Source organism: Dasypus novemcinctus, chromosome 9 (genome assembly GCF_030445035.2).
Source record: "Dasypus novemcinctus isolate mDasNov1 chromosome 9, mDasNov1.1.hap2, whole genome shotgun sequence".
Classification (NCBI taxonomy): Eukaryota; Metazoa; Chordata; class Mammalia; order Cingulata; family Dasypodidae; genus Dasypus; species Dasypus novemcinctus.
In genome coordinates, this window is record NC_080681.1 from 82,594,084 (window position 1) to 82,738,262 (window position 144,179).

A 144,179-nucleotide genomic window follows, 5' to 3' on the forward strand; every position below is an offset into this window, starting at 1 on the left:
CTATTACTTATTTATCTTGTGTTTCCAGGCCTGCCTGGAAAATAAATACCTGTGGTAGAAAAAAAGGGAAGGAGGGGAGAAGAGAAGGATGGAAAGAGAAATGAGTTATGCTAAAATAAATTGAGCAGATTCTAAAGTTTCAGTCCATTTTTCTCAGTTCAGCATATCTGAGCTGAATGGAGAAGCCTCATTTCTATTTTCCCATCTTCTTTTTATTTTTTATGAATGTGAAGGCTTATTTATTATTAAAGACATATTATTATTTTTAAATGAACTAGGTGCTCTGAGTAAGGCAAAGAAGACTATGACATGGACCTTATTTTCCCAGACCTTATAATGGAGCTTGAAAGACATATGCATAAGACATGTTAAATAGCTAAACAAGGGAGCTCATGATTCAGAAGGGAGGAGGAGGAATGCACAGTTATTAAGCATCTGCAATGGACCAGGAGCTGAGCTAAGTACTTTACATACATCATCTTAGTCTTCACACTGATGCAGAGGGCATGGCAACCCCTATCTTATAAACAAGGAGACCAAGGCTTTTGAGGGGTGGGATGGAGTGGGTCTATAAATGACTCATATAGTTGGTAAAAGTGAATCCAGGTTGATCAAATTCCCAAAGATTGTTCTCAGACAAGATCCCAAATGAAGAGAACAGTCAGTGCAAAGTATGTGGATTCCCAGAAGCAGTGAAGCCAGGAGAAGATACCCTGCTGGCCTTGCATCTCCTATGTGGCTCAGCAGTCAGCACCAAGACTCTCTTGTATCACCCTGGCCCTGAGCCATCCTGAATCTGGCAGAATGGCTTTTGGGCTCAGCCTCAATAATGGGTGGGCTCTGGAATTAGCCTCATAGTTTGAGCCTCACATGTTGGGTGCTTACTGGGAACCCTCTGATCCACATCCACCTTTCTTGGTATTGGCCTAATAGATGCTTGTCTCAGTTTCCCTGATGTAACTAGAATGTCCCACAGAGGCCTCAGTCTTGCCTTCAGCCTACTTGGCTGACACCTTGACCCTATGACAGGCGATTGCCTCTGGACTGAAGGAATACAAAGAGCGATAAATAAAACAAAGTTTCAGCCAGTGTCCACTTGGGGGACAATCTCCTATAGGTATTTTAAACAGAGAGAATTGGTTATAAAAATATTAGATAGGATGGAGCATGGATGGGGAAATGGGGTGCTCTCCAGAGATTAGTTACTGCAAGGAAGTCATTACTACTCCTAGGTCTGGGGAAGTAAAGGTGGATAGTAGAGCTTGCACCTCTACAGACACTCTTGGAACTAATGTCAGTGCAGCTTCAGGAATCCAAGAATCCACATTCCCACAGATGACAGAAGCAGAAGATGGCTTCAATCTTCTTCCTGCCTTCTTATGGCTCATATGTGCCTTCCAGTTGTAGAACCAGACTGAAACCAAGTTGGCACAGGAGTCTGAGAAATTTAGTTCTCAGGTGTGTTAGTCAGCCAAAGGGGTGCTGATGCAAAATACCAGGAGTCTGTCGGCTTTTATAAAGGGTATTTATTTGGGATAGGAGCTTACAGATATCAGACCATAAAGCATAAGTTACTTCTCTCACCAAAGTCTTTTGCCACATGCTGGAGCAAGATGGCTGCAACATCTGCCAGAGTTCAGTGTTCCTGGGTTCCTCTTTTCCCAGGTCTTGCTTCTCTCCAGGCTCAGGCCCTCTGTTTTCTCCACAATGTCACCTGTAGACTATTAGGTGAATGGCTCTGTCTCTCTCCCTGGGGCTCTGCCATGTCTAAGGAGCCATCTCTATTCCTTTGTGTTCTTCTCCTGGCTCAGGTCCTCTCTTCCTGGGGCTCTCTTCTCTTTCTTCTGTGTGCTTACTCCCTGGGGCTCCAGCTCAAGACTCCAGCATCAAACTCCAAATCAAAACTCCAACATCAAAAACCCCCAACTCTGTCCTTTGCCATGCCTTTTATCTGTGAGCCCCCACCCACCAAGAGGTTGGGACTCAATGCCCTACTGATATAACCCAATCAAAGCCCTAATCATAACTTAATCACACCCAGGTACAGACCAGATTATGAACATAATCCAATATCTATTTTTGGAATTCATAACTATACCAAACTGCTAAATCAGGTTTCCAGCCCTTGTAGTACTTGGAAAAGTATAGAAGGGTGAGTGTGGAGCTAAAGATCACTTGATAGTCTTCAGTACAGAATGGAAAGAGCATAGGTTTGAAAATCAGATAGCTTTGGATTCAAATCCTGTCTCTGCCTTAGTATGTCCTTGGGTAAATTATTTAACTTCCTTTAACTTCAGTTTTTTCATCTGTAAAATGCTAATAATAATACTACTTTCCTCATAAAGCTGTTATGAGGCTGAAATAATAATATATATTTAAAGCACTTAACACAGTCCCTGTGTATAGCAAGTGCCCTCTATTAATGTTAGCTAAAGCTAGCTGGCAGTAATGTATTTCAGTTTCCTTCCCTTCCATATACACACAATACTTCATTTCCTGGCCTGCTCATCTCTGCTTCCTAATCATTACAAATCAGTGCCCAGGTTTACCACTCATGAGGACTTTAAAAAATGAACCGCATCCTGAGGAGATAATAAAGATGATATACATTTGCAGAGTACCTTCCCATCTATCCTGCACTGAAGTGGGATTCCACCTAAAATGACACTTTTCCTCATCCCTTCATCTGTTTCCCTGGTGATGTCACGAAAGTTAACAGGGGTTGAGCAGAAGTAAAAAGTGCCCGCTATGTGCCCACATCTGTGATCTCTTTGAATCCCCAAGACAACCATTAAGGTAGGGATTATTGGCTCCATTTCATGGAAGAGAAGACTGAGGCACAGAGCTAGTGTAGGTTCAGGTGCTCCACCCTCTACTCTCTATCTACTTCTGTCTCCAGTGCTCAGCAGGAGGAGTTATAGGCCAAGACTTCTTGGGTGGTGCTCGGCTTCTTTCATCAAGTGTTTCCTGGGTGTTCACGGGCGGTGGGCACATAGCCAGGCAGCCACTGCCAAGCCCATCCCATCTGGAGTTGGCTCATGAGACTCACGCAGCTAGGAGGGGGTTGGCAGCAGGAAGAGGACGGTGTGAGAAAAGAACATCTCATGCTCCCCTTGCCCACGCATGAGCTACTCCTGGAGAAGTTGGATTCAGCCACTTTATTCTGCTTTCTGGCTCTTAAAATGCAATTTTGGGGTGGTTCCAATTCAATCCCATTTCAGATGGGTTTATTGAGCATCTACAAAGATGGGTCAGGCCCAGGGTCTGCTCTGGAGCTCATAGCCTGGGAATCAGATGTGTAACAGCAAATAAAGTCCTGTGTGATCAGCGCTACTTCAAAGAGGACAAGCGTTGTGGGAACACAGAAAAGGAGCTACTAATTCTGCTTGGGGAATCAAGGAAGACATCTCAAAAGAAGTGACTGCTGAGCTGAACCTGAAGGAGGCAGAGGAGCTGATTTAATAAGGGAGTTAGGAATGGTGACCCAGGCAGACGAATCAGGATGGAAAAGCCATTGGGGGAACTGAAAAAAGTCTCACGTGGCTGATGTCTGGAAGGGAAAGGCAATTTTGAGGCCAATGCTAAGGCTGTGAGAGGTAAGAAAAGGCTGAATCATGGAGGGCCTATGTCTGTGAGCCTGAACTGCATCTTGAAGGCATTGTACAGCCACTGATGTGCTCTTTAACCAGGTAGAGACATGGCCAGATTCATGGTTTAGAAGGAGCATTCTGGAGTAGAGTAGGGGAAGCAGGAAGGCCAGAGAAGAGGCTATTGCTGTGTCTGGTGAGAAATGGTGATGGCCTGAATTGGGATAGTGGTAAAAGAATGGAAGGAGGGGCAGGTTAATTTTAGGAGATATATAGGAAGTAGAAGCAACCGATATAATAATAGTAACAGCAACAGTTAACACATAGAACTCTTACCATATGCCAAGCACCATTCTAAGCACTTGACATATAACTCATTTAGTTTTCACAACAACCCAAAAAATCAGACCCAGAGGGGTGCTGTAACATGTTCAAAGTTACGTACCTAGTAAATGGTGGAGTCAGGATTCGAACACAGGCAGTCTGGCTCTCAACCTCTCAAGTCTCTTGAGGTCACAGTGCTTGGTGGCTGATTAAGTGTGGGGGAGGAGGGACAGGGTAGAGTCCAGCACGACTCCCAGTCTCCACAGAAGCTCTTCACTCTCCTGCATGGCAGAACCAACAGCAAAGCTGGAGGAAGATGGAGAAGCAACCATAGCTGGACCCCTCTGCGGTTCATGACCACCTAGACCCAGATCTTGTTTTCTTTTTGGACCCTGTCTTTTGTCTTCACTCTTCTTGGCATCCTGCAGGAGCTTGGCATTGTCCAGGACCTTCACTTCCTGACCAACCCTGGGAGCACAAGTTAACAAAGTCTCCTCCCCAAGGCCTGCTGTGTCTTGACCTGTGCTGGGTCCTGAAGATACAGAAATGCCTCAGACATGGCCCTTGTCATTGGCAGTCATGCCGGGGTATTCCTGCTTTCTCTTCCATCCCCGAATGCATTTTATTCATTAGCATATCCTCTAAACTATTTGTGGTGAAAGACCTTTTTTTTTTCATTTCTAGTGTGTTGTGGACTACTATTTTTGTAAAGTACAATAAGAATGTCTTGCTGTCTTGGCAATGTCAAATTGCTATAAAGGTTTCTAAGTCCTTACTCTTGCTTTTCACTTTCTGTACTTGTCTTGTGAACTGCCTATAGTCCACAGATCAGTTCTAGTTTGAAGACAACACTTTGTTGAGCAGTGTTAGAGTCTCTACCTCCAAAGCAAGCTCTGCTTCTATCTCCAATTCCACTGCTACTACCCTGGAGCAAGGGTTGCTTGTCTGGACTTCTGCAGTAGTCTCCTAAATGGTCTATCTTCATCTACTCTGGTCCTCTCCAACCCATTCTCCATGTAGTTGCTAGAGAAATCCTTCTAACATAAATCTGATCAGGTAGCGCCCTTGCTGAAACCCTTCAGGGGCTCCCCATTGCCCTCAAGGTGGTTCATGATAGGCCCATTCCTATTTTTTACTTTCTATTTCAACACCCACTTTCCTCCTCATTCACACACTCCAGACTTTAAGTCATTCCAAACTGCTGCAGTTTTTAAAAAGGAAAGTGCCATCTCATGCCTTAGGGCTTTTGCACAAGCTGTTCTCTCTACCTGGAATGTCTTTTATTCAAAATTCATTCATTCATTCATCCAACATGCATGGGGCACTCACTACAAGCTAAACATTGTGCTTAGCACTGGGACTGCCAAGGTGAAGAAGACACAGCTCCTGTCCATTAGGAAGTCATGATTTAATAGAGAGAGAGACAAGTAAATTGACAATGACCACACAGTTGGGCAAAGCAATGACAAAGGAAAGCAAAGGGAGTGCAGTGGGAGTTCAGAGGAGGATCCTGTAACCCGGTTTAGGGTAAGGAAAGGCTGTCTGGGGCAGGTTACACTTGAAAGGACCCCCAAGGAATTGTTCAGAGTTAGCCAGGCAATAGCAGAGATAGGGGTGAGGAAAGGTTGATCCAGGCAGAGGAACCTGGGCAAAGGCTCAGATGGGCTTGGCAGGAAAGGGACAGAGAAGGTTTCCTTAATGCACAGCTGTTCTTTGTCAGGCCCTGTGCTGGGCACTAGGGACACATACCCACCCATAAATACACACCTGCAGACTTAAATACAATGAGACATAAAAAATGTGTATAGAGAACCTTGAAAACATTATGCCAAATGGAAGGAGCCAGGCACTAAAGGTCACATATCATATGGTTTGATTTATATGAAATACCCAGAATAAGTGAATCCATAGAGACAGAAAGCTGATTAGTGGTTGCCAGCGGCTAGGAGGAGAGGGGAATGAGGAGTGACTATTTAATGGGTATGGGCCTCCTTTTGGGGTGATAAAATGTATTGGATCTAGAAGGAGGGGATGGCCGTACAACATTGTGAATACACTAAATACTGCTGGATTGTACACTTTAAATGGCTAATTTTATGTTATGTGAATTTTCCCTCAATAAAAAACATTGATGCAAATTCATAGACATATTCACTCAATAAATGTTTACTGAGTACCTCCCTTGTGTCAGGCACTGTACTAAACACCAGGAACTTCAAGGATAGTTTCTGTCCCTGAAGGTCCTACTCATGTAAATAGAAACACACATATATGAACCCATATTGATAAAAACACATGAAAACATGTAGACACATTCATTTATTCATTCAGTAAGTATTTATTGGATGCCTACCGTGGGTCAGACAACAGACCAGAAGCTGGGCCTATGCTAGTGAACAAATAGACACAATTCCTGTCCTCTTGTGGCTTATGGACATTAACACATAATCACACCCAGATTGAAGCACACAATCACACACACTTAAACACGGACATAGGCAGAGTCCACCAGCCAAATATGTGTTGGGTGAAAGAAATGAGTAATAACAAACACAGAGACAGGCAAGCATACCTGCCCTCCCCCCACGTTCCCCATCACGTACGCCTCCCTCATGCAATTAATGGGAGTTCCATTAAAAATCAGATTAAAATGGGCTTGGGATTTCAGCTCCTTCTGGGGAGAGGGGAATAAACAGACCTCAGTTGAAGGGCCTGGAGCGTGAGAAAAAAATCCCCAAGTCTCACTTAAGTGATTTTTGGCAGAAATCAAATTAACGGTGAGACTATGGACTGCTGACAAGGTGCTCCATCATGCTCTGCCGTGTGAATGTGTTTCTTATACATGTTGTTTTCATTAGCACTTCATTTGATAATGATAAATGGCATTTTCATTTAAAAGGAAAATATTAAAAAGTTCTGATTTGCAAGAGCAAGTTAGAATAAATGATATTATTATATCCTGTCACTTTTTCGGCTCAGAGAAAAATAATAATAATGATAAAAAAAAACCCAACAAAACCCAACAGCTTTCCCTGCTGAAGAAACACAAGCATTTTTTTTTTCTCCAGTGGGCCATTTTCCTGCCATCAAATCTGTCCTTGGCACAGAACCTGCTGAAAGGCGATGGTCTTGGAGGGTGGGAGAGAAATAATAGAGATGTCAAAGGACACCAGGAGACTGCGACCTTGGGAAGCCCTGGTCCCCTTGTGGGCTAGTGAGAGGAAGGACTGCTCTCTGGCTGAGGTCCTGCTAGTGCCTGGAATGTACTTTCTTGCCTTTAGGTCAATTTCAGAAGATTTCTCTCCCCTACTTGCTTCAAGGACTCTGGGGTCATTACCATGGTTAACCAAGTCACGACCCTGCTTAAAACCCAAAGAAGGGCTCTCTGTTACCTATAGAATAAAATCCAAAAGACAGTCTGGCATCCAAGGCTCTTGGTTACCTGGTCCCTACCTCCAGCCTCAATTCTTACCATTATCTCATCCTCACCTTGTGCTCCGGTGACACTGAACTACTTACCATTCCCTGCATATGTTTTCTCTTCTGTACACAGAATGCCACACAGCATCCTTTGGCAGCTCCTTGGGTGAACTACTCATTCCAAGGTCTAGCTCAAGTGTCTCCCTATGAAACCTTGCCTGAACTCTCTCATCCAGCAAGGGATTCACGCATTGGTTTCCAAACCTTGCTTTTACACATACCACCATCAGCATGAATACATGAAAAGCCTGGTCCAACTGAAAGCATGGCTGGTGCAGAGGGTGTGGTCATGTGTAGGGAAAGGGAGGACTTCAGATATAAGTGGGATCCAGGATATAGAGATCCTGATGTCTGCAAAGCATTTGTGGCCTTGCTTACTTCAGGCTAGTGAGTGCTCCCTCCTCGGACTCTCAATCTACCTCCATCCTCTGACCTACCACACTTGGATGTCTACAATTTTCTGTGTCCATGTCTTTCCCTTTTTCTTGCCCCCAGAGTAGGAGCTTCTTTAGCATTGGGACTTGTCTGTGTTCTTTTTTTTTTTAAAAAGATTTATTTATTTATTTAATTCTCCCCCCTCCCCCGGTTGTCTGTTCTCTGTGTCTATTTGCTGCGTCTTGTTTCTTTGTCCGCTTTTGTTGTCATCAGCGGCACGGGAAGTGTGGGTGGCGCCATTCCTGGGCAGGCTGCACTTTCTTTCGTGCTGGGCAGCTCTCCTTACAGGGCGCACTCCTTGCGCGTGGGGCTTCCCTAAGCGGGGACACCCCTGCGTGGCAGGGCACTTCTTGCGCGCATCAGCGCTGCGCATGGGCCAGCTCCACATGGGTCAAGGAGGCCCGGGGTTTGAACCGCGGACCTCCCATGTGGTAGACGGACACCCTAACCACTGGGCCAAGTCCGTTTCCCTGTCTGTGTTCTTTTGGTGCTCTCAGGGCCCAGCACGGGGTCTGCTTGGAGTAATCATTTGCTAGATAATCAAGTGAGTGAATGACCACATGATGGACTCTCTAAGAAGGGCATGTCACCAAAACTTATATAGAAGTTGTAAAAGTGGAAGCCTGGGGATAGTTGTTTAGACAACTTGGTTTCTGGTATTTCTTCATATCAATAATGTAACCTTTCTTTTCTCTGGAGGTGAATTGAAGTCAAATAAGCTTGTTTGAAAGCCCAGCACATTTCAGTAAGGGTCGATGGCATTAACATGCATTGGGATATTTCCAATGTCTGGTCTCAGCTCAGGCAATTGATGAATCTCTCCCCTGTCTCCCTGGCAGTGGAGGGAGTCTGGTGTGACAGTGAGGGCTGAGTGTCTCCCCCCTCCAAAAAGAGTGAGTGCTGCTCAAGGTCAGTGACCACAGCAATAATGCAGGGCTTTGAGTCTATCTTCCTTGGTCTTTCTACCTAATCATTCAACCACCTACTTCCTCATTTGATGACACCCCCTGTACCTCATGAGAGGGCAGCTCAGCAAACATAAGACGAACTCCCACTAAGTGCCAATCACCTTATTGGGCACTGTTGGCTGGATAAGTAATACCACTCCCATTTTATAGATGAAGACACAGATACAGAAAGGGGAAGGATCTTGCCCAATGTCACACGGCTACTGATACCAGAACCAGGTTTAGAATTATGGATTAAGAATCTCCTTCCCCCAAAGCAATACATCTTTGAGCATCTGTATTGATCAGCCCTGGAATAGATGAAGGCTGAATTAATTGTGGAAACTGGAGGGAAGAGGATGTGGCTCAACTAATAGAGCATCCAGGGTTCAAACTCAGGGCCTCCTGACCCATGTGGTGAGCTGGCCCACATGCAGTGCTGCCATGAGCAAGGAGTGCCATGCCATGCAGGGGTGTCCCCTGTGGGGGAGCCCCATGCACAAGGAGTACTCCCTGCAAGGAGAACCACCCCTCATGAAAAGCACAGCCTGCCCAGGAGCGCACAACACACATGGAGAGCTAACACAGCAAGATGATGCAACAAAAAAGAGACACAGATTCCCAGTGCCTTCGAGAATGCAAGCAGACACAGAAGAATACACAGAGAATGGACGCAAGAGAGCAGACAATGGGAGGGGGGAGGGGGGAGAAGGGGAGATAAATAAATTTTTAAAAATTGTGGAAATTGGGACAGGAAGGCTGACACTGAATATGTCCACAGCTCAGCCCTAATTCTGTCTTCAGTTTCCTCCCTGCTCATCCAATTCTCAGCCTCTACTCCAGTTATACCATTGCCTAAGCAGGCCCTGCCACATTCTCCACCCCATGCCTTTGCTCAAGACGTACCTTTTTCCTGGCAGGCCCTTCTCTCATTTTCACTTGTCAAGATTCTAAGCATCCTTTAGGATTCAGCTCATATCACAATCCTCCAAGAAATCTACCAACTATGTATGACTTATTATATCCACATCATTATGAGCCCTGTGGGGACATGCACTGCTCTAACTCACTCTTTTTTTTTTTTTTTTTTTTTTAATTTTTTTATTTTTTATTGACTTTGTAATAATATTACATTAAAAATATATATGTGAGGTCCCATTCAACCCCACCCCCCCACCCCCCCTCTCCCCCCCCCCAACAACACTCGTTCCCATCATCATGACATATCCATTGGATTTGGTAAGTACATCTTTGGGCACCTCTGCACCTCATATACATTGGTTCACATCATGGCCCATACTCTCCTCTATTCCATCAAGTGGGCCCTGTGAGGATTTACAATGTCCGGTGATTACCTCTGAAGCACCATCCAGGGCAGCTCCATGTCCCGAAGACGCCTCCACCTCTCATCTCTTCCTGCCTTTCCCCATACCCTTTGTCCATTATGTCCCCTTTTCCCAATCCAATGCCACCTCTTCTATGTGGACACTGGATTGGTTGTGTCCATTGCACCTTTATGTCAAGAGGAGGCTCAGATTCCACCTGGATGCTGGATGCAATCCTCCCATTTTCAGTTGTAATCACTCTAGGCTCCATGGTGTCTAACTCACTCTTGAATTTTCAGCCCTCTGCTACTCCCTGGCACATAGTAGGTGTCCTTAAAGTCCAGAGTATATAGTTTGATATGTGCATGATAATTAGTTGGCATTTGGGAGCCATGCTATATAAAAAGACCTTTCTTTAAATAATAGAATCACCTTTGGCACAACAAGATCCTTACCTATAAGAGGCATGAGGAAACTCAGATTGTTTGGAGAACCAGCCTGTATTACAAAATTTTGCATCATCTTCAAGGGATTCATGGATCTCAAAACTCAGACATGGCCCTCAAATTAAGAGCTATTGATATAGAGCTTTACTATCACAAAGTCTTTGCCACACAATAGTTCATTTTAATCCTCAAAATGATCCTTTGAAATTGATATGACTGATATTATTCTTACTTTATAGATGAGGAAACTGAGACTCAGAAAGGCAAAATGACTTGCGGCAAAGGCACTGGATGAGAAAGCCAGGTTTTTGAACCCTGAAGACTCCCCCATTCCAATAGTGGCCTTGATGGTCACCTTGAATGGTTAGACTCCATTTCTTGCTGGAATAAGGTAATGTGTGACCTTAGACAAGTTACCTAACCTTTCTGAAAATCAAAAGATCTGTTTGCAAAATAAAAATAATAATATCTACCTGACAATGTCCTTGAAGGATTAAATGAGCCATTGGATATAAAACTGCCTGGCAGTGTGCCTAGGATATTACAGGGGCTCTCCAAGGTTTGGTTTTTCTTCCCCTTCTCTATGAGCACTGGCACCTTCCCAGGAAATCAGATAAAACCTTCCTCTGCATTATTGCTGACGTCCCCTCAATGGCAATTGGGCTGGTGCAGTGTCATCTCCCTTGCTGACCTCCAATGGCCTTTGAAGGTTTGGAGTATTGGACAAAACTACTTAAGATTATGCAAATACCTTTCCTTGTCTTTGGAATCTCTGAGGTCCTTAATGCCAAAAAAGAGTGGAGAGCAGAAGAGTGGGCACAAGGAGTATGCCCTGTCACTACATCCGTGTATTTGGACAGGTGTTTTCAATTCAAGAGACGGTTATGGAAACACAAATGCCTCATCTAGACATTCAAAGCCCTCTGCTCAAAACCCTCCAATAGCCACCCATTTCTTTTAGAGTAAAAACCCAAGACTCACAGGGGCCTATGAAGCACATATCAGTCAGAGTCCAGTCAGAAAAAGACAATGCACACTGGGTAATTTGATTGAAATCATCTAGTACAAGGAACTAGTTACAAAGGTGTTAGAGAATAAGAAAAAGCAACAATGGAAGGAGAGGCAACCCGGAGATTGTGGAGGGCTGCCACTTGCCTAGGGATTTAGAGATAAAGGGAAGAGGTCATATTACTGGAGTTCAAGAGCTGGAGCTGCCACACTGAAGCCAGAACCATGATGGGCCTGCGTAGTAGCAGGTATGGCCCCCGCTAGAAATATTGCTTGAGACAGAGAGTGTGGGAGATACACTTGGATTTTCCTCACTCCCACTGTCCAGTCTCTAGCAGTGCCAGACAGAAGCTTCAAGACAACAGAGGTGTTGTCTTTGTTTACTGCTATATCCCTAGTGCCCAGAATAGTGCCTGGCAAGCGGTAGTTACTCAGTAAATATTGTTGTATAGATGATTGGGTGAACCGAGACCCAAACACTTCCTTTGCTTTTATTCACTGCTTTGCTCACCAAACTCTAGTGTGGCAGAAGGATTGGAGGGGGGAATGGAAGGAGCTGAGCTCAACAATTAGAATGTATTTCTGCTGTCTGGCAAAAGGGGCTGAGCAGGAGATCTCAAAGTGCCCTTCTAGCTTCACCATTTTCTAAGTCTAAGAGTATTTTCCCAGCTGAAATACTTGGAAGATAAAATTAATCCTTTCCTTAATCAGCAGTTCCTATCTCTGCACATGACTTGTCAGGGGAACTTTTCTCTGATGTGGGAACTTGTCACATCTTCCATCTCCGGGAACGTCCTCACCTAAAATTGAAAGGTAAATATTTCAGTTGTGAGTCTCTCTGTCATGACTCAAATAATTTTAAAATTGCTTAGATGTCTTTGCTTAACAATGTTCAGATTGTTCTAATGCAGGGGAAAATGGTAGTTTTAGACAGTAATATTGATAGCAGCTAGTAATTTCCATGTATTTCTCATGGTTCTTGGCATTGTGAGGATTACCAAGGAGAACTTTTTACTTATTAAAAAAGACATTCTATGTCAAGGGCCTAGCATGGTACCTGGCAATAGAAGGCACTCAGTAGTGATGACTTTTGCAATAATTATCATCACGGAATTGGGTTGGAAAATAGCCATGGATGTCTCTAAGATATTGGGGATCTAGGTTGATTGAAAAGGGGTCTTATCCTCAGTAGACTCCTTTAGACATCAGGACAGGCCCACTGCAAGAGAGGCTTGGTAGGGCACAAATGAACTTAAGGGTTGAAAAGTGTTGAGAGAACTTTACAACTAGGAGTCAGTGGACAGACAGCCTAGATTTGGCACGATCCTTTCTTCATTCACCCAGCAGGCAGTTACTAGTACCTTCATGTGAATCTGTCCCTGTCTTCAAGTAGCTCTCTAAATAGTCAGAAAGACATTATATATGCTGTAAATATCAGTTAATTGATCTCAATGCAACAATAGGGAAGTACAGGTAGTTTCCCTGAGTTTTTAGAACACCAAAGAAAGATATCTCAAAAAGCTGTAGATTGAAACAAGCACAAATTTTGTTTTTCCAGCTTCACTCATAAGTTCCAGAGAAAAGGAAAAAGGGAACTAAAATACTAAACAATTATAACCTAAAAGACTCTATAGTTCATGTGTTTATTTTTATTGTCTGTTTTCTCCTTGAGGCCAGGGAATTTTATCTGCTGTGTTACCTGCTTTATCCCCAGCCTCTAGAACCATGTTTCATCTGTAGCAAGTCCCCAGTAAATATTTGTTGACCTATAGACTAGACTAACTCTTCTTTGGCCACCTCACAGGAGAAGAAAAAAAGCTGAGCCCCAGTCAAGAGATGAAGTAGAAGGGCCCTGGAGGCAACAAGCCAGTGGTGTATAGTGGTAGGGGTGGCAGTGGGGATGAGGAGGGGACAACTTTGCAGAGATTGAAAGGGTAGCTACATGCTGGAAGGCTTGAATGCTGAGCCAAGCATCCTGAACTTTGTCATGGGACTCTGGAGAGACACTGAAAGATATTTAGTCAAAAGAAGGCCTGCTCAAATTCCTCATGACTTTCCCTTTCTTCCCAAAGAAGTTTCCAGTTTCTTTTGTGTCTTTTACTTTACTTGAAAATCTCAGTCTTATGGATTAGAGTGGTCTTACTGGTACTCTACTATAGAACTATTGTGACTCGAGTAATGGAAGAAATTGTATCATTGATGTGTAGACAGTTGCCACAGTAGTTGTTGAGGACAGAGAGCGGGAAGAAGAGATGTGATGTGGGGGCATTTTCAGAACTTGGGTTTGTCCTTAATGATATTGCAGTAACAGATGCTGGACATTATATATCCTGCCATAACCCGCTGAATGGGGGAGAGTGTCAACTACAATGTAAACTATAATCCATGCAATGCAGCTGTGCTCCAAAATGTATTCACCAAATGCAATGAATGTGCCACAATGATGAAAGAGGTTGTTGATGTGGGAGGAGTGGGGGGTGGGGTGGGGTGGGGTGGGACATATGAGAACCTCATATATATATATTTTTTTTTGTTTGTTTGTTTGTTTGCTTATTTATTTATTTATTCATTTCACATTACATCAAATTATTTAGATTTCTCCCAGGAAATTTTTCTATACAAATGTTTGGGAATGATGTACATTAAAGTTTCTCAAAATTGTTTCATTCATGAGTTCTTAATGAATGAAGACTTGACCTTTGTCATTAAAATGAAAAATAATTAAGATGTTACACATAACTACCATGGAAATGTAACATTTTTTTTGTGATCAATGTATCTTTAAAAAAGACAAAAAATATAAACAAACAAACAAAACAAAACCCTCAGTCTTACCTGGAAGCTTTCTGGCTAGCAAAAGTCTTTCAGTGACATTCTTCTTATAATTAAATCCAAACCTTAGCTAAATTAGACAAATATTTAAAAATGACAACTCAAGAAAGATGTTTTAGCAATTGTGTGATCAAGATGTCAGATCTTTGTCATCTCGTTGCAGCATGAAGGCCAGCTGGGAGGGAGGTTACTTTGAGAGATTTTAATAATGTGTCCAATTCTTGATGGACGCCAGTTTTAGAGAGAATGGGTCTAGCTTTGGTTTGGGTGTCTGTGCTACCTACTTCATGTCAGGGTTTTCTCTGATATTAACAAAACTTTTTATATTTGTTGACAAATATTTATTAAGCACCAGGCACTGGTGGAGTGGGGGAGTCAGTGGTCAGAAGAAGCCTTGCCATCAAGGACCTTACAGTCTAGCAGGGAAGATCAGACTTGGCCATAATGTAACCACAACCAAAACAGCTACCTTTACGCACTACATGCAATTTACACACATTTTCTCATTAGTTCTCGCAGTGATCCACTGAGGTCAGTATTTTTATCTCTTATTTTATAAGACAAGGAACCCAACTGTTGTATAGTCAGTAAGCAGTGAAGACAGGATTGGAACTTAGGTTTGACCCCAGACCCATGCTCTTTCCACAATACCTGGGTCTTACCTTAGAGGAGAGCTTGTACCTGTATGTGGGGTGGGAGTGGGAAAAAGGCAGCTATGTAGCATGTCTGGAGTTCTTAGTAAAGATGAAGGAGCAAATGGGAGTTGGCCAGGAAGGAGAATGGGGAAATTAAAAGGGGTAAAATTGGTTGATCTACTAAGGAGGTGGGCAAATCACCAACTCCCAGGGGTCTAGGGGCCTCTACTTTATAAAGCAAAGACCAGCATCCTAGGGGTCCTGTCAGGAAAGGCAGACATTGGTGTTGAGTTAAAGTGGAGCCCCAGTCTGTCCCCAGTACAGAGAGAACTCTAAAAATGAAATTGACTCAGGGGAAAGTGGTAGGAAATTAGGCCAGATGTCAGACAAGGGTTAGGAAAAAGGAGGAGAGAATATAAACAACTGACTCACATACTTCTAAAAGTATTTACTAATTTCATTGGAGTTGCCCACAAATTCAATCCAATGTTACTGACATTGACTGTTTCTCACATATATCTCTCTATGGATATAACTCACACATTCTGTAGTAGTCATTAGGTTGCCTACAAAGAATATAGTCTCTCCTCCTTTCAGACACTTCCCTGATCCTTTGTGGTTAGGCATGGCCATATGACTTACTTCAGCTAGCAGTATGAGTGGAAGTAAAATATGTGGAAGCTTTAAGACTCAGTGCATGATTTATCACATTTTCTCTTCCCTGTTGTGATGAAAGCTTGCATCAAGATAAAGGCTCTGTAATCCTGGGTCCCTGAGTAACTACAAAGAGCAAGACCTCCTGGGTGATGCATGATGTACATCTAATGAGAAATAAACCTTTATTGTTTTAACTCATCAATATTTTAGAGTTATTTGTTACTGCAGGATAACCTAGTTTATTCTGACTGATATGCAATTCAAGTCACATATAAAATCACTCCCATATCATACATAGTATCTCTTATTCAATCATTCGTCCATCCATCTGTCTGTCCATTCATCCATCCATTCATTTATTTAGTAAAAAATATATTGTCTCAACAATGTGCCAGGCATTTTTTTTCAATGGAGCTTATTTTCTAGTGTGGCAGACAGACAGACAATAAATAAGTATATATTGTACATGGGTTGTAGTGGGAGAGGTAGTGAAAAGTGGTCAGATTTGGGGTTAATTTTTAAGGTAGTTTGCTGATGGATTGAATGTGAGAGGTGAAACAAAGAAACGAGGTGTTACACTCACTCACTCTGAAGTCACTCACTCACTCTGATACATTTCCCTCACTCCCAACCCACCTACATAATAGCCAACCTCATCCAAGAGACACTGAGGGGCCTGCCATCTTAGCAGTTCAACACTTGGAGTCCTCCTCAGGGAGCCACTGTCTCCTTACACCTGTTTTATCTGCCCATCTTGATTTACTGATTTTTGGGTGGCTAAAGATCTATCTTCTCCTCCCTCCTCCTTCCAGGTTTTTTGAATTCCCTTATTCCGTTCCCAAGATAGCATTCTATATGGGCTTCTGACCAAAATTCATGATGGTGGAGGGTGCTGGGCTACTGGACTCTCTGGCTAGCCTCTGCTCGTCACAGAAAACTTGGGGTTATTCTTGATAGCAATGCCCCCTACAGCAAGTGTCCAAGAAGAACTGATGTTTAGGATGCTGCTAATTCGGGAAACGGGTTTAGAATCTAGAGATTCTTAGTCTTGTTAGATGTGTGGGGTGAGGAAGGTGTGGGAAATCAAGGGCAGCACCCAGATGAATGGTGGTATTTGGAGATGTCAGTCCCTAAAATGGGAATACCAGAGGAGGTGCAGGTTTAACGGGAACAATAACGAGTTCTGTTTTGGACACGTTGAGTTTGAAAAGTGTCTATGACTATCTGAGTTGAAGAGGTTCAGCAGACAGCTGGATGGGCTAGAAATATAGATTTGCCTATCAGAATATAAATTGTTCTTAAAGTCATGAGGTTGGGTAAAATCCCCCAGAGAGAGTGAGTACAGAAAACCACATAATTTGTCTATGAAAGAAACTTGAGAGAGTAGAAATGCAGAGGAAGGCTAGAGAGAAGAGAATAAGGGTTTAGGGAGGTAGTCTTTTGTTTGTTTTTAAGGTGGACAGGGCTTGAGCATGCTATGGGAGGAAAGAGGAGTGGGAGAGACTGAAAGGTTTCATCATTTGTTAGTCCCCCATCTAGCTCTCACTGATGTTTTTGTATTTAATTGAGCAACACTTACTGAGTGCCAGGCCCTGTGCTAGGCTCTGTTCCCTGCCCTAAAAGAGCTCACAGTGAATACACAAGGCTTGTAATGTGTAAGAGGCTGCTTCAGAATGCCACCTTCCGGGGACTTGGATGACAGTAGTGAGCTTTACCAGGTCCAAGGGTAAGAAACCTTGGGATTGTGACTAGTAGAGGAAGGCATGTCTTGTTTCCAGACAGACCCTGCCCTCTGGGCATCCAAAGAGACAGTCACATTGTTTGACAAAGCCCCTTCTACACAATGATCAAATAAAGCATTATTTGACATACATACATAGTTAGACAGGTTGGAATAACCTATTCTCCTCTGCTTTTAGTTTGTTTGGTTGTTTTGTCCAAACAAAACCTTGAGCAGGACCAAGAGTATGATCCACCCTAGGCCTTGGCTTCCTATACAGCAGGAGGTGCAGAACCTGGAATCTGCAGAAATCTCTGGTGCCTAGAGATACGAAACTCTTGTGGCCATTCTTGTCCACTCTGCTAAGCTTCTTCAAGCTTCAAGACCCACCTGAAAAGAAGCACTAAGAGGAGTGCTCCAGCACCCTCCTGCCCTTCAAAGCTTTAATTCATGGCAATCCCCTCTGATCACCTGATTCTGATTGTCACCTGAGTCACTTGGTCATTAGTTCTCTCCTTTTCAATCTTCGTCTTGGCTCCTCTCATGTGCTCCTCTCCACCATTTCCCTATATGGGCACCCTTGGCGTACCTCACTAGATAACCCCACCTGGTTCCTTGCATACCTGGGACTTCTCATCTCCTTATTACCTTTGTGGGTGGCATTCTCCCCAGGCCCGGGATGGTCCCCAAAGAGGAAAAAGTTTGTGAGAGGGAATTAGGTAGAGGCAAGGGCCATATTCAGTAGTAATGAGGACTATGAATAATCAGCTAACATTAGACTGAGTCTTCAAATGTGCATTTTATTTGTAGGGTTTTCAACTCCTTATGTTGCCTGGCACAGTATCAACCACATGGCTAGAGCTCAATTAGTCTTAGCCCACTTTCCCTTTCCTGGACCTCTCCCCAATTTCCAGGACCACTGATTTAGGATAGTCCATCCATCCATCCATCCACCAAATATTTTTTGAGTACCTACTCTGTGCCTTATGCATTGCTTGAACTTCAGTGCTAAATAAAGTAGATATTGCTCCTGCCCTCATGGAGGTTAGAATTCAGAGAAGACAGAGGCTTAATAAATATATCCTGTGTGAGAGGCACTCTGGCCTGGCTGCCCTCCACCCATATTTTCTGGGATGACCATCAAATTCCTCTCACTGGAAGGGGAGACCTGAACAGATCATCCAGCTCTGGTAACCAGGCTTTGGCCTGGGGCCTTGTTTGCCCAATTCTGTTTGGTGACTAGCCTGATGCAAACTGCACTCCCCCCTTCCCCACCCCCCACCCTCCAGGCTTGGGCCCTGCCTTGTTATTTTCACTCTTCTTCCAGAAAGCCATTCTGATCTTCAGCCTGAAGCCTGGAGTCCTGTTTCCAGCTGCCAGATCTCCCAAATGACAAAGCTCCACAATGGCAGATTTCCTGTCCCCTCCCGCTATTTACGGGATGGTGGAGCCACAGATGGAAGGAGGGTGGGTCTGCAAATCTCCCCTTGGAAGAGACTTCCCATCCATCAGGAACACCCATTAGGACTTTGTGTGAGTAAGAATCTGTACCCACACCTTGTCCACCTGGAACTCCAGCCTGCTCTCCCAGGTGGACAAGGTACACGGGGATGGCTGGCCTGATTCAGATGCCTGATTCCTCTTGTAACCCTTCTTGAGTCTTCCCTAATCTCAGGGCAGCAGTGGCTGCAGTTTCACTGAGGTTTGTATTTAACTCCCCCTGAGCACACATGTGAGGTCCAGCAGGTCTAAGTGAGGGAGAATATGGGGGTGGGTTGGGTGGATGGGTAGGATGAGGACTGAGGGCCAAGGCAGGGGTGGGGGTAGGCAAAGTAGTTCCTGACTTTGTGGCTTTAACAGCCAAAACATAGGCTCCAGGTACATTCCTATGAGCGGTTACTTCTCAACCTACCTTCTCAAGTGCCAGGAACAATAGTTGGAATCTTAGCCAGAAACCTCTAACATTGCTAGGTAATGCCTTTAGCATGTTGCAAATTAGCCCCTGCCATTTTTCACCATTTTAACCTCTTTAAATGCAAACCAGTTCTAGCTTTCCCCTTTGCTCTGTACTTGTTTTCAACAATCTGGTTAAAATGTCCTTCAAGCTCTGTTAACCATACCCTCTGAAGATCCCTGACTGATCTCAACTGAAACTCAAGATAAAGGTAAAAGTTAAACAGGTAAGAAGTGGCCATCCATAGATTATAGATGTGGAGTTCAGAGAGGGAAATATACTCGCTAAAGATTGCACAGCTTAAGACTGGTAGAACAGGGAATGGAACTCAAATTCACAGCTCTTATTTTTTATAATTACTCCACACTAGAAAGTTGACAAGAAAAATGAAGTCAGTGACCTTAGAATAAAATCCACAGTCTTTTCTCACCAGGGTCTGCAAAATCCTGCATGATCTGGTTCCTGCTCAGCTCTCCAATCTCTACCACAACCTCTCTCCCTTCTCTCACTGTGCTTCTGACCCTCTGGTCATTTGCTGTTTTCTAGAACCCACTAAGTATTTACTCACCTCTGTGCCTTTGCATTGGTGTTCTTTCTCTGGTTCTTTTTAAAATGGCTTCTTCTCATCCTGCAAGTCTCAATTCAGTGGCATTTACTCAGGCAGGAGATGTCTACTCCGTCTAAGTACACCTCTGTTGTTTACTTTCATAGCACCTTCCTTCCTAGCGATTATCACAATCTGTAATTATTTTATTTGTTGAATAAATGGATGGAAGAATGAGATGGTAGTCAGAGGCCATTTAACTGTTTATTTAGCAGATATTTATTGAGCACTTACCAAGGGCTCCTTAGGGGGTGAGGTTATAAACAAAACAAATAAACATATCCCCACGGTGGGGAGAGTTTCTAGGGGATAGGGGAAAAAATGGAGTTAAGTATAACTCTAAGGCATCCGTAGTAATAAGAGAGAAAGTGGAGGTGGGTATATAGAGGTGGAGATGGGGCCTTGTGGGAATTCCCTTCTGATTATTTGATTTTTCCAGTGAAATTGGAAGCAGGGTCTCCAGGTGAGAATTAAGATGAGGGAGTTGGTGTTGGAAATTTAAAGAAAGAGGCAAAAGTAGGAAAATATCACCTAGGAGAGAGGAAGAGTGAATGAGCTAGAGAAATACAGTGTGATCTTCAAGCAGTTTTAGGGCTCGTGTGAGTTTGTTAGTTGCTAATTTAAAGGGATCCTAATCGGCATGAATGCGTGTCTTCCTGCTGCCATGTTCGGTTGGGAAGGTGCAGACACAGAGTAGGTGGAGTGCTTTCATTGCACCACAAGATACAAAGAACTCAGGGAGGAGCAAGGAAATTGAGGATGTGTGCAAGGGTCTGATCTGACGTTTGTCTGTGGAATTTAAACTGGTTAGGAAGGGAAGCACATGGGGGAAAGAGAAGAGGTAAGGACAATAAAAAGTGCATTGAAGGATCCAGTGGGGCTAAAGGGTTATTTCGAGTCAGGGAACTAAAGGGAATGGGATAGGAAGTGGGCATTGAAAAGAAGATGCTTGGAATTTAAATTAAGGTATTATGGGGCCAGGACACAAGAAGGGAGAGAGTGATTGAGTGGAAGGAGGGGAAGATGTTGAGGAATTCAGAAGCCAGGATATTGGAAGAATCATCTACATGCACATTGAAATCATGAAGAATTATGACAGGTCTAGTTTTGAAGAGAGTGTTAGTGCAATTTGGTTAGTGTTTAGGGGAGGTAAGGTATATACTTTGTGTACAGTGGCTGTCAATGAATGCAGTATTGCCATTTATTTACCTATATTTGTTCAGAGCTCTGGGGCTTATCCCTCAGTTGCTTCTGAAGCAGAGTCTCATGAGGTGCTTTTGTATTACATTGAGGGTGGCTTGGGGCTAGGGAGACATACTTGGGACATGGGCCTGGCCTCAAGGGAGTGTACTGGGTCCCCGTTGCCAAGGCTACCCCATGGTTTTAGGGTCTAGGTCCTCTCGCTGGCTTTAGGCTGGGTTCTTTCCCAAGCTGCATGCCTTCTGCTCAGTGGCAGCAGCAGACGGTGAGAAGTGGGCATGCTGGGGGTATCTGCAACTGATCCCACAGTTGCCGGATTAATGAGGCCTCATGCCTGCCTTCTAAGGCAGCTGCTTTCTGCAGCGTGCCAGCCAACAGTAGCTTCCTTTGCTGGGGTGGGTTTGTTGTAGGAAATTTTTTGAGAGTGACATCTCAGCACCTGATTGAAAACGTCTTCTCCCACATATCCCCCCTCCACTTGCTTCTATACTGGTTTTAGTGTACTCTGGGCCCTCAAGCCTGCCCCTGGGGTTCCTCCTGGTGTCAGACTTATGAAGCTGAGACCAGCAAGTCCTGCTCCAGCATTTACAGAGAGGTAAACTGAGGCCTAGAATAGTTAATCATTCATTCTGTAGCAAGAGGCTCAGGACTTGGACTTGTTCACAATTGAGGTTCTGACATATATAAACATATCTGATGAGCTTTGAGGTCATGCGGCTAAGGGGGATTGGAAGCCAGATTATAACGAAGACAATGGGGCTCCTGAGGAGGGAGTTTGATTCAGAGGACCAGAATAGCAAAAAAAGCTCAAAGTTAAAGGGCACTGGTGGTGGACGTAGCATAAAGTTCTTCTTAACCCAAACTGACATGGCCCTGTGATAAAGCCAAAAAATGAATTCACTAAATCATTAGGGGGCTAAGTAACCCAGTGATAGGACTGTTTTTACCCCAGAAAAGTGGGATAAGACAAAGGGAGGATATTTTTCTAATGACAAGCAAGGGTGAGAGAGCAAGCAAGAAAGAGATGAGCCCTGGAGATTGGTTTTTTATTTTTTTATTTTTTTAATTGATTTTGTAAAAATATTACATTAAAAAAACAATATGAGGTCCCATTCAACCCCACCACCCCCACCCCACCACTCCCCCCCCCCCCCCCCAGCAACACTCACTCCCATCATCATGATACATCCATTGCATTTGGTAAGAGCCCTGGAGATTTGGATGCAAACAGAGGCTCCAAGGGACATCGGAGGTCAAAGACAGGTCTGTGCTACTGGATGGGTGGCCCAAATCAAGACAATAAAGCAATAATAATAATAAGGAAGCAGATGGTGATGGAGTGCCTAGCAGTGAGGAAAGCAGACAAAGGGGCATTTGACATCTGGGGTTGGTCTGAAGACCAGTATGGGCCTTACCAATGCAGTTAAAGTGAGGGATGCAGGTGGTGACTGAGTGATCCAGCAATAATCAGACTTTAACCATTCCAGCAAGGTTGCCTCGCCTTTTTCACGCCTGCATAGAAAAATAATGATAGTAAAGGAAAGATGGAGATGCTAATCATATGTAAGACCCAGCCCTGGGCTCAGAGAGATATAAGAGAGGGGAGTTACTTGGTAGGAAGGGGCTATTGACTTAGAGACCAAGTGTTGTGTTGACATTACTAAGAATCAACAAAGCCCTGATAGCAGTAGTGAGGGGCTTCTAGGACATGTAGAACACAACTCAGTAATGCTTGTGGACTCTGACTCTGGGCTGGGTCCTCTGTGGGATTGTTGGAAATACAGAGAGGAATAAGATCAAGTCCCTGCCCTCAAGGAGCTCCCGGTCTCTCAAAATTCCTGCAGAGGGACTATGGGAGCCCAGAGAATGCCCTGAGCCTAAGTGGGCAGAATTCAGGTGGTGATGCTTTTGTGATGTCCTAAGGATGAATAGCTGTTGGACTAATGACTAACAAGGAAAAGCAAGGAAAGGGAAACCCATTTAAGGCAGGGGGAAAGAAGAGAGCAAAGGCAAAGTAGTGGGAAGCAGTCTGCCAGTTTAGAATTGCATTTGGTTGCAAGAAACCTGGAAAAAAGGGATTAAACCAGTTAGGCAACACTGTTTAATCTTTTTCACAGTGTGGTACATATAGAAAAATATTTGTATGCCCCAGCAGAGTAGAGGGACAGGCTGTTTTTGGCCAGAGATGAATGGCTTGGGAGTTATTACAATCTAGGGTCCCATCTGGCTGCTCCGAGGGTTGAAGAAATAACATGTGCACAAGGATGAGAATGTTCATTGATTGGGAAGCTCTGTGGTAAGGAGTTTTTTGTTTTTTGTTTTTAAACCAATCCAGGGCTCCTATAGCAACTCAAAGATGAAGAACTAGGCTCCTTATGTATTTTTAATCTGCCACTCATAGTTTTTGGCTAGTGATGTTATGATTGCAAAATGGCACCTGCAGCTCCAGATATTACATCAGCATTCCTGGATGGGAAGAAGGGTGTGATGGTTAAGCTAATGTGTCAACTTGGCTAGGTAATTGTGCCCAGTTGTTTGGTCAAGAAAGCACTGGGCTAATTGTAATACAAGGACATTTATAGGCTTTAGTCATCAGTGAGTTTACTGCATAGATGGCTGATTACATCTATGATCAACCAGGAAGACTGCCATCAGCAGTGAGTGACACTTCATCCAATCGGTTGAATGCCTTAAAAGGAGAAGTGATTTCAGCATTCAGGGGGAATTTTCTAGCTCATCTGTGGACAGCCAGCTTCTTCTGGAAACTCATCAAGAACCTTCATTGGACTTTCATTGGAGCCCCTCGTTTGCAGCCTGCCTGCGATCACGTGAGAGGATTTTATAAAATCCCATACTGTTTATGGATATCTCCTATTGCTTCTGTTTCCCTAGAGGGAGAACCCTAACTAATACAAAGGGATAAGGGGGAGAAGGGCAATAGCAAAGAGAAAACACTCTATTAGCTGAGTTTGCTCCCTTTTAAAAACTAAGAGATGATCCATTGGCTGGAAAGGAGGCCTTCCCGTTACTCTTAAGAGAAACACTAAAGTCTTTTCCATGACTTGCAAGGTCCTTGGTGATCTGGTCTGTGTTACCACTTCCACTCCAGCCCCATACCTCACCTTCACTGCTTGGTCACTGGGTTCTCTTCAGTCCCTCAACTGAGCCTCATTCCCTTCCATCTCTGGGCCTTTGCCGGGGATGGGACACACCTTCCTCAACCTTCAGATCTCAGCTCAGAAGCAGGGTTCTCAGAGACGAGAACCTCATTTTCAGCAAGGAGTTCTTGTTACTGTCAGAGCAGCATGCACTTGACCTTAATAGCACTCACCCAGCTGTATACAATTGTCTCAGTGACACATAATAGCAAACAAATATTTGCTAAATCAGTGAAAAATATAGGAAAGCCAAAACTATAGTGGTAAGCAGAAGCAAGGCCATCAGAGATCACCTCATCCAACAGCTTCAGACATCTACCATGAACTTCTGCAAGACTGCGGTCCAGTGAGGAAGAGTGACTTGTCCAATGTCACACAGTAAATCAGGAGCAGAGCTGAGGATTCTGACTCCTTGTTCTTGGTCTTTTCCATGATTCCCAGTGTGATGATGTTCCTTGCCTTGCCCTAATCCCTGGATACCCAAATTGAAATCATCTTTCAAGATACAGCTGATTCCTAAGCACCTCTAGGATGTCTTCCTGATTACACCTCAACCTTAACCCATGCTGTAAAGATAGAATTGACTGCTCTTTCCTCTGTGCTCCTAAAATACCCTCTAGCTTTGTTTTTGTCCTGTGATGCTCTGCTTACATTTGAGCTCTTCCAAGGCAGGTGCTGTGTCTGATTCTTCTGTCCCCAGGGAGACATACATGCAGCAGTACAAATATGGTGTGTGAAGTGTGCTGTGATACAGGAAAGCAGAGGGATGCAAGATTGCTGAGGAATCCCTAACCCAGTCTGGAGGTCAGGGAAGGTTCTCAGGAGGCAGTGAATCTTGAGCTGAATAAACAGAATTAGCCAGGCAGATGGTGCATGTTTGTTTGTGTGTGCTTTGAGCAAAATGGGGGCTGGGGAGGAGGGGTATGTAGAGAAGGGCATCCTAAGGCTAGGAATCCAAATGTTCATGGAATGAGGTGATGAGCCAGTCAAATGCAGTGGAGTGCAGATAGGGGAAACCCAAAGCCTTTTCTCTCCCAGGGATTCAAATGAGAAGGTTGAACTGATTTCCAAGAGCTTTCCATAGCTAATTAAGTATATAATAACAAGTGAAGGAAGGCTACCCTTTAGAAATAGTCTAGTAGCTCTTTTTCCCCCATCTTGGGTGGGATGGAACTTTTGACCCTTTCTTGGTCCTGCAGCTGGGAGGGTACACCAGCCTTTCCCTGGGTCTCTGCTTGTGAATGAAGGGACCTCACTTTCCTGCTCCAAAACCTTCCTGATACCCTGCCTTCCTAAAGAAGTTCCTGCCTCAGCCTTAGTGTCCAACCTTTCCCCTCTTATTTCTCTGCTTTCCCCTCCCACTGCTGCCTACCCAAGCTCCTTAGCACTGGCCTCCATCCATTCCCTACCCTCAGGAAGATCACTTTGCTTAGCTGCACCAGGTGTTCAAGATGTCTGCCCTCCCTCAAGCCCCCTATCCAGGAAAACTCCCCCACTCCCTTCCTTACCAGCAGGTCATGTTGTGTATCATGTGGCCCCAGCACTGGCTTCAGCTGATTAGACCAGGTTGTTGCTCTGTGCAAAGGAGAATTAACAATGCCAGCAGCCTGTTGATGCTGACCAGTCAGGGTCAATGTGGTTCCTCTCTCTGGAATTGGAACCATTGCTTCAGAAACAGTTGGACAGCTGATAAAGGGAGCATCATGGAAGAGTCCCAGGGAGAGCAGAGGTGGAATGATCAAGACACTGTAATGGTGGGCACCAGAGGATGAAGCAATGGGTCTCTGGTTTCTGAGGGTCCATCAGAGCCTCTGCTGGTGTGTGGTTGGAGTTACTGCTGTATTTCAAAAGCAGCTCAAGTTCTATGAGGCCAAATGAGACTCCTGAACAACTTATTCACATATGTATCCTTACTATTTCTTCTCTTCCTTACTTGAGACAACTTGAAGGTTTCTCATTTCTTTGCATCCAGGGACACCCACCAAACCCACTTTCTCCTTCCAGAGGGCCTGGCTCAAGCTCTTTTTCTCTGGGAACTCTTTCTGGCTACTGTTTAATTCCTTTTGCTCACCAATGAGTGTCAGGAATTGGACATTTTATCTATAATCCTCCCTTCTCTGATAAGAAATTTCAGAGACATTCAATGATTTGCCCAAGGATCTAAATAAAGGACTTTGACCAAAGCTTGTTCTCTTTCCAACAGACCACACACTCTCTCTTTCCTGGTTCCAGAATTCTTTCACTCCCCACAGATTTTCAAATTTTCCAGTATTTCTTCTTCAAGCACTTTAACTCCCTAGTATGGCTAAATAATTTTTCCTATGTCTTGTGTTAGCAACAAAACCATACATTTCTATTTCTTTTTGCTTGTTTGTTTCCTTTCATAATCTACTGCACAGTGCCATGCACAAAAAAGGTGCAAAAAAAAAAAAAAAAAAAGCTGAACATGTTTTTTCATCATTGTGTGCCTAAGCACAGTACTTGGCAAATGTCAGGTGTTCAGAGTAAGGATTTTAGCACAGACAAGGCTTAGGATGGTTCCCTCTCATCCTCCGCCCCCCCCCCACCTAAGTAAGTGTTCAAAAAAATGGTGGTGACACACTGAGAGGCCATCAGTGGAGTTTAGAGGAAGAACACTGGACTGGAGCCAGATGACATGGGTGTAAATTCCAATTCTGCTATATGCTGTGCAACCTTGGGCAAGATTCTTAATTCCTCTGAGTCTGTTTTTGTCAGATGTAAAATGGGGATTATATTCTGTGCCTCCTAGGATTGTTTGGAGGATTCAAGGGGAATACTGGTAGTGGAAGCAGCTGTCACTAATGTGATACTGGTTCAGGTAATCCCCTCATCTCTTGGGGAGACCCACGGGATCAGCTCAGAGGGTAGCTAACTTGGCTTGTTAACATTTTTACCTTCCTGTCCTGTCCTTGACTTCTTTCTTCCTCAATGACTTTTTGGTGGCTAAAATAGGTCTGTCAACATACCAATTTCATTTTTAAGCTTGTTTGGCAACACTGTTTAAAAACCATCATTGAAAGTGTTTTTTTGTCAATTTGCTTGTAAACCAGTGTTGCTGGATTTGCTTTTCCAGTAAAGATTTGGGGAGAGGGTTAGCCTCAGGCACAGTTGCATTAATGTAATTTCCCTTGGTCCTTACATAACAGGATTCATCTCCATCATCAATTGAAGTATGGACCACTTGGTAATTGTTTTGGCTCTAATTGTGATAGAATTGGCTTATGGTATATAACAGGATGGTAAAACTGATGGTTTTGGTGTCAGTCAGACCTGGGTTTGAATTCTGGTATGGCCATCTACTTGCTTGTGCAAGACACCTACTTCTCTGAGTCTCTTTTTGAGCAATGTAAAATGGGGATGGTATTTATCCATCTCTGAGTTGGTAGAAGGACCAAATGCATGTATAGCACCAGCATATCAGAAAGACTTAATAAACATTAGTATTCTTTCTAGTAACCATTTTTAAAAACCTTACATAGTTACTGAAAATGGCATACTGGAGTGTGAGTCCATTTTGAACTTGACCTAGTAGAATAAGCTGGACTTGTACAGGAAAGCCTTCTGGTAATTAACCTGGGGTTGGGTGATTTTAAGCAGGTTTTCTTTCTGCTGCAGAAACAAAAAAGATGAGACTGGAGAAATGCTATTCCTTTAATTGAAGGAACACTTTCATGCTCTCAGGTCTATTTTAATCTTAAGTGCCGATTATGCATCATTCTCTCCTGATAACAGACACTTCTGTAAGTGATCTGCACAGAGAGAAATATGATTCTTACATAAATACTGTACCATGAGAAATTATCTTATTACCTAATATGCCAAAAAACTAATAAGATAAAGTAACGGTACAAGTCATTTTTGGACAATATTAAAACTTGATTTTAGCTCATGGAAATAAAATGTAATTTCCTTTTATTATTCTCTTCTCCAGGTAGAACAAAGGCAGTGAAGGGTGTATGGATATTATACAGCTGTGATCTGTGAGCTCTCATTAAAGATGTGGAAGAGATCCAGGCAGGATGGCCTGAAATTAAGATTTTAATGATTCTTCCATTTATAAAATATACTGTTCCTGTAAATGCTGTCTTGTCAGGTATGATTTTTGAATTTGCAGGTGAAAGTAAAAAACCTCCATTTCCTATTCAGCTGTACAAATACTTGCCTTTGTGTATTTGCATATATCTGTTAAAGAGCAAATGCAGTGTCTGCAGGAAGTAAGGGCAAAACAATGTTAAGAATTGGAAGTTAATGGACTCATTTACGGCAAAAGGCAATTATCTGCCAAATTTTGACAAGGTTAAGGTACTGGCCAAGTCTGGGCCTTCACAAGATTGTGAATTTCAAATGTACCTTTCTGACTGTAACCATCATTGGGTCAATGTTTGATCATTGATAATAGATGTGAGTAAAGTTTTGATGCTGGTGGTGATGATGTAGACACAGACACACAGACACATTTTTTTTTTTTTGCATTCTTTCCTTCCTATCACCTTGACAAAAATAACACTAAGTAAATGCTGTCAGCCTTCTATGACATGCAATTTCTCATCCAAGCAAAATATAATGTATCTGAGACCTAAAAGAAATTTAATAATCTCTGTGTTCCTGTGATGTGTTAGACCTTTCCCACAAACATCTACAGAAACTATATAATATTTGCCTGGAGATTTAATGTAACAGGCTTGCACTTGCAAGACAAATTTTTTATTAAACGTTAGGCAGATTTGTGCTGATGTTGGAAGTGTTGCCAAGAGAGACTGTACTTAGAATGTCCTTTGAAGGATATTTTAAAGACCTATATCTATTTGTGAAATTCTTAGGATACATCTGTCTGAAGGCTGAGGAAATAAACTATAAGAACTGGTAAGATTCCACCAATTTCCAGTATTCCAAGATAATATATCAGTTTGTTTAAGGCACATTAAAAGTACACCTTTAAGGAACAGGGGTGGTGATTACTGGTTACTATTACAGGTTTGGCAGCAATATTTTTAGACCCTATAAACCTGATGTGGGGCCTTATTATTCCTGCAGGCATCTGTTAGTTTGAAAGCCCATTTTTCTCCAGAAAGATACATATGAGTTTGTCTTTAAAGCTAGAAGAAGCTTTTTAAGTTCCACTATTTGAGGTTCAGGCTGACTTAGAGATTTAATATTTAACTTGGTTAATTAAATCACATTCTTTGCCATGAATTTAATTACCTAACAATGTGGTAATTTAATATAATAATAAAAAAGGGGTTAATGAGAAATGGAAGAGAATATGACTATTTGTTCCTCTGGCTCTGTGGGGGCATTTCTTCTTGAAGTGTCAGTTTATGGATGGTGATATATAGACTAGGTATGAATTTTCAATTAGTGAGAAAATGAAAATGAAAGACAGAAAGTAGATCATCAGTGAGTGATTGTATCAGGAAATCACTAAAAAGCTCATCTGAAAAGTTCAAGGCATATTTTAATATGACTTCAAGATACCTTAGGCAGAAACCGCCCCCCCCCCCCAAGTTGGAGCTTAAATCACATACTTTATACACTGTATGAATAAACTCTTGTTTAGGGTTTCTATTCTAAAGGAAGGAAGTGAAATATTTGCAAAGCTTGTAAGCAAAAATGTATACAAAAATAAAAAGGTGACCTCTCATTTAGCTGTCACTTTCCAATACAAATGGCCTATTCCTCTAATATTACTCAAATTTTGCAATCTCATCGCTGAGGGGCTGTGTGGAAGAATCAGACTCAGATTCAATCCCAGCTTGAACCTTGCTAGTGTGTGACCTTGCAAGGTACTTAATCTCATTAAGCCCCACCCTTGTCTTCTGCAAAATGAGGATAGTGATATCCCTGTTCCTCTAAGACTGCTGGGAGGATAAAGTGAGAGAACACAGAGGACACCACACAGCCTGCTAGACACACAGTAAGTGTTCTGCAAACGGTTACTCCCTCCTCTATGAATGTCACAACCATGCTTATAAATTAATGAGACACTAATACATCATAGTGCCAAACAATGCCAAATGTGTTGTTTGTCACCAACCAGGACAGTGCTCCTCAAACTCTGGAACACCAGTGATTCACCTGAGATTCTGGTTAAATATAGATTTGCATGCAACCTGAGATTCTGCATTTCTAACAAGCTCCCAGGTGATACCGATACTGCTGGGTGGGGACCACATTTTTAGTATCATGGAACTAGGGCAATGACTTTAGAATACTGAGTTGACTTTGGGAGACTGGGCTAAATTACAAAATGGAATTTTACTCTATCTTTTTATGGTTAATGATAAAAATATTGGGGAAATCTGAAGATGCTACAGAAAAAATTTTTTGAATGAACACATTTAAAAATCTGGGAAGCTCAAATCCATTCTACACACTTTCATTTATTGTCTGGACAGATAAAGTACAAATAATTCAAACACAACAAGATTATGAAAAAAAACATTTACAATACTTTCCCTCAGAAATCATCTAAACTAGCAAGATTAACATGAAGTCATTCATTATAACTAAAGTATACAACTGCCTGGTCCTAAGATTTTTTTTCCTTTTTTTTCCCCCAAGAGTGAACACATTATAGAGAAGAGATTTTGGCATGCCTTTCCCATTAATGCTTAGCAAGTGCAACAAAACTTTGCCAGCAAACTGCGTTCATTCATAGCAGGTGATGTAAAAGAGGTTTCCCTGAATGTTGAACGAGTGTTCTCTGAACTGAAATCTAGTCTTTTTTTTTTTTTCAAAACCGAAAAGAGGAAAAAAAACAGAAAAAAAATTTAAAGGAGGAGTCTTATGATGCAGCCTTGGTTTTAAGTTATCTGTCTACCACTACAACGACTACTACAAAGTTTGCCTCTTCAGTGTGAAAACAACAGTCCTGTCTACATGCATTTAGTGGGTTCAGCATGGGAAAAAATGCACAAAATAAGCACAAGTTATAAATAACCATAACGTTTTATTACCATTAAGACTAAACTTGTATTGAAAAGATTTTATATAACAAGACAAGAAAAGCAATAGCAAATTTAACTATCAACTAGATTATGCATAGCGAGTAACTGTTTCTATTACCCAGGGAAGAGCATGAACCCTTGTATTTTTTTTTGTTTTTGTTTTAAATATATAACCATACAAAGCACAAACATACTAAAATGATCAGTGCACTGGACATGGGAGAGTGCTCCCTCAGTCATTTTGTTCCCTTAGCTCTGTTTTGTGTTCCCCAATCTGAATTACATTAAAATAAAGGCCCAGTTGTTTAATTTTTCTACTGTGCAGTAAGAAAAAATATTCACAACAAACATGACAATATATCAAACAATAGTTCTACACAAGTTACCTTGATACCTCTTTAACTGTCACTTAAATATCATAAGAAAACATTTTAAGACATATACAAACAAAACTAGTCAAGTGTTACAACTTATAATAAATTAACCAAAAGAAAAAATAACTTTATATATATATATTTATATTGTATATACACATACACACACAACAGAATGACACGATAATATGCTTCTTCCCATAGTTTAAGTAAACAAATAAGTAGTCTAGCCAATCTAGCTATATTTGATCTCGGCCATAGGCATCATCACATTGGCGATTAAATAAATAAGTGTTTCAAGCAACATAAACAGTGTTTCAAATGTACCAACACAGCCCAATTCTATCAGCATGGGCTACAAAGTGATTTTGAAAATTCCTTAATGAATTTAAAGCAAATGTATCTTTTGTTTTCCTTTCCTAAACACATTACATTTAACTATGATACTAAGATATGTAAATAATTTCGTAGCACCTACTGCTCAAACTAAGGAAGTTTTAGATTAAAAGGAAAATTAATCTTTTAAACTTTTGTTCTGCTGACATCCCATACTGATGACTTAAAGAAAAACTGTCTTTCAACTCATCTCCTTGCTTTTGGGTTTTGACTGTGGGGAACTGTGGTACCCTGGGTAGAACGAACACTCCTTTCCCCTATAGTTAATAATTGTTTTTTTTTTTTATTACATGCTATGAAAAGATATGAAGATCATCTGTTTATAGCCCATCCTTCAAAAAACAGTCTACGAATCCAGTTTAAAACACACATCTTGATCTCTAAAAAGTTACCAGTGCAGTATGAACGTGACAAAGTTGTCAATTTCCCCTAAATTAGCCAGTCAAAATATTTTTTTCTCAAATCCAGATTCTCTTGTAAAAATTCTTTATATTTTATAAAAATAGATTTTTCTTGAAACCCATTTTCAGCAAAGAGACCACCTCTTTGGCAACAATGTTAATGTTATTAAATTGTTAATGTCATCAGGTATCCCCCTGGCCCCCATCCCCTAACAGAAGACTGTTTTAGTTCACATGATATAAAAGAAAAAAGGAAAAATAAAAAAATTTGCAAAAGTTTTTTTTTCATTTTTGCAATTTTTATTATTCCTCTTTAATTTGTGTGGGTTTTTTTTTTTTTACCAATCTGATTGGATCAACATTTTGACAAAAAAGAAAAATCTTTTTTTCTTTCTTAGAATCCCATTTCTTTGTAAAAATTGTTTTTTTTTTTTTTTTTGTTTTTTGTTTTTCTTCTTCAAATGAGCGAATGGTCATCTTAAAAAGACCCACCTTCAAGGAAGGTAGTAAAGTTAGCTGGCTGGGTAAAAATCCCTGCACATCGCTATCTATGTATATTATATTCAACAACGACAGCTATGAAAGAACATTCAATGCATCAAAGGTATTTTTTTGTTTTTCTGTTTTTTGTTTTTTTGTTTTTTTACTTTTTTTCTAAGCATTATAAAATCCTTTCCTGGTACACCTCAGGATAACCCAATGTTTTAATACTTAGGCAACACTGGCTTATAAAGTCCATGGTTGAATATAAGCCTTGAAAAGTTTGTTTCTCTCTCTTTTGTGTATATGTGTGTGTGTGCACATGTTTTGTTCGTATATATTTATATATATATTTTAATAAGTGAGGATGGGGAATTCAGGACTTGTGGGCTTTGTTGGTTTTAAAGGAAACTTGCAACACTCTGTCTCCCAGGCGGTACCCGTTGAGGCTGGCGATGGCCATGGCTGCCTCGTCGTAGTTGGTCATGGTGACAAAGCCAAATCCCTTGCACTTGTTGGTGTTGAAGTCGCGGATGACCTTGACGTTGTTCACTGCACCGAAGGGGCCAAAGAGTTGCCAGAGGACGCTCTCATCGGAGTCAGGGGACAGGTTGTAGACAAAGATGCACCAGCCTGTTCCTGTGTGCCCAGGAATGTTCATTCCCACAAGGCTTGTCATTCCGTCGATGGTGATTGGGGAGAACCTGGGGGGACAAGCAGAAGGGGGGACTGGTCCAGACATCAGTCTGACCACAGATAACAAACGGATGCACAGACACAGACACGGGGCGGAGGGCTGAGTGAGTGTTTGCAGGAGAGTGTGCAGGGTTTAGAAACAAAAATACAAAAACTAATGTCTGTGGCATTTCTTCTGATGGGAATGGCTAGACTGGTCAAGGCACCTACATGCCAAGAGAAAGGCTGAGGTCAATTCCTAAAAACCCATGAGGGATTCCCAGGGCTCCCTGAGCTACGTTCTGCCATAGTTCTGTCACAGACATGCTCACAGGGTATCCAACTTCTCCCATCTCTAACCCCCCACCAACAGACAGGGAGCTCTTGGGATATGGGACTTTTTATTCATTCTATTGATCTATTTATTTATTCAGTGGAACACTTATAGGAATCTCACAGAAACACTGATACATAGAAAACACTCAATAAATATTTATTGATTAGATAAGTGAATAACTTCGATTGATCTCAATGCTTGGGAAATCATTTATATATATATATATATATTTAGGCAGAATAAGGTATAGCCCTAGAAAGTGCTCAAGTCTACCATCATTGCAGTTGCTTGATTGCTAGCTGTCAAAGAGCTCTTGGTATGACTGAGGACAGAGGTAAGTGAGAATGAATACACATGCCTTGTTACTAATCACATAGGTGGCTCACGTTTTACTTAACATTTATTCAAAAGGGTTCCAATGAAAAAAACCCTGTAACAATAATATGTATCAGCCATTGATGCTATATTATCTGGATTATTTCTAAGTGTCAGAGGAGCAAAAGTTCAAGTTGTTTCTGAAGTTATATATTTTGAATCACTATATATTAGAAAAACAGAAAACTGTTATTTGCCCTATTACAACTACTTTTGTATTATGCGTCAAAATCTTCTCAGTTTCCATATTATCTTGAAAGGGAAAACAACCCTTCAGATTCTATTCACTGTCTGGTAAAATAAATTTATGTGTAATTTGTGATGGATGCATCAGAAAAAACAATTAGGTTACTAGTGCCTAAAGCAGAAAATTTTTTGTTAATATATTTATTTCATACCAAACTTTTTGACCCTATACACTGACGAGTAGTTTGCTTTTTAGTCTGTTGGGTATTTTGGGGGAGGTGGGTGGGACAAGGAGGGGAAGAGAAAACTGAGTAAGAGCATGGGGTAAAGCATGACATAAGACTGTTTTAAAAATAAGAAATATTCTTAGAGATTGGAAAGTCCTATTTTAGGGAATAATTCTATATCTAACTAGAATTTAGGTAATCAAATGGTTGCTGAAGGTACATTAAACATAACATCTCAATAGACATTCTTTTTTTCTATTATTCACTAAGGTAATCTTTCTTCTCATTTAAAAACAGCAAAACAAAGTGCTCTCCCCCCTCCTCAGTTATCACGGTAAAGACTCTTAGAAGGGCAAACCCATGCCTAATTGCTATCTGCATTATTTCTGAAGCCTGTCTTCTCAACCTTCTCTCCTCCAACTGGTGAAATGACTCCTTTCAGTTTATAGGTAGAGAACAGCCAAGAACTTATTATATCAACTCAGCTGATACTGTAGAGTTGGTAACGGCTATCTGGAGCACTTTGGTAGGAAGGATTCTGGATCCAAATCTGAGTTAAATAGGAAAAAAAGAATGCTGAAGTGAAGTCTCCTCTTCTATGGGTGGGGATTGGAGGAGGTGGCAGTACGCATTCCACAGCTGTCTTTCCTGGTCTCACCTACATAGTAAGCATCACTCGTTTCATAACATTTGTTGCTACCTCACAAATGTCAGAGAGGAGCAGAAGTATCAGGTAGAGCTAGTAAAGATGTAAAATGCCTGGGGACAGGCAACAGTGTGCTAAACAGGTGGAGAAAATTCACTATTAATTTCTCTGGTGCCGGGATTGAGATTCGAGAGCCCAGTAAGAACTGGTGCTCAGATAGTGTAGTCTGCAGTCAAGCTACCTCCTCCACTGTGTGCCAGTTTCCAGAGTCAGGGGTACTTACCATGCATGGTCAACTGGTGAAAGAACTGCCTAGTGTTGGGAGTGTGACGCAGACTATTAGAGGCCACATCTCTTTCCCTTGACTGTAGGAAGGGGAATTAAAGCGTGCAGCTCTACTGAGCAAGATGATGAAGATGCCATGTCCCTAGCAGTTCAATGGAGCTTATTAAAAGCACATATGGGAATCTCATGGACACAATGACATAACACACCCAAGTTCCTTAGATTCTGCTTTCAGAAGGGGCCTGGAACACCCTTGTAACTGCATTCAGAGAGCCCCCAAAGCCTTGACTCTATTTGTGCCCCCACCCCCCACAGAAAGGCTTTAAATGAAAGAAACAGCAAGTTTAAAACACATATACATATACAACCAAGGGAGGATTTATAATAACTGTTAAAACCTGTAACAAAAGAAATCCCTGGTTGAGGTGCACACAGATACACTTCATGCTTAGGACTTGCCGTGAAATGCACACGGAGATGGGGGCAGGCATCAGAAAGTCATCCACGCTTTTATTCATGCTTTGGCCAGGGCTGGTAGTCCAAAATCTAATTTTTCCACTGACAATCATAAGATTGTCAACCATGATTAGCAAAATGTTCTAATTTTGATTTGCTGGAATCTGCCCTCTTAACTGAATCTTGGCATTGCTAATGCAAAACAGTTGCTCTGCAAGTTTGCAAAATCAGCCAGCAAAGAGTCCGAGACTTCCCCCATAGGGAGCCATTCAGAAGACCAGATTATCAAGGGTTTGGTAGCTGCGGCACCTGAACCATAGGAGAAGCCCACCTGCAAATAAAAGAAAAAGTGAAACACACAAACACACTTTGTGTGCCCTAAAAGAAACAAAACCAACTGAGGTCTGAAATTAAAATTAAGAATTTGACATGCTGGTGGAAGAAAAAGGAAGAATTAAAAAAAAAGTAAAGTTAGTGAATTAAAAAAAAAAATTCTAGCCCCAGTCTGTGCCAACACGGACATCTGGCAATCTGTGGAGTTTTAATTACCTCTTTACGCCATAGGCCATATTAAGCAAATTGTCCAGCCTGCAAAGAGAAGGAGGGTCTCTGGGTTAATGCCTCACAGATGGCAAGATCGTTCAATGGAACTATTAATAAGAATGCTCCATTTTCAAAGAAGAAAAGCTCAACAACTTTCCCCAATGCTTAGGAGTTTATCCACCAGTAGTTTCCCCCTTTCCTGTCTCCAACTGTAAGTAATTCAGGTTCAAGTCAATGCTAGAGTTGAAAGAAAGTGTCTAATGATCTCCCTTTCTTTCAACGTCTGAATCAATCCCACTCCCCCCTCTCAGAACATTTGTGGGGATTTTATTTTATATTGTGTGTGCAATTGTTAGAAAAGGAGAGCTTCTTAAATTGTTCACCTTTGACTGTAATTAAACTTGTGAATAAAGGTCTCCAGAGTAACAATACATGCACACAATGCTCATCAGAACCTATCTTTTCTCTTAGCTTAGCTACATTAATTAAATATATGGTTAAGAAGATTTAATTAATGTATATTGGTTTTGGGGGTTAAGATCTTTAAAAATTGGCTTACTATTTACAGCCTGAAAGCACTTTCCAGCAAACTGCCATTATGTTTTAATCTTCCTCACGTTCAGCACCTTACTTGGGGACAAGCTACTCACACCATGGGGCAGTAGTAACCATAGTTTCCACCATTAGAAGCCTGCTGGAGAGGCTTTTTACATAAATACTGCATGTGCTCTCACACAAAATAAAAATTAGATGACTTGGACTCTTCATGAAATCATTAACCATTTCAAATTCACAGGGAATGGGAAGAAACTAAAGAGGCTGATATTTTCTCCTGATTGTGGCCAGATGAAGGGCCTACTATCTTCCCATGTGATATTTGACAATGAGAAAAACCCTTTCATTAAAGGGAAATGGGGACATGTGTGGAATAGGATAATCATCTAAAATGCATCATGGGTGGGCCAAAAATATCCCATCTCTCATCCCCAATTGCCTGTCAGATAGAAGCTGGTCAAGGTGGTACTGCCTGCATGGAGAGAAACCTGCCTTTAAAAAAAATGTGCCCGAAGGAAACTACCCCACTGCATCAGGAGCATCCGGGGTTTGGGAACCTGATGCAGGAAACACTAATAAGGCCTGGACAAAAATCTTCCTCCTTGTCTACCCAGAGTCTGGTGATGTTAACAGTCATGGTAAAGGTAATACTCAAAGAGAGTGCCTTCCCCTTTCTCCCCACCCAACAGTTGCCTGCGGAGGGAAAAAGAGGACAAGCAAAGACACTTCCTCTGGCAAGGATCTGCCTCCCAGTCGACTCTTCTCTTTGACTTTATTAAAATACACTGTCCAGCCTTAAGTATGCTGAATGTGGTTACTTATCTGTGATTAATTCTTGTTGAAACTGACTTTTCTTATTTGGTTAAAAGCAGTAATTTTGTTTCCACTAAGGAATCTAAAGTTTAACCACATTGTCACGGTGGTGAAGTGGGAGAGGGTTTGGAAGAGCATCTGATCCAATCATCTCCTTCTACAGGAGTGGAAACTGAGGCATGGGGGAGTTTCACACAGTGATTCCTGGGGCCAGAGGTTCTTACCCTTGCCCCATCCGTCAGAGTCAGTGGCTGTCCCTGGCCCTCGCCCAGCCCTGTAACCATGTAGCAGGGCTCCTTCCCCTGTGGGCATGCCTACCTGAACCTCTGAGCCTGGTGGTGAAGTGGGCCAGGGTAGCGCCGGTTGGGGGACTGGTAGAGCTGGGAGAGCAGAGCCTGGCTGGATTTCTGGCTGGGGTTGTTGGCAAACTTCACAGTAATCGGTTCCGTAGCACCGCTGGGCTTCTGGCCATTTAGCCCTTTGATGGCTTCTTCTGCCTCGATCCTCTTATCAAAGCGGATGAATCCCACCCCTCTGGACACCCCTGGAAAAAGAGAAAGAGCCTCCATAAAGATTGAACAAACCAGTCCTGTAAACATCTTGGGGAAGAGACGGACTGGGCCCCATGGATATTCTGTGGCACTCAGCCCACCTGTGGGTCAGAGTTGCATTCAGCTCGAGTCACTCTCACCCATCAAAACACAGCTGCCTACATTTCTGCCTCATGGCTCTGGTCAGATGACTCCCACTCATGGAACTGAAGGGGTCTCTCACAGGTGTCTCTTGCAGGCCTCCGCTACTGTCCTAATCAGTCCTCATCTCCCTTGGGTTGCATAACTGATTACCCACTGTCCAGGATCTAGTCCTCCAAAGTGTCCTCCATGCCTATCAACTAAGCCATCTATTTGAAAAGCAAACGCTGTCATATTACATTCTATACCATTTTTGGACATTTTGAATTTTGTCTCTTGTGGATGGCACCGATTCCTCACTGCCTCCCACTCCAAACAGAATAACAAACAAAACCCACAAAAACAAAAAAAACATTCCATGGCTCCACATTACATACAGATGAAGTCCAGACTTCTTGGTATGGCATCAAACCTCCCCAATATCTGGTGCCAAATCCCCTGTTGAGCCTCATGCCAGCCACTCTGAACTGCCTGCCATTCCTTCAACAGGTTGTATTGTTCCTTGACTCAATGCCTTGGCACATGCTGTCCTCTCTACCTAGAATGCTCTATCCTTCTTTCTTGCCAGATAACTGTGAGTCATCCTCCAAAACCTTGTTTAAACATCCCTTCCTCAATGGAAGCGCCCCAACAACCACCCTACCCCCACCCCCAGGCACAGCATGCCTTCTTCTGAGCCTCACAGTTTGGACAAGGCCCTAGCAGGTATTCGTCACACTGGAGTCCTGTGAGTGCGGGGACTGTGCCTCATTCACCCCTCGTCCTGGTTCCCCCTGGCCAGTATCTGGGGCAGAGCTGGCTTCAGTGAGGGTTTGTTGCATGGATCAAATCATAAACAAGTGCTAAACTACTCTCAGGGGATGACTTTTAAATTGGGTCAAATGGGGGGTGAAAACACCTTGTCATTAAAAATGGAACCCTACAGGCCTTACATTTCTTACTGAGAGGTGGTGGTTATGCTTCTTTATTATGGATAAAGCACCACTGTACCAGATCCTGGGTTCATATACCTGACCTGCTACTAAGAAGCTGGTGGGAAGTCAGGGACCCAATTTTGGACCTCTGCAGTTTGAGGTTCCCTCTAACACTATAATGCTATGAATTGGACCTAGAACTCCAATACAGGTTCTTTTCATATACAGAAATATTGTTACTTGGTTGAGGGTTAAAAGAGACTTTGAAGGTCGTACATCCTCACTCCCAACCTGATGCTCGATCTTCTTTATAATCCTGCCAAGTGGTTCAGCTGCTGCTGGAACAATTCCATGATGGAGAACTCACTACCTCTCAGCGTGGCCCATTTTAAATTTGGGCAGTTCACTGAGAAGAGGTCTTTCTCCCAAGTCAAAAATCTGTCTACTCATGATCCATACCCTCCACCTTAAACAACTATTACCCCTTGCTCCTATGGGCCACATGTCACTGGCTGGTGCCATTGTGACACAAAGAAAAGAAATTACAAAAAATACTTAACCTGTGACTTGGTCAACCAGGATTCGTGAGGTGATGATACGGCCATATTGTGAGAAAAGCTGCTCCAGTTCCTTCTGGGTCATGGTTTTGGGAAGGCCGCTAACGTAGAGGTTAGCATCCCTGATTGAGGCAGAGCTCGGACGGGCATATGAAACCTAGAACAAGGCAAGAGGAGCTGAATCCATTACAGGCCATCACCCTCAAAGTAGAGACTGAGTCAACCACCAAGATGACAGGCCCTCCTCTATCGTTACAACTCATGGTATCAGTTCAAATAACTGATTTTTAGCTACTCTTGTAATAGTACTGAGAACCAAGAGAACAGCAATAGAGGAACAAAAGATGAGTTGAGATAACTTAAAACAAAAGCACAGATAAGGGTCTCTAAGTGCAGAACAAAATAGCTACTGTATAGCAGCTGTTAAAGTCAGACCTACCCACGCATGGCATTCTGAAGATTACCTCCTGGATAGGGGTGTATAGATGATTTACTGTATCCAACACATAATAATCCTTGAATAAACCACACACACACACACACACACACACAAAACCTCATGAAATTCTGCACTGCACATTTCTCTGTCTTTGCTATGCTCCCCACCTCCATCTCTTTTTTGAACACATAAAAGCGATCAGGTTCTCTGCAAGATTTTTATGTCCCATCCTTTTTGTTGTTCCAATCTGTTCCCACAAGGTCTGCTCTGGCTGAATGACAAAGTGCTGCTGAAATGGGGCTGAATGAACATCTGCTTGCGAAACTGAATATGTGACCTTGTCATTACATCTGCAAGAACCAGTTGCCTTCTAACTTTGAAGCAGAGCAGATAAAACCACAATAAACAAAATGGGGGCACCGAGGAAAGGAGGGAGGGAGAGAGGGCAGTAGGAGAGAGAAGAGATTCTCGCTGATGGTTTTAATAAGTTTGACTTTGTAAATTTGTCCTCCCAGATCTCTCAACTGTTTTTTTTTTTCCCAAAAAGCTAACACAGAAGTGTAAACAGATCTGAAATTCCATCTGCAAGAAGCCAAATCTGTAGCAGTACACATAAGCAAAGCAAACCCCAGCAGTCATTAATTTTAGACTTTCATTTACTTATTTATTTATTTTTTTAGAAAACAACATCAGACATTTGAAATATAATTTACAGCTAGTCTAACAAAAGCACTTTCCTGCTAAAGCTATTTCTGGGGTGGTTATGGCTCAGAATAGACGATGAAAACAGTCATTTCAGAGTACATCTGACAATGTTGGACAGGAAGGGACCTATATGCCTTAGCATTTTTCAGTTGAGAATTTTATTTAATCTATATAACCGGTTCATAAGACCTGCTAAGACTGTAGCAGCGAGCGTGTGTGTGTGCACACACAAAAGCATGGGAGCGAAGGGAATTACATGTGCTAAACTGGATCTTTGGCATTAAGAACTAAACCTCCAGCAGCAAAGTAGACCTATCTTCTGAGGCCTTCAGGGGAGAGAGTGGGTCTAGGACTGAAGGATCAGCAGATCCCGTCACCCATGGCACTCTCTCTCTTCCTGTGACAGAGAGGCCAGGTCCCTTTATGGGTCCCACACCTGAAAATAGATGTTGACTTAACAGATGAAATGATGGAGTGACTAATCTGCCTTGTTGCCCTCCTGCTGATGGAACAAAGTAGGCAACCTGCAGTGTCTACATTTTCTAGAAACTCATGGGCCACCTGGGAGACATCTGTGGGCTCCCTCTCAGCACATGGCTTTATAAGGAGGGTCCCTGTGTGTGCATTTGGGGGGTGAAGGTGGGGGTCAGGGACACTGAAGGGTGATATTGGAATTGAGTTCAAGCAAAACCAAAGGGGTGGGGTCCTGAAGAACAAAGAACATTGTGGACCTGACTAGACAGGGCTTCTCTCCACAGAAGCTTCTCAAGCCCTGTCCTTTAAGGGACAAAGTCTTTCAGATTGCAACCTAGCAGAATTATTTTTGGGGCAGGAGGAGGGAATAATAGGGAGAAGGAAATAAAGATATCATAGTGACATGCCATGGTAATGAAGGTCATCCTTATCTCACACTTGCCAATTAATGACAAATCAATTATCCAAATGACCTTTGTTCTCTCCCTAACACAATCTCTCACATTTATGCCTTTGCTCATGGGGAAAATTTTCCTGCCCACCTCCTCAGGTCCAAATCCTACCTCTTCAGGGCTTAGCTCAAATGCCGCCTCCTCTAGGTAGCCTTCCGTTCTTTCCCTTCCTCCTAAAAATCCCTTTTGGGTGCTCTTAGTGAACCGCACCCATGATCTGTCACCTCTTCTGACCTTAATTCACCATCTCGCTATCTAATCAGTTGATCTTCTTGAGGTCATGGTTTATGTGTGTGTGCCTTATTCATGTCTTTGGCTCTAGCTCCCAGAACAAAGCTGGTGCTGAATACCTACTAAAGAATGAATAAACAGGCACAACTTATGATGAATGATGCTGGCATTTAGAGCTCTACCACATGAATTCCTCTGCTTAGGGGATCACTGAGAGTGAAGCACCAAGAACCACAACTGTTTCCCCACTAAGCTAAAGGCTAAGAATCAGGTTTCTCACTCCCTGGTGTCTAAGGACAGGAGGACTGAAATGAAATTTTTCTAGGATTAGACATCTTTTAAAGGCTTTCTCTCAGCAAACCTTTCCTGAGTACATACTATAAGCCAGGCATAGTACTGGGTATTGGGGAAACAGCAAGAACAAGCATGATCTCTTACTCTAAAGCAAGTTAAAATCCAATGGGAGCAACAGACAACACTGACAGGAGGTACTCAATAAATATTTGTTGAATGAAAGAATGAATGAGTAAGCAAATGGAACAATTATCTCAATGCCATGAGATGTGGGCCATGCCAAAGCTTAGTATGGCACACAGAGAAGGGGGGCTGATCAGAGGTTAAAGGACCAGGAAGGAGATAGAGCTGAGGCAAGACTGTTGGTGAGACAGTTGGTGTGAGGGTGTGAGGCGAGGTCAGAGAATAGTGGCCCGATAATTGATGTTGTGAGAACAGATGAGGTGATGAAGGTCAAGGGCTTAGCACAGTGCCTGGCACCCATCATATGGACAATGGTAATAATGACCTTGAGTCCCATTAGTTCTGGGCAGCCAGAGCAGGTGTACAGAGGGGAACAGGTTGGGAACAGACCCAGCTAGGGGAAAGGAACTGGCACTGAAAAATCAATCACACAACCAAAACCATTATTCCCAAAAGAAGATTTTGACAAAGGAAGAATCTACGTCAGGGAGAATTATTGTGTAGACGCCCAGAGTCTGCCCACGCACTGATCAGCAGCTAACCCCAAAGGCAAACAGCAACTCAATCCTAATTCCTGCTTGATTTTTCTCTTCTATTTGGAACCTGAAGTCTATTGTTCTCCTAATCCCCTGTCCAGGAAAGCTGTAGGAGTAGGAGTAGAAGTAGTCAAAAATGACAGAATAAGGATCTTCCTGCATTCAATTTCCAATCGCTTGTTCCAGTAACTAAAATTTTCAAATTTCCTTATGCATTTATTAGATCTTAAGTGGGTGATTACAGGTTTAGGTTCCTCCTTTGTTAGGCTGAAATATTTCTAAAAAGTCTCTGGCTCTCATCTCCTGCAGAAGGTCAGGCATTGCTAGAGTGTGAACTCCAAGGAGCCAGTGGCTTAGAGCCCTGGACTTCCCTGGCTAGAAGAACCATTCTGTACCCCCCGCAACCTGCCCCCAGCCCCTGGCTTCGGAAAGTCAGGATTCTGCTCACTTCATTCATCCAGGATCTCTGAGGACCAGACAGGCATTTCTAGGCCAGCACGGTTCTCCTTCTGGAACTTGGAAAGAGTGGAAAATGAGGAGGCTACTCCTCCCCCTCCAGGTAAGGGTGGCTCAAAGGCAGGTGACTATGAATGGCTAACTTTACAGATGACCTCGACAGAAGATTCACAGTCCCTCCAAATTCCCCAGCTCTCCCCGTTCCTTCTGGCTCGCAGGACCTCCCTCCCCTTACCAAGAGTGACAGCACCACATCAAGCTTGAGAGCCCTGACTGGGGCCAGCTCTGGTACCACTAGCTGTGTGACTTTGGACAAGTAATTTGATCTTGATCAGTCTCTTTTTACTGGTAAAAAAAGGGGATCAATCATCCTATGATGGGTTCTTCTAAAGAACTGAGGCAATATATTTCATGTATATAGCACATGCTAGGCATTGAGTACATGCTCAGCAAATATTATTATATGCTTTTGTGGGCCAGCCTGGGTATCTAGCCCCCACTGGGACACACATTCCAATTTTACCAAACAAGCAAATAAACACCTGGAACACTACCAGTGACTATCTGTAGAGGCACTGTCCTCCTCTGCCACCCTGTGTGTGTATGTGTATGTGTGTCTGGATCATCCTTTAACACTTTACCATGACATGAAATTTCCTTTAACACATTGCCACAAATCCTACTGCTTCACATCACACACTTTCCATTTTCCAAGTTGACTTCGCCATGCTGCTCTCAATGATGGTCTCTGAGGTGGCTAAAGCAGGCAGTGTCATTCATTACAAATGGGGCAGCAGGACCAGGGCTGGGGGTTACTCAGCATCCACAGGTTCCTTCACCTTTTCATAGTCTGGGGGGGTGGGGTGGGGAAATGGTTCCTGAATCATCAGCAACACCTGGTCCCTTGTCTCTGCCCTGCCATGTCATGGAAAAGGGAGAGGCATGGAAAACATGCTAAAGATATGATCTTGGGTGCTATCAGGAGGATAAAAATGAGAGAAACAAGCATCGTTCTCACCTTTGGAAAGATGTTCCTTTAGGAAAACACTGGCATTAGACTATGAGTTCACCCATTCCTTCCCTCCCTGAACACCTACTCTGCACCAGGCTCTGTGCTGGGTGCTAGGGGTGTCTCTGCTTCAAGGACCCCATGGTTTGATGAGGAAGGTAAGCAAACAAATGAAGACATGCAATACAGAGGGCTGCTCTTGATAGGGGGAAATTAATTTCCCACTCCTGATGCTTCCTTCCAGGTGGAGGGAGTCCAAACACTCCGGGCTTCATTCCACTCCCTCCCCCACTCTTTTCCAGGGGAGGTGGGATGACCACTTCCAATGGAGAGCTCAATACAGAAATGGGCATGAGAGGCTCAGAACCAGATGCCCACGGGAAGCACATGCTGCTCCAGGCTCTAAATTCCATGGGAAAGGCTCTGCTTTCATGTGCAGAGGCCTGCAGGGTCCAGAGCACCTGCTATAGGATGTTTCAGTCTGTCTGTCTGTGGGGTTCAGTGTTAGGAAGCCTACTGTGGCCGTGCAATCCACCTAGGCCTTAATTGGAAATAAAGGCAACCTTTGGATGCCATCTGCTTTTCTCTTTTGTTATCTCTCTCAATTTGTATGGTACTTGGAAGTGAAAAACAGAGGTGCCACTTCTTGGTCCCCCTCCTTTTTTTGGTCTTTACTTTTTTAATGTTACATTAAAAAAATATGAGGTCCCCATATACCCCCCACCCCCCTCACCCCACTCCTGCCCCCATAACAACAACCTCCTCCATCATCATGAGACATTCATTGCATTTGATGAATACATCTCTGAGCACCGCTGCTTCTCATGGTCAGTGGTCCACACCATAGCCCACACTCTCCCACATTCCACCCAGTGGGCCATGGGAGGACATACAATGCCGGTAACCGTCCCTTCAGCACCACTCAGGACAACTCCAAGTCCCGAAAACGCCCCCACCTCACACCTCTTCCTCCCACTTCCTACCCCCATCTTGGTCCCCTTTGAATCCCAATAATGATCTCTATCATTGACTGGATTTTTTAATGAGATAGGCATTCTATACACAAAATGGCTTATCTCTATATCCTTGGTTCACGGTAAGTGGAGATAAAGGTGACAGAAGGTAAGAAAGGTGATCCCAGCAGAAAGTACTATCCTTCAAATGTGCTTCCAGAAAGTCAGTGGTGGCCTCAGAATTTCAGGGCAGGATTAAAACTGTCTGCCATGCATCTTCCGCACTTCCAAGGACAGGTAGCTCACTACCTCATGAGGTTTCCTGTACCACTGCTGTGCATCACTGACTGTTAAGTACTTCCTTCTTCTACTGAGTTCAAATCTGCCATCCTTGTACCTTCCATCCTTCTCCCTCATATTTCTACTCCAGCTCTATGAGCCAGGAGCATCCTTTCTGTCCTCATACTCCCTTAAACTGTGGGCCTCACTGATAGGTGCGAGTTAGTGCCAGGTGTTCTGAGTCAGGCCACTGCAAGGAAGTTGTCATTTGAGGTTAAGAACAAAGGCTTTGTGGTTAGTGAGATGTGGATTTGAAAGTTGACCACTTATTAGCTTGGGGGTAAGTCACTTAACTTTGGGGTTCACCACTTAACATTTTTGAGCTTCATCATTTGAATGAGATATAGTTTAGAAGCTTTCTAATAGAGCTGTTTGAGGGTTACACAAGCTAATGTATATAAGATACCTAGGCACAAGGCCTGGCACACAGTAAGTGCTCAATGAATGGGGGCATCGATATGATTGCTCTCAATGCCTTATACTAGACACTGGGGGCACAGAGATGAATACAACACAGTCCCAGACATGTAAGGACAATTAGTCTAGCAGATTATTTCAGAGGATCAGACTGCAGATTTTCCCTAATCTGTTGTAACACCCCACTCTCTCAGTGAGCACAAACTCCCCAGAGCAAAAGTGTCTCTCAAGGACACTCATTCCAAAAGCACTAGGGGAATGGCAGCAGAGAACAGACTGGGGTGTTGCCAAAACCCTCTAGGAGCAAACTCTCCCAGGAACTCTGATCCCACCTCCAGAAGGAGGGAGAGAAGGAGCCCGTTGGCTCCTGGAAACAACAGCTTTGATTGTGAGGATCAGCTTTTCCCCCTGCCGGGGCTGCAGCCCCACCCACAGGCAGGACAAGTGTCTCCTTATGTGGCTCTGCTCTTCGTGTTCCCCCACCTGCCACCTGATATGTAATATTCTTCTCTGAGTCACAGCCTGATGGTAATGTTTCTAATGAGTTCTGATTCACGCCACTTGCATGCTCAAAAACCTTCAGTGGTTCTCTAATGCCTTGTGATGGATGTCCAAAGCCCTTACCTGAGCATTCAAGGCTCTCTGGCATCTGGCCCAGTCTCTTGTCTCTTGCTAACTCTATGTACCCTATCCTAAGTTCATGTATACTGTTTCAGTTCAAACCAATGTGGTCACAATTTTATGAATATATGCTGAAGGTTTCTACTTCCCTGTCTTTGTTTTATGTATGTGTTTACCATCATTGCAAGTGTACTCCTGCCCATCCTCCAGACCAGCCTGAATGCCACCTCCTCCATGAGGCCAGGCACAAATGACTGTGCTCTCTGTGGACTCTAGAGATGACATACACTTCAATGGCAACTATCAGATCCTGCTTCCCCTCACAGCCCTCTGAGAGACATCTCACCTGCCCTATTAGTTAGAGCATTCTGGTGGTCTCTGCAGATGCCTCCTCTAATTTCACTCCTCCTGTGGCATCTAGTCTGAAAGCCTCATGGGAAGCAGGAGCTCAATAACTTCACTCTGACTTAAAATAACATTTTATAATTTAGTATATGCAATGGATTTTAGCTCTTTCCTAGGGCCTGACTCTGATGTGGAGAAGGAGCAAGAGAGAATCATGGAATTGAAGAGCATCTGAGAGTGAAATAAGAGTATCTGGCACACAGTAGACTGGATAAATATTTATTAAAATTTTAAAAAATGGTGTAAGGATGGACTCATGTACCTTCCTTTTAAAAATTTCTTTTAAAAAGTCCTTCAAATTATCAAATGGCCTGCAGAGGAAGAGATATGTTGAATGTTCTATGACCTAGGTGAGTGGAAAAGCTGGTCTCAGACTCAGGGCTCCAGACTCTCAGTCTGCTCGCTAAACTGCAACCCCTGATTCCTGCTTTATGAAAAACTGGTAAGATTAGTGGGGCCACCTGGAAGCTGTGTAGTGCTTCCGCCATACAAAGTCCTTTACTTTTCTTGCTGAGCCCTAGTAAGACTCGGACCCGTTCTTTACTCTCATCTGCATCTCTAAAGCATAAAGATGGGGAAAAGTGGTAAAATCTTCTTCTTCATGTAAATTTCAGCTTAGGGGTGACACTATTGCAGTAATTTTCATTAAGGGGTGCATTTCTCCCTATAAGCCATGACCACTTGCAGAGGGAGATATAGTTAGTTCCATGTTCCAGATGCCAAACTCAGGCTGGTGGGATCAAGTACTTGTCCAAGGTCACACAGTTGAACTAAGAGACAAACTTGGTATGAGTCCAAGTTCTGGAATCCTTCCACTAAGCTATACTAACTTAGTGAAATAAAAGCCGTATTCTTGGCATGAACTGTTACTTGACCTGGAAAGTTCCAAGCTGGAAAGATCATGCTATAATACCTTATTGGTTAGACTGTTAGATCTGGAAGGAACCATTCTGCAGACGAGGACATAAGTTCAGAGAAGTAAAGTCGCCCAAGGTCATTGTCCCCAGTAGTTTTTGACAGAGTTGGGATATTTTCCATCTTTTCTCATAGTTCTTTTGAATGAATAACAATAAGCAAGGGAAGAGGGAAGTGCTGCTCCATGTTTCTTGACAGACCAGCTGCCCTGCCCTTGAGCTGCATGATCACTACCTAGAAGTGAGACTTTAATTCTCAGGGCTAGTGATGTTCTAGGCCAGTGCTGTCCAACAGAATTTTCTGGGATTATGAAAATGTACTGTATCTGCACCATCCAATATGGTAACCACTAGCTACATATGCTTACTGAATACTTGAAATATGACTAGGGCCACTGAGGAATTGAACTTTTGATTTTAATTAAATTTAAATGGAAATAATCATATGTAGCTAGTGGCTTTTATACTGGACAAAGAAGCTCTAGGCCCAGAAACAACACAAAGTTACAGCATGTCAGTGCTAGAAGGGACCTTTAGTTTCACTTAGTCAGATTCCAGTCTGGTACAAGAATCCCTTCTACATCATCCCTAATCACTCCATTTGAATGCCTCTGACAATAAGGGACTCAATATCACCCAAGGGAAATGCTCTACCCTGTTGGCCACACAGGACCTTCTCCCAGATTCTTGAAATAAAGGCCTGTGCTAATGCCTTAGAGTCACCAAAGAATTTTCCTTCCTAGAGAAGGGAACAACAATGTGGGGTGAATGTGTGGATACCATTTTATTCATTTGCCTCTGCACAACCTTTAGAGTTTCAGGCCCTTTTAATTTGTGGAGCTGAGAATGGGACACAAAATACCAGGTATGGGCTGGCCAAAGTAGACAAGAAGGAACCACTATTTCCTGTGATTGAGAGCCTACAACTCTCCTAACATAGTCAAGGGTATGCTGGTTTTTTAAGCAATTCACATCACACTGTAGGCTTCTATTACATTTGTAGACAGCCGAAGCTCCCAGAACTCATTCCATACACTTCTGAAAACATGTGTCCTCTCAACCTGTACCTGTCCTTTTTTTTTTCTTTTCGGTAACTCAGTCACAGGACGCTGTGAATGCTCTTTAAGACCCTAGGATGGTATCAGCTGCACTGGGCTGAGAAAGCATGGCAACTGTGTTTCCATCTCTCACACTTGTCTCTCTATAGCTGAAATTATTCATTCAGAGGAAGTTAACAGGGCACTGGGAAAGCAGAGCAGTCAAATAAAATCTCCCACAAGAGAGGGCAGCCTGGTACAACGGGGGTAAACAGGTTTCCAGTTTCTGCTGGTGTTGCCACGTGCCCTCTCTTGGTTCCTTGGGGATTCAGTGATCCAGCTGCCCCTGCTGACCTTGGCAGGGAAGCACTCCCGCATTGGCTCTGACTAGAGCTGTAATGGCGGAGGAGAAAAAATGCCTTTTATTATTAATAAGACTAAGGAGGCAGTCCATCATTGCTGGGTGGGGTGATATCTGTCAGCAAAAAATGATCTGCTAACTCCAGGAAGCATTAAGAGCAGTGATAGGAGAAATAATTGCTTATGCCAAGTACAAAGAAAAGATGCCTCAGCGGAATGGAGGCCTTTAGCAAGGCAGGTGGATTGCAGAAGGGAAGGTGGGAGGTTGGTGCCACTTCCTCATGACCCCTGGCAAGAAGAAGTTGCGGGAGTAAACTGGAACCTGCAAAACTCAGGCGGGGATGCTCCCCTGGAGGCACGGTTGATGCTATTAGAAGAATAAAGTGAAAATGGAGAAATGGCTAAGGAGCACCACAACCCAGAGAGGCTGGAATAAAGAGCTGGCTCTCCTTCCTGCAGAAGGGAGTTTTCTCCTGAAAAGCCTTGACTCACATACCTTCCCCTTCTCTAGTCCTGTTCCTTGTCCCCTGGGAGCTGGGCTGCTGCTTCTAGATAAAGCTGCTTTCTTACTCTCTCACCGAGCCTTGTGACTGAGTGCCAATCCTCCTGGGTTCCTTCAGAATGGCAGAAGCAGCCTTTTGCTCCTTTAGCCCAGAGCTAGTCTTGAAATCGCTTATACCCCTGGTTTGCATGAGAGCAGTGCTTTGGAAATGTTTTATTGAAAGTCTTCTGTTTATAATTTGAGTCATAGCTTAATGCAATTATTAGAAAAAGACAAAACACAAAACCATTTGTAAATATGTAAAATATGCAACGAGAGAGAGGAAGGACATATACTAAAATGTTAACAATATTGGACAGGGAATGGCTGATATTGCTTTCATGATATGATTCTGTGTTTTCCAAATTATCTACAAATAAACACATCCTGCTTTAAAAATGAGTAAAAATACTCCTAATAGGGCGGACTGAAAACCAGTGTCTAAAGGAGATAAAAAACCTATCGCAGCAGCCTGCAAGCTGCTGGGTTTCATGTACCAAAGTCCCCAAGTGGCACACCACTGCCAGATCAACCTTCTTGGGGATTGACTTTGACCAGATCCACCTGCCTCTCAAACCTTGCACAGCAACCTATTTTTCCCCCAAACATCAAATGGGAACTTCTCCAGCACCATAAGCACCCCCATCTCACTGCATTACAGCTGGTCCTTTGCATGTCTGTGACCGCATGAGGTAGAGGTTTCTGGATACAAGCAGTGAACACTTCTCTAGTCTTACTCCTTGAACTTAGGGAAAACCTAAACAGAAATCCATCACTCTGAAAGGCTCAGTGAGAAAGATATCATACCTTCAAACACCAGTTTGGATCACTCTCTGCTTAAGGTTCTATGTAACCTGAACATCAAGTCAACTCTTTGAAGGCACTACAGAGCCATCTAATTTTCTTTCTTCCTGATTAATGCAACAAAGAGCTGGACCAAATGCAACTTGATTCAACTGAGTGGCTCTTAGAGGCTGAAATTACAGTGTAAATTCAGAAGCTACCCTATTTGAGTTCATGGAGAAGCTCAGGAATGGGAAAGGCATCAAGGGTCGGGGTAAGGAGTAGTGGGAATCATTTGACAGAATCCACAGTCATTTCACCCAATGCTTCCGGGAGTCTAAATTGACAAGTGGAAACTAAACTAAACTGAATTAAACAAGCAGCACCCTGGAAGCCCTAAACGGGGCAAATCATCTCCACTGGGTTCAGGGTTGAAATGCTGAGAAATGACCCAGTTTCCCAAGTGAGAAGCCAGGCCCAGAGAATGTAAGCCCATGGTCCATAGCCCATCCCTCTCTGGTCTTCAGGACACTTCCTTCTCTGGTTCACCTAAAATCCCAGGACGTAGCTGGAAAGCAGGGGGCCTGAGAAATACTTGTTGCTGGGAAGAAACAATATGACATGAGGTCTGTCTCCTACTGACCGCAGGAGCCCTGAGCCACAAGCCTGTTGACCGAAGAACCTGGAGAAGCCACGCAATTTGTTTGCTTTTTACATCTTCTTCCCATGCCACAAAGCGTAACCCGTATGTGTGTGTGCAGAGCCAAATACACACCCACACACCTTCCCAGAATGCACGTGCTGGGAAGCAAACAGGCAGTGTGACATTCCAACACTTGTGACCTACTGCCAGGGATTTATTTCTAAAACATTTTTTTTCTTTCTCCCAATCTCATTTGCCAAAGGTGTGATCCTGGGTAAGTCTTTTAATCTCTTTGGGCCTCAGTTTTCTCATTTGTATAAGAGATAATAGCATCTCCTTCAGCTGCTCTTTTAAAAATTAGAGCTATTGTGTCTAAAGCACTTAGCCCCAGGGATGTTTCAAAGATTAAGTGATATCAAATACGAGTAGAGGGTTTAGAAGAGTGTTGGACACAGAGTAGATACTCAGTAAAAGGTAGCATTACAGTTACTATTATTATTTCCTTTCACACTTATGGTCACACATTCAGCAGCAACTATTTTGGCAGAATATGTTATAGGACCTTTGGATGCTAAATCCAGCTCAACTGAAGGCCAGCTGTGTAGCTTTGGACGAATCACTTCATCTTACTAAGTCCATTCTCCAAGGTGAGGATTGGGAACACCTTCTCCAACTAAAGACGTTATAATCCAGAAAACAACTCTGCAGTCACCATCCACGCTGCTCAAGTGGGATCTAGTTCTGCATGCCACCCTTTCTTGCTGTGTCTATGCCTAGATTGTATGCTCCTTGAGGAGAGACGCCTGGCTTTGCCCTCTGCATACCCTTGAACTTCACAGTCACATTATATCTCCTTTAATATGAACATCTGTTGACAGGGCACCATCACTTGTGAGCACCTTCTATGAGCAGGCCCTGGGTCCCCTGCTCTGGGTCCTCCATTCTCCTTTAGCAGTTCACTGCCAATCAGCAAAACAAAGTGTTTGTACACTTAAGAGTTCAGAGGCTGCAAACTGCCTGCCCACAAGCCATCTATTAAGTTTGTTTGACCTGCCTTAAAAGTTTTAGAATCAGCTGCCAACCTTTAAAAACTGGGAGATTTGGCTTAAAAAAAACTCAATTTCTTTTTCTCTTGAAAAATTGGAAGACCCGGCAACAATCTGGGCTCAAACAATTAGCAGCAGCTGAAGAACAGTTCTCTTTACTGCTCTCTTCAGCTCACCCCATTCTCTACTACCGTCTCAGATCTTTCCATAACCATCCCTGAATCTAGCTGTTAACCTTTACAACTAAGGAATTAACTCTTGGTTGGTCTGCACCTATTTTCTTGAAATATTTCACAATTAAGTAGTGTGTTTTACACCTAGCACTCAAGAAATACTCCAGAAATGCAGGAAGGAGGGATAAACTTGACCAAAGTTTGCAAACATGGTTCCAAGAAAATCTCTGTAACGCATGCTTCCAAAGAAGATAGTTGTTTTTTCCAGACAGCCAAGTTATCTAATTCCTTCACGGGAGTCAGAGCAGAGATAAATCTCATGTCACTTATCAAAGCAAACTGAAGCAGAAGAAGTAAACAGTGGCCTGAAAGGCAGAAAAGCAATTTTAAAAAATTAATAAATGATGAGACTATTTAAGAGCATACAAAAAGAGTTTGCTTTTTTCCCCTCCTTTAATATGATTTTTACCTTAAACACTGTGTCCCTTTAGGAAAGAGAAGAAAAGTTAATAAAGGAACCTATCACTCAAACTTAATTTTTAGTATGGCAAATAAACTGCTTTAATGTAGGGCTGAAATCCCCACGTTTGCACATTAAATTTTCATTCATAGTAGAGAATGGAAATTATTGATTCAGCCGTGGCATCATGCATTTTGAATCCTACAGTGTCTCAGAAGCCCACGTTACTGCTGGGTGCAAATGTGTTGGCAACATTTTGATGCAGGGTAAATGCAGGGTGGGTGAGGGAGTGGGGAAAGGAATATAGATAAAGGAAGGAAGCAGACTGGCTCTTCACACAGAGAGAATAATCAGTGTTCCTTGTCTGTAAGATCCTTTTACACAAAGCACTACGTTCTGATGGAATGATGGGCCAGCTTGTACATTATGAGACCAGAGAAGTGGGGTCTGCTCAGTCTTTGGGGAAACCCCACGGGTCTCATGGAATCCTTAAAAACAAAAAACAAAAAACCAAAAACAACCCCAGAATGGATGGTTGATGATTTGATCTTCAGCCCTTCCAGGAAGAGTTTGGGTTTCCAGGAAACTGTAAAAGGAAATAAAGCACCTTACTCAGTTCAAGGTCAGAGTGTCTGTCGAGGGAAGAGTAAATGTCTGACATTCTAAAGCTGAACGAGATCACACAAAAAATCAATCAAACTCACAAACACAGCTCTCATCATCTGGTGGCCGCATCAAAGAGTCAGGTGACATGCTCATCCCATCTTTACTTAAAGCATGAAAATAGCTATGTTTTTCCTTTGAAATAAATTAATCCTCCTGCCTCTCAGAGGACTACCCCATAATTAAACAACTCTTGATTATTTCCCCCTTAGAGAACTCACAGGAACTGATTCTGAGCTGAGGCTGAGGCAGCCTGCATCAGGCACATTTTGGGGTCTTTGTGTGCCTGGGCCTGGAATGAGATCAGGGAAGGCAATCGTCTTTAGAAATAAGCTAAACTCAATTGCAAAAGTAAAGCTGCTTTTTAAAAAAAGAGAGAGAGATAATCACATATTCCCCAAAGAGAAGGCTTTGTTTTGGTTTGTTTTTGTTTTGATTATCTCCCAGCTAGGATTCTATCAGTGGTCTCTCCTGTCAGACTGGATGTTGGAAAAGTAGCCCTGTTAGACTAAAAAGTTCTGGTTTTGTGTTTTCAGACGCTGAGAGCTGGTGCCATCTATAGATTTCCATTCTGGGAGAGGTTTCTCTTTTGTCCTACTTTGCGTCAGACCTGCTGTCGTGAGGATAAGAGCGCCCAGGAGACACTTCCCCGCGGTTTAATAGGCTATGAAGGATGGGACTCATTAATCTGCTGGCAGCTGCCCCCAAACAGGACGCTGCCTGAAGGTGGGGGAAGAAGGTGAAGGGAGGCTAAGGAGGAGGCAGGCTTCATCCATGAGGACACCACAGGCCGCCCAAGGGGGCCCCGCAGCAAACAGCACCACCTCCTGAAGGGTTCCCAGGAGGGGAAGTCTGAATGGAGAGTGCTGCGATTCAGCCACAGAAACCTCCATCTGGAGGAGAAAGCTCTGGGTAACAGTTTTTCTTTTTTGGCTTAAAACAACCCCTCCTGAGATATTATCTACCAGTCTGGTTATTTTCAAACTGCTGGAATGTTACTTTTTCTTTGGATTCCCATTGATTTTAGAGTACCTGTACCCTAATACACTAGTATGTTTGTCTATAACTGATTTTTCCTTTTAGAGGCTTGGTTAGGAGGGTTCTTTCCACTTTTAGGTGAAGCCCAAGCTCCTCTCACTTGGCCCCTGCCCATCTCCCCATCCAAACTTGGGTCATACTATTCTGTATTCTGTTCCCCACTTACAATGTTTTCTTACATTTTCACAGCTTTGCATGTTCTTTTACCTCTGCTTGGAATAGCTTCCCTGCCTCAGTTTCTTCCCTTGGCTTGGTTCTGGCCATCTTTGCAGACTCAGGCCCACAGGCCTTTTCAGTTGGGGTATTCATTGCTGACATCCCACCTGCCGCCTCTGGATTGGAGGTCCCACAGCTGGTAGTCCCTTCTCTCACTCTTTGTGGTCTGTGTCCCTCACTTCCTACAAGGGGATGGTAAATGTTCTTTGAATAAATAAAGAACACCACTTCTGGCTCCTGCATAGCCTGTATTTATTAGATCAAAGGGATGAAATTTAACCAGTACCTCCTGAATCAAGAGCTGGCACATCACCTCTTACCTTTATGGTTTTGGTCTGGAGTCGGAGTCCATTTAAAGTGTTGATGGCTTTCTCTGCATCTTTTGGATCAATATAGTTAACAAATCCATACCCTAAACTCTGTCCTGTGGAAACATAAGAAAGAGAGAGAGGGGGGGAGGGAGAGAGGGAGAGAGGGAGAAAGGGAGAGAAGGGGAGAGAAGGAAAGAGGGAGAGAGAGAGGGAAAGAGGGAGGGGAGAGGTAAAAGGAGAGAGGGAGAGAGGGGGAGAGAAACTCAGTATCTTTACAAATATAACACTTCCCATTGCCACTGCAATGGGTATATCAGTTTCTTTCACAAAAGGGCTTAACCCCAGGGTGAGAGGTGTCCAATTCTTCCACCTCTTACATCCACCTAACTCACAGGAGCTGCCCTAGCTGGGAACAGGTAAAATGCCCCTGCTTCCACGCCGGATACACGCAAGTGTCCAGGTCATCAGGAAGTGGCAGGACAGCTTAGTGGAAAGAGATCAGGTGTGATTTGTTAGGACAGACTTGAACTAGAGTCCTGAGGCTTTCCTTACAAGCTGTGTGACATTGGAGAGAAGTTATTTCATTAATTTCCTGCTCCCCCCCGCCCCCCAGTCTCCTTTCTGGAGATAACAGCAATTACCTTAGGCAGGTTTGAGGGGGTTAAATGAAATCCTGTATACTAAATGCTACCTAGCGTAGTGCTTAGAGCATAGACAGCTATGCTTTCTATGCTCAGGACTTAAAATTTTGGGCAAATGCTGGACACAGTAGTTGTGTCTGTTGCCTCAGTCATGCCAGTCATGCCCACATTCAGAGGGATGTAGCAGGATCTGAGCAGCAAGCACTGGAGGAATTTATAGTGAAGGATGCAGGTGCCGCCAGCATTTTAAGCAGTTGCTACAAATCATTCTTTGCCCTCATCATCCCACCTCACCCCGCCCCCTGACCCCACCCAGGAACAATCCCCCAAAAGGGTTTCTATTGGAAAGAACTGGGGAGCCTCCTAACACAAAGGGTGAGTGCAAATGCATTCTGCAAAGAGGATTTAGCTCCTTTAGGTGGAGATGGCATCGGCTTGTCTGCCAAGAGAGGTACCAAGTGACAGGGCTCCCCCCTAAGTGAAATAAAAATAATGTGCTTGCGATCGTGCCACTGATTATAAATAGTCCATCAGCTCTGCCATGTGTCATCAGCCAGAAATATCATTAGGAAACTTTACATTTTCTGACATACCCTTTAAGAAACACAGAGCTTGGGGTGGCTGCAAAAACCGGATTGAACTTCCCAGGCAATGTTATTGATTTGTGGGCGGCAGCAGAGCTGAAGGGGAGGAAAGTGACAGGACGTCACATGTCAGGAAAGACTGATTACATAAAGCTCTCTTTGGAGTACTGGGGCCAGGGATGGGAGACAATACAGCAAAAAGCCTGCCATGTCCTGGTGACAGGAGCCCATTTCAGCAGCCAAAAAATCTTTCCAACAGCTTCTGTTTTGCTGGTAAATGTCTGTGTTTGTGTTGGTTGTAGGAGGGAACCTGGGAAAACAAGTTGGGTTCTGGATCAGAAAATGGGTGACTTTATTATCCTTTATAGGATAGAAGCAAAGAGAATCAGGAGGACACTTGGTCTCGTTTGTTCCCCAAATGGAAAACTAAAAATGACAACATCTTCCATTAGGATATTCCTTTGTGTTTTGAAAGAACAGGGTTAGAATAAGAAAGATAGGGACAAACTTTCCCAGATACTCCCTTTGCCAGTCAGAATTAGCAAATGAAGGAGAGAATGTTGAGCCCACTCCACCTGCTGGGGGACCTTCTCTTTCCATCACACTGTGTATGTGTGCTGTGTGAGTGGTGTAGGTATGTGGGAGAAGTTGAGTGGGTGTGTGGTATGAGTTACAAGACCCTGCCCCTTGTTCCAAGAAACTTCATTTTGCAAATACAAAAATAGAAGAGAATACTTTCACTGGTTTATTAATATCATTTACCCTAAAATTGGCTCTACCTCATCAAGTCTAACTAAATGCATTTAATTAAATCCATTTTCATCATGCAACTTTCTCAGTCTTATTTACCTTGTATATAAGAGAAGCCTTAAAAATTGCTGCACTAAAATATTTTTATAATCACTTCTTTTAAATAGTCTTGTACCAAGTTTAGCTGCTTTAAACGGCATTTTCAATGTAATTATCTCAATAATAAACCTTGAGCATGAGTGCTAGGAAGGTGTCAGACAGTCCATATATCCAGCCCAGTTTAGTTTGTATAAAATCAAAATGAAAAGAGGAAAAAAATAAACAAAACACTCACCACTTAACAATGAACATTAGACCTAACTTATATTGAAATAGTTCCTGATTCATCATCCTGATGAAATATATTTGGAGAAATTCATCATGCTTACCAGTGTTCCCTAATACACTATGCTTCTTTCTAATATTATTCATATATATGGAAATCTAAAATAAACATAGTGGCTATAATTTTTACATTCTATATTTTATTTTTGTTTCAGACCTTTGCTTTAGGAGCAAGGAAAACACACACATCCAGGCTCAGAGAAATGGTTAAAGTCCTACGAAGTATCTGAAGGTCAAGTGAGAGAAAGGACTCCTGTCCGCCAAATGTGTCATATCAACCCCTTTCCTGCCTGTAAGAGTCCCAAACCTACCATCACCTTAGTACCTGGCTGTAATTAGCACAATTGTGTTGTCACCACCTGCTCTAGGTGTAGAGAGAGACTGCATTTAACATCAGGAATGAGGCTTCTTTTAGGAAAACTAAAAACCAGATGAACATCATTTCAGAGATGAAGGTGGGGAAAAGACTAAAGCTTCTCCTTGATATAAAATAATGAATTGCAAACTCTAAAATAGAACACTGCATTGAACAAGAGGAGGAAGGACAGAGGTGGAAAAACTTGCCTGTGGATTGAAAAAGATGAGATAAACTGGCAGCACAATGAAACTACCTGTGGTTAGCCTAGTTCATGAACAGGCATTCTTCAAGTGCTGCTTGCCATTGTAAGAGGAGTCCAGCCAAGTCCAAAAAGAAAAGTTGTGTGAATCTAAACATTCTCTTTAAAAGTGCTCTAGAGAGGATTAAATCCTTAGGTAGAAAATATAAAAACCTAAGTCTCATTTCTTTTAGAAAGTGTTTATAGCAGTAGGGGAAGAGTAAAATGGGGAAGAATTTCATTTTTTAATTTTGGTGGCTATGTGTTGGTGATGGGTTTTAGATCTGCAGTATGTGTTTAAATGCACACAGAAAATACAGATAAAACACCTTCATGAAGCATACCCACACTATTTCCACAGGGACCAAAAGAGCTGCCATGCTGGAGGGACCTGGGGCATCCAGTCTGGAGCCTAGAGTTAAGTGTGTGTATATCTGCATTGCAGAAATGAATAACGTCTTTTTTTTCTTCCTTTTTCCCCTCTAAATAGCTACATCTTCTTCCTTCATCAGAAGTAGCAAAGATTTGACCATATAGGTATAGCAACATATTTTCAGAACAGAAAATTTAAAATTTCAGAACAGAAAATTAAAATGAACTTTATTTTTGTTCCCCATTTATGAATTTATTTTGATGAAAAGTTGAACAAACAAAAAATTAAATCACTGAAGTTATGCTTATTGAATCATCTTTATTGAAAAAATAAGGTATTATGAAATAAGGACTATCTCCATGATTCAAAAACTATAATGAGTACCTGGCTCCTTTATGCCCAGGTGACATATGGAAATCTAAAATATGGAATGTACAACCTTTACGTTTGATTACTCCCCTAATAGTCCTGTATAGCAGGCACTGGTGAGGGGTCCTCAGTAACCATGTATGGGCAGGGAATGCATTCTTGGCAGTTTGGGATAGAAACTTATTAAAATTCAGAATGCATATTCCAAGGAAAACTGTTATTCATAATGGCTACATTTTTAAGTACTTCAGCGTTTTTTGGATTAAACTGGTTCTTGTTTTTAACAAGCTGTTCTTCAATATGAACCTGAATATTTCTGTCTGTATCAAACACACACACACAAACACACAATGTGTCCTCCTACTAAGACATGGCAACATCTCTACTCTGTTACGATAATTTGTGTATCTGACTTCTCTCCTTAGAAACCAAAAACTTCTCCCCACAAGATCTGGCTTATTAAAGTTTGCATCCTTCCACATAGTAGGTACTCAATAAATGTTTGGTAAGTGAAAGAATGGATACGCACATTTGTACTAATTCTCCATTTCTGGAAGCACAGAACCAGAATGCTTTGAATAGGAGAAGGAAATTCTTACTGCATTTGTGAGAAAGGGAAAACAGGACAATGAGCTGATGACAGGGACTGGAAAACAAAACACTAAGAAGGTTCTAGGTGACTTCACCTCCAGCACAGATGAGGTGAACAATAAAAATCACCCCAGTCCACCTTTCTGCAGAGATTCTGAGTTTGCAAAGTGTTTTCCCACCCATTCTATTCCGTGTGATTCTCAAAGCAATCATGTGTGAGAGATAATCACGATTTTACAGATGTGGAAACTGAAGCTCAGAGAGAATGAGTAACTTGCCCAAGATCACAGAGCTGGATCTTAGCCTAGATCATGGGGCTGCACACTTTTTCTGTAAAGAGCAAGACAGTAAATAGTTTAGGCATGGTGGGTCAAACAGCCTCTGTCACAACTACTTAATTTTTCCATTAAGTCCTGTAATGTGACAGCAGTCCTAGACAATCTAAATAAATGAGTGTGGGTGTGTTCCAATAAAACTTTATTCAGAAAAATAGGCAGTGGGCCATATTTGGCTCTTGGGCCAAAGTTTGCTGACCTTGGTCTAGGCCTTTCTACTCCGAATTCAGTGCCCTTTTCCATAACTTCAGTTACCCCACTTGAACTAATATGTTCTTGACAACTATTCTGATGCCCTGAAATACCTCAAAGAGGTTTTTTGGAATTATCTTAGAAAAAGTAAATTATTTTCAGCAGTTTGTGATGAGTATTTTCACTGTATTTGAACATGTTGAATCATATATTGAGGTCAGAGCTGATTATAAACATTCATTTCCCAGTTATTCTGGATAGAAGTGGTTTTTCCTTGCCTTTGGGACCTTGGAAATTACTTCTGCTCATGACATCCTCATGGGCAATTGCAGCAGCAGAGATGTCCCCTCACCAGCCTGGCCGGAAGGAACTTTAGTGTTTCTGCACTGCTAACCTGCACACCTTGCTCTTTCATTCTCTAGAAACCTAACAGCTACTCCCCTCATCTGCAAAGCCCCTAAGGGGTGGCCAGATGGGTAGCTGCTGTTGATGAAAATGTCTGAGTTGAGTAAGGAATTTTTGTGGATGTTAGAACCCCTAGCTAAGGCTGAAATCCTTTTCTCAAAACACATGATAAAATCCCCAGGCACCTCAAGATCACCTGCATGGCTGTAATTCATACACTAGGCTAAATACAGCCCATTCTGAATCCCAGAACTCCCTCCCTGCCAGTCCTGAGATGCCCTTCTCTGCCATCAGCTGCCTTGAAAATCTACCTGAACAAACCCAGTGTTAGTGGCCATCACTGCAAATAAACATGTGTGGCTCAAAATCCTACTTGCTGTATTAAGCTTCAAGAGCCTGTTCCTTTATTCCAAAAAATAGAGATGATCTCTTAATCTTCACAACCAAAGGACTGCTGTGAGGATTAACTAACACGTGGGATAAACAGTAGCTATGGCTTATTTAGGGCCTACTCCATGCCAGGTACTGTGCTAAGGGGCCTATTAATGCTACCTTGTTTAATCTGAGTGAAATGGGTATCATCAGGCCCATTTTGCAGATGAGGAAACTGAGAGTAAGAATTGTTAAATATCTGCCCAAAGCCAACCAGCTAGCAGGCCCCCAAGGCTAGGATTTGCATGAATCTAGGCCATGGGTGACTTCCTAGCTCCTGCTCTCTCTCCACATGGGCTTGCCTCTCTCCAAGTGCCCAAGCAGAGTGTCTGGCATAGAGCGAGTACTCAAAAGGATGTACTCACCCTGCATTGGTGTTTTTTCCACTTCTGAAGACTGACTGGGGATGTTTTGAGGTTCTGAAGTCCCTGGCTTTATCCCCTTCCATCCCACCTCTGTGTGTATCTACACAGTGTTGGTCAGTCTGGCAAACTCAGTGTTAGTAAAACCAACTCGTCAGAGGATTTGTTTTCTTTTTAATAGCTCACAAATTGCTTCAAATTATGGTGTAAAGCTTTGCTACTCAAAGGGTGGTCCCTCAACCATCAACATTGACATCATCTGGGAACCTGTCAGAAATGCAGATCCTCAGGCCCCATATCATTCCTAGTGAATCTGCATTTCCGTGAGATCTTCAGATGATTCCAGCGCACATTAAAGTTAGAAATGCATTGGTTTAAAGTATGATGAGAGGGAGCTAAGGTGGTGCAAGAGATTGTTCACTTCTCTCCCACTCTGGAAGTTCCCAGGATCAGTTCCTGGAGCTGCCTAATGAGGATACAAGCAGACACAGAAGAACAGTGAATGGACACAGACAGCAGACCCGGGGGTGGGAGTGGAGGGGGGAGAAATAAATTTGTAAAAAAAAATAAAAATAAAAAAATAAAATATGATGAGAAAGGAAGGGACTTGGGCGTTAGACAGAGGTGGATCTGAATCTCAATTCTTCAGCTTATTGCTGTGTGACCCTGGCCAAGTTAAATTAACCTCCCTGCAACATGGTTTTTGGGAAAGCTACAAATCCAACACATAGGAATAGGGAAGGGAAATTCTGATGGGAAATTTCTCAGAATTTCTTAATATATGCTATTTCTTTCCTTCCCAAAATTTACTTTGCATTCCTACTTTGTTACCTCTTTCTGCTTCAGTATTCTCATCTGCAAAATGCAGTTAATATTACTTTTTGCTAGGAGTTATTATGAGGATTAAAAGTGATAATGCATGTAACATGATTAGCGTGTAACAGGTACTCAGTAGATGTTGGTTCCCTGCTCCTTTAGATTCTGCCTTTGGGGATAGTATTTCTCATTGAGGCCTTAACCTCCTTGAAGGTGGAGAATGTTTCTGATCCTTTTCTTTTACACTTCGAGTACATAATATGCAATAGGCACACAAATTTCACATATAACTGGCACCTACTATGTGGTAGACACTAGGGATGGGCACTAAAACAACTAAGAAATTGTTTCTAGCTTCAGAGAGCTTATTATTTAGAGGGGAAAGAAAGATATAAGAATGAATTATAGCTCATCAAAATAAGAAATAACCAGAGATTTTTATTTTAAGGTTATATGTAGGAACAGAGAAGAGGTGGAGACTGATTCTGGCTGAGCAGAGTAGGGAAGGCTTCCTGCAGGTGGAGGCAATTGAGGCAGGCTTTTTCACAGGAAGGAGTAGATTTTGATAGGATTCTCCTATGAAAGGGATAATATTCCAACCTGAGGGCTGAATACAAGTACTCTATATTAATTTATCTCATAGATATTTATTGAGCATCCACTCTGTGCCAGGTACAATTCCACTGACTAGAAACAGAGCAAAACATATTTGATTCCTGCTATCACTGAGCTTATATTCTGATTGAGCATGGGGGAGACAGACAAGAAACAATTAAAATATAAAGTGTATCAGATAATGGTGAATTCTAAGGAGAAAGTAAGCAGAACTGGGGGAAAGGAAGTGGTGGTGGGGGATGCAATTTTTAAATACAGTGGTCAGGTAAGGTCTGACTACTAAGGTGACATGTTAGCAAAGATCTGAGGGAAAGGAGGCAGCCAGTCACATGCCTATCTGAGCAAAGGGCAGAGGGAATCTCCTGTACAAAGGCCCTGAGGTAGGAGCATGCTTCTGAGTTGAAACAACGGACCAAGTGAATGTGAGGGGGCTTGCCAGAGCAGTTGTCAAATGACTGAAAAGAGGAAAGGGGCACTGGTGGTTTCTTCAGACTGAGTCAGTGGTGCTGGTAAATAAGACATACATGAAAACCACTCTGGCTCTTTCTCCTCAGTCTTGTGATGCACGTGGACACTCTCATTGACGCAATCTTTTGAAACCGTCTCCGATGTGTCCCTGTTCCCCACTAGACTGGGAGTAACTGAGGCCCAGATGACGATGTTTTATTCATCTCTGTACCCCCAGGACCTACCAAAGGGTCTGTAACATAGTTGGATATTCAGTAAATGTTTCTTGGGTGACTGAATGCTCTCTATTCATATGTATATTTATACCCTCCTAATCACACCCAGTTTGGCAAGCCGTATGGAACTCGATTTTATGAGACAATCTGAAAAACCTGTGGGCATTTAGTCTGAAAGAAAATTCTAGAAGTGCTCAAAGCTCTTCTAATATATGAAAAGTTCTCATGGGATGGCAGAGGCAGAGTTGCAATTGGGAGAGAATGAAGATTGGGCAGTAGGAGAAAGTTAGGAGGCAGATTTTTGTTTGATAAAAGGAAGAACTTTCTAATAATGACTTTATAAGGGGGTGGGTTGTCTTGTGAGGTGGCAAGGACCCCTGACTAGAAGTGTGCAAACAGAGGCTACCCATCCCATTGTCAGGAGATGCTGTAGCAGTCAGCAAGATCAACCCATAACATCTGTTCGAATGCTAAGATTCAAAGGTTCTAAATTATATTTATTTTAGACTCAATGCCCATGGCTGATTTGCTTATCTTGATTTCTAACTGAGAAAATAAAAATAATAGGGAATATTTGTTAAGCACATACTATGGACCAAATACTTTATATATATCATTACTTATATCTTTACAACCCTCAGACGGTGGACATTTCTATTCCTGATTTACAGAGGTGGCACTGAGGCACAGAAGGCAGAAGTAACTTACCTAAGGTTAGACAGAGGTAACCAGGCCCATCTCACTCCAGAGCCCACCCATTTTCTGCTATGCACTGGTTTCTTGACAATGTGCTCATTTGTATTCCAAAAAAATCCTCTTGGCCAGCACAACATGCATGAGACTGAGCGAGCCTGGGTTTTCTGATGTTGTTTTCCCAAGTCTTTGCTCTTTCTATTTAATTCCAATATATACTCCAAAGTACCCAACTTCCCAATTTGGTTGTTCTGCCATGCTGGTGCACAACCAGTCGTGGAAAGGACTTTATGATAATCTTTTCATGACCTTTCTTCTATAGATGAAGAAACTGAGGAACAGGGAAAAAGGAAAGTGTTCATGCTGTAGTAGGAAATTCAGTTCTATGAATGGACAATGATAGTAGAGTATGGTAAGTGTTATGATGGAGAGAAGGACAGAGAGCCTTCTGGAAGATGTGACACCTGAGCGAGCTGTGACTAATTTCAAAAGTCTAATAAGAGATAGCAAGCAGTAGAAAGAGGACATTCCAGGAACTAGGGAGAGCATGAGCATCTCTTGAAGAGAGAGAACTTCCTCCGTTTACAGCCATCACTTCCAGGGGACCACTAGGTATCTGATATCAACTTGGACTGAAAATACCATTTCTAATTGAATCTATGCTCAGAAGCATATATGAAATCTCCTCACACCTCTGACAGAAATCCAGGAATCATTAGTGGATGGGCTGTTATTATTCACCTCAGTGTTCTTTAGGCACCTGAAATTTTGGAGTGTGTCTGCTTTTTGCCAATAACACTATTAGAAAACATAGGACTTAACCTTTCTTATTAAAAATTATTTGAGCCAGTCCCTGGTTATTTCCCGAGGCTACATTCTGACTTCCTAGGTAGATGAAATTTCCCAGAGGTTAAGGACTCATCAGGTGGCATCAAGATGGCAACAAGCAAAGTGCACAGCCTATAGCAGGCATTCTATATAAGCATATTGAACTGAACATATTTCTCAATGAACCCTAATTTCCTTAAGGGCAGGGATGCAGGTCTTACTAATTGTGGTATATGGTAAGTAAGCTTTCAAAAAAATCTGTGTTGAATGAGTGAATGAACAGTAACAAAAGAAGTTATTTTTTAGTGCCTACCATGTACTCACTATACTGAGCATTTTACATCTCTCATTTCATCTACTACCGAAAATAATCCTACAGGGTCTGCTTTCGTTATCACTCCCATTTCCAATCAAGGAAACTGATGCCCTGAGGTCTCAAATCCCAAGACAAGTCCACCTGGACCCCAAGCCCACACAGGCACAGGTTTTAATAGTTTCCTGATTTCAGAGAGGATATCAACCAACCTGCTGAAACAGATGTAAAATGATGCCTCTGCTACTGAGGTGAGGCACAAGGAAATCCAGGGTACATACAATGATTTCTCACAGTCCCCAAGACAGGAAGGACGTGTTACAAAGCTGCACTATTTGATAAAGAAAGCCAACCAATTCTCAAAGGAGATTTTTTTTTTTTTTTTTGCCTCCCTTTTGGTTTGTCCTACAAAATAACTTGCTCAAAATGACAGGTCTTCAAATATACATTTCAATATTAAATCTCAATAAATGAAAAAACTGAACTAAGCTGAACCCTGTTTTTCTTCTGTCTGTTCTGGAAAGAAAGGCAATTCATAAGATAAAAAGCTAGTATCAAGTAATTCGATTAAAAAAATAAACTGAAAGGAAAAAAATACTCTGGGTAATGTACAGAGGACAATAGAAGCCTCAGTGACAACTCTCTCACCTGCGGCATTTATCATACGAAAAGAAGGAATGTTGACTGATGACCCTGGGGCAATGAAGGATTCTTAATCGAAGCAACGTTAAATTAAATTATGTTCAGAATAGTCTTACAAGACAGGAAAGAATAGTCACACATTTAAAAATATTTTTAACAAGGGTTGAAACAAAAAGAGGAGGATTTTGGCAAACTCCCAGCCAGAAAAATGAACCAAAATTCTTCCTTCTTGGCTGGATTGCTTTCCCATGAAACAAAGGCTTGGATGTCAGACAGACAAGACTTTCCACCCAGAGTGGATGGTAACCAACAGGTGATTCCAGAAATACATCTAATGTTAAAAATGAGGGTTTAGCAACAAAGGAAGAAGAGTTAGAAAAAATTACCAGGTTAATACTAATTACATGCACTGTAATTTAGTCTTGGGACGAAAGGAGACTGTCTGTGGGTTAAATGTCTGTGTGTGAAAGGAACTGCTGTATTTAACACTAAAACAATGGCTTCCAAAACTCCCACCAGACACCATTCTTACAAAGGGCATGTGGAGGCTCCTGATACCATGTTGGGATTTAGATTATATGAGATAAGTTATGTGAGAGGGCTTGGCACGAAGTAATGCCTTATAAATATTAACTGAATATAAAGTTACCAAAACTACATTTATTTGAAGTGAAAGATAATTTATAGCTCTCAATGAAGGAGATGAGATAACTTGTCTATGCAGAGATTAGTCAGTATATTTTATTGAGGACTTTGAAGATCTTTGTCAGCGCATCATTTCTGAAATAATGCCTTGGGGTTCTCTAGCCCTGGAACTACCACTAATAGCTGAGATCCAGAGAAGAATACCCCAGTCCTTATCATATTGCAATTCACTGAAAGCAAAGTACCAGAACTGACACTTATATCAGTGGCTTGACAGCTCAGTTCGATTCCAACAAAAGTTAAAAAAGAAAGGAATTCCTCACATTCATGAAAAAGAAAAGAAACAAGAAGCAAAAGTTTTCTCTTTTCATCACCATTCTGCTTACATGGTAAGAATGGAGGCACTGCCTATCCCCTAGCTCCCTAAAAAAAAGTCCAAGCACAAAACTCATGCAGAAATGGGTCTGTAGTGTAGAAATTGAGAAGGAAAGCCATTTTATTTGCTTTTCTAAAAAATGTGCCTTGGTATATGCATGAGAATAAAAAAAATATAAACTGCTTCAATGGCTCAGCTCTTTTAAGTAATGGAAAATGAATGTCACCCTGACAATCAGGAAAACAAGTGAACCCACGATTTGAATCATGCCCAGAACATGTTCAGTACCCAATAATTTTAAAGAAAAATGCCTACTATATGATGGGACTGTGCTGGTGCTAAAGAGCTGGATCCACATGGCACCATTTTCTGCTCCTCTAGGGTTGGGTGAGACTTTTCCAGAACACCAGGACCTTCATGTGTCCACCCACATGCCAGAGAAGACCCCACCTCTTTCTTAGCAAAAGCAAAGAAGTCATCAGATAGGAACTTTCCCAAATTGTCTCCTTCCCTTCCACCCTAAAACTGAGCCCTAATGGAGCTCCAGTCTTCCCTTCTGCTCAGGAAGGATAATCTATAAAATGCCAGAGGGAGAAAAAAGTTATCTGGGTAATTTTAAAGGGAGGGCTTAGATTTAAAATGTATGTTAATACTCAGAGGAGTACAAATAAAAAGAACCCCCCTTTTAACCTGGTTCATTTTAGTTTCCCAAACTCAGTTGGGCACAGACTCCCTTTAAAAACATATTCCCGATCAAAATTTGGTCAAATTTTGATCAAATTTTGATCCCCAACTCCTAAGATACCAGTGGGCTTAGCAGAAAACAAGGAGACAAAACTGAGAATACTTCTAAGATCTGTATTCACTGTGATAGTCCACAATTTTGTTTCTACAAGATAGCACAGAAGCTTGCTTTTGTAGATACAGGACAAAGATGCAAAGTGGGGAGGGGTCAGGCATCTGAAGTCACATTTTCATTACAAGTCCTACAAATTTAGTTCTAACTTTACCATGCGTCAGTAGTAAAGTGCAATGAGCTCAAGGATTTTCACAAGGAAAATGAAAGACTCAAGGAAAAAAGCAAAACATAATTGTGCATGGTTTTATGGACATCCAAACAGGAGCACACACGTAGGTACACACCCCATACTTAAATAACCAGATACATGACTGTGGGAGGCAGTTTAGTATGGCAGATAGAAAATACAGGCAATGAAATCAAATAAACGTGGGTTTAACTTTGCCCTGCCATTTAGAAGCTGTGTGACTTGGACTGAAGTTATTTAACCTTTCAGAGCCTGTTTCCTCAGCTATAAAATAGGGTTAATAATACCTACATGCTACAGGACTGCTGTAAGAATTATATTACTATATACCAGGTACTGGTTTAAGAGTTTTACATATATTATTGCTCATAATTACCCTATCAATATCCCTATTTTACAAATGAGAAAACAAGGCACAGAGAGGGTAAGATTTTGCCTAAGTTTACACAGCTAGTAAGTGGTGAAGCTGGGATATAAGCCGAGGCAGTCTATCTTTTAATCACTAGGCTCTACTGCCTAACACAGTACTGGACTATAGCAGGTCCATAATATTCCCCTGGGAGTCACAGACACACATATACAAATATACAAACACCCTACACCTCCTCTTCCTCTCTGGTTTTAAAAATCTGCTGTTTTTATCATTAGTTTATTACATGGTGCAGTTCAAGTGGGCAGCACACAGACACCAGCTTCCCAAACACAATCTTATGTGGCTGCTCAAGGAACAGAAGAATAAATTCAACTCTGAGAAATGTTAGTTCATTCTGAACGATGACTCACACCGCTATTTTCACAAACAGCCTGCTAATTAAACTTTCTTATGAACTCTGCTAACCAATTTTTCCAATGCATGAAGGAAAAAGTCATTCATTATAGACCGGAATCCAAAATCTAATATTAACAGTACAAGTAGGATCTGTAGCATTGTAATTTGATCAGCTTGAGCATTAATAAGAGTTAGACACTGATGTTTGAGAGAGTTAATCAGCTTTTGTTGAGATGTACATAGATAATGGAACGAAACATCTGGAAGGCAGACTAGAAAGCAAAGCCAGCTTATCACAAGGGGTTTAGTATTTGCTTAACCCTCATAAATCCACTGCTAATAATGGCTTATCTTCTAGATGACCGTAGTAATATCCTAAATTGGTGTAGTACGTTAGCAACTTACTGACACATTAGCAGCAGCTCATCTTATCTCACAACATCTAGTAAGGTGGGAAGAGCCAGTATTAACTACATTTTATACACAACTGAGGCAAGGAATGGCTTGATCTGCCCGAAGTCCCACAGCTATAGCTAAAATGAGAATTTGGCAGATCCTTCCATTCTATCATGTTGCCTCTCATAAAAAGTGGCCTGATTTTCAGAACAATCTCAGAAATGATCCATCTTGACATTTTCAAATATTGTACTAAAGACTTTCATTTACAGTCTTCTAGAATCACTGAAACTGGTACTCATTATTACTGCAGCTATTTCTGAGGTTTACTGGAATACATCCTACACAGCCCCATGCATAGCTAAGGGTAAAACAGCAAGAATACCGGGAACTCTTTCTGTGAAGGTCTCCTGTCCTGACAGGCAGCAGCATGTGGGTATGCCAGCACGTGGACACTTGCCAGCTGTGTGACCTCTGGTCAGCCACTTTACACTAATCCATAATCCTTGGCGTCCCCATCTAAAGAAAGGAACCACAAAAACCTACCTCTTGAGATTGTAGGTAGAATTAACAAGATAAATAGAAGTCTGTCCTGACTGGCATCTAGTAAGTTCTTAATAAATTTAAGTTCCCATATCTTTCTACTGCCTTCCCATACTCTGCCTCCTACTTATTCCTTGGAATTACATAGTCCAGTACTGAATCAGGAAGAGACATCTGCTTTCCCTCTTCTCCCCCTTCACCTATTTCTTGGCCCTGGCAGTAGGACCCTGAATGAGAAGGGTGTAGGCATTATAAGTTAGAAGGGACCTCTCCTGTTCATAGGATACTTCAGTTTACAAAGTGCATTCAGTGGTGTTGTCTGGTTTGAACTCCAAGTACCAACCAAAGAAGGTCAGGTAAGACTCGTTTATTATTTCCCTGCACATGGCTCTTCTGCCTCTTTTATTTGAACCTATAATTAGCACTATTCTTGTTAATTATATGTCCCAGAGACATAAGTCTTTGGTCTGTTCATATGCTGGGTGAGCCCTAAATCTCAGTGGAGTTGTAACACTTACTCTCCAGTTCATCAGACTTACTCAGGTAAACTAACAAAAAGGATGATGATGGACAGTGCCCATCCCCAAAACAGGAAGTATCTACAATTGCAAGCAAGACAGTTCCATCCATCCACCCCATGGGATCTAAGCCCCCTCTCAATCAGAAACAGAGTGGGCACCACCATTCCCAAAATTGGGGAATGAACAATGGACTAAAGTAGACTTATTATTAATCTATTATAGACTTATTATTCTAGCAATGGCAGAACGTATATCATTGATATAGAGGCAGTGGCTACCAGAGGTTCTGAGGGGAGGGAGAAGGAAGAATAGGTGTAAGATGGGGTATTTCTGGGACATTGGAATGGTCCTGCAGGACATTTCAATGATGTCATTATACATTTTGTCAAAACCTATATTTTTGGGACATTGGAATTGTCCTCCATGACATGTCAATGATGTCATTATACATTTTGTCAAAACCTATAAAATTGTGTGGGGCAAAGTATAAACTATAATGTAAACTATAGTTCATCGTTAGCAGCAATGCTTCAATATATGTTCATCAATTGTAACAAATGTACCATATTAATGAAGGATGTTGTTAATGTGGGAAAGTGTGTGTGTGTGTGTGGGGTATATGGAAATACCCTATATTTCTGATGTAATATTTATGTAATCTAAAGCTTCTTTAATAATAAAAAAAAATAAAGAAGGTATCTACTGTGCTGTATTTTGAGGAAATGGAGGCCTAAGGGGATTAAGTGACTCATGTAAGGCAACACACGCAGTTATTAAGTGGGTGGGCAGTGCTTTGTTTGAAGTCTGTCACACTTTTGGTTAGTTTAGTGACTGTGCTTTTTTGCCCAGAAAGAGTTTAGGGGGATGTGTGTGTGTGTTGGGGGTTGGGGGGCAGGGAGGCTCTTGGGGGCCGCTCTCTCTTTTACACTTAGAGGGTGGTCTGTCTTATTGGGTATGCTCCACTGACTGGAGAGGGGCACCAGGAAGAGAAAAGGTAGTTGAGGACTAGTTCCAGTTTTCAGGGCCAGAACCAGGAAATGAGGGTGACATCTGAGTTTCCCGTTTGTTGTCCAGCTCAGGGTTTTAATGAATTAATTAATTTTTATTTTAAAATTTTTTCTTCTTTATTTTCTTTTAAATGTTACATTAAAAAATATGAGGTCCCCATATACCCCCCAGCCTCCCTACCCCACTCCTCCCACATCAACAACCTCTTCCATCATCGTGGCACAGTCACTGCACCTGGTGAATACATTTTGGAGCACTGCTGCACCATTTGGACAGTGGTCTACATTGTAGTCTACACTCTCCCCCATTCTACCCAGTGGGCCATGGCAGGACACACAATGTCCAGCATCTGTTCCTATAGCACCACCTAGGACAATTCCAAATCCTGAAAATGCACCCACATCATATCTCTTCTTCCCTCTCCCTACCATCAGCAACTACTGTGGCCACTTTCTCCACATCAATATCACAATTTCTTCCCTTACTAATCACAATAGTTTACCAGCAGAACACCAGTAAGTCTATTCTAGTCTATACTCTATTCCTCCATCCTGTGGACCCTGGGATGGTTAAGTCCAGTTCCCCTCTACATCAAGAGGGGGCTTAGATTCCACATGGATGATGGATGCAATTCTCCTGCTTGTACTTGTAGGCACTCTTGGCTCCCTGGTGTGGTGGTTGGCCCTCTTCACCTCCCTGTTAGCTGGCCAGGGTAAGTCTAATAAATCAGAGGATAGAAGCTGCAAGTCTGCTGAGGCTCAGGGCCTGGTTATCACATGGACAGCCCAGAGATTCAGGTCTCCTGAGTATACACCAACCCAAACACCGACCACAGGTCCGGTAAAAGTAACAGAAAAGGCATGTGTAGAAAGGTCATATCTGAGTCCAACTCCATCACACTCAGTAACACAAATTCCAAAGTAGGGGCAACCAACATGGCCCCAAACTCCAGAGCCACAGCTCAGGGTTTTGGATGAAGGAGAATGAGTTGAACTTACTGTGGATACCATCACCAGGAAGATGGATGCAGAAGACTGACGTTTCTGCATGCCCAGCCTTGGGGTCTGAGGGAAGCAGGCATACTGACCAGACTCAGAAGCCAGCAGCAACTCAGTTCAGGGCAGCAGGCAAGGAAGACCCACTTCAGAACACTTTTCGGCACATTGCCTACTTTATACTCTATGTTAATGAACATAGGGACTCCACTCAGGCAGCTTCTTTCTGTTACTGCCTGCTCTGGACTTAAAAAGCAAATCAGCCAGTCCAACATAGGTCCAGGTAAGAAAGATAAGCTTAAGAAGAAAAGAGAAATTCATTCTACATATGCGATTTTAGGCTTCATATCTCATCCTGTAAGATAGCTGGCAGCTGTCTCCACAATCAGAGGCCTGTGTATCCAGAGTAAAGGCATAATGGGTGTGGTGAGAAGAGAGAGGTGCTCAGATCCTGGTTTATCACTTGAGAAAGAGACGAAGGTGTCACCATCCATTTTTCCTTGTTGTAAAGAAAACTCAGAGTAGGTCGGTTGGCTGCAGGTCTGCTGCTTCTCAGACAAGGGACTTGGCCACATTTCAACTTATTATGTTCTTTCTGGTCTCCTTTGACCGTTCTCTGCCCATGTTCTCTGTTTTCCTAAAATCTACAGCAATTTTACCTCTAGCTCTTTTCTATATAACCTTAAAGGATCAAAGTGGCATGTCAATGAGTAAGAGCAGAAAGAGGAAGAAGGAAGAGAAACAAGCAAAGAAAAGAAAAGAAAAGAAGAAATAAGAGAACAAAAAACAAGGAAAAAAGTCAAGTGCTCTTGATACAAGTTTTCCTTGGCCACACTGGTCTCATTTGTAAAGTGAATATACACACTACCAACATTAGATACATCAACAGAGACAAAGGAACTACTAAAGATAAAAGCTCTGGAAAAAAAATATAAAGGGCAAATACAGGAGTTATTAAGTATATTCTTATGCTCATACTACCAATAAAATGATTTAATCTGATTCATGGTGTTTGTGAGAAGAAATTCTATTAGCAGTTTTAGGAATTAGAATAATTACCCTAACTAGCTATATTTCCTTTGTGTTGATGGGGCCTAATGTCTCACCAGGACACCCAACTACAAAATCATGGCCAAGCAGAAAACCAAACTTACAAATCAGCAAGAAATTTAAGCAGGTGGAAGGAGAGTTACTGAGCAAACATGTACCTGGCCTCAGCAAGATGAACAATGTTTCTCAAGTCATAGATGCATAGGAAATCTGCAAATTGTCAATCTCCTGTGTTAGGTCGGGTTGTTTTGTTTTGTTTTTTTTCTTCAGCAAAATAGAAGGAACATAGGCTTTTGAGTCTTACAGACTTCAAACTCTCAGCTCCATCACTTATTAGCTGTGATCTTAGATAAATTATCTAACCTCTCTGAACTTTAGTTATTTCACCAACACAGAGAGAGTACCAGCATTTCCCCTACAGAGTGGTACTGACTGTTGTATTCACTGTCCCTTGAAGATATCTCTGAAGCTTGGCTTTAGCTGCTTCCTCTGCGTGCATTGATCTCCTACAACAAGTTCAAGGTCAGGACTGAGACTTACTCTTCTTTGATACTTGCTCTGAGAACCCCAGCCCACTGCCATCTTTCTCTGCTTTGATCATCCTGCGGTGGATTGAATTCTGCACCCCAGTTTGGACATGTTCTTGGACTTCATTCTGGGGGGTGTGGACCAATTATAAATAAGATCTTTTCAAAATGTTACTTTAGTCAAGGTGTGGCCCAACTGAATCAGGCTGGGTTTTAATCTGGAATTCTTTATCAGCAGAGTAAAAGTCATACAGAAAGAGAAGCCAACACAGGCAGCCAGAGGCAGGGAGTCAATGGAACCCCAGAGGAGAAAGGAGAAACTACCATGTGCATTGCCACAGGTTGCAAAAGCCAGGGAACTCCAAAGATTACTGGCCTGCCAGAAGATACCAACCCGGAGGAAGCAAACTTGCTATCCTCTGAAACCACAGCCAATAAATTCCTATTGTTAAGCCAAACCATTACATGGTATTTTTTTAACAGCCAGGAAACTAAAGCACACCCATAGCTGATAGTATCTTTGCCTTCACTCAATAGCAGCAGAATGGTAAGGTGACAGAAAGACTGTAAGCTTTGCAGTCAGACAGACCTGACCCCAATCACTGAATAACTGATCTGTCTTCCTCATCTGTAAAATGAGGACAATGTCATTTATCATGCATAACTGGTATAAAACGTCAATGAATTGACATATATAATATGCCTCACACTGTAGCTGATACCCAGTAGATATGCCATCAAACCTCCAACTGCATTGCATTGTTAGGAATGCTTTTATCCTATCTTTCCAGTGATATTAATAGCTGGGGTCACCAAGATTAAGTTTAGGCCTTGGTGAAAAACAAAACAAATCAAAACCACAAAACCCCACAAATTAGCGCAGGTAGATTTACAGTGATCTGCATCACAAGCAGGCTCTGAGCCCCTTCCAGACCTGTAAGCCCTTGTAGGGTCCCCTAATTTGTATTGACTTCTCCTACCTATTGGCCATGCTGGCAGCAAAATATGGGTACAAATTATATCTTATCTTCTTTGGCTTTCTCACAAACCCTAATATGGAATTTAAGAGAAGAGAAGGAAAGGGAATAACATTTATTTGGTCTGAGAGAGTAGACACTAAATAAACACCATTGGCTGACTGAAAATGTTTTACAAATGTAAAAGCCTTATAAAAACATATGGTCTTTATCTTAATTTTATCTTCTTTTTAAACTAGAAATATTCTCTCCCATCAAAGCCCAATTTTGGGGCTGTAGAAAAAAAATGAAAAAGTAACTTAAAAATCTTTAGGTTTTACTAGGAATAAAGATAGATGTAGAGTTCATCAGTTAAGAGCAGTAAGAGAGATGTGAAATGGGTGCAGGGGTAGATTGAAAAAAGAAATCACCACTACCATACCCCCACAGAAGATAAGAAAAAATGAATTCCCCATTAACACATTTCAGAAATCACTTTCCTCCTACCCTGAAACTGATAAATTACATTTTTAGATAATGTGTGGAAATTTTTTTGATATTACCTTCTTGCTTAGTCCCTCATCTCAATCAACCAGGTGTGTGTGTAACTGTGTGTGTGTGTGTGTGTGCTGTGGGAAGGAGAGGCAACTGGGTGAACAGGGAATTGATCTTGTGAACCAAATAGTCAGTTAAAACACAGAAATAGAAAATCCTTAAAATATCCAGGTCTGATTCACATCCTAGGCAAAAATCCTTTGAGACATCTCTCCTGGGATGTGAGAATACTTTCCTATGGTTTTCTGAGTTCGAAAAGAGGGCAAAACCATCTTATTTGGAAGGGAATATGAAGGGGAAGGGAGCCAGGGGGCAAAAGACAATCATACCTGGTCTGTAATCCTGTCTATTGCCATCCTGGGGAAAAAACTGTGTCAAAAGATGCATAATGAATGTACTTTCACTAACCCTGAACCTCACAGCTCCACTCAATTGCCAACCTGTCCTAATTAGAAAGGATGGAAGGTCTCTGATTGCCCTTGATGGGAGGTGTAAGAGGCACAATGATTACATGGTTCACTATTTGCACTTAATGTTCTGACATTCTCCAAGTACCCCTGTTAAAAAGGCAGTCTCCTATCTTCCTGTTTTCTAACCCCATTAGGCTGCCAAATCTCCAGACCTAAAATTTTTCCATTTACCCTCAACAATAACCACTCCTCTCCCCAATACAATAAATCCAAATTACTTGATACTTCTTTGTAGAATATGTATAAGATGACTGCAGGGAGGTGATAAATAAATGACAGATGCAAATCTGCCTGATTTTTCTCTGAGTTCAAGAAACACATGAAACTGTACCAAGCACATTTTCCAAATCAGCAGCAAAATATGCTGATAAGTGCTACTATTTCCTCTACTCTTCGCATCACTAAGAAATATCCCTCTGATGTGCACAAAGAAAAGTTCATTTAGCTAATCAATATCTTGAGATTTTCTTGGATATGCATAATTGAGGTTGGGTTTTAACTATGCTTAAACTTAAGGCAGCATTCATCTCAATAAAGTGCTTGCAAAATAGACTAAAGCAAAGATGCAAAGAGTGTTTTGTGAAGAAAGAAAGTTATGCTAAAAAAACCTCTCCAACTCTATTCTTCTTTGTTCAGGTAAGCAGTGACTTGTTTAATTGAAAAAAAAAACAAACCTGTGGTATTTATTTTTTTTAATGCATAGTCTCCTATTTTCCAAAACAAAAGATTAGGAGCTCTAATAATGTTTTCTCTGTACTAAAAGTTTTCATTCCCTAGATTTACAAGGTGAGTTGGTTTGTAAATGGGAAAATACACTTTAGTATTTTTGGGGAAACTGTCAGAGATAAGCTTTGTATGGGACAACTCATAACTAGTCAGACCACCCTGGGTTTAGGTCCCAGCTCTCCCACTTGGTAGCAGTCACCTTAGGCAAGTTACTCAAGAGCAGCTAAGTCCAAGTTTCTTCATCTGCAAAATGACTGTTGTGAAGATTACACAAAATCCATATATTGATCTCAGCACAATGCCTAACACACAGTAAGTGCTCAATAAACATTGGCTTTTATTATGATTCTCTAAGAAATCTCAATTTACCACTTAAATGAGCTAATATATTTAATACATAAAATATGGTGCCTGGAATGCACAGAAGGCACCCATATACAAAGCTGCTGCTATTATTCTTATTTGTCTTTGCTAGGTACTATAAGAAATTATACCAGGGAAGCGGACTTGGCCCAGTGGTTGGGGCATCCGTCTATCACATGGGAGGTCTGCGGTTCAAACCCCAGACCTCCTTGACCCATGTGAAGCTGGTACATGTGCAGTGCTGATGCGTGCAAGGAATGCCGTGCCACGCAGGGGTGTCCCCTGTGTAGGGGACCCCACGCGCAAGGAGTGCGCTCCATAACAATGGTTGCCCAGTGAGAAAGACCTGCCCAGGAATGGCACCACACACATGGAGAGATGACGCAACAAAAAGAAACACAGATTCCCGTGCCGCTGACAAGAACAGAAACGGACAAAGAAGAACATGCAGCAGATGGACACAGAGAACAAACAACTGGGGTGGGGAGGGGGAAGGAGAGAGGAAAAAATAAATAAATCACCACTTAAAAAAACAAAAAGAAATTATACCAATAAACTCATCTTATGGCTGAATTCACATTTCAGGAGTGAATTAAAAACACTTCCATATTTTAGTATTTTTCAAAGGTTATCCCAGAAGTAAAACTAAATCAAATGTCCAAAGTCCCTCTAAGTTCCTTAAAAGTATATAAGGTAATATAAAACAATCTGCAACCCTCACCCTTCTCCCTCTTCAATCCGAGAGCCTGTACGCTCCTGGCCTTGATGCTTTAACAGACGCTCTCACCACTACTATGGTCCATGTCCCAGATCTCACCAACTGAGCAGGACACAGGATACTTTTCACAAATCTGAGAATGAACAGAAGTTACTGATGTCACTGCATCAAAACTGAGTTGGCTCCTTTAATTAGAGATGTGGTTCCAGATACAAAGGCAGTAGGCAAAGTATTCACCCTGATGTCCACAGTGGTGAAGGCTTCTTTTTGCTATGCTTTAATTTTCTATTGAATGATAACGTTATTTAATTTTTTGGTATGCCTAACTGCATTTGGCAATCTTTCTTCATATTAGACCACTGCTTCCAAAGAAGTATGTTTCACTCTACTTCCTTTTGTCCAAAACACAGGGGAATTTAAAAATGCTTTCTTAGACTGGAATTTTAGCTGTAATTCTTTGCCTTTCTTTCTTCTACCCATATCCTAACCCCATCTTTCAAATCTGCCCCAATAGCTCCAGCTCACACAGATCTTACCCTTTCTCAACCGCCTCTAGCACTCATGGTCTGCCCATGACCAGTCACTTGATATATTCAACTTTGTGATTGATAATGTTCAGTTTGGACTGCCTTGTACTCAAAAACTCCCCTTCAGACCTCTCACTTGTCTGGGATGGATAGAAAAGTACTTTTAAAAACTATACTGCATAGAAAGCAGATGTGGCTCAACAGACAGAGAGTCTGCCTACTACAAAGGAGGTCCAAGAGTTTGATACCCAGGCCCTCCTGGTTTGTGTGGTTAGCTGGCCCAAGCATAGAGCTGCTGCATGCAAGGAGTGCCAGCCAACGTAGGGATGCTCCTGTGTAAGGGTGCCCCCTGCACAAAGAGTGGCCCCTGTGCAAGAAGCTGCCCTGTGCAAAACCGTGGCCTGCCCAGGAGTGGTGCCACACACACACAGAGCTGATGCAGCAAGATGACACAACAAAGACACAGATCCCCAGTGCTGCCTGATTAAAACACAAGTGGACACAGAAGAACACCCAGCGAATGGACACAGAGAGCAGACAATGGGGGGGGGGTGAGAAATAAATAGATAAATCTTTAAAAAAAAGATGACTTTAAAAATTTTTTTAAAAAGGCTATACTGCATGGACATACAGAGTGACATCATGAAAAAATATAATTCTTTTCTGTTACTATGCTGCAAATAATCACACAATCTGGATAGGCATAGAAAACCTCTATTGTCTTACATTTCTTTCTTTCTAGGGATTTTTCTTTGTTCCCTTTTTCTCCTTTCTTTATTCCTTTTGGGGTGGGGTGATAACAAAACAGACATTAATAAAAATGAAATTTAGCATTCTAGCTCTGCTGGTTTCAAGACATACCGTGAGCCACCTAAACCCATCCTGGCCAAGCCACATGTTTCCTCTCCTAAAATACTGATGATCCAGGAACTTGGATTCCATAAGGCAATCTCAATGCTTGCAAAGCAAAAACAAAAAACAAAAAGGCAACAAAACAAAAATAAGAAACTAAATCAATTCTCCCAAGTCCATGGGAATAATATAATTTCTACCAAGGGTTTGGTGTTCTTTGCCTGAGTTTCTAGGTTGCCTGAATCCTACACACCCTTTTCCTTTTTCTCCAGGAGCATAGGCTGCAAGTGGATGAAGGAGTAAAGCAAAGAACTTGGCTTCTATTGCCATCACGTGCTCACGGAGGCACACAAAAGCATCTCAGGACATGTATTCTCTCCCCAATAGGGGCAGGGAGGGATGTTTTTTTTTTTGGAATTCCATTGCCTAAACTAAAAAAAAACACAAAAAACCTAGCTTATTCTGATATGTGTCCTTGCCCAATTGGAAAAAGAAAATCTAATATGTTTGAGAAGATAAGTAACAAAGATGTCCAAAAGCACTGTAAGGGAATCTAAAACCTGGCACTTTCAGTAAATTTGGCTCTTTTTTGTAGGAAGATGGCTGAGTTGTATCCCTAGAGGATGATAAATATTGTTATCTTCACCTCCCTTTATACACAGGAGTCTCGTTTAAAGCTTTGGTGCATTAGTTAAACTCTCCAGAGAGCAGCCACCAACCTCTACTCAGAGGAACACAAGCTTGTGTTGGGTAATGCGGTGGGGTAAAAGGGGTCTGAATTTAACACAGCAGAGGCACCCTGTACATGCTTCTGCATAAAATCGTATTTTGGAGACTGTGGGTGAATCTTAGCTCCACCACCTACTGATGACTGCTGTCCTAGGGCAGTTATTTGACCTTTCTCATCTAAGAAAATGGAAACCATTCTGAGTGTTAAATGAAATAAGGTATGTCCAGTGCTTAAAAATACATGGCACAGAGCTAGCAAGTATCTGGCACAGAGTGAGTACTTGATAAACAGTGGTTATTATGTTGTCGGCATCATAAAATTTAAGTCCACACCCGAACTTCCTCTATATGAACTCAAGTTGAGAATTCATTGACAACCCATAGCTAGAGGTGACTCCAGCCTGCCAGCAATGCCACCAAACAAAGAGAGACTTACTCTCAACGGATCTCAACCTTATAAATCAGAACCTTCTAAGGGGAGCCATTACAATCTCTTCAGGTCTGGTTTGAGGTTGGAAAATCTTAATCTTGAATTCTTATCTCTTTGCCACTTCATCCCCCCACATCCTCCCACCAATATTTAGAACTCCTTGCAAACTTCACAGGATCGAGATGCATTGAGATCTGTAGGAGGTGTTGGAGGAAAAGGGGGGACTGGGATGTTAAAAATCAGGGCAACAAAAATACCTATGATGTCATTTTCCCTGACTTCTAAACCACCAGCCTTTCAACTTGTCTGGTGTGATAACGCACCTCTCCAAGACTGTCATGACTTGACCCCAAATGTAGGCCTCAGAGGGTTTTCTGTTAGAGAGATTCCCACCCATTTCACATCTCCCCATAGCCCTATCTTTCCCTCTTTCTCTGACTTTTGAGCTTAGCCAATTAAACCTGAACAACGGGTAGATAGAGGAAATATGCTGCATCTATGGAATGGTACAGCAGGGACCCGTTTCACTGTTAATTTAAAATGCTAGAATTAATTAGGTAGTGTAAATGAAGAATGTAATAAGCACTCTTTACAACCACAAGTTCTACTTTTATTAAACACTGCTACCAACTGAGGGCAAATATCCGTGGTCTCTCTATATTTCCCTGCCTCATTCCCATAAGTTGTCTACAAATAAAATTCTTTTTTTGTGTGTCTGAATTAAAACCACCCCACATAATTATAAATTTATGCCTGAATTGTATTTTTGCGTTCAACCCATAAGCTTCTTCTTTAAGCTCAGATGCTACTGTATGTCTCTGCTTGTGCTGGAGAGGGTGCTAAACAAACCAAAGTTGACAATTTTGGTTTTGTATACCAAATTAAAGGCTGTCTTCGAAGCTGTCACTCCTATTCAAATCCACTCGGTGAACTACTAAATTAGCATTCTTTCAGTAAAGGAATCTGCTTGTTTAAACATGTGTCTTTAGAAAACAAGGAACAACACCATGAATCAGTACTTCTCAAAAATCTCACTACAGTTCTAAAGGAACTCTTCTGAAAAGGTGATTAATAATATTCACTAATATAGCTGGCAGAGTCCCTATTTATAAGGTAAGGCTACACCAAAAATATATTTTCTATGCACAAGTGGGAGGAAGAATCATATGGTTAACTGGTTTTAATTTGGTTTGAATTATCATCCTATTATATAAAGATTATTCAGGAATCTAAACACTGGCTTTCTGAAAATAAGGGCAATGCTGTTAAAGGATAAATGATCCAGTGCTCTGGGATAAGATCATTAGAGCCCTGTCCTATTATGGAGACCCTGACACCATTTTTCTGTTCTGGCCACTCTCCTTGAAATATACTAACTTATCTATAAAAGCCCCCATTTAATGAATGATCCTGTATAGGATCCTGTATGATGCTGTATAGCCACTCTTGTATTTAATCCTCCCAATAAGCTCTTTGAGATAAATAATTATTTCCCAATTTAACAGACAAGGAAACTATGTTTAGAGGATTCTATGACTTATATTTTAGAAATTAAAGTAGTTATTTTAGTTTTATGATACTACAAAGTACTTAGTTTATAAGGGGGCAAATGCACATGCGAAAAAGGAGGCTGGGAGAACACATACATACACATGCACACACATATACTATATTCTCTGATCTACTCCCCTATTTTAATCATAGAGTTTCCTTTTCCTTATACAGGTCAATTACTCATCAGTTAAACTGTCCAGAGAAAGGAAAACAAAATTTAAGACTCAAAACTGACAAATACTAAAAGTTGAGCATGAATGTTTTCAGCATTGGCTTATTGGAGAGCAGCAGATTCACTGCCATCATTATGTATTCCACTGTATTTCTAAGAAAATATTCTCACCTATAGTAGGATTATAGGCAAACTTACTCCCAAGAATTATAGCATCAGTGTTTGGCAAACATTAGGTCCTCAATGTTCTTTTAGGAAAAGAATCAGTACCTAAAAACTCAATTATTGAAAATATATAGGGTGCTGTTTCACTTTCAAGTAAAAAGTCCCTGACTTCTCAAAGTGTATCTTTGAAACAAGCAAATAAAAACAATACCTTAAATGCAGATCTTCATTATGCACCTCCCTTCTACTTAAGAGCAATTGCATTTCAGAATAATCTGCTATCCTTAGGGTAGATTCCTCACCAGGGACAATGGGCAGTTGTGTCACCCTTCCACAACTCCATGACAGCCCCCTTTAAATAACTTATATCAGACACATGGAAGAACATTGGGCATACACAAACCAAATGTTTGAGATACAAACTATGAGGGAGTAAAGGGAGGTCAGTGTGCAGAAATGAGAATGCAAGAACAGAGTGAAGGAGTGGCTGATTAAGAATAAAAAGGGATAAAAACCAAAACAAAGTTTAGGATGCTCCAAATTATCATCTGTTTCCCAGTGCTACCAATCCACAGTAGGGTTTTATGCCTATGTACACACATGTGTGGGTTTAATGACGGTGTCCATGCCATTATTACACACAGGATACACATGTGGACACTCAGATGTATCATCATGCATCTGTATTTTTGCTAAGGTCTGTGCATCTTATGGAAAAACGTACTGCAAATCCCAAGCCTGGAATACTGAAGATGAGCATACCTGTAATTTTGTCTCTCACGAGTTTGCAGGATTCTATTTCACCAATGCTCCCAAAGAGACTCCTGAATTCCTCTTGAGTCATATTCTGGGGTAAATAGTTGACTATGAGGTTGGTTTTGCTGTCATCTGTGGCTGCCCCTGTCTGCATGGGAGAAGGACAGTTTCTATTGTTGCTGGAGGGTCCATTGCTTGTATTGGATGTCGGGCCATTTGACACCTGAGGCTCCATGGTGCTAATTATCTAAATAAAAATAAAAATAATAAAACTAAGCTCTCTGTAATCTGAAAGACACAATTAAATTCTCTTTTAAGATTTTATTTTGTTTTATTTTTGAAAGGAAAGAGAATAAGATAAAGCAAGATGGAGCAAAAGAGACTGGGTTGTGAACACGGCCAATTTAGAAACATGTTTTTAACCAAAATGTTAAACTCCCCTTGTTATTTTTAGACCAGCCCGTAGATTTTGAACACAGACTAGAATGCAGTGGGAACTCTCCCATTATTTTGTTAATGAAAAGCTAATTCCTGTTTTCATTACACAATCACTCTCAGAAATGTATACTTAAGCCACACCAAATTATAATTAAAATGTAAAGTAATAATCATGATTAAAATTATAGTTCCATTAAAACTGAAAAAGCTAAATATAGAGGACTACACTCACAAAATCAAATACAGTACCTGTTTATTAACTATCTCATAAAGATAAAATGACATTAAATTAAGTGAGGTCGTTCCATATGGGAAGGGTTTAGATTTTCACTGATGCTTAATCACTGATCAAACTTCAGATTTCATTAGCACATTCTGGGGAGCTCTAACGTCATCTAATGATTTTCTTACCCAGCCACTTTGCTACCGTTTCTCCTGGACCTCTAATAAAATAAAAAGGAAAGGAAACGTTATCTCTAGCTGTCTACCTTAGGTCTAGCATAGCCCAATGCTGGTCTCTCACACATCACTCAAAAGACTTCTCTGGATTTAAATATTTAATTAAACAAAGATTTTCCAGATGTGTGAAATGGCCAGCAGCATGCTAAAGAGATTAACAAGAAGTAGTCCCTACCCTCAAGGAGCTTACAGTCTAGTAGAGGACACAGACAGGTAAAAAGCTCAGGTAGGACAACTGGCATATAGTAGAAGAGCAATTACTCCTGCTTATAGGGTAGGGGATTTAAGGAAGGTACGGAGAAGATACTAGAATAGCGTTTTAGATATGAAATGGATTTAAGCTCACAGAGTCAATTCATGAAGATGCACTGTATTGGATATTGAATACCGGGAATCACAAAACTGCAGAGCCAAAAGTCACTTAAGGCAATGAAATCTAGTTGAGTCCTCTTATGTTTGACACGAAGTCCTGAGACATCCAGTGATTTCTTCATCATCTCAGAAGAGTGGGGCAGTCTGGGCCTGCACCCAGGTTTTCCCTCCCAAATGTAGCCCATCAGTCCTACTGTTCCATTTTATGCTGCACACTGTCCCTTACCCATCCAACAAGACATGACTTCCATCTCCTCTGAAATGGGTCTGTATTTCTGCAGTTGGAACATCGGCTCCTTGGAAATGAAATCAGGCTCAGTCATTTACTTGTTGTGACCTTGGGTAAGGACTTACACTCTAGGAGCTTCAGTTTTTCTCATTTGAAAATGGAAACAATGGAAACAATGTCACCTACCACCAATGCAAGGTGGTGAGAAAAATCCAGTGATTTATATAAAGTACCTGGGGTGGTATGAACGTAGCCGCAATCACTCATGTTTATTGAGTTTATTAAAGGCACTCTGTCAATCACCTGGCTTGATTTCTCTCACTGATTTCTCACAAGAAGGCAATGAGATAGATTCTAGTATTCTCTACATATTAAAGATGAGGAAACCAAGGCTTGGTAGGTATATGATAACTAACAGCTTCCATTATCATCATTTGGCTGCTCAGAGATTTTTTTTTTGTGGGGGTAAGCATTTTTGTTGAATGTAACATACATGTAGTAAAGTATACAAATCTTAAGGATACAACTTAGTGAATTTTCACAAAGTAAACAGAACCCACACCTGGGTAACCAACTCTCAAATCACAATATAGAACATGACTAGCATCTCAGAAGCCTTCCTCATTGCCTGCCCATCCTCCCCATCATTTCTACCTCCCTACACCAAAGGCAACCAATATTTTGACTTCTAATCCATAGATTTATCTGTTTTTGAAATTAAATACATGGAATCATGCAAAAATTACTCTTTTTTGTCTTTTTCACTCATTAGTTTGGAGAGTTATCCATGTCATTACTTGTAGCAGTAGGTTCTTCTCCCTGTTGTAGAGAATTCCACTGAATGAAAATACCAAATTTTATTTATCCATTATACTGTTGATGAACATTTGGGTTGTTTCTAGTTTTGCACTATTATAGATAATGCTTCTCTGAACATTATGTATATGCTTTTGGTGCACATATGCATAAATTTCTGTTGGGTATATTCCTAGGAGAAGAGGGGAATATTCAGTGTCTGTTCAGCTGTAGAAGACACTGCTTAAGTTTTCCAAAGTGGTTGTACCAATTTGCACTCATATCAACTCAGTATGAGAGTTCTAGTTGCTTGGAATCCTCATTAACATTCACAGATTTTTTTTTTTTTTGGCTTATGTTCTCATCTGAAGCAGAGTGGTATAGTAAAAAAAAGAAAGAGTTTTTGAGTCAAGATAATAGCTGACTTAAAATTCTAGTTCTACCACCTATTAGCTGTGTGATCTCAAGCAGGTTACTCCAATCCCTGAGCTTCAGTTTCATTTTCTGTAAAACTGGGGGAAAAACCCTTCTGTGTAGTGTTATCTTCTGGATTAAAGATCATATATTAGGTGCCTAGAACACAAAATGTTTAGCATCATCATAACTATTGTTCCTTGTCATATCCCACATACAGGTGAAGTGCTACTCTAATTGTTTTCTCTTCTGATGATCATAAATAGGAAATGGAACAAAAGCAAAAAGGAGGTCTCAAGCCAGGGAAATAAGGCAGGTTGAGGAAGGTGGGGAGTTTCTAAGATTCTTTACCATCACCTAATTAATATAAGTGGATCCATCTCTCACATTATCTGATCTTCCTTTTTGGCTTCAAGCCAGCTGTGGGATTCTGGAAGATGGAAACAGACAGCAAGTAGAAAGCAAAAGCTTTCTTAATCAAGCTCTTAAATCAAGAGGAATCTTAAATCAAGCTCTCCTCAGGACTGAAAGTAACTATACCCAGAAAAGCCGATTCAGCTGCTCTGCCCTTGAGGCAAGGGTCCAGAAAAAGAATCAGGGAGAAGGGCCCAGGGGAAGGGGGATATGCTAATAGAGATGATGTTGTAAAGCGTCAGCACAACTGCTGGCTGGGAGGCAGGTTTCCGCTCTGCCAAGCCGCCAGGCCTCCTGGGTCTGTGCGGTTCCTCCATTTGCTGTGTTGTCTCACTGCTTCACTGAGTCAGGTGTCCAGGCAACAAACACAAGAAACACTGCCAACTCACTAAGGAACTTGAAAAAGAGAATTTATCCAATTCAGGAGGCCCGGCTGGCAGGACCACAGAGCTGCTTAACTACTACATTTTGATTTAATGGCAAAAAAAAAAAAAAAAAAAAAAAAAAAAATCACAAAAAAACACAAAACAAAGCACAAAACATTCCCACCATCTATAGAAACTTCCCTGTTCTCCACCTTTCTCGGGGCTGCTTCGGTTACCATTTCATGGCTCCCCACAAACATCTAGAAAGAAATCTTGCACCAAGCAGCAATGTAAGTCATACCCAAGCATGCTGAGAGTCTGTGGGATCAATACTGTGAAAGGTCACCTCCCAGGGAGGGCTCTGACAGCCAGGTTCATCTTTCGTTCATTGAATGCCAACCCCACAGACACATGTGATGAAAGCCAGCATTTGCCTATGTAAATATCTCATAGGACTCCCTGCTCCAAAAGAGAAGTATTCAGACCTTAGCAAAATAATTTCAGTTCCCAAATGGGCCTTTTGAATTTCCTTACATCCTATGTGGGATTTCCTAATTTGTGTGGACTTCTGGAGTTAAACCCTATCTGTCAGCCAGACAACTCCAACTGGGCTCACACCTTCAAAAAGGAGCCAGAGTATGTAATGTTTGCTACTGAGCTACTTCAACCAACAATCTTTCTAGATTAGGTTATGCCAGTTAGGTTATGCCAGTTAGGTTATGATGAAGATGGAATTCTTTTTGCTCTGCACACACATCTACACAGTTACCCTTTTAGGTATATAGAAAGAATTGATGAAAATACAAATATGCACACACACACACACACACACACAACTATCTCAATAAAAATACACAGCCTGAAAGCTGAGAAACATCATGTAATAAGACCCCCTCACTGGCCTTAATAATGCATCTGAGGAGGCAACACAGGCTTAAAAAAACCAGAAATTTTAAATGGCAGAATCAAATCTGATACATAGTGAACCAAGGGTATTTTAAAACACTATGGAAAATAAGAGAAGCGGCCAAGATGCGAATACATTGAATGCATGAAAACAAAGCGATAGCATTTTGAGGTTATGGGATAGATCTTAAAGAGAGGACACTGGTCTTCTCTACTTGGGAAACAGACCAGAAGTAGAGTTGCTGTGTGTTGGTGTGAATCACATCCTCCAACTCAGAGGCTGGCTCGGCAAAAATCAGAACACCTGTTTCCTCAGGCAAAGGCTTTTGATATTCTGACAGCACAATTTTCATTACAAATAAATATATCAGTTACTCAGGTGTGTATATGTACTTTAATAAAACATTCTGCATGGGTCTCACAGCCAAGGTTGCAGCTGACCATGTTCTAAACCCCTGACTTGCCCTCCCTTCACATTTGAATGGCAATTAAAAACAGAATTACAGTCAGCTTCCAGGATAGAACATTGAGGAGGTTCAGTTGACTTCAAACTCTAATGGCTGTACAAAGCACTGCATTAAATCTTTTATGTTCCTGTGATATATTTTAAGAAACATTATACAGGCAGAAATTTTCCGGGATAAACTATTAGAGCAAGGCACAATACGTAGGCACTCAAATCCTGTCATTGTAATTGTCGATGGTTTGAATGACTAATTACTCACACTCAATGCATTAACCTCACCCCTCCCACCACTCTTTTCTGCAAAATATACAACAAAAGCAAGAGGGAAGACCTTAGACATGCAGCTGCCTGATCATCACTCAGGGTCGTTTATCCTCAGGGAGGGAAGGGAGATAAGGAGCTGAGGCTAAACCAGCCTCTTTCCCAGGATGCTGCTGAAACAAAAAGCAATGCTCTCTGCCCCTCATGGCACCTTCCTTGCCAGAATCATAAGGTCTTTGCAATGGTCCTAATGATCTGTTCAACTGCATTTCTTGCCACTGCCTACTCCAGGTACCGGTTACATTTCCTGGACATGCCAGGTCAAATGCACATTTAAAAAGAGATTATTTCCACTATGGCTGGATCTGGGTATGTTAGAGCAACAGAGATTTGGCCTCAGTGTGCCAGGCCCTGGGGATACACTGCAGTTATTATAGAACATTAGGGCCCACTGAGCCCAATCCCTTAATTTTAAGGATGAGAAAGGAGGACCAGAAAAGGGAAATGACTTGCTTAAGGTCACACTGCTAGTTAGTGGCAGAGAGAGGACTGTAGTTCAGATCTGGAGACTCTTATACTTGTCAACTCTTGTGACAAAGCAGGCATAACCACTGGATGAGGGTTTCCTTCTCTTTTGTGGGGGAGGAGGGGTGGCCATACCATAGGAATGCATGTGAACAGAGGTATAGAGAACTGTCTACCTCCTCATCTTTCTGTGTATAGTACTTTACAGTTCACAAAGAATCGCAACCTCAGCTCTGAGCTCCATGGCACAGAGACTAAGTCCTGCATGTAGAACAGGGCCTGACGCATGGTAGGTTCTGGGTAAAGGACTGTTAAGCGAATGGACGTTCAAGAGCTCACTGGATCCCCCAACAACCCTGTGAAGTACAAGCCAACTGGATATTAACACCACTTCCATTTTATAGATAGCAAAAGTGGAGGGAACAGATAAGTAACCTAGAGTCTAAGTTCCCCCAGCATTTATTCATTCCACAGTCATTTACTGAACACCTATTATATACCAGGCATATAGTTAAATATTATTTTAAATGCAGATTTAAAGAAACATTCAAGTAGGAGACTTGACTTTTGACTGGCATGGATCTCTTGGAGAACTGTTGAGTGCCTTCAGCCTTTTTCCCTAGAAAAATGTACATGCATTTTACATAAAAATAAAGCCAATCCATTGTTTCCAGATTAAAAGTCCCAACTTGTGCCTTCACATTCAAGTCTGACACATATTTGGAGCATCTCTGTGTAGACTAACACTCTTTACTACTTGATAGGGCAGTTTAGGAACCCCGCCCCATCCCTATCCAAAACCTATAACTCTCCCAAGGTTGGTGAGAGGACGCTGGCTGCATATGGTGTCCATTGCCCTCATTGGGTCTTTCCACATCCTCATGTCAGTTCCATCTGGTCAATCAAGAGGAGAGAGTAGAGCCTTGTGGTTCATAGTAGCCTGTGGTCTTACTGGTATAAAAAGGGAATAATAATAGTACCTATTCTTGCAGAATTATCATGAAGATGAAGGAGATCATGAATGTTAAGATTCAACATTATGACTGGCACAGTAATCCCTCCACAAATGTAAATTACTACTGATGTTAATATTAATATAACAGGGAGAAAGATAAATCCCAATCCCTAATAAACCAGGTTAGCAGTTAGAAGAAAAAAGCTAACCGATAGCAATATAGATAATAAAAACCTTTTCTTTCTTCCTTCCTTTCATATAATTTCTTGCCTTCAGAATTCAATCATTCATTAATCAAACAAATACTCATTGCATAAGGGTCCAAATGTCAGAACATGTCCTATGGCTAGTAAAGTTCTTGAAGTATATTGAGCAAGACCACTCTAAAAATCTAAAAGGCGGCGGACTTGGTCCAGTGTTTAGGGCGTCCGTCTACCACATGGGAGGTCTGCGGTTCAAACCCCGGGCCTCTTTGACCCGTGTGGAGCTGGCCCATGCGCAGTGTTGATGCATGCAAGTAGTGCTCTGCCATGCAGGGGTGTCCCCCATGTAGGGGAACCCCACACGCAAGGAGTGCGCCCCGTAAAGGAGAGCTGCCCAGTGTGAAAGAAAGCGCAGCCTGCCCAGGAATGGCGCCGCACACACAGAGAGCTGATGCAACAAGATGACGCAACAAAAGGAGACACAGATTCCCATGCTGCTGACAACAACAGAAGCAGGCAAAGAAGATGCAGCAAATAGACACAGAAAACAGACAACCAGGGTGGGGGGAAGGGGAGAGAAATAAAATAAATAAATCTTTAAAATTCTAAAAATGACCTTAGGAACTAAAAATGTACTAATATTTATTCTTTCACTTCATAAAGTCCTTCACCCCTCTCCATCTCCCACTTTTCATTAGGATTTAATCTGCTCATTTGGGAGAGATCAGCCTAGAGTTACCGGACTGATCCTTCTCACGACTGAGGACAGAATCATTGTCCCAGGCCCAGAAAGCCACATCAGATGGGCTCTCACAGCCCTTTCTCTAACCCTCTCAGCCACATCACATTGTGTCCTTGCCCCAATATTATACATAAAAATGGCAGTCTGACAATAAACAGCCTTGCATTTATCTATCTTAACCTAGTTTACAATTTTAGGTTGAACTTCATGAGGCAAATAAAAATTTATAGCTTTATTTTACACGAACCTGCCCTGACACAGAACTCACTATTGACATTCATCATCCAAGAGCACAGTACAGGGCCCAGGTAATCCCCAACACAGTGCTCTGAGCTCAATTTCAGTCCTCAATTTCTGGCTTTCTGGCCAAGGTGTATGGCCTCACTGCTCAATTCATACAAAAGGGCCAAGAGGAAAGAACCAGAGAAGGTCACAGGAATATGATATTTCTTTTCCAAATACCTATCCCCCCACACAATTTCAGCCCCCTAATGTCAGCAGGCCCAGAAATTAGAAAGATGCTAAGTGAATGTGCTGATTGTAAATACATCTCAGGTGTGTGTATCTGAGACATACACCTGTATTTTATTAAGTATTTTAATGACTACTTAGAGGTGTTTTCTTTCACATGTTGGAGGGACTTTTGAAAATTTATGTATAAAGGCTAACTCTTATGTAACATAACAAGCACTCCCAAGCTCATGAAGAATAATGTTCACCAAAGACAGTCTCTGAATCAAACCATTAAAGAAAGAGATTTAAATTATTCATAAGAACAAAAATAAAAGTCCTAATTCTCTTTGTAGGCATTTCCCACTTAACCCTTAAACATTTTTAAATTCCAGCATGCAGTGTAGACTCTGGTGAAGTAGCCTAGACTATTGAATCTCATCTGTCTTTAAAACACCCAAAAAACAAATCCCTAAAGGTAAAATAAAACACAGCAAGCTCTCTATTCCTACAGACAGACTTTATTTTTAGGAATAACTCCTTATTTCTCTTCTACCTCCTTGAAAGATACCAAAAATGTCCTTGCAATCACCAAATTTAATATTTCTTTTGTTTCTTCCATCCAGTCACAAAATCCATATCCTCCCTTCCTTCTTTTCAAGAAGCCTTTTTAATTCACTCAAGTCCCTTCAGATTAATATATATATATATTTTATGCAACTTTCATGGGTATGATTCAACTTTGAAGACGACAAGTGTGAATGGGGTCCAAGGGAAAGGGCTGAGATCTTTGGTCTGACCATTCTGGGAAAAACTTGGAAATCATCCCTCCCTCAACCAAATTATAGGTGATGACTCACAAAGACCACTAACCTGGGGATTCTGGCTGAAGACTGCAGTCATTTGTATAAAGTTGCAGCAGAATCTGCTGGAAGGTAATTAGAAAACTCTAGGAAAAAAGTTTAATTCCAACTGGGGAAAATATGCTGACAGTTTAATAATACCTTTGGGCAGATGCACAAATAACTTGAAAGACCTATTTACTCTAGGAAGTTATGTGGTAATAAATTCTCAGGGTATCCTTAAAACAGTTGTATTCAATTCAACACAAGTTTGTTCAGTGCTATTACAGGCCAAGGTGTTGTTCTAGGAGTTGCAGAAACAAAGATAATTTTGATCCCTGACTTAGAGTGTTCAAGTTGGGGGGATGGGAAGGGATGACAGTTAAACAAATAATTAAAGTCAACTGCATACATTCCTTTATTTTAAACAATCTCCTCCAGAGATTCCTTAATGACTCCTCCTCCTCACTGAAAGCACGTAAATTAAATACACATGGACTAACCCTATCCCATTCTGATACTGAACTGACAGTCCTGTTTCTGGTCTAAAGCCAAGACCCTAAGCAAATGATTATTTGTCACAATGAGGAAGGCATGAGGCTTCCTTCCTTTGAAATAGCATCTTCTTCACTGGAGATGAACATCAGGCAAGCCAAAAGTATTCTCAGTGGAGGGAGTCAGGGCTTTTAAGAAATCAACAGCCGCTGAAGAGAACAAGAGGCATTAATACTTAAAATACCAGGCCAACATGGGCATGAAAACATAATCAAATTTTAATTTCTCCTAGGCATTATTATCAAATTCACAGAAATCCACGTCTTTAATCTTCTTCTCCGGACACATCACACACATTTACTCTCCTTAATAAATACTGGCCTCCTTTATAGCTGTATTTCTTTATTCTCTAGGACTTCAGTTTGGGTCCAAAACAGGGGTTTTTAACCTTTTCTGTCCTGCGGACCCCTTTGCCATTCAGGTGAAAACCATGAACCCCTTACTAGGTCCACACTATACTGTATATTATTTAATAAATATATCACACCTGCACCAACAAGTTCCCCACAAGAATAATACTTGTTTTGAATTTCAATTCAAGCTCATGGAACCCTGGAAAACCCCTGGTCTAAAATGATTTCTTAGTGTGCCCATTTCTGGCAGACCTGGTAAAACTGAGTATTTGGGCTTTTACAGTAAACTTTCCAGAGAAGATGGACAGCTTGATTTTCAAGTCCTTAATACAGATGATGGAACCTTTCCTTCATTCCCCTATTTGATCCTCTTTCACATAACAGCAAATAAATGCAACTTCAAACTTTAAATAAACCTTCTTTGTTAAAGTTATATTTGAAAAAGACAAATGTTTTCATTTTAATATAAATACAGTTTCATGTGGAAGCTCATACTTCAAAAATATTAGCTTTAATTAAAAAAAAAACAACAGGAAAATAATTCCTTCCCCATCCTATACCCTTAAACCCCTTCGAATTCTAAATGTTTAATGTGGACAAATAACCAAAAGGTCTAATAAACTATGGGCACCGGTTGGGATGGGAATCAGTTGTGATGGTATATTTGTATCTTCATCTTCCATACAAAGAACAGTTAATGAATCATTTGAAAACCTGCCCACAGGCTGATTAAGTCAACTTGCCTTCTGATTAAATGCATAAACAATAGCCAATGGCACAACTCATAAAAACATAAGTATTGTATACTTACAAAATGCCTGGCTAGTGGTTCGGAGTGTGAATAAATGTATTGAAATTTAGCTGTAAAAAACAATAAGCTATTTTGCATGTATATCACAATTTAAAGCACTAGGCCTTGACTCTGAATTTAAGTTTTGTGTACACACAGATTAAATTCTTCAGAGAAATATATTTTATTTTGAAAATAAATACTTGTTTTCTTAATGCAAGTGGGGAGGGGATATGGAGGACAGTAGAGGGGAATAGAGGGGGTTAGTATCTAGAAAAATTTGTACAGCAAAATTCTCTTTGCTGTAAGAAATTGTATAAAGCCAAGAGCTCTTCTAATTGTGTGATTCAGAGAAGAGAGATTATTTGGGATGTTCTGAAATTAAAGATACTGACTGAAATACAATGGTTCTCAGCACTGTGTATAAGTGGCTGATATATGTATAACTGAGTGATAAATTATACTCAAGGTCATTTCTCGTAGCCTCATATTATCTACGTGTTCATTAGTGAAAAGATTCTGAACATCATTCTGATACGGTAGTTTTAAGTCACAGCTCAAATTTTACTGTTAATTTTCCCCATTGTTATCTCCCCCGCCTTTTTTTTTTAATAAGTGAGAAACATTAGGAAAAAGTTGGGACATTATTTCTCCTGGACACTCTTTGGAATGGCAGAATGAGCAGGAGTAAAACTGGACTCTACCAAATTAGTGTTGGTGAAAATTCAGATGTGGGTTTGGAGAAGATTGTCTTTGGATTATGTGTAAGAAACATGTTTACATAGAAAAATAGGAATTCAAGGGTTGTAACTGTCAAGCTTTAAGATATAATGAAATGGTCCCTCTCATCTTTGGTGGAGATAATAAGTGGTACAACATTTCTGTACCTTATGTTCATATACTTTGACCCAGTGATCCATTCTGAAGGTCAGAAAACAATCCAAAATTTTGCAGACCAAAATTATGCATAATGAGATATATCAAGATGTATGTACCTAGAAGAGTGAAAACATAGAAACAACCTAAGGGCCCAACTTGACTGGGGAAATGGTTATTTTATGGTTTTATAATAGAGTATTGTAAAGTTAAAATTATGTATAGAATGGATTTTATATCACAAGAAAATGTGTACGACCAACAGAGAAAAAAGGTGAAATGAAAAAATGATTATCTCAATTAAAAACATACACAGAGTAGAAGAAAAGAATGCTAAGTATAAAAGCTAGAATTACAGGTGATGGTGATATCTGTCTACATTTTCATTTTCCAAGATTTTTTTAAAGTGACAATATCATACTTTTATAATCTGAAAATAAGTTATTTTTTAAAAAGAAAGAAAATGTCAAGTACTTCAAACCAGTTTGAGTCACAGTATTAAAAATGATTCCATCTCCTCCCCAGGGCCATCCTGCTGTTTCTCTCCTTGGCCACACTCTGTTTGTTTCTACATTAGAGGACACATGGGAGTCCAAATGAATAAAAATCACATATCTTGAAACACTCTCTGGTTCAGTCTCCCTTCCACCTAAATCACTGTGAATTAGCAAGGTTACAATCTAAGTTTGCCTTATCAAGGCTGGCAGCAACCTTCATGAGGACAGCAAGGAGAGAAGATGATTTATAAGAAAACCATTCCCTGGATCAGGGAGTGAAAAGTACTGATCCGTTCTAAAAGCTCCTGCTGACAAACTCTGATATTATGAACATTGTGCTCTTGGACAAAAGCTCCCACTTTTCTTAATTACATGGTTTGAGCAGGAGCCTGCTTTCGGGATCTGCCCAATCACACAACAGCCATTTATTTCCCCAACTGCAGCTGCCAAAATTTCCCCGATCTCTGTTCTGTGCTCCATCTTCAAGGACATCTTGTGAATGTATGACACTGTCAAGCAGCATTCCACACCATGTTTTTTTAAGCCTCTCTCTCTTTTCTGCATACGGAGAGCCTCCTAATACATATTTATTAAAAATCTCATGAACAAGAAGCAAAGTGAAGGGGAAAAAATCACAAATACAAAGAATCAGAATATTTCTATTTTGAGGCAAATGCTTTATTATGACAATGAACCGGTACCTAATAGTCCCTGTCCTCTGTGTGATGGGTTTGCTTTTGTTTTATGGACACTTAGTCTTGTAATTCGTTGAGACCTCCTGGGTAATGCTGCTAGGAAAATGAGTGCCAAGTCTGCAGGTCCTTATGTGTAAAGAGTACAGGAACTTACTTCAAATGTCAAAAAAAAATTCAACCTTACCTTACCTCTGAATTTATCTTATTTTTTTATTCTCTTAATTTTCCTCTACCTCAATGTCCTTGTTTTATTTTTTTAAACTCATACTATAGTTATTTTTATGAGTTACCTCAAAAAAAAAAAAGGGGGGGGGAATTCTGGATTAAAATAGAGAATAAGTTAATATTTCTGTTTTCACAAATAATCTTTCAAAACCTCTTTTGAAACCTCATTAATTTATACTAATTGAGCAAAAGTCAAAATGGCATTTTTAAAATTCAGAAATAATAAGACTTTTTAAAAAACATGTTTTAAAAACTATTATATTTATATCTTATAATTTAAACTGCATAATATATAATTCCCAGATAAAGCCCTTTTATGGCCTATTTAATATGTCCCCTAAGAATAACCTGGATATGATACCTGCATATATACTAAGGTATTCAAAAAGCGTACATTCTTTGAAAAGGGCAACCATGTCCTTTGAAATCACAGACACAAAGTACATTTGCTTAGCAAACTCTTCCAAATCTTGATATATTCTTTTTATACCAAAATTTACCTTTTAAAAAAATGAATGACTAACATAAATATTCAGAATCAGTTGTTGCCAAACTAATGCAACCTGAAATTTCTTTAGTTACAGACTTATTTTAAAGCAAGTTATGAGTCAAAATGTAATGACGATATATAGTGCTTCATTTGAACAGCCCCTGCCTCCAATGAAGCACGCATTTAAAAGAAGTTGAAAAGCAGTGTAGAAGAACAAAAGTCAAGCTAAGTTCTACAACATTATGAGTTCTTACCATGGGCCAGAAACCATTATGCTAGATGTAGGGAATATAAAGGAGAGAGAGAAAGGGTTTCTGCCTGCAAGGAAGTAAAAAAATAAGTAAATAAGGTATCACTACAAAAATATAATATTCTAAATGTGTTGATGGAGAGATATAAACAAAGTGGCTAGCAAATACCTGTCCAGAAAATGGCAAAGGCTCCATAAATGGAAATTCTGTTATAATGTTGATTTAAAAAGTACTTTGGGTTGTACAGGAAAATGTTTAGTTTAAGCAATTACCATTACTTCCTTCCAGCACTAGCAACTGCAAGCACATAATAAATGGTGATGAGTGCCTTCCCATACATCACTCCCCTTAACTCTCCCACGACCTTGCAAAGTAGGTATTATCCTTCTTTTCTTCCCCCATTTACAGATACATGAGGAACTTGAGGCTCACAGAAATGAAGTCACTCAATATATGACAGTGAAATAAAGCTCTGGACAGTGTTCACTGACACTCAGTCAGAACTACAACTTGAATGCAAGTCTGAAACCAAATTCGGTGTTCTTTCCTAAATCTCCAAGTCTGAGGCAAAAGTTCCTATCACCATAAAAGGGAACGCCATAGTCCTAGATAAACTAAATGATCAAATCCAATTAAAGCCATTCTATGGTGTCTATCTGTCATCTATTAGTCTGTATATACTGCAAAATAAATCATTTACAGGAATGATCTTAATTAAGAATTTTACATGGTATAATGGAAAGAAAATAAGGGTTGGAATTGATCTGACCTGTGTCTGAAAACACAGCTCCAACCTTGAACTTGGTTTAGCCATTTAGACTCTGAGGTGCAATTCAAATGCATTCATCTGAAAAATACAAAAAATCCTACCTCCATTGCAAGGTCCTTGTGGGAGTTAATAATAAGAAATTTAAGGTATCTGGCTGAGAGCTCAGCACATAGTAAGCACTCAATACCTATACATACCCTTTGTCTAAAACATTCTGAAAATATGTGTCCATTAAAATATGCTGCAGGTGGCAAAGTTGATTATGCTAAGAGCCCATAAGATTTAGCCTTGGAATTTAATTTCTGAAATAGAAAAGAACACTTAAAAACGTTACTACTCATCACCTATGCCAATAGCTATTTCCTTCATCTTCAAAATGCTTCACAAACTAATAAGTTCTCACAACAATGCCAGTCAGGAAAATACATGCAAAGGGGAAGGGGTTAAGTTAACTATAAAAATGAATAATGAAAGTACTCTTTTTGACACTTAGAAACACAATTTCTGGTGTCCCCTGCCTTTTCAAAATGTGAATGAGTTAAAACTAGACACTTCAAATGTAATAAGCACAATCATTAGGGTTTCTGATTTCCTGAAAGGAAAAGCCCCATGTGTTCAAGGGAAATATCGAAAATTTCCACAGTGAATGATAGCAAAAAGCATTTTTGGCTTTCCATATGGACCTGGCTCAGGGTGAAAGAGTGCACGTTGTTCTTGGGCCACCACGACTGGGACTGCTCCTTCCTTCCTGTGGACCAAGGAGCAGCTATTTTGATTCAATACACTTCAGGAGAAGTTTCCAGAGCACAATCAGAAAGGTGTGGTAGGGAGTGCAGAGATAACACATCAAGTGTTATCTCCCTGAAGAAACTAGGCTAACCCTTTCAAAGCCACTGCTAAGAATTCATTACATCATATGCTAAACTCAGGGGATTTTATAAGCACAGTCACACCAATTACCCCATTTAATCTTCATGAAAACCCAGAGATGAGTGAGGTTTCCCCCCCAATCACTTGCATTTTACAGACAAGCAAACTAAAGGGGAAGGAGGAAACGGGTATAGTGAAGCTTCCCATCACTGACTCCCATCTTCCTCCTTTACCAACTGCAAACCTCCCTAAGCCTGGAATGCACATTCTAAACAGCATCCTTCCACAGCTGGCAGAGACGAACCAGGACACACCAGCAGTCCCTTGGTGCCACACTCTGCACTAGCTCTCCCTTTGGCCTGGAAAACCCTCCTCTTTCTGCCATCAGGTCTAACACGCCCTTCCCCAACCCTTTGTCATAGCTCCCACCTCTGACCCTGGTACACACTTCCATAAGGGACTTTTACCACACAGCATCAAAACGCTCCATCTTCCTGTCTGTCTCTATCACTGTACTGTGAGCTCTTTGAGGCCAGGGACTGTTTGATTCATTTGTAATCCCAGAGACCAGTTCAGAGATGCAGGTTTTGTTGGTGGAATAAATGAACAAATAGATGACTCTCTAGATCCTCACCTCCTTTCCACAGCCAGGTCTGCTTTCCTTGCTCTGTTCCACACTGTTCTGCTCTCACCACAAACCTCTCTCATGTCTTTCCTCTTCAAAATCAATTTTAAAACAGGAGTACATTAATCTTTTAGAGAGAGATTGTCCTCATCATCTCCCTTATATTCTTTCAAACTATCCCCAAAGATTATTTTCAAGGCCAGTGGCTGTGCATTTTCTGGGCAAGGAAGTCTTTATGGCTTTTTTCCTCCCACCTCTGAGCTCCTCTGTTTCAGCCCTAAACTCAAATTTCACTTTTGCTTTGGATCTGAATCTGGCTGACGTGCGTAGTAACCATTTTGAAGTTAAGAGCACTACAGAACATTTCAACCTGTGAGAGTTCTACAATTGGCTGCAACAACTATTAGACTTGGGTATGCCTGGCATACTATTCAAACAAATAATGAATTAATGATCATATAATTACTTCCATATCCATTTAACACATCTCAATTAAAAACCACCTGTTTAATAGCTATTGTATAGTGTAACAGTTTGGATTTTGTGTAAGATTTTTCTGTAAACCTACTACTTCTCTTAAAAAAAAAAAAAGAACACAGGTACTAGGTACTAGAGCCTGACTGCCCAGGTTCAAATCCCACCTTAGGCTCCTTTCAGCTGGGTGACTTTGGACAAGTTAATTAACTACTTTGTGTGTCAGTTTTCTCAAGTGTAACATGGAACAAGGAATATAGCAATAGAGTACTGCTGATAGGGTTTCAAAGGAATGTGGCAGTGATTACATGTATTGTTATTGTTAGATTACTAAATTCCATGGCACTTGATCTCTGCACTCTAAAAATTCAGTCTTAGGGGGTTAGTAAACAGTTTAGTAAATAGACAAGCCTTCAAAATACAGTGAGGAGACACCATAATCTAAATACCTTATGTAGAGTATCACTTCCATGTTTTTGCATATGCCACTCTCTCTCTGAAAAACTCCTATGACCATCTAAATAATCTTGCTATCTTGCAAAACCTGGCTGGAGCCCACCTCCCTACATTGGGTACCTCTGTCTTTCCTCTATTGCAACACTCACTGCTCTGCATTTGTTGCCATTTACCTTCCAGTCCTCCCCCTGAATGAGAATTCCTTGAGAGCTCCTTAGCTTGAATATTGGTTGACTTCTTGTCCCAAGCATGCTGTACACAGAAGGAATACAATCAATGCCTGGTGAATGAAACAGTAATCAGAGGCAAGTGAGTGCCAGGAAAGTTTGGATGGTGGGAACATGGGGACATTGGAGGAGATTTCCTTTTTCGTAACCCACTGTTCTGCAGTGTACTCAGAAAATCATAGGAGGAAAGTGTGGTTCTATATTTTAAAATCCTTTTCTCAAGCCTTTTCTTCATTCTTTCAGCTCTATTTTAGATGAGTGAGTGTAGGGATCAAGATCAAAACAAATGTGAAGTAGGGCCAAGAGTGTCAAATTCTTGGAGAATTGCAATGGAACATGCAACTAGCCACAAGAAGAAGAAACATTTAAGGCTTCATCTAGTACTCTGCACAAAAGGTGTACTGCCAAAGGTCAAGACAATTGTTATCCTACTGTTAAATACGTTGGATGGAGGCTTTTTTTTAAAGTAATTTTAAGTCTACATATTGCTAATGAAAACAAAGGAGCTTTGGGATAAGCATAAACTGTACTTTTCTTTCTCTCTCTTTTTGTTGCCTTAAGGCTTTATTCTAATTTTACACACTAGAATATACGATGGAGAGAGAAAAAAATACCTAAAAGTTTATTTCTGTATTCTAAAATCAGTACTTTTCAGTGCTCACGCCAGAGTATCAAATAAGGTTGATTTACAATTCCAGTTAGTATGTGAGCCCTTGCCTGAATATTTTTGAACTACAAAAATAATCAAATCACATCCGTCTACCTCATCTCAAAAGTAAAGGTACTGCACTAATATGAATTTTTAATAATAGTGAAAACTGTGTGTATGTGTGTGTGGGGTTATATGGGAACTCTGTACTTTCTGCATGATTTTTCTGTAAACTGATAACTGCTCTAATAAAAAAAATGAAAAGAAAAAAGTAAATACTCTAACCTGTAACTAGAAAGTAGCAGACTCAGGAATTGAACTCAGGATTTACCAAATACTCTTTTCATAGAGTTTCAGCTCTCTAAAGGCCTGAGACTCCGGGAGAAAGGAGGCAACTCAACTTGGGCTATTCCACTCTCTATCATGCTGATTCGGAGCAAATTCAATCTTATTTTCCTTTGGCATCCAGAGTGTTTACTGAGAGGATATAGCCTTGGTTTTCAAATTATCTGCTCTCCTTTTTGAAGGCTATACAATGAGAAGCAGCTCTCATATTTCTGTCTAAAACTTCTCTTCTTGTAGGCCCTGCAATAAATAACCAATCCCCTATAGGGATCAAAATATTTTTTTTTAATTCTCCTTTATTAAATGTCTGCTATGTGCCAGGCCCTGAACCATTGCTCTTAAGCATAAGAATACTCTTATGGAAATGAAGACTCTGATGGTGACAGCAATGACTACCCCCATCTATTAGGTCCAGGGTCCTGCAGGGAGCCATTTACTTATTTACTTACGCTATTGCTTGTATTCCCCTCCAGAACAAAAGCTCCACGAGAGCAGGGACTTGTCTTGGTCACCACTGTATCCCCAGCACCTAGAACAGTGACTAGCACATAGCAGGCACTCAAGTATTTGATGAATGGGACAGGTTAATATCAGATGACAATAATAACGATGGTGATCACTATCACTTGGCAGACCAAATGCTGTTTAAGAGCTTTATGTACGTTAGTCCATCAGATCCTTTCCTCATAGCAACCCTAGTTTACAGGTTGATGAATAAATTGAGGCATAGGCAGGGTAAGTGATTTGCCCAGTGTCACAACAGGTAAAGCCAGAATGTGAACCCAGGTAGTCTGGATGCAGAGTTCCTATTAATAACCACTAGGTTAAATGCCTGTTGTTCGTCCCTACCTCTTTGGAGGTGGGTAATACAAAATGGGAGTCAAAATATGGGCTTTGGAATCAAACAGACTGGATTTTGAATCCCAAGTCTGACATTTACTAGCCATGTGACCTTGTGTAAGTTACTTAAGTCATTTCTTCAAAATAGGAATAAAAAGACGCTTCATAGGGTTGTCATGAGGATTAATGAAATAACCCAAGTAAAGTTCTTTTTGCCAAGTCTAACACATATACTGTAAAGGGTTGCTATTATTGTGATGTATCACTGTTAATTGCATGGTATAGAGAGATTAGGTGCTATAAAAGTGTCTAGAAGAAGAAGAATTCCTGAGGAATTACAGGTGCATCATGGTGATCAGGAAGAATTTCATGTAAATAAACATACTCAAGATCTTGAGCTAAAAATTATAGAACTGTATAGAACAAGCCTGGAGCTCAGAGGTAAGAGAACTGTTTGTGTCAAAACCAGTCTTCATGACCAGGGCTTTTGGCCCAATACCCTTCTCCTAAGCTAGAGGCTAAAAGTGCACCCGATGGGAATCCATTTGTGGACAACCTAACTTACATCCAACCACACCATTCAGTTAACAATTAGTTGAGGAGTATTTATTAGGTCCTAGGCACAGAGAGAAATGTGGAGATGGTGGTGAAACACAGGTGAATCAACAATTGATTACACAGTCTGGAAGCCCAATCATGAAAGGAGTTTGGTAGTGCTAACAGAGGAGGCTTCAACCCAACCTGAGGAGTCAGGGAAGGTTTCCTGGGTGACATGGACCTACTATTTGTCTCATGAAGCCATTTTTGAAGAAAAGTGGAAGAATGTTCATGCTCCTTCTGTGCAAAGGTATGGAAGAGCATGCTGCAGTTCAATAATGGAGCATGAATAGAAGGCAAATAGCTGCAGGATGGGTGGCAGGGACCAGGCCCCAGAAGGTCTCCTGGGCCTTGGGAAGGCAGTTGGGCTTGATCTTGGTCATGAGTCACAAATCAGTTAAGTAGGCATCTTGGAGAATCTCATCTAAAAAAAAGCACTGAGAAAGAGAAAGAACACAATTTTTTAGGCTTACCTAAATTTTCTTTGAGGCCCTATTTTCTTTCTAAACTGATCAACAGACTAAAAATGCACTGGTATAGTTTATTAGCACCTCATCATACTGCTCTCCTTTTGTGTCTAAGTAGTTTTGAATTCAGCCCTGTTCAGAAAACGTTACTTTTCCTTCCCTAGCACAACACCCTGAACAATGCAATAAATATTTGCTGAACTGGGCTGGATTCATTGAGCAACTACTATATAATATAACATTCTGCCAACAGGCAAGCCTGGAGCTCAGAGGTAAGAGGAGAGAAAAAGATGAATGCACCCTCATCCTCAGTAAACTTGAAACTGTGGTGGTAGAAATGAGACATGTATATGATGATAATATACATACCCCAACACAGATTGTAGAGTACTGCATTCTCTTAGTTAGTGGCCTTTGCAGGTCGGTGGGAGTGACTTACACTGCTAGCAGCACTTTTACCAGCTGCTCACCTCCTTGAGGGCACAAGGGCTGTAACTCCTTTCTACTAAATCCTCAGAGATGAACAAACTAGTAAGTGCTTAATAAGTATTTATCGAATGAATCTCTTTAATCCTTACAACAACCCTGAGAAGTAGTAATCATTCTACAAATGTGGAAACTGAAGCTCAGAGGAGTAAAGTAACTTACTTGAAGTTATATGGCTAGTAAGTGGCATAGCAATAATAACAATGGTAGTTTCCATCGTAAGGAGCCCATCCTCCATTTATCATTCTACAAATGTCTCTGCCACAGGGTCCTTTTTTCATACTAGGATGAATCAGGTTCTCTTTGGCTAAATAAAACAAAGTTTACAATTTGAGTTATTGAACTCTGGTTGGCTTTTCCCTGCTGCCAGTTTTAGTAGCTCCGAAAGGGAAAGAAAGGCTTTAGGACAGATGGACATCCATGTAGCTAGACACAGTGATTCTCTAGTACAAAGGTTCTCCAATACTCTCCCCACTCTACCCATCACTCAGGTAAGAATTAATCCAACTTTAATTCAATAATTATTTTTTGAAGCCTACTATATGCCAGGTACTTTTCTCAATACTTCCAAAATAAAATACTCGGTTTGAAGCTCTCTGCATCTGTCTGATCTTCTGTTGTGACTGAGTTTTCTTATCTATTTTCACACATAGTAAAATGGGGAGGACAGCTAGTAAACCCCCAGGGCAGAGACTGACTGAAACAAAACCACTTATCTTTGTAGCATCAGGCGGAGAGGAGCTCCGTGCTAACACACAGTAGGCATTTTAATAAATTCTCATGGAACTGAATAAATCTCTTAAATTTTGCTCAGAGTAGACAGTTATGGGTTCAGTCAAATGCTAGCTCAACCAATTGCTGGATATTTACCCTTAATTTACCTCTCTATACCTTGGTTAGCTCATCCATAATCTAGCTCATGGATAAGAACTCAAGAAATGCAAGCTATTCTAATTATTTCAAGTCTTATCTCTAGTCACCTCCACTACTTATTATTGTCATTACTATTTTGTAGGTTTACATTTATCACAGCAACTTCCCGTCACAACTCAGAACTACATGTGTAACTGAAACATAAGTTTCATGAAATAACACTTACCCTTACTAAGTACCATCCATTGATATTTTTTTTTCTACTTCATTCCCTTTTTTTAACATTTATTTATTTATTTATAATGCTGCTCAAGACCCAGTAAAATAATTGTAAGCAAAACCGGAACCTGGTAATGTATTAAATATTGTTATCCTGTCTGCTGGATACTATATCATGAATATAGTTCAACTGATCCTCCCATCAAGCCATGTATTTAAATTAATTTGATCTTATGTATTATGAAACTGAGGTTCAGAAAGTTTAGGTGCCTTGGGCTAAAATCCTACAAGTTCCTGACAGATCCAAGAATCACAAGTCTTCTAACTCTGTAGTTCAGGGTGTTATTAAAAACCACCTTTTAATAACCCAGTTCCATACAATAAACATTTACCGACTACCTACAATGTTCCAGATGTTGAGATACAAGAGCATGTGACATGGTCTCTGTCCTCCAGTTACAGACTAGCCCACCTATCCCCATACTCTCTCTGCCACACATTATCCCAGAAAATGAGCACTGGAACCTTTTGGTGAGAGAATCCAGTATACTCCTCTAATGGCACATTTCTTTACAACCTGAAATATAATTGATATTTTTCCTCCTACTGCTTTCTGTAACCCTAAAGGCAGTCCTCAATGTGACTTCACCAGCGAACAGTATCATCATAACATCATATTGTGAGCAAAAGAGAGCTCTAATGTTGATTCCCTCTAAATAATCAATATCTAATTCAGAAGCATATTTAAGGTGATTTCAACTTCTGAGAAATCGTGACTCAATAAAGACAGGGCCTTGACCCTGCAAAGCAATCAGGAAACTGGTCCCCTGATCTAAGACATTCCATAGCTACCATTTCAAAGTAAAAAACAAGTCAAAACACTTATCTGAATAGTTAAAAACCTTCCTAAACCATAGCTTTAACCTCTCTCTCCAGTTTCAGCTTTACACACCCCATGCTGCATTCACACCTGACTACTTATTCCTTAAGCAAGCCCTTTAACTTCCCATCCCGATGCCTTTACTCATACTATTTCTTTCATGTGGAATTCAGCTCTTCTCCTAATTTTTCTGTTTTTCCATCTTTCCTAGCTCCATTCAAATGGCATTTCCTCCATGAAGTCTTGTCTCAGTCTCCAAACAGAAAGTAATATCTCCCTCTTCTGTGCATTGCACTTCCTCTACTGAGACACTTTTCACATTCTGCCTGTCATTGTCCATATCCTCTATATTATATTTTAAGTCCTGTGACATTGCAAAAGGCACCTAGATTGTGGTTTATATGCAGTAGTCATGCAATATATATTTGCCAATTCCAGAATGAAAAACTTGATTTTGAAAAGGAATTACCACATTTTTTCCTAGAGAATTAAACTTTGGCCAAGCTGAATGTATTCCCAATGGCTTGGGAATTAGCACTTCTGATATTGCTAGACTGGTAAACTTAGGCAATCAATCGAGCTTTATTTTCTACAAAAAGGGGTTTATAGCACTGCCCTAACTATATTAAAGGGATCAAACTGACACCATAGGCCAAAAATTATACAATGCTAAGTGAATATGATCTCTGCAGTACAGATCTGCTACAACAGAACTCTGCTGGGAACAGTGGAAGTTTTAGAATGCAAACTTTCTCCTCTGTTCTTGGAAAACAGACACAAACTGATAGTTCAGGAAGAGTACTGTTAAGATTATATCAAACGTGAACCTGTGTCACTAAAATTCACTAACTGGAGACCTGTTTAAGAGTTTTTACTAAAGTGCTTCTAACCTCGAAGTCTTTTTTCTTCTTGTGAAAAGCCTTAAGCCAGAGATGTAAAGGATTTGGGATACAAGTATTGACTTAAATATGGATGAATTTTCAATTATTAAATAATACCAAAAACACCTATCAAGCAAGAAGGTCTTAAGACTACCAGAACATCTGCCCTCTATCCTGTCCATTTACTCTGCTCAAACCATTCACCCAATCGTCTCCTTTGGGTCCTCACTAATAGGTATGAGATTTTTCTAGTCTAAAATATGGAGAAATGTCTTCTATTCCATCTTTTATCCAAATTCAGCACACTTTCTTTCAAAGATATACTTCTGCCCATATAAACATATTCTAAAATCAACTAATTTCTTCCTGAGAGCTTGCACACCACATATAAGACTGTCTACGAAATCCTTAGAACCTTGGTAAAGGCTTGAAAGGTATTCAAGTAGAAAGAGAAAAGTTCTACTGACTGTTTCACAGTAAAGGGTGATATTTGCAAAAAGCCTAGGGTCTACAAAACGGCACTTGGGGGATCAGGACAACTTATAACCTAGTTTTAAGGATAAATTGGAGAAAAGAAAATGACTCCCTTTCACAAGCTTCCCATGATCATATGAAGTGGAATTCAAAACCCATGACATTAAAACAGACTCTAAAATTATTTTCAGTTCAAACCTTGAAACCCTTCAGGAGCGACTTGTGTTATTCCTCTGCCCTCACTAGTAACAGCAACAGGTTCCAATCTAGAACAATTTGTGAATTTATATAACGTGCCTATTTGTCTCTCCCTTCAGAGTCTTGGAAAAAAGGTACATAAAGTTAGGTTTGCTCTATTATCAATACTGATACCATCAACTATCGTTTTCCACGTGTGTGTGTTCAACAACTACGTCATGGTCTAGGTGGTGATTTTCCTCCTTTCTCCTTTTCCCCCCTCTGGTCATCACTGACTTTAAATGGGACGGCAATAAATTGGGGGCCAGAATTTCGCTCACATCTTGCACATCTCTTCAGTCAATCCGATCACTTCCAGAGCTGTTTGCACTGCCAAAGCCATCCATCATCCTGTCTCACCAAGCAGGAGAAGGAAAAATGATGGCAAGTTAGAAAAATCTCATTAAGACACCTCAACCTCTTCACTACTCCTTGAGAAATAGAACTTCAAAATTCAGTCTATTAGGAAAACAAGTTTAGAGGTGGTGAAGGGGGGCTAAAGCTCCAAAATAAATTGGTTTGGGGCCCAAATTAAAAAAAACACTCAGATTTCAGTACTTGCTTTTCTACAGTAAAGTTGGGACCATATCAGCTAACCTCAAACCATTTTTATATTCTTTCTGATAGACTTCTAAATTTCCTAACAGGCTCTTCCGTAAAATAAAAAAACCAACACAAATAAAAATTAATCATATGTTCACCTTTTTTCTCTTTTGACTGCTAAATCCCAATTTAATTATAATTCCAAGGGAGGACAATGCAGAAAACTTAAAGCCACACAGTTCTAGGGAAGAACTGGGGACTTAAACAACCAAACAAATGAACTAATGAACAAACAAACAAACACTATGTGGCACCCCACTGAGTACTGGGGAAGAGGATGGAGACTGAGGGAAGCGTGCATTGCCATGTCTCCCTAGGACACCTTTTCCAAGGGACAGAAAGACTGACAGACTGAAAGGGACCTAACATCCTCTAAGCATTTTAATTTTCAGGTACTGTGTATGTCTGGATAATTCAAATACTTTTTTCTCATCATAGCTTCGCAAAAACCCAATGACTCAGGCATTATCATCACCCCCATCTTAAAGGATGAGAATATTGAGACTCAAAGTAGAAGCATTTAAACCAAGATCACCCAGCTATTAACTGGAAGTCAGGGTTCTAACCCAGGTCTACTTGACTCCATCCTGGTTTCTTAAGACAAAGAACAATCTCTCCGGAGGCTTGCCTATCCAGGCGGCCCATGACGGTCCCCCAAGGCTGTTGGTAGACTTGTAGTTCCGAGCCTCTCAGCTGGCTTCCTCCGTAAGAATGTGATAATAGTGTTGCCTGACTAGAAACAAATCTAATTTTCCTACATGTGTACAAGTGAAAATAATATGTTTTTAGCCCGATCTGTACACTGGCCCTCTGGGTCCTAATCATAGTAACCAGGTCATTTTCAGGAATGGAACCTTTTCTACTACAGAGGCAGTGAAAATATAATCAAGCTAGAATGTTATCCTCCCCCAAAGCCACTTAAAACAGAAGCAACTCCAAAATAAAGCGAAATACATATTTTCACCCAAATTAAAAAGTAAAAGCTAAGGATTCCCTTTTAATATCCTGAATAAAAAAATGCACATTTATGTAAAGCTTCCTTTGGGGAACTGTTACTATGAGGACAACTATCCCAATATTTTTCATAAATATCACTTTTGTTTTGGTGTTACAGTAAGAATCTGAACTTGTGGGAATTGTACTGTCTGTACCCAGCGTATCAACAGAGATAATTAATATTGAAGATGTACAATATCTTGCCTTTTAGATATACTTGGCTGTGTTACAAAAAGCAACATAAGAAAGGATGAGTCAAATCTGGTCAAACTCACAAATTGTGGGGACTTAGTTGTTTACTCCATTTTAAGTGAGCACTCTCCCAGTGAAAGTGGAAGTTTCGTTAGTAAAGACTGCACGTTCTTGGCCTTTCTCCTACAGACTTTAAGTTAGCAGTTGGAACTAAAATTTATCATTAAAGCTGTGTTTACCACTCCTGCAATTTCAAAGGGGGTACTTGAAAAAAATTTCAAGTCAGCCTGCTATTTTTCAAATTAGAAAACAAAACTCTAAAGGTTTAGGTTGGCAGATTAGGAAAAGACAAACTACTTGAAAAGCCATGGTTACCCCGTTCCTGGGTACACAGGGACCCATAGCTGTCTATGACACACACACAAACATACCCCACACACTTACCACACACACTGTACCCACAATATCTAGGAGGGTTTGACAAAGTAAGGCTGTGATTTCTGTTCAACCAGCAAACTTCCAGTTTGCACAGAGGTACACAAGAACGTCATGCTCAGGTGCTCAATGGAAAGTAACCCAGGAAAAGGTATTCAAGGAGCCAGTCTGGTAAGAAGCAAAGTATTTCTGTAAAATTAGCAGGTTCCAGCAAAGCTCCATGAGTAGCTAATGGAAAGACAAATTCCCCCCAACTGTACAAATTTTCCTTCTTTCTGAGAGCAAACTTTGGAGACATAAAACCTTGTAGACAAGAATATCCAGAAGATCTTTTGCTTCTATCAGTTAGAGTCATGCCTAGAGTCTTACAAATAGAAAAGGAAAAATTTCCATGTACTCGAATGTTCCAACAGACCTTTTCTCATAATTTAATACAAACCTCGTTGTGTAATGTCCAACCTGAAACATGCCTATTTTATCCCCAATCACAGGGAACTTATCCTCTAATTACATCTTTTGATCAGCGTCAAAAGCAAAAGAAAAGGTGACTTGAATACATGTTCTAAGAAATGTGCATCATTAAGTCCTTAACAAATGTATCTTCATCCAACAACAACAGAGGGGCTAGCCTCTACCAAGAACACTGTTGGCAAAACAACTTCAAAGACTAGTTGTTACAAGAGAGTAGACAAGAGCAGTCAGTAACTGATTTATAGAAAGAACAGGAGAGGATTCAATGCCACAAAATGCAAAGAGAGGTGAAACCTCCTTCTCACCATTCTGTGTTGTGTGTTTCAGAATTTGCCTTCTTGTCTGGAATTTTTGCTCTGCTTCTCCATATCCTGAAAGAAGAACTAAACTTCTTATAGAAAAGAAATATTTATGAATTAGATTTCTATAGTCTAAAATACATAATTTAAAAATTGAACCCACATTCAACATTCAAATGCTGTTTTCCAAACCAAGAGTCCAAGGAAAGTTATTTTCAGGAGAGCCCTAAGACTTGTAATTTTTTTTCTCTCTCTCTTTTTCTTAAAGTCACATATGCTAGTGTTGCATTTTACTGTGTGGTTAAAAATAAGGCTTTCCAAAAAAAAAAAGCAAGCGCAACAATTACACTGACCTTATTTCTGCACCATTTTCACTGCTTTCTTAACTGAAATTTATTTAAAGGATTTCTTTTTGGCTCTCAGCCTTTCTTGATTACCTTTTTTTATTGAGGGGGGAAAATATCTCCAGTGTTAGATACAATAAGGATCTGATTAATGAGCCTCCTGAAAGCAAAAGTGGCCGGTTCTAAAATGGTTTGGGGAAAGGCAGACTCTTACGGTGTGTGTGTGTCTGGGGGGCGGGGGCGGGTGAGTGGGTCGAGAGAGAGAAAGAGAGAGAACAGCTACTAGCCTATTAGGAGCACTGACACTGCAGAAGTTATTTCTTAATGAATGTACAAGGGACAGCATAAATATTACCATTAAGCAGAGTGGATGTGACTATCCGACTGCTTTCTTAGTTTTTGTTCTTTTGTACCAATTCCATTTCCAAAGTGTTTGATTCCTAACACTGATGCTATAAAGCTATTATGAACACACTGTCTAAATACTTAATGAAGTAAACAAGAAATAAAATAGCTCATCTTTGGTGCCCCAAGCTAGGATTCCAAACTGGATATAATTAAAGGTGTAAACAAGTGAGCTAGGAAATAATGAACCTGCAAAGTGAAGGTTCTGAGAAATTATTGGGCATCCCACATAGCACCAGTTCAAATTTATCACTCATTATCTCCTGTACTGGCCAGGTGCAGGTCCACATGTTGGTACCCCTCTCCACTCTTGTCCTCCAGCCTTTTTTCCCCCCTTTCCATTTCTAGATAGCTAATTTAAGACAATTACTATTTGTGACAACTCCCACCTACAGATAACCCCTTCCTTTTACCCTTAGAAAACTGTTGACCTCTAAAAGCCCTCTAAGCCCTAAAATATGCTGAGATTTCAAAAAACAAGGATATTCCTAACACACACACTACTCTCACAAAACAAAGTGCAGGATACTAATACAGCTACCCTACTTCCTCCTTGTTCTTACCAATGGTTTAATATTAACTCAAATGCCCTCAAAGAATAAAACAACCCTTCCTCCACATATACACACATACAATTTAATTTGATTGCTAGGACAGCTTCTAGCTCACAAATATTGTTATGGATTTGCACAACATTTATGCCTTCTCAACAGAAAGGTGTTTGGTTACTAATAGAGGTCTGCAGGGTTTGGTTGTTTTTTTTTCCAGATTCAATGTTGGAAATTTTGGATTTTTCTAATTTGACTCTGTGAGAGGAGAAGCCACTTATGGAAAGCTAGTCCATTTTGGTTTTCTTTCCATTTATACATGCACATATACTTGCAAGTAAGCATATATACACATTTGGTAATACCAAATAAGGACAGGTGCGGGAACCAAGAAACACACACACTAACACTCATACTCACACACAGTCTCTCTCCCTCACTCTCACACACGTATACTTTCTACAAATTTATCCAATGGATGGAGGGATGGACCGTAAGAAAAGGTTGACTCTGCTTTCAAAAGGAGAAGTAGCCAATACTGTACAATATGACCCAAGGACTGGAAAAGAGTGAGATGTAAGCTTGAGAATATAAGTTCATGCCTCTTCCTACCCTCTAAAAACTCCAATGACATTGGGAAAAAAGTACTGCATTGCAGCATTTGCCAGCGCATACTGGTTTGTCTAGGATCCACTGGCTAGCTCAGCAAAAAATGTACATATCTAGTGTTCAGTCATATAAATTAAGTGTCTGGTGGCCACAGATCAATGAAACTGATGAAGAAATTTGTCAAAGCCAAAGTACCTCTGTCCATGTACAATGACCTCTAACAAGATCGCCATTCTTACTTTCGACACACACAGATAATTTGTTCCAGTTTTAAAAAAATTTTAAATAAGGTATTATTTAAATTGAAACATCTATCTCCTCATGGAAAGAATAGTATTTAGTCCACATACAGGGAGAAAATTCAGAAATTCCACCCAAAATAAGGATATAAGTGCAAAGGGAAGAAATCAAACCAAAGAAAAGAACTTACTCTGAGGAAACCCTATCATTGTTTATAGTAACTCCAACTTGAAGGAAAACTCCTCAATCCATCAATAAATTATTTTAGAGATATGAAATTCTAGATTTAAATTTCAAATAGATTATTCCCAATAGAAATACTACTTTTAAAATATCTGAAGCCTAACTTATCCCTATTCCATTTTGAGACTGAGTTTAGAACCTCAATACAAACATGTAGCTTATTTTCTCTTTTTATTTCTTTTTAAAAAAATATTCCATTGTTGTTAAACTCACAACAATCTGGCCTTACTCTCCTAACAAAATCCTTTAATATTCAAAGGACCAAGGAAGGGCTAGAGGGAGAAAAAAAGTTTTAAGGCTTTGCACAAACTATCAACCTGAAGCAATCCCTTCTATATCTGGTCAGGAGGATGACTTGAATGAATGGCAGTTAGGAATGAATGGGACTGAGATTACAAATGAATGGTTAAGATGTTTGCTAGGTTTTTAAAAAATGAGGTATTAAAATATCTCTTGTAAATCACTGATTCTCAAACTAATTTTTCAGTGATTTCCCCATCTTGTTCATTTTACTCTTTTTAAAAATATGAATATTAAATGATACAGCCATTATATTACTATAAGATATATGGACATTTTGCATACTAAAACTGTAGTCAGGTTGATTTTACAGAAATATTTACAATCAGAGCTTCATTTCCTATTAAATGCACACTCAGCCCTGTGCTTCCACAAAGACACACCTCCACAAGCAGGTAGTAGGCATTAATATTTTTAAGACAAAGAAGCAAGAAAGGTCAGCAGCAGAACCGCACGTCTCTTTTTACAACCCGAACCTAGATGAAAATTCTTATGGAAATTATTTCCCCCTAACTGAAAAATTTTCAGAAAATAAAAAGAAACTATTTTAAAGATACTCAAAGAAACTGTTCTATTTTTAAAGGCAACGTAAGCTTAAGCATTGGCAATATGAGAGCAAGGTTCAAATGTATGACAAAAGATAAGTTGATTTATTTTTTGTCCAAAACAAATTTTAAAAATTCTCCCCATAAGAAGACAAAGCAAAAAGAAGCATCTGCAAGGAAAAAGAATGGGGGGTAGGTGAAGATTTGCAATGCAGAGAGTAAAAATTAATAGTACTTTCAATAAAGCCTATGAGATTTCCTAACCTTTTAACATAATTAAGTATTTTTTAATCTCTCATTTTTAGACCTAAAATTAGTTACCTGACCATGTATGTATTTTGTCTCTCAGGAAGGAACCATGACAGAGCACTGTTTCAATTGCTTTTACACTATCTCCTATTTACCCAAGTACTATACCTTTCAGTCCTTCTGGTACTTACCATCATGGGAAAAAGAAACTACTAGTAAACCACACTCAGAGAAAAAGGGAGAGATGCCCATCACCCAGAGCACATGTGGGTTCCAGGCTTTTAGACACACTAAAAAAACAAAAACAAAACCAGCTTTTCACTCAATTTATGCTGATACCTAAAGGAAAGCAATGGTTGTGAGGGTGTAGCCTGATGGATCCTGTGGCTGGAGAAGTGGGGAGGAGGGAACCAAAGCAATAGGCAAGAATACAACCTTCATTTATTATTTTAAAAAGTAATTTCTACTAAGCATATGAAATGAGAGATACAACGAACTCTCCAGAACTGTAGTACCAGCATCTGATTTAGTAAAAATACCAATATCATCTAACATAAAATCATTGCTTAGGGTAAATCTATTCTATCTAAATATCTCTTATGGACAGTTGCTGGAAATTTCTAAGAAATTATCTCTGCAGAACCTATCAACTGTGGGAGTTCACTATTATGCTTCCGTCAACTTCATTCAATATAATTTACATTTTTTTTTCAAATGGCCTCACAGGATTCCTTGCGATTTTTCGCACGTACAATTTCACAGCAGGGAAAAGGGGGAAAGAGAAAAAAAAGCAAGATTCCCTACCCTCCCTTCCCCCGATCCTTCTCTGTGTGTGTTTTTTAACCACCCCCCCCAAAAAGAAACAGGGGAGGCAGAACAGATGCTTAAAAATAGATTTCTAAAAATCACTGTAAACCAGAGTCAGAAATGTAATTAACACCTATTTATAAAGAATAATTAAAGTTGGGCCAGCCACAAAGAACAGCAGAGATAATCGAGGTCCTGTCCCCCCACCCCCCCACCCCCCCTTTTTTACACTGTTTGCAGTGTGTTCTCATGATAGCCACCTGCTCCCTACTCGGCTTCTCCTCTGTTCGTTTCCCCGGCAACCTTTCATTGGGTTTTCCTCCCAGCTATCGCTTTCAGTTGGGCTGCTCGGTCTAATCTTATTTGTTTTACACCCATCAAAACAAGCAGCCAGACAAAGGCAATCCTCTAAGAATGGGGGGAGAAAGACCACAGCTTTGTTATAACATCTATGCAGAGCGAAAAGTCCTCCCCAGGCTTTTCTAGAGAAAAATGAGCGAGATGGATATGAATTTACAGCCTCCCCCCCATACCCAGCTCTGAACCCCCTGTGAAAGCTATTGCCTAGTGAAAATTCAAAGTCAAAGTGGGCACTCGTGGCATTTGATCATGCCATTTTGTGCCATATCTTCAGGGTCAACATCCGGCAACAGGACCGGCACTCAAGGAGTTCCCCTGCTTCTTTTTTCAGAAAAAGATGATGCTAAAAATAGGCTTACTACTTTGGTAGAAAGGTTTTCCACTTCCCTTTCCACATTCAAAAGTCCTGTTTCACAATTGCATCTGTTGGTACTGAACCTCACCTCCTCCACCCCTTATTCCCTGCCTTCCTCATCACTCCTAGCATGAGAATGAAAAGAAATGTGCCTTAACTTTAACAGTCGTGTAATTCAGTTGAAGGCTCGCAGAGGCGGTGGACACGGCAGTCAACAGTGACGGTGACATTGTGATTGTCAAAAAAGACATGAACCTTGCTTGGCTAAAATGTGTGTTAGATGGAAGAGGCAGTGTTGCCGTGCATGCACGCAATGCCATTACATTTGGAGATGTATTCTGGTTTCCAGAAAAGAGAAATACTAATAAACACTCACACACACACACGCAAACGATCTGCACAGTGATTTATGATGCACAGTCCACCATCCGTACAGACACACACACACACCCCCATGGCTGGAACCTCCAAGCTGCCTTCCTTTTTTTTCCACTTACCATCTTCAAGCCATTCCACTCCATCTGTGATCAGAAGAAGATGGACCCTCACAGTGTGTCAAAAGCAGAAAGGAACGTTATGTAAAAGCTGACATTCCTTCTTACAGAGCTGCTGCCCAGAGAAGGAAGCAACAACTCAACACACCAGGCACCGCTACACATACAAGCCGCCTCCTCTTTTTTATGAGGTCATGACAGGAAACTCTTTGAAATACAAGATGCAGCATTTACTGAAGCCCAAATAAATCACTCTCTTTGCCGTTTTGACTGCGCAGTCCCCCGAAACACCACTGCCCATCTCAACGCTCAGTATCCAGGAGATGCCTCTTGAGGTTTAAATTTCCAGCACGTAAATGGAGAGATCCCTAACCCTGCTGCATCCACCCCCAGCCCCCACAAAACCCGGGCACGTAGACAAATCCTCCCCTCCCTTCCAAAAAAAGAAAACCCTCCTTTTGCCATTTGGTTTCACATAATATAACCTTTCAACAAACGAGCAATTATTTCAGCCCACCCCCTCTGCCTTTATTTTGAAGGGAAAATTGACAACAACCTTAAAAAAATGACAATCTATCTCCCCAATGCTTTTCGATAAAAGGACCTACCCGCACTCTCTACACAAAAGAGATAGTAAATGTAGGAACCAAACAGCAGCAGAGAACTAAACTCTTGTGCAAGCATAAGACTGGCCAAGGTGTAGATGCCTTTCTTCCCTCCAGCAACACAAACAACAGATTATAAATCTAGTCATACCTACCATAACCATTCTTATTGGCAAATATTGGGTCTTGCAGAGCTTCGACTCTTCTCTTAAAATTTGCAAAGCTTTCAGAATATAATTTTTAAGTGACTACTATTGTTTTATATATATATATATATATATATAAAGATCCACAAAACACAATGTGGATGATTGTAAAGTAAATCAATTATTTGGGGGGTAGGGGGAGATAAAGGAAAAAAAAAAAAAGAAAGAAAAGGAGCAGTGAGCTGAAACCCCTGATTCTAGGATGTAGATAAGAACAACTGAACAGAGCCTTGCTGAAATTGGCTCGAAGCTTCCCCTTTTTACATCCATTTATGGGACCATCTGTCAGCTGAAGGCAGGATCTGATTGGCTGGGGAAACGAAGGGAGGCGTTTCAACATCAGGTGCTATTTAAATTAGCTACTGCCAGATTGACGATGTTAATGATTTGGTGACCTCTACAACAACAGAGACCAGATTTCTGAACTGCTTCTTGTGTCTGGTAATTAAGGCCCGGCTGAAGCAACAACAGCCACATTTGTATTTTTACCATTTCCCTCCTACCAGCTCAAAAGTACTGTAACAACTGCAGGTCACTGGCGGCTTGCAAACCTTTATCAGTGGGAGGGGCCTCCCTTTCCCAGGTCCCAAGGGCTGCACCATCCCATCTCTGATGGAGGGCTTTTCTGGTACAGGATATTTTCAACCACCTTATCTTTCTCGACAGTTGCTTTCTAGAGAAATGCATATTTAATGATCTGCCTCTAGGCTTAAAGATACAACAAAAGCGCTTTAATGTGCTAATACATCTACATTTTAACTTTATTATTTCCCAATATTGCTGATTTTTAGTAAGTAATGCTCCTTCTGCAGTTACCATAGCCAGCGTTTAAAAAGGTAGCAAGTTCGAGATTGTACTTCCTCAGTGAAGTAGGTTCACACAAGTTTACCTCAGAAAACTGTTTCTTAATAAACAAAAAGGAAAACAATGGGGGGGGGGTGGGGAGAGGGCAGCTGTCAGCCTCTACCTTTCTGCCTCTGCCTTAGCTTTTCAAAACAGAAAATGATAAGTGATTTATTTCAATGAAATTATTTTTCAACTTGGATTAGGGGAATGATCTGAATTTTCAAAAAATCCACTAAAACACATTCTCCCTTTGCTTACCTTATGACTATAGAGAAAGGTAAAGCATGATTTGACAACAGTCTCATTTCATAATCTGTGCAGAATGCCATTCTTGCTTCACTGAATGAATGGTTTTGCTTCTTTGCTTCAAAGGATGCCTTTTATTCCTTTGGTCTCTTAGACTTCCAAGAAGACATTTAGCAAGTGTGTGGTGATATTCACAAATTTTCTGCCTATGTTTCAAACCTTTTTGCTACCAATCCTTCAGCAGTATATTTTTTGTTTTGTTTTATTTTGTATTTTACTTGGCTTACCTGAGGAGTTTATACTTTACACATATCCAAACGGCTAAAATGTATTGCTATTTATTTAATTCATAATTTAATCAATTTGTTTCCAGTGAATACACAAAGGTAACAGATATTATCTAAGACATAATTCAACACATTCTTTAATCTTTGGCTGGAGTTGACAATGAGATGGGACTAGGCAGTGTGGAAATACAGGCCAAAAAACATGTTATACTTCTGGGCTGCAAGTCCAAGGATAAATTGTTTTGTAAAAAATTATTATAAAAGAAAATAATTTTTAAACTTTTAAAAATTAAAATATTCTTTCTCCAAGCTACTAGTTCATGAAATACATGCATACGCACACACATACTTTCAAAAATACAGATACACCATAATACAACATGTATTGGGTATACTGCGTGAATTGTTAGACTTGTATAAAAATCAATTCAGCTATTAGAAATGAAAATACAAGAAATAGAAAAGCAGAAATGTTAAAAATATAACCCTTTAAAGTGGAGCAACACTGAATTAAGTAAACTTTTAAAACATTTTCTTTAACAAATGAACAAAGTCCTATGATCTGAGTAGTTTCACAGTATCTCTTGTGCTGTGTACTAAGGATAAATTCATAGGTAAGTATTCTAAATGGCTCAAAATATATATACAAGGCAAGTAAGTACATGTGCCCCAAATCAACAACAGAGCCTCTGAATGTGAACTCACCAATATCAAAATATTGTGAAAAGTAAACATTAATATAATGATGACAAACACACAAATAAAAACAGCTCGATTGGAACAAAATGTTTACTCAGTATTTCTCTGAAGATTGATTTTAAAAAGACAGAAATTTTAAGTTTTTCTCTCATCATACTAAACTCAGAACACTTAAAGAGCTATAAATTTACATTAGGTCTTTCAAAAGATCTTCTGACCACTTTACTGAAATAGTAACTGTATTTTACATATAAATGATTAGTAGTGTTTGTTAGGCTAAAAAATAAAATTCCTTGCAGTTTGTATATTGATCACTTCTCCAAAAATCTCCACTCTAATGTCTTTCAAGGGAATCCTCCAACAAACACACAAATGTCCTCAGAGGCCTTTTCTCTAAAGACAAAGGCAGGATCCTATTGTTGGGAAAAGTCAACCTTATTATTGCATTTCCAATAGTACCATTCATCTTTCAGAGTGAGGGGCTGACCGCTACATCAGTGGTATGACATTTGTAAAGCAACAGATTCTCAATATATTATCTCAAGAATCAGGCAGGCGAGTCTCCCAGTCATGCATGATTTTTTTTCCACTACAATCCTCCGCCACCACAGAAAGAAACTTGTCTCACTCAAGCAGTTATGGCAACCTAAAAATGATATCCCAGATCTGTGGGGCTGCCAGTGCCGCTGTATCCCTCTTACCATAAATGAGCAGTTTCTTGACTCATTAAAAACAATTTCCCTTAAAAGAAGTAATCTCATATCAGTCAACCCCTCGCCACCATGCACACATCCCAAAGGTTGCAGATATCTCAGCATCAGTCGCCGGCAGCCAGCTTTCCCATACAGAGTCCAGATGGACTGTACCAGAAGCCAATTCAGCGTTAATAACTACCTACTCCGCGCAGTGGAGAAGCCTTACGTGGCACAATGGGCTAGGAAACAGCAGCCGGCTGATACTGCAAATAAAAAAAGACAACCAAATTCTCCAAGAGCACTGAAAGGAAGGAACAGAAATGGAAGCGTGAATTGTATTTCCATGACTTCCATGAGGGGAAAAAAAAAGAATCCTTCAAAAACAGAAAAAAAAAATGGAGAGAAAAAAAAAAACACAACAACAAAAAAAAAACAGATGCTGCCCAGAAAAAAGTGACAAAATATTACCTCATTATTTAACAAAGCAGCATTAAGCGTCCTGCTGATTTCAAACATCTTGCCACAGATTTTGTTTTAAGAGAAACAGAAAGAATCCTTTGCAAAGCACTCCGTCTGCAAAGGGTTCTTCAATTTTCTTGCTCACCACGGAACAGTCAATATATTATTTCCCTAGAGTTCGCACATTAAAACCTCTAGTCAGTGAGCTGAATTTTCCCCTTATCTCATACACAGTAGACTCCTGTTATATGTACTGCTCTCTTTGCAAGAGCAGCCTGCCCCAAACATGGCTGGTGTTTAAACTACTCTTTAAAGTAACAGTTCTCTCCATAACCACCAGGTGGGTAGAGTGCACAGATTCAAATGAACCATCTTAAAAGACTGTCGCCCTCCCCCCCCACCTTGGAAGAGCTTTTGGGTGTAGGATGTGACATGAGAAATGCCAGCATCCTAACAAGCAAGATTGTCTCTCACTATATCTTGTCAAAATAAATACAATTCCTTCTCCTGCCTTATTGTGAGGAAACAAAAAACAAAACATCACCACCAATTCTAATAAGAGCTGTGAAGAATGAGACACACACAAGCTTTGTTTCATTCAGCAAATGATGAACAGGAAAATCCAATCAGCCCTGAGCAAGGAGACCAAGGGACTAACTGAAGACCCATCAAAATATTTTCCTTTGGCAAAAAGATAAAAATATTCACACATATGTAATGAAAACCTAATTCAAAAGTATGCATATGGATGTACCTCATATAAGATGGAGGCAAGAGTTTAAGGGTGAAACTTTTTTCTTCTGAATAAAACATTAGCTCTTTCATGAGAAGGAAATAATCAAAAGCTTAAAAGTAAAGATACTGGGGGAAAAAACACGAAATCTTAAGTAACTCTTTTAAAAAGACAATTACGTGAATATTTATAAACAACCACAACAGCTAAACAATCACATATCTCTATCCAGTGCTGTTCTTTTCCCCTAAGATCTGCCTCAAAGTGCAACATTTTCGGCGTATACTATTTTGGATGTATAGCTAACTTGGCGTCTCCTTTGTACCACGCTATTCCAATTAATCTGCTCCTCTGCCAGGAATAAATAGAATATCCCAAGTTGAGAGCTCCAAGGAATGGGGAGAAAGGGGGTGTTAAAAGGATATAGAATCACCTGGACAAAAAGAAATACTATCACTTATATTGTCTTATTGCTTGGTTTTAAGGAGGGTCTTATTACTTACAAAGCATGCATGCACGATTCTACGTTCCCACATGTCTAAAATAGAAACCAACATACACAGATACCTGGGATTTCATTTCTTGGCTGGACAAAATTAAAGCCCTGGAACTTTCACATCCCTTTGCAAACACAGATGTTGACACTAGTATTTTTCCAGCCCATCCATGCAACATTCAGCCACACACAACACGGACTTGTCTCCTTCATCTTTTATGTCAAGGCTGCATCACTTAATACAATTTAACCTCCTTGCATATATTAAGTTTCAAGTGACAATTTTTAACTGGGGAGTGAGAAGGAGGAGATGCTCTCATCAAATTCTGGTTGTATGAAACAAGCTAATTTGTACACTCACCATATGTCTTAAACACTAATTAAAAAATGTCACTTTCTTCAAACATTAAAATGTAATCAGCCTAGTAAATAAAATATTCTTGAGTTTTCTTGCCTCGGTGATAATTTAAAGAGTGTTTATCTCAAGGTAACCTCTCTATTGTGATTATCAATGAAGACTTTCGATTTGAAAAGGGGAAAAAATGAGATTGGGGGTTAGGGGCAAAGAAAAGAGAAAACCACTACTGTACGTAGCTGCACAAAGGAAAATAAGATAAAGCATGTTTTTAAGGACTCGATAGTCTTGTTACCCTAGGGCAAATCCAGCCAATCAATACCACCCATTGACAGTCTACCATCTGCCATGCTACCCAGTGATGTGGCTAAACAGACCTGTTCCATATGACCGTAGCCGGCTCATTTTCAGTCGATTAGGGCAGTTCCAGAGCACTCGCGTGCAACAGCACAAAACTCCAAGTCAGACTGAACCTCTCTTCACACCAGTTCCTCCGAACACAGCTGCAGACCTTTTTCCCCTGTTCTGAATGTCTGGATTACCTCCTCTTCTTTCTTCAATTGAATTAGCAAAATGGGGTGGGAAGGTAGAATGGACACTCACATATCCACACACATACATTAGATAATTGCTGGCCTTTCTTATCTAGCACACAGAAATCAGGAATTCCACGTGCTCTGCCTTAATATGATTATGGCACACCATTTAAAGAGCATCACCAGTGACTATGACCTGACAATTTCCCGTGGTTCAATTTCTTTGTATCCTCTCCCTCTTCCCTTGAAAAATAAAACTAAACTCCTGGCATTTCTTCCTATTGGGAAAATAAAATCAGCCCACCCAGACAACAGTATACTATATTTAAAGGCTTTATATAAAATTTAAAGCTTAATTTTCCTTTGTTGGGTTCTTGTGTTAGTTTTCGTCCTTTTTTCTACAGAAACATTGCATCAAATTTTTATAGGAAAATGCAAACATACCACAGGGGAAAGAAATATGCACCAGACTGACATACCAGAAGGAAGGATCAGAAATTTGCTGCCGACATTATCTTAGAGATACATGACCTGACCGTGTGATGCCTTTCTCCTTCCTAAATAGTTTCATCTAGCATGGATTGTAGGAAAGAGCTAGAAGAATACTACTGAGAAGTGATAAATGCATGTCTAGTCCTCTGAAATTGCTAAGAGACTTCACCTGTGCAGGTAAATTGACCTAACAGTAGCTTCACAATTGGTCTTCTTGTTTTCTTTTCTTTTTTTTTTAAGATTTATTTTTATTTATTTCTCACTCCTTCCCCCCCCCCCCCATTGTTTGCACTCTCTGTCTGCTCTCTGCATCCATTCATTGTGTGTTCATCTTCTTTTTAGGAGGCACCAGGAAACGAACCTGGGACTTCCCATGTGGGAGGGAGGCACCCAATGGCTTGAGCCACCTCTGCTCCCAGCTTGTTGTGTCTCTCGTGTTTCCCCATGTGTCTCTTCATTGCATCATCTCATTGCATCATCTTGTTGCATCAGTTCACCGTGCCAGACTGTCACATCAGCTCACTGTCTTGCTTTTCTTCTTTAGGAGGCACCAGGAACTGAACTCGGGACTTCCCATGTGGTAGAAAGACACTCAATTGCTTGAGCCACATCTGCTTCCCTCATTTTCTTTTCATACTCCTAAGCCTATGCTAGAACAGCAGCTGAAAGCAGAAGGTTTCTTTCCAGAACCAACATACACTTTTTCAAGTGTGCCTTTGAATGCACTTTTAAAGCAGTAGGGTGTCTTTCTGGGAAAGAAAATTTTAAGGACAGGAAAACTGCCTTACTTAAAAATTCTGAAAAAGGTAAAAACATATTTCTAAGCAATCTAATTTAGATGGAGTCACTCTCTGAACTTTTCACTGATATATGTTTCATCATAGCCCAAGAAAACTCAGCAAGGTCCACATGCAAACACACAGGGATTTCTGAAGATCCCTGCATTAAGTGATTTGATGCCTTTTCATTTCAGTTCAGATGAACTTTACTAAAAATTTTAAAATAAATGAAAACCAAAGAAATATAAATTTTTATAAGTCTAAGGCCACTGTGCAGATGAAGTATGGAGTAGTTACTCATATTATTAAAGATACAGTATAATATTTGACCAGTTTAATACAATTTTGAAAATAATTCAATACAGGGTTTTAAAAATTTCTGGACTCATTTATAATTCCATGACTGCCAATGAAAGAACAGATATTTTGTAAAAGTCAAGGAAGGTATGTCTGTGGAAGAAGAGAACGAAGAAGAGGAAAGGAAGGTGATACAGAGGCAGACATGGTGGAGGGGGAAAGGAAAAAGAAATAGAGAAAATATAGGACTAGTAATGTGCGAATAAAAAATGCTATCTTTAATCGAGAGCCTACTGTATACCAAACATTGCACTAGGCACTGGATATGCACAATCTCATTTAACACCACAGTAGTGACAAGTTTTATATGAAAGCATACTTCTAGAAATTTTTCCTTATCCACAAGAAAGATCTTCCCACTATCATTTCATAGAAGTATATATTTAAGTGAAATATTTATTGCATGAATGAGAAAGGTATGCACAGACCAGAAGAGAAAAGATAAGAGAAGGTGGAAAATATGCTCAATTTTGTCTCAGCTAAAAATGACCAAGAGATATTTTTGTTTTGTGCTTTGAGCTAGGTATGTCCTGAAGATGTGTCTCATTTAAATCTATCATTATGATGAGGTCATAAATTCAGAGTGGGAGGAGATACAAAGGTTAAAGCTAAAAAGTAAAAAATCCTAAGAGCAAAATTAATATCTGATTGATTTGTATGTGTTCTCTACCTCTACCCTCACTCCTTCTTCTAGACCTAGTAAAAGTCCTTATATAGAATAGCAGCTCAGCCATCATTAGTTAAATGAATTTCTATGTCCTCAGTCCCTTTAGTATAGAATCTGGCTCCAGGCAATATCAATTCATTGGGGAATTAATGAAAAGCAACAGTTTCACTCATCATCACCTTAACACTATCCCATGATGCATTTCATTCAATTCAACAAGGGGTCACTGAACCCCTTCTTAGGGGAAAATGATATGCTAAGCTCCCTAAACATCAGTTTCCTCATCTGTGAAATGGGTACAATGATATTTCCCTTGAGTATTGCTGCCAGAATTAACAGAGATGTAGGCTTGGTGGAAGCAGCATTCTAAATGGTAGCTATTATTATTAATATGGAAAACAGGGGAAAAAATGCATGGTTAAGTATCTAATTTCAAGACAATTTTGTTGAGGAAAATAAGATGCAAAGACTCTCAAAATAATTATAGAATAAGACAATAATAACCAATGAAAGCTAAGTGGTTTGTTCTAGATCTAACAAACGCATGCTGCCGATAAACATTTACTAAGTGCTGACGGCAAAGCTCAGTGTTAAATTCTTAGTGCAAAGAATAAAAGGAAATATAAATCATCGTTCTCACCTTCAAGTAGCTTACAATCTGGTGGGGAAAGAAACTTCCCTTTTTATGCAAGAGTTCTGACAGTGTAAGGAAGAATGGAAAAAGAATAGTATCAAAATTAAGTACGAAAGGATAGTCAATGGGGAGGACGCCATCTGGAGTGATGGGGCAAGTCTTTATGGCAGAAGCTAGAATAGAGGCTAAGCTGAAAGAATGATAGGCTTTGGCTAAGAAAATGCAGAATGTTTTATCCAAAAGCAGGAGGTTAAAAGGAAAAGCAGGGAAACGGACTTTGGCCCAGTGGTTAGGGCGTCCATCTACCATATGGGAGGTCCGCGGTTCAAACCCTGGGCCTCCTTGACCCGTGTGGAGCTGGGCCATGCGCAGCGCCGATGCGCGCAAGGAGTGCTGTGCCACGCAAGGGTGTCCCCCGCGTGGGGGAGCCCCACGCGCAAGGAGTGCGCCCATGAGGAAAGCCGCCCAGCGTGAAAAGAAAGAGCAGCCTGCCCAGGAATGGCGCCGCCCACACTTCCCGTGCCGCTGACGACAACAGAAGCGGACAAAAACAAGACGCAGCAAACAGACACCAAGAACAGACAACCAGGGGAGGGGGGGAAATTAAATAAATAAATAAATCTTTAAAAAAAAAAAAAAAAAAAGGAAAAGCATAAGGACATTTATATTACTAGAAGGAAAGGTAAAAAATGTAACATGGGAATGTATAACATAGTGAAACCTCATGTAAACTATGAATATGGGTGATATTGCATATACAAGACTTTTTACAAAATATAAATAAATATAAACTAGAGAGAAGGAAAGAATAAGAGCTATATAAGGCAGGGGAGGCATGGAGAGATTGAGAGGTGATGAGGTTTTTTTGGTTGGTTTTTGTTTTTATTATTATTATTACTTGAATAATGAAAATGCTCTAAAAATGATAAAAGTGATGAATGCACAACTATGTGATTATACCAAATACCAATACTGTACACTTTGGATGGATTTATGCTTTATTAATAGGTATCAGTAAAATAGGTTTGTTTAAAAAAAAAAGCAGGAGGGTGGGTAGAAGGGAAAGGGGATATTGACTGACAAGCTGGACTCTAGTACATTATCTCAGGTCCCTTCTGAGGTCTTCTCTGCATTTATTCCATATCATATTTTTTAAAACTATAAACAGTGGAATATTATGATGACTGTGGGAGAACAGACCTCATTTCAATAAATACTTTTATATTATAAAAGGAAAAGGAACTAATATTTATTGAGTATCTACTATGTGTCAAACACTGCCCTAGGCATACTGTCTATTATAAATATTTAATTTTACCAGTCTAAGATTTTCAATAATGAAACTAAGGATTAGAAAATTAAATAATTTCCTTAAGATCTCACAGCTTGTAAGAGGTAAATTGAGGTTTTAAACCTATATACACTCAACCTCAGTCCACAGTATTTTCATCATAACATGCTGCCTTATATAGAAAAGTGAGATCATACCAAAAAAATTGTATTTTTTTCTGTGTTAGTCTATTTTCAGAAACTAGCATTCAGAATAAAGTCTTTGACATTCGCTGACATTTAAAACAATAACAGGGGAAGCTGATTTGGCTCAATGGATAGGGCGTCCGCCTACCACATGGGAGGTTCAAGGTTCAAACCCAGGGCCTCCTGACCCACGTGATGAGCTGGCCCACCGTGCAGTGCTAATGTGCGCAAGGAATTTCGTGACACTCAGGGGTGTCCCCTGCGTAGGGGAGCCTCAGGTGCAAGGAGTGCGCCCCATGAGGAGAGCCACCCAGTGCGAAAAAAGTGCAGCCTGCCCAGGAATGGCACCACACACACGGAGAGCTGATGCAGCAAGATGACACAACAAAAGACATACAGATTCCCAGTGTTGCTGACAAGAATACAGGTGGATACAGAAGAACATGCAGTGAATGGACATGGGGGGGGGAGGGGCAGGGAAGGGGAGAGAAATAAATAAAAATTAAATCTTAAAAAAAAATAAAACAATAACAACAACAAATACTAACGTATGCCTGCAATTTCAGTATTTTGCCACCAGGTGATGATAGAATCCTGGTCCTATGAAAATTACAAGGATCACATTTGGCCTGCTATTATTTTGTGTGTATGGTATTCCCTTCCTGACCCCTTGATGTGGAGGAGAGAGTGCCTGATCTACAGATGGCATCTTCTATTAAAGCCAAAAGACACTAATTATTCTTATATTTTTCAAATTTTATTTATCAAAAGTTCAAAAAAAAAGTGAGCATAATTCTAAACTTCAGCAATTTTTCAAACAATTCTATTACAACTGTATTCAATGAATTATAGATCATTGCTATTTTTACACTGTGCCATGAGCTTGGAGGGTAGAAATTGTATGTTATTTGCCTTATTACCCAACACATAGAATATTTGAATCTGGAATATAGTGGGCACCTAAAAAGAGCACACAAATTATTGATTCTAAATGTTTTAGAAAAACTTTTGAACCAAATACTTAGGGCACAATTATTTGGTACTTTATTACTAATACTTAACTTTCTTCACTGAGTCACCCCTCATGCTAGGTTATTATAAAAAGCCCTTTCCTGAGGTTGGTCATCAGCAGAAGCATCAGATCAGCGGTGCATAGCTGCTTTTCTCTCAGTGGTTCCTTCTGCTCTAGCCAGGGACAGTCTACATTTATCATAAGCCCTTCTCAGCTCAGTAGCCCAGTTTACCTTTTTGACCTTTTTAGCCCAGAAAGGTTGCTTTTCTTCTCTATGGGATGTGAGGAAAAATGGGAAAAACAAGAGAGGCATGCTATATTAATGTCAGAAAAAGGAAACTTTTCACTTGACCCTTTTTAGCTCTTCCCCTTTCTGACTCTGAAGCTGGTGGAATGATTTAACTACTTTTAAGCAGAAGAGTAAAGTTACACATTAGTGCTGAGTGGCTCATTTCCCTTAGCAACTCCTTAGCAACCGCAGCTTCAAGTTCAAAATACCTCCTTGAAATGGATCACATCCTTAACAAAGATGAGTATTTTTTAAATGTAAGGTGTTTGAACAGAAGTTTGAACATCACAACCCCCAAAACCTTATAAGCTACACGTACCTATTTCATGCTAACCTTCCTTTATGTTGTAACCATAAAGATGCTGGGTTCCTGAGAAATTTCAGTCCCTGGAAAAGCCTTGGTCCTACACTGAAATTATTCACAAATACATAACTTTTTTTTTTTTATCTAGTCACCATTAATCCTAGGTTATTACAGAAGTTATAAGTTAAGTTCTTTAGAAAAGGTAATTGATACTGACCTCACCATTCAATTTGCTCTCCTACTGGAAGAATAACTAAAATCAAGTTTTTAAAAACCTATGTCAAGGTTTTATAAACTACATTATATATAACCTAAGGTTCTAAGGACAGTTGGAAAATATAAAAAGGAACTCCATCTTTATCCCAACCTGGAACTTACTAATTTTATTATTTCATACCTACCAGCTCGCTCTATTATTCATAAAATGGATCATGAGATAATCAAATAATTATCATATTTGATGTTTTAATATTTTTAGTGAAATAAGGCTGCTTGCAAAAGGTTTTGCTAGCTTTCAAAAACTGTATGAATATAAATTGTATATGCCATTTATGTCATGCATATTATTAAAAGTACCTCTTGATCAAGAATTCCAAAGCTCTTACATCATCTTAAAGGTTCTACAACTCAAATAATGTGCAAACTCCTGCTTGATATTTGCTTTTTATCATCTCTTAGCACATGGTATCTTGGACCACAAGTTAATAAAACACTCAAGAGCTTAGAATAGTAATCTCAATGGACGTCTTTACTGTTAAAAATTTAATATCAAGTAAGACTTTACAATCTATGAGTACCAATTCCAAGACATGGGTAGTTAAAAGATTTGTCCCTCTATATATCCTGTACTTGGTATCAGACATAGGTAAACTGAGGCATCTACCTAACATGAAGTTTTACATATGTCCATGTGTAAAAGTATTACTGAAGAATGTGCCTATGGCAATGGCTTTAACACACAGTAGGTGCTGAATGTGCATTTGTGAAACTAAGATCCATTTTAAATTACTAGGGAATACACAAGAAGAGCCGGGAGACCACCAAGGCTAGTTTCATGTCTGCCACTAATAATTCTATGACCTTGGACAAATGATTTCTCTCTGGACCAGAATCTTCTTGAGTAAATAAGAAATGAAATCAGATAATTCTAGAGGTCTCTGCCAGCTCTAATATGTCAGAGTCTATAAATAAGTAGCTTTGAATTAGCAAACAAAAGTTTCAGTCGGGTAACTTAGATTGTCAACTGACTTTACAGTATAAGAGTACTGGCTAAAGGAAAACTAGGCTTTTGAAGGGGAACAGAGATCTTAAAATCTGTCTCAAATGACGAGCCAGGTTCATATCATGTTCCTGTAATAACCCTTCTGGACACCAGAGTTATTTTAATAAAACACAGAACTGGATATGGTTGGTTAAAGTCATTACAAGCATGGGCTTTGAAAAGTCAGGATCCAGAACCTTGAGCAAGTCCAAATGTACTCAGCATCTTCATCTTCCTCATTATTGTTACATTATAATAATGCATAAGGTTAAGGTCCTTATTTCAGGGTATGATATGCTATTAAGTGCTCAAACATGTTAATCTTTTTTTTTTTTTAAAGATTTATTTATTTATTTAATTCCACCCCCTCCCCTGGTTGTTCTCTGTGTCTATTTGCTGCATCTTGTTTCTTTGTCCGCTTCTGTTGTCGTCAGCGGCATGGGGAAGTGTGGGCGGCGCCATTCCTGGGCAGGCTGCACTTTCTTTCAAGCTGGGCGGCTCTCCTTATGGGGCGCACTCCTTGCCCATGGGGCTCCCCTACACGGGGGACACCCCTGCGTGGCAGGGCACTCCTTGCGCACATCAGCACTGCGCATGGGCCAGCTTCACACAGGTCAAGGAGGCCCGGGGTTTGAACCGCGGACCTCCCATGTGGTAGACGGACGCCCTAACCACTGGGCCAAGTCCGTTTCCCGTCATTTTTTATATTAGATTGACCGCATGAAATCATTTTCACACGTCAAAAGCAGTCAAATGTTGTCAATCTCATATGGTTCAATTTACATTCTGTCGCTCCGGCTTAAAAAAAATCTTCCACGATCATCAGTCCTTATAGAAAGTCAAATTACTCAGTAGGGCATTCAAGGCTCTTTACAATCCATTTAAGCCCCCTGACTCTTCTGGAACACTCCCTTCCATATACACTCTAGACATGCCAGTCTACTCCCTCATAACACTTGGCCCTTCTACCCCATGTCTCTGTTTCTGGTGTTCCTTCTATCTGGAATGGCTTGCTTTCCTGGAAATTCAGACTTATCTTTCAAGGCCTCAACCCTACTAAATAGAGTTAGCTTCTTGGTTATCTGAGCATTTTTAGCAGTTTGTTCTTCCTGCCTCCACAGAACTCAGTCCACAGTATTACCACAAGTTGTTTACAGGTCTGTCTCCCCCACCTGTTTTCAAGGTACTCAAAGGCAAGCACTGTGCTTATTTGTCTTTGTTTCCTTCCAGCTGAGCACAGTGGCTCTCTCATAGTTGGTACTTGGTAAATATTTGCAAAAGTAAAATGAATATACTCACATAGCAGGCTGAGATGTGGCCTTTCTTAGAATACATGAAAAATAGATTCCCAAGGAAGACTCAAGAAAAAAATAAAATTTTAGAATCCTCCCTTCCATAAAATCATTTCCCTTATGTCAGAAATTTCTATCAAAGGAAGGTCTTTCTCCACCTAGAAATTTTCAAATGACTAAAACCAGAAACTCTAAAATGGAAGTAGCTCTTCAAGACAAATCCATTGAGCTGAAGCCATGAGCTTTCAACAGATACATTGTTTTATTACTAGAGATGGGAATGCTCTTGATGTAACCTTATTTCATAAATATAATGTGAGGGTTTGCACAAGGAATTTGTACTTTTACAGCTGAGAGGTCCTCAATCACAGAGAACTCTGATAGTTCTGAATGTGGAAGGTATGGAAAAGAGGAGGGTACTGCTGATGTAGCAGCCTGGAGTATGAATTTGTAATCTGCCCACATCCCCATGCTTTATACAACCAAGACTCTGGTAAAACAGGAAGTGCTTAAGACAGTTAATAGTGTATTTTGAATCTTATTTAACTAATGTTACTATATATATATACACACACACACACACACATAAACATATATATACATGTGTAATATGTATATATACAATTGATCTTCATTATTTATGGATTACATATTCGTGAATTCATCTGCCCACTAAAATTAATTTGCAACTCCAAAATCAATACTTTGAAGTGCTTTCATGGTCACTTGAGGCTACGCACAGAGCAGCAAAAAAAGTTTTAGTCACCCAATGCACACATTCCCAGCTGAGGACAAACAAAGTGATACCTTCTTGTTTAAGTTCTCATGCATAAACAAGTGACCTTTTTATGGTAAATTTAGTGCTATGTGCTTTGCTTTTCTGTACTTTTTGTTGGAGATTTCGCTGTTTAAAATGGCCCCCAAATGTAATGCTGCAGTGCTGTCTAGTGTTCCTAAGTGCAAGAAGGCTGTGATGTGCCTTACAAGGAAAAAACACGTGGTAGATAAATTTCATTCAGGAAAGAATTATAGTGCTGTTGGCCATGAGTTCAATGTTAACAAATCAATACTATATATGTATATGTGTGTGTATATATATACACACACACATATCTATATATATGAGTCTTTAAACAGAAACATACATTAAATAGGTTATATATTGATTGGTTGATGAAAATATTGAAAGCAGAGGCTCTTCAATGTCCACCACTTTCTTCTGAGATTTTCAAGGAGTAATCCGTGAAGGGGTACCTAGCAAGCTTCTCAGACCCCATAAATTAATAGGACATTGTTTCATGACATAAATATAAGTTCATAATCTTCTTTTGCAAGTCTGTCTCTCTTACAAGGCTTGAGCTCCTTGGGTGGGGCTCATACCTTATTCATAATAAATGATGGTTGAATAAATTAACATCCCAAGACAAAGGTTTCAAACAGTTTCTTTTCTAATATTTAAGCTGAAGAAAGCTATAGGTAGCTCTGTTTCATTTGAAAAGTGCTTTCACATAATAATTACTATTTATTGAATATTTATTGTGCCATGCAGCACTCTTAGCTCTTTACATGCATTAACTGACTTAAAATCACAATAACCTTATAAGGTAGGTACTAATATTACTATACCTATATTGACAGATGAAAAAAACTGAGGCAGAGAGAGGTTAAGTAAACATCATTTGACTCCTTATAATCATTCGACAAATATTTACAGAGTGCCTACTGTGTTATTCTCATAACCATAAGAGAGAGAGGATAGGTACAATCATCATTTTGAAATAAGAACCAAGGAGAGACTGTGTCTTTTTCATTTTTAAGGGTCCCTTGAATACTGAGACCTGAATAACATTCAGTAAATGTCTGCTGAATTAGTGTTTTCAGTATCTGGTAGTGGAGATTTCTGCATCAACCACTTCCCTTGACTGATGCCGGAGAAGGTACCTCTCCTCCCTTTGGCCAAACCTAGAAACCTTTAAGACTTCAAGGAAGCTCCATTACTAATTACACAGGACTGTCCAAGGCAAACAAGGTTACATTACTACGATCAACCTCACTTGATATGTATTTATGGCTTTCAACAAAGGAATGTGGGCAAGGGATGCAGGTGCAGCAATGTCCACCCTAATGTAGGTGGTTTCAGAAGGGCATAGTTGACAAAGTCCCTGGCTAAATATGTGGCAGTGTTAACCTTGCTAAGACACTAGCACAGCAATGAGCGGGGTGCATTCAGTCAAAAAAGGAAAAAAGAAAGGTCATTATCCAGAAACCCTATTTATACTCTATAAAGTTCTCCTCTGGAATTATGGGAGCAACATGTAGACATATAAAAATGTACACCCATGTATCTATCTTTTTATAAGTTATTCTCTCTCAGAAACACAATTTACTTGCTTCTTCTGCTTGGTAAAACCTACTCATTCTTCAAAATCAAGATCAAGAATGAATTACGAGGAAGCGGATTTGGCTCAATGGATAGAACATCCACCTATCACATGGGAGGTTCAAGGTTCAAACCCAGGGCCTCCTGACCTGTGATGAGCTGGCCCATGTGCAGTGCTGATGCACGCAAGGAGTACTGTGCCACGCAGGGGTGTCCCCCGCATAGGGGAGCCCAAAGCGCAAGGAGTATTACCCTTTAAGGAGAGCCACCCAGAACAAAAATAGTGCAGCCTGCCCAGGAGTGGCGCCGCACACATGGAGAGCTGACACAGCAAGATGACACAACAAAAAGAGACACAGATTCCCGGTGCTGCTGACAAGAATATAGATGGACACAGAATAATACACAGTGAATGGACATAGAGAGCAGAAAAGTGGGGGGTGGCGGGGTGGGGAAGGGGAGAGAAATAAAAAATTTTTTTAATCTTTTTTTTTTTTAAAGAATGAATTACTGTAGATTCATTCATTAAGTAAATATTTTTTACTGAGCACTTACTATGTGCTGGACACCGGGGATTCAATAGTAATGAGGCAGGCAAAATCCCCTAGCCTGGAAGTTTTCGCTGGTATGGAAGCAAACAATAAGTCTTCCAATTTTTCCCAGACAGAATTGGTGGGTCCCTAATTTAGCTTCCACAGAACTTGTTCCTCTATCTTAATCCTCATGGAATTGTAATTACTGCTTTCCATGTCTACCTTCCACTTGATTCTGTGACTTTTCTTTGAGAATAAGAATCTATCTTGATCTGTGTTTCCCATGTCTGGTGGAAGGCTGGGTATACCTAATTGAACTGAAAGCTACACTCTTTCTTTCTCAGAATGCCACACCCTGCTAACGTTCCCTTGAGCTCACTGCTTGATTTCTGAGTATTTTCAAATTACTGTGAAGTCCCTGGCACCTCCAATGTAATGTTCTTACCATCTTGGACTGGGTACTGGGGGATGCAGCAAGGATACCATGTGGTTCAGGGTCTTTGAACATTTACATTAGCCCAGGGAGCCCAGGCGGATGGATGGGAACATGGACAGAACAAGACAAGACAGTGCACACTCAAGGACTAGATTGTGTGGGCAGACTCAAAACACTCCCAAAGTTCAGAGAATTAAGATATCTATCACCTGAGTCCAAGTGCACAGGTACACAAAAGTATCACACCACATCATCCTTCATTTTTAGCTCAGCAATACTATCGGGGCGGGGGTGGTGATGGTGGTGATGAGGGCCTGAGGCTCACCACTCTCCAACATCATCCCCAAGTATGCCGGAATATCCTTATGTAGACTATATTCTCTCAAGCTTCTAAGCCTATGCTTAAGCTGGAGCCCTGCCTTGGATATTCCCTTGCCTCATATATCTGACAGTTTTAAGTCTTTTAAGATTCAGCTCAAGGGTCTCATCCTTTGTGACATCATCTCTGACCTCCCCCAGGTAGAACTGCCATATCTTCATTGTATGTCCAATCCTACCCCTTACCCACCCTGCCTATATATATACTTGTGTATACATCATTTATTATCTATATGTTTATCTCCCCTACTTAGCTGCTAACTTGTTGAAAGCAAAGACCCAGATCTGAGATCTTAGTATCTCAAGGACAATGCCTGGTACAGAGTTTCTGGATAGAAAGATGAATGAATGGACCAACAGATGGATAGAGTCAGTGACAGTGGGCTGGGGTAGCCAAAAAGAATGAAAAATTAAAAAGCCTGAGCTGGATGCAACCTCATGTGGTCTCCTGAAATGAATTTGGAAGTGTAGCAATTTGGGTAGTAATCCTGAATGTATCTCTTGCAGGCCTTAAGCAAGTTACTTAATCTTCTCTGGACCTCAAGTTTTCTCTTCTATTAAATGTGGGAAAAGCATGAAATCCCTATCTCACACAATGGAAGTTTAAAGTTATGACAGAAATGAAAGTATTTAGAAGACAATGTTTCAATATGACAATTTCAGTTAAAAAAAAGGATCTGCCACAGTAATGTGACCTGGAGATATTTTTAATGGAGGCCAATACACTGACACAGGGCTGTAGTTTTTCTAGGTCTACTAATAGAATAAACAGGTGACAAACCTCTATGTTGGGAGTTTCTGGAGTGTCTTTTCCTTTTGCTAGATAAGAGAAAGAGGATTTGTCCTCTTTATGGGTCTGGGGTTTCAACTCTCAAGGTCTAAACATTTTTGATGGCCTTGAACTAATTTCGGCGACCATCGATAGAATGGGAGTGGAAAAATCCCCACCACATCTGCCTTGTCAGGGGGTGGAGAAGAGAACTTTCTAAATAGCCTCATTATTGGTCCCAGCTGAATTCTGCTCCTGTTCCGTGATGCCAGCAAAAGCATTTTAGTAAGATGCTGCCAGCATCAAAAGCAGATCCACTTACTGTTTCCTGTAAGCGTATCTGCAATGGCAGAAGGTGGCGGGCAGCCAGGTGTGAGCGTGCGTGCTAAAAATCTCCAATACGTCAAGCTGGAAGAACAATTTATGAAATGAAATTCAACGTTCTATTTCTACTCCAAGAACTCAGTTTAAAGCACCGGAAATTCAGCCGGGTAACTTGGTTCCATTTTCCTGTGGCTTTACTGAATTAGAGAATCTGAGAGATAGAAAGGTCCTCTGACTTGAATGCTCCCCACCCAATCAGGACATTCCAAACAAAGGGTCATCCGGCCTCGTCTTACCTACCTGCAGTGAGAGGGTGAGCTCATTCACTGATTTTTCAATAATTTGTCCAATTTGGGGCTATCTCTGATTAGGGGCAGGGAGTGCCATGTGTTCACCAAAATCCTGTTTCCTTTTCTGTCTGAGTTCTGGCCAATGGAATGTGGGAGGACATGAAGCATATCACTTCCAAACCTGGTCCTGAAACAACTTCTATAGATCCTCCATCTTTATTCTCTCTTCCCTTGCCAGCAAGTAGATGCAGAGGGTACAGTGGAGGACCCCAAGACCTTAAAAGAGAACAAAACCCTAGATGGTGGAGGCCTGGGTCCCTCAATGACTGTGGGAACCACAACCTTCTGAGGACCCATCTTGGACTGCGATACGAGCAAAACATAGTCTTGACTGTACTAAGCCACTGTGTTTTGAGGGTTGCTTGTTACAGTAATTGGTCTATTTTGACTGACACAGAGTGTTCATTTAATTTAAAAAAATAGTGATACTAGACTGTTTCATAAGTTAATGTATCACCATCTCTGTTAGAAGCCTTAGAAGCACATATTTTGAACAGAACATTTTAGTATAGCCCTCTCTATGTACTTGCTCCTGAAAAGTGAAAAGGCTGTGGTTGGGAGGTTGGTGTGGGGTGAGCAGAAAGGAGAGGTGGAAAAGGTCACATTTTTTTATAGGACCTACTTGCCAGTCTCCTATATGTGAGTTTCATTTATCCCTAATAACAGCCCTACGAGATAGATACAGTTACCATCATTTTACACAGGAGAAAACAGGCTCAGACAGGTTGGTATACATCAACTTTGAGCCTGCTTGGCCTCTGCCATTTCCCACTGATCTCAGCAATTGCCCCCTATGGAGAGACCTTCTTAAAACCTCCACCTTCCTCTTGGATGCCCAAGCACCAATCTCAGAATACCTGTTGCTAAGCTTTACATGCTGGGATACCCCCAAATGCCAGGCTTTTATGTGATTCTTAAAACAAACGAGTCCCTTCAACACTAGGTTCCCCTGTTCTTCTGCAGGTGGCCTTAGTGACCAGCTATGTTCTCACTGCACCTGGCCTCATCCTCTCCCTCCCAGGTGGCCCAGGGAAATGCCACTGAGAAAATGCCATCCCCTAGCTCATTCTCACTACAGAAAAGGTAAAGAAAGAGACTTTTTAAAAAGCCAGCACTTAAGAGAATATTAGAATTAAATCAAAGTTTCAAAAAACATGTATCAAAAGCTTTAAAAAAAAACAACACAAAACCAAATTAGAAACTGTGGAGATCATCTTGGAATTTAAAAGGAAAAGCTTCCAAGTTAATAGCTTATCTCTTTAATCAATTTTTACAAATCTGCATTAGATGCCCTCCTTTCCGATTCCATAGCCTCTTCTGCTTCCTTTCTACCATTACAGCAGTTTTGACACTATAATGATCAGTTTACGAGTCTCTTTCCCACTATATAGAGAGCTCTGCAAGGTCAGGGACTATGGTTGGCTCTCCTCTTCATCCCTTGTGCCCAACAGTGTGCCAGATGATCCTTGAGGAGCTAGTTCATTTTCAGAATGGCTCTTAGTCCAGAGCTGCTCAATTCCCTCACTGTGGAGGCCTCAAGCCTTGCTTCCAGTCAGCTTCATCAGCTAGGAAATAGGGCTACGGCTGCAGCCAGCCTGCTTGAGTAATTGCCAACCCTGAGGAGGAACCATATACAATCAGTCATTTAAATGGATCTGAAGTGGCCCTACCACTCACCAAGGTTTAATTGATTATTCTGCTGGCTAGCATTTGGAGAATAGGATTTGTGGGAGCATATGAGGGGTGCTGAATGGGTATGTGGGTGAGTGCCCTTTCTTACATCCTTGTTTCTAGTGCCCTGAGTATTCTAAGGAGTCTGTCTATCCCTGAGGATAGAGGACGTTTGGTGGGTAATGCTATGGAAGTTGCTGTACCATTCTGCCTAGTCTTGCAGACAATCAGTTTATTTCAAATACTTTGTGAGGCTGTACGTTTTTAGATCTAATACCCTATTCAAAGCTACATTGATAAATATTTGTTTCCAATTTTTACATCTGCTGAGTCCATCAGTGCAAGAGCACCAACTCTACAGTGGGGGAGATGAGAGGCTCAGAATTTTGTTAGGGATGCTTGTGGGTAATTTGGTCTACAGAATGAAAGGGATGAGCTGGGTGATCTCTTAAAAAGGATTCTGTGATTCAAATGTTTTACAAAAATGTTAACAAATAACTCAGTGTAGCAGGATAAACAACACAAGTGCAGTAATGCTATTCAGGTATTACGTGTACTTGCCTATAAGTAAGTGATTTTGGGAATCCAAAAGTGAGCTCCCAACCCAGCAAGGACTTTGACTACAGTGACAGACTGATGCTAATGCATCCTTCACTCCTGGTTCAGTGGAGGACAGACCAGCCTTCCATCCATCAGTCTCATTTATAAGCCAGGATGTTTCCAGTAAACAATAAGCTATTTCTTAAAATTAAACAAGTACTCTGATACTCTCACAACTCAAACAAACAAAGGGCATCAAGAGCATCAAAGGAACTATCAGAACGATTTTTCTGAAGTGATCCTCAATGGTCTTGCATTTGCAGGTCCACTGGGTCTCAGGATCAGAATTTAATTAGACAACAAAACTTTCACATGGAAAGCTCAATGTCTACTTACGGTGGTTACATTTTTTTTTTGTCTTTATTCATTTTTTTAATATTACATTCAAAAAATATGAGGTCTCCATATACCCCCCACCCCCTCACCCTACTCCTCCCCCCATAGCAACATTCTCCTCCATCATCATGAGACATTCATTGCATTTGGTGAATACATCTCTGAGCATCATTGCACCTCATGGTCAATGGTCTACATCATAGACCACACTCTCCCACGTTCCATCCAGTGGGCCATGGGAGGACATACAATGTCTGGTAATTGTCCCTGCAGCACCATCCAGGATAGCTCCAAGTCCCGAAAACACCTCCACATCTCATCCCTTCCTCCCATTTCCCACACCCAGCAGCCACCATGGCCACTTTCTCCACACCAATGCCACATTTTCTTCGATTACTAATCACAATAGTTCATGAATAGAATATCCATAAGTTCACTCTAATCCATATTCTATTCCTCCATCCTGTGGACCTTGGAATGGTTGTGTCCACTCCACATCTATATCAAGAGGGGACTTAGATTCCACATGGATGCTGGATGCAATCCTCCTGCTTTCAGTTGTAGGCACTCTTGGCTCCATGGTGTGGTAGCTGACCTTCTTCAACTCAATGTTAGCTGAGTGGGGTAAGTCCAATAAACCAGAGTGTAGGAGCTGAAGTCTGTTGAGGCTCAGGGCCTGGCTATCATATGGTCAGTCCAGAGATTCAGATCCCCTGGGTATATATTAAACCCCAGCACCAACTACAATTCTGGTGAAGTAACAGGAGAGGCTTGTGAAAAAAGATCACATCTGAGTCCAGCTCCATCACACAGAAACACAAACTCCAAGGAAGGGCCAACTGACATGGCACTGAACTCCATCTGCCATGACCATAGAACCTGTGGGTCTCTGTAGCCCTCAGAAGAACCAATACCCAGGGTTGTATCTACTTTATCTGGTGGTTATATTTTAAGCGATATCATTAAGGTGAAATTTATAAAAATCAAAATATGTTTATACTCAATGGGTTATTTTAGCCAAGAGTTGTTTTTTTTTTTTTTAAAACACCATCCAGGAGATTTATTTTGTTTTTCATAGCCTAAGTTGTAGAATCTACTCCTGTAGAGATTGTGAGAAAAGAGATGGTGGAAAGTACTGCAATGGAAGTAATGCACATCATGCATCTTTGCTTTGTCACTAACTAGCTGCCTGTTCCCTGATTATACCAAGCTGGTTTAAACAAGGAAAAAAACCACACATTAATTTAAAATAAACTTTGTTTCAGAATTCCACTTCTGGTTGGCTATTTTGGGCACCCAAATCATTACAGTGATCTGGAAAAGGACCTCTTACCCGAAAAGGAGATGTATAAGAAAAACAGTGGAAGATTTAATAAAATATTTTTATACCATGGACTCATTTTTCCTTTTTTTTGTTTTAAGCCCACAAAATAATTCGTTGATCTTCTATGCCCACCTTCTTCACTGGTACTAGCATTCTCCCTTTAGTAAAATAGTGAGAACAATCAGTAGCATTTGAGAATCTCTCCCTTTATCTAAAGAACAGTCAAGGCAAAGGAGTGACGAGTGACAGAAGGGGTCCAGAAATGAAGGACTCGCCTTGGATCTGCAGAGTCCCCGAGACAATGCACACACACTACAGCAGCCCCATCCTTTCCAGAATATAATACATAACCTCCCTTCTCTGTAAAGCAAACAACAAAGGAACACTGGCCACAATCCAATTATGGTGGGGGCATTACTCCCTAGACAGCAGAGGATAGGGTCGTGAGCTCTCAAAGCAAAACCTGCTCTGAAAATGTATCCATTATATAGAATGCAGGCTTCTGGCTTAAAAACATTAATTCTGTTGCAGAGAGTTACTGAACAATTTCCCCAGGATTCCCAAGATCTCTTAAGCCATAAAAAGCATTATTATATTAGTATGCTAAAGGGTTCCTCTGTCTACTATTCCAGGAGAGCAAGGAGAGCATGAAAAAAAGCTGAATGGATTCCAAGGAACTAAACAAAGAAATACCTTTAAAGCTTATCTAGTTACACCTCATTTTGAAATCTTTCTTTTTTTTTTCTCAATGCCAAATGGTAAAAAGTTCACATCAATTTTAGGGAAGGTGCTACAGAACCAGGTATAGAACTCAAACTGTTCCAAGGGCCCGTTATACAATAAAACAGATATGCTTATCAAACCTCAAAATAACTAGGAAAAAATATAAGTGACCATTTATCCAGTCTTGGACTTTTCTAAACTTAAAAGCAATGAAAGACTAACAAAAAATACTGATAGAATTAACTACATATAAATTCAAAACTTCAGTAAGTCTAAAACAGTAAAAATCACAAGGAAGACAAACTGGGAAAATATTTACCACAGATATAAAAAAGGATTACTACCTTCCCTGTTTAAAGCACTCCATAAATCTATTATAAAAACATAAAGACATCAATAGGTACTGAGACAAAACACATGGACAGTTACCCAAAAAAGGGTGCAACAACTGGTTAACAAAAACGTGGAAAAATGTTTAACTTCACGACTAGTTAAAAAAGACATATATTAAAATAATACAAAGAGGAGGTCTTGGTCTCTGTCTCTTCACTTCTGCCTAAAGAAGAGACTTGTAGCTATAAATCAGTCAGGTTCAAAAGCTTTTTTTATTGGATCACAGACTCAGAGTATAAAGTTTTTTACCAAATTAAAAGACCCTGCTAATTTAATAGGTGAATAAAAAAGTATCTTGCCAGCCAAGGAGATGACATTGAAATGACCTTTGGACAGGTCTACACCAGCAATGAGAAGGTAAGTATTCTTTTTTTTTTTTTTTGCTCCAAACTAGTCTTTTCTCATCATTCAGATGGAGATATAGGGGAAAATAGGCAAAGATAGACCGTAGGTTTAGGATCTGGCCACCTCTAGGCCCAGAAAAAGTTGTTTCTTCCAAGGATCAGCACAGATTTTGAGGGTTGAAAAGTGACCAAGGAGCCAGGTATTCCTGCACCTTTGCTTGCTATTGTCTCTACATTTACATTTCACTCTGAGATCTCAAAGGAAAAGATCAAGGAAAGGAGTCAGGTGTTCTTGGAACTGCTGGCTCAATACCAATTTTATATCATTCCCTTATCAAATGAGATCCACTTATTTGACACTCAACAAAAATGTACTGAGTGCTTACTATGTGCAGGCATCATTCTAGTCACCCTATCAAAATAATTAAGACTTTAAAACTGGTGATGCTGGTCACTGGCCAGGGTGCAGCAAGACCAGCACCCTCACACACTGCTCGCATTGCTTACATTTTGGGTTGTTGGAATAAAATGTTTGCTACATGAAGCAAGTGTCTTAAATATATTCCTACACTTTGACCTTGTATTTGAGCCTCTATGAAATTATCATCATAATAAAGTGTTTTACATACAGAAGTATTCCAAGCAACACCATGCATAGGTACATGCTGGGCCTAGACCTACAAAGATAAAGGTGATACAAGGACACAGTAAAAAAACAAATAAAATAAACTAATGGTAGGTTGTAACAAATGCTATGAAAGAAATCACAGGGGGCTAAGAAAGCAAACAGGACTTGCTTTAGATAAGATATTCAAGGAAAGTCTATCCATTTAACCTGGAGCCTAAGTGATGAGAAGGAATTAACCATTTGAGAGCTGAGGCAGAGGGAAAGGCCAGTGCAAATGTCCCAAGGCAAGAACATCCTTGACTTGTTCCAGAAACAAACAGAAAGCCAGTGTGGCTGGAATGTCACACGCAAGAAAGAAAGAGGTCTAAGATGAAGTCACAGAGGCAGGCAGAGCCAAATCACATACGGAAAATGCTTTGCCATCATGTTAAGTGAAAACAGGATGGTCAAAAATTGTGTTCACAGTGTGATCTCAGCCATGAAAATACATGCATAAGAAAAGACTTGGAGAAACATACTAGAATGTAAACAGTGGTTATGTGGGAGAGGAACAAAAAAAAAAGAGTACAGGCTTTGGAACTAGCAAAAATCAGCATGTTATATCCTGGCTTCACTACTTATTACTTAGGAGGGCCTCGGTCTTTGTTTCCAAATCTATTTTTTTTTTTTTAATTTTTTTATTTTTTATTGACTTTGTAATAATATTACATTAAAAATATATATGTGAGGTCCCATTCAACCCCACCCCCCCCACCCCCCCTCTCCGCCCCCCAACAACACTCGTTCCCATCATCATGACACATCCATTGGATTTGGTAAGTACATCTTTGGGCACCTCTGCACCTCATATACATTGGTTCACATCATGGCTGTTTCCAAATCTATTAAAATTAGAACTATGTTACCTACCTTATAGCAGTGACTGATACATGGCAAACATGTCTTACTTAAAGAGCATCTTTTATTATTTACTGTTATTACTCTTGGATAAGGGGATTAGTAGTGATTTATCTTCTTTACACTGTTGTATGTTTGCCTCATTTTAAAAAAAACATTTGAACATGTGTTTTCATAATCATAAAAAATAAAGACATTATTTTAAAACATGTTCTGATGGCTAAAGGAAAACGAGCTACACTGTTAAATCAAATGTCTTTCCAATGCAACACATACATTTCCATTGGCACACAAGGCAGTCAAGACAGCAATGAACACTGAAGGCAATACAACATTTGTAAGGGAACTTTAACAATAAAGATTTCATTATGCAAACATGCAGAGATTCACAATTAACTTGAAATATCAAACAAGTTGTTACTGACCTTTAAGGAATGTCAACAATGTCACAGGTTCTCTATAAAATACAAAATTATGATGCATGGCTGCCCAATTTAGTCCTAAAATAACCTTCACAAATCTCTAACAACTCACAGTAAGCATTCTTCTGCTTTCTACTTCAATATGACTGATTTTTAGATTTCCCAGGAACTGGGAAGATGTTAGTGGCAGTGGCTTGGAGAAATTCTTGATTTACTAGCTTAATTTCCTGAATATGGATTTTTCTCTTCAAATTCTACATTTACTGACAACAAAACTATTGAACCCAGAGAAGGCTGATAAGCTTCGGTGCCCACCTGCAAGTAACTAGAGATATGTTTAGCCAATGAAAAAGAACATGCTGCTCTGGGAGTCAGACATACCTGGGTTCATATTATAGTTCAAACTCAGTGACTCTGGGTGACTTAGGAGGTGACATAATCCAATCTTTAAGCTTTAGGTTTCCTTACCTATGAACCACTTTGTGGGATTAATAATAATGTACCTAAGTAGTCTTGCAGAGTGCCTGGTATCTACTAGGTCATCAACAAGTGGTAGCTGGTATTATTATTCTCTAAGGAGGTTACTTTCTGGCCTGTGACTTTCATCTTTCCCCACCAGGAAGGCCAAAGTCCTATGGCAGTCACTGTTCTGAAAGGCTGGCTTTTCCTGTGGTTCACTTTGGTTCAGTGGGCAAAGGCACAGAGCATAGAAGGTGATTTGTAAATACTGGTGGGTGGATACACAGGTACATAGGTAAATAGTCAGGCAAACAGGTATATATGAAGAAAAGGAGGGAGGAAGAAAAGGATTAATTCTAACTACCAACCCTATGCATAGGAATGATGATCCTGTCTTTCAAGCCAAAATACAGGCATGAAGTCTAAAAAGAGTGCTCTTGTGGGACAATAGTTCAGAATATCTGAAATCATGACTTCTGTAGAAAGTTACCCTAGTCATGGAAAAGTTGTGTAACTGGCTCTATAAAACTCATCCATACTGCAAGTTATGAAGGGGCTACATCCTTTAGAATCACCTAGGGTGCTTATTAGAATGCAGATTCCTGAGCTCCAGCCCAGAACTACTGAATCAGAATCTGGATGAGGACTCAGAAGTGTTTAAACTAGCTCAGTAGGTGATTCTTGGGCATGGAAAGTGCCACTTGCCTAGC

At 40.6% G+C, this 144,179-nt stretch overlaps 1 protein-coding gene across 2 annotated transcripts; it reads right to left on the minus strand.

The window, feature by feature from the left end:
* Nucleotides 1–30,693: 30,693 nt before the first annotated feature.
* ELAVL4 (ELAV like RNA binding protein 4) lies at nt 30,694–116,620 on the minus strand. Of its 2 annotated transcripts, none has more exons than XM_012518821.3 (7): nt 116,537–116,620; nt 83,351–83,591; nt 55,901–56,004; nt 40,196–40,349; nt 38,348–38,573; nt 36,668–36,706; nt 30,694–33,635 (listed from the first exon to the last, which is right to left on the minus strand). In XM_012518821.3, exons 1-7 carry the CDS (start codon nt 116,543–116,545, stop codon nt 33,308–33,310), a joined length of 1,101 nt encoding a protein of 366 aa, XP_012374275.1. In that variant the 5' UTR covers nt 116,546–116,620; the 3' UTR covers nt 30,694–33,307. The 2 variants fall into 2 exon arrangements, with proteins under 2 accessions (XP_012374275.1, XP_012374274.1); XM_012518820.3 differs by lacking the exon at nt 116,537–116,620 and adding an exon at nt 115,780–116,152.
* Between the last annotated feature and the right edge of the window lie 27,559 nt (nt 116,621–144,179).

What these genes read in the sequence shown, in the direction of transcription:
- ELAVL4 (XM_012518820.3), bottom strand. Translation starts at nt 115,803, where the DNA reads ATGGAGTGGAATGGCTTGAAGATG. An exon ending in AGTGGAATGGCTTGAAGATG is followed by an intron (nt 83,592 to 115,779) that starts GTAAGTGGAAAA and finishes ATTTTTATTTAG; the next exon opens with ATAATTAGCACCATGGAGCC. An exon ending in CCTGGTTGACCAAGTCACAG is followed by an intron (nt 38,574 to 40,195) that starts GTTAAGTATTTT and finishes CTCTTTTTCCAG; the next exon opens with GGGTGTCCAGAGGGGTGGGA.